This window comes from Aulostomus chinensis, chromosome 4 (assembly GCF_037954235.1).
Source record: "Aulostomus chinensis isolate RoL2024-O1b breed Wild chromosome 4, RoL_Achi_v1.0, whole genome shotgun sequence".
NCBI classification, from domain to species: Eukaryota; Metazoa; Chordata; class Actinopteri; order Syngnathiformes; family Aulostomidae; genus Aulostomus; species Aulostomus chinensis.
This window is the reverse complement of record NC_141323.1, coordinates 15,479,557-15,623,735: the sequence shown is the minus strand read 5'-3', so window position 1 is coordinate 15,623,735 and position 144,179 is coordinate 15,479,557. Positions and strand designations below refer to the sequence as shown.

Below are 144,179 nucleotides of genomic sequence, written 5' to 3'. Positions count from 1 at the left end.
ATTAGATTTGAACAATAATAGCACCTTTTACCTGGTTATATTTCATTGCGCTACCTTTACAATCTTGTGTCTTTTATCTTGTATTTCTATATATTTAACACATGAACATTTTTATTATTATTTTCAAGCATATTGAGCTTAACTTGATTTGAAATTTGAACAAGGAAGACAATAGCACCATAATATCATACTGTTGTGATTAGTCCTCCAACAGGGAGGCACAAACTTACACAATACAGCTTTAATTTTTGTTTGTCACTCTTCTCTGACTCCCCTCATCACCATTCCTCCTCTGGCACGTCACCCTCTCTTGCTCCTCAGGATTATTCAGTGCCTTCCTCAGAGTCAGAGCTAAATATTTTAGCGCTCCAGAGAACCAAACCAACCGGCCTATTTTCTTTTGTACCCTTAGGTGACTTGAAAAAAACCATGAAAGCTTCTACCATCCTCTGAGCATCACCGTGCATTATGAATAAAATTGTCTAATCAACTGCCACCCCCCCCCCCCACACACACACACACACACACACTGTGCCAGTAATCCTCCCGTCATGATGGAGGCTGTCTGTCGGGCTTCACTGCCCCCCCCCCCCCCCCCTTCATCCCTTCATAACAGATCAATGTTGAAACCCATAGTCCCCACGCTACTATCATATTGCGCTGAGTGAGCGAAAAATCCATTATCTGCTTTTAGTTTTCAAGAAGATGGTGGTCTATCTAAAAGTGTGACGGATTATTGCTCTCCCATATTGCATTCATGTGTCAGCAAAAAAGAAGAAGAAGAAAAAAAAGGACATGTACAGAAAAAAATTATTCAAAAAGAAAACATCTCTTTCCTCTCCTCACCTGCACAAAAAGCGAGTAGGTCTCGTTGTTGACAGTGCGCGAGTGGTAAAACTCGCCATCGTACCACAGGACCTTGCCTAAAGGGGAGTTTTCCTTGGTGACAGCAAACATCCTCTGTGGGTCACAGCATTCGGTCAGCAACTTCCTGTGAAGGGAGAATGTAGGGAACAATATGCATGAGTGTGTGTGTGTGTGTGTGTGTGTGTTTATGTGATGGTGAAGTCTGGACAGCTTAACACCAATTTGGACCCAACAGGACTGCCAGGAGTCTGGTAGGAGAGAGGCAGTGATAATTTGCCTATGACTCGCACATAATGACTGCAGACTAATGCTGCAGATGAGAGGAAATCAAATATCTTAAAATGATTTATGTCTTAATTAAATGATATTATGTTTATGTCCCAAGGGGCGGAATTCAATTTGAGGTTAACGTGGTATTGGTAAACTGGGATTGCCCTCAGCTACAGAATCCAGCAAGCAAAAACCATGCAAGGCTAAAGCACTACGAGGGGAATAAAAACTCCCAAAGTGAGCATCACACACACGCGCGCACACACACACACACACACACACACACACACACACACACACACACACACAATATTAGCTCTATCAGTGAGTCTGCAGGTGTGACCTTCTCTTATAATCCTAATCCGGCTTTGCCTGTGTGAATGAGCTTTCCATTTTCTCCATTTGAGATTTAATGACACAATAAATGAGAGTAAAAATTTAAAAAAAAATCCACACACTAGAGATTGTTTAAACCAGAGAAACGATGCCTTCAAGACAAGTCGGAAATTGGAACTCCAAATCGGCAGTCACACTGTGGATTACCGGAAACCATGCTAAATTAGCTGGTCACAACAGTTAAAGCATAAAACCAAATAGAAGTGTTCAAATTAAAATAATCAGAGCAGTACGCAAATGCACATCATCAATTAAAACAACACACATAAATACATTTATAGCAAGTACTTTCATCATTTCTGTCCTTTCACCTTCTAGGTTGTCTTGAATGCACCATAAAAATTGATAAGAGGCAGTAGAAGAACTGCAATTATTCATGGTTTGGGTCATTTTCATGCCAAAATATCAAAAATTAGCGACTTTGGATCCTTAAGTATGACAATTTGCTGCCTTTGGAGGTTATTTTTTGGTGTTTAATAAGAATAAAGGGAGTATTTATGGACTTTTTGATGGACAAAAGGAGCAACCTGAACAAAACGGTGATGAGTTCTCCTCAGAATTTCTTGACTAGATATCTTGAATAATCTTGAGTATCTTGAAAAATGCTACTTATGTTTAATTAATGTATTCGTACTAAAACATTTTCAAAACAATTTATCGGTTGATTGAATCGTGGTGAAAATAGCTGTTAGAGAGTATTCTTGTAATCTTACAAAAAAAGGTGTGATGGACCTTGTTTCACTTTTGCATTATTTGTTTTTTTTTAATATTCTATGTAAATTTTAAAAAAAGAAGAAGAATGAGTTCAGTCCATCACTCCACAATTCTGAGGGACTCCTAGAGACAAAGGAGCCCACAGGCCCTCAATGACAGCACTTAGTCCCCAAACCAGAACATAATTGCTGCATAAAATAATTCATTGTAATTGGAATAAGTTCCAATGTGGATATCAAAAGGATGAATTTCTCTTCGATATCTCCCCTAATCTTCAAGAACGCTGCAAACATTTGGGGAGAGATTTCTGAGCAGAGGCACCACTGATGAGACGAGAGACCGACCTGTACATCTCGACGCCCGTCTGGTTCCTCTGCCACACGTCCCCCTGCCTCAGCACCTCCTCCACGATGTCTTTATCGCGGGGGAGTCTGTAGACGGGGAAGATATAGAACCAGCAGAGCACCAGCACGCAGAGAGCGGCCCACACCGACAGCTTGCTCCGGTAGCACCGTACCAACATCTTTCCTCTCCCCCACCTAAAACCTTGTTTTCTCAAAACAACCGGTGCGTGCACACCGGTGGGGTAAACAGGAGGCTCGGTTCAAAGCTGGGCTCTGCCGCGGGGACCCGTCTCATCCCGAGGACGCGGCGGAGAATGAATGGAGGTAAGCGGTTTGCCGCTTCTTTGGCTCAAACATCGGTGGTGTTTACTGGGGTCTCACTGGAGGGTCTATCCGCGCAGCAGCAGCAGCAGCAGCAGAGTATCTGATTCTGGAGGAATCCGCGGTTCGGTTCTCGCTGCATCCCCACCATCACTCCTCCGGAGTAGCCAGGAATCACGCGGGCTCATTCCCTGCCCGGAGACCCCCTGCATCCCACTTGGAAAGACGTCTTCACTTTCTAAGAATCCAGATCCGCTCCGCTTTGATCCTTCTCACGGGCCTCTCATCGGGCCTCTGCGGGCTCTGTGTCGCAAGTGGACCGGGCCAGTCCAAGTCCCTCCACCCCCCACCCCCCCTTCTCCTGTCAACACCCCCTCCGCCGAGACAAAGTGCTTCTTGTGCTGGTAGGATGAGCGTCGAGTTGACAGTAAAGGCGGTGATGAGAGCGGAAGTGTGCTTTCAAATAAAAGCATCCACTTAAAGCCAAGGCTATGACAGCAAGGATTGTTTGGCACCAATGTGGGGACGTTTAAGAGCCGGAAGTGCCAAACATGGCCAAGATTTGGCCCACATGTGACCGTTATCTGTCACATAATGTAAAATAAGTGGGCGCAGCAGTTGATAGTGTAACTGAAATCAACGACTCAAGGTAGACTAAGTAGCAAGGGCGGGCTAGTCAGCCCATCCTGGTCTTGAACCCGAGGCCACAGGACACCAAACACGGTCGCTGACAACATCGAGGAGCTCGCCGGGAACACTTCCAACAGCCTGATGGGAAACCTTCGTCCATTATACACACAACAACAACACAGTGAAAGCCCAGCAAACCAGAGAGGCTGGTGGTTTAGAGCTACCGAGGGGTTTACAGCACCCCTATTGGTAGGAGGCTGTCACTGCTAGGCAAAATCACAACAAAATATATCTGGCGAGTGTTGTCCACACCTTGGAGGTGACATCTGAATAACAGTGCGTGAATTAGTCAGCTCCTTCTTCGCAAAATTCAAATACCATCAAGTTTCCACTCCTCTTGCTCTTTCTGCTGAACAACAACACACCCATCGTTCCTCAGAGCTCAGGTGCCGAGCCTGCGAGTTAAACACATTTACTTCAGCTGAGGAATGTGCTCTTGAGAACTTTCTTGTTCAACTTGTTCTACCATCTGCATCAAACAGGGAAATGAGCAGTCTCATATCTGGTGTGTGGTGCAATGCATCTCTTGCCTGTGTCCTTTGTCACCATTCAATTAGATTTGAAACATCTGGTTGTGGGACATTGTTTTTAACCACATTTTTTTTTTGTATTCAGCAAATCCGGCCTTGTTAGCGTCACGGTTTCTGTGTTTCTTTTCCTTTCGTTTTTAACCTCCACCTGTTCACGTTCTTTGTGTTACAGTGTGGGTCAACTCATCAACAGCTGAACATGTTCCTAACTTTTACATACATGCCGCTTTTAAAGTTTTCTACCTGTAAAACTGATGTAAAATAATACTTCTTTTTTCCAGTTCAAACCAGTCTATAAAGGTTTATTCTGAAAATCCGGGATTACTTTTCCTGGTGTTTTTCCTGCTGACTTGACTCTGGCTGCAGCAGAGTGTCTCGCCTCGGCTTCCAGCTGAGAGCCGCTGAGAGATGCTGCTGCCCCCTGCTGGAGTTATGCTGCACTCTCCGAGGAAGCTGGTGAGCGCTGATAAGAGTGAGACGCTGCTGCTCCCTGCTGGAGCTCCACACACGGACTCAAGACATCATGATACTTTCCCAGTTTCACGCATAATAACCCATATAAACGTATATAACCGAGCCTCGAGGGGGGAAAAGAAAGATTCCATCCATTATGTTAGATTGTTGTGATCAAAATAATTAAAGGGTAAATTCTAACTTGCTACCAGCAATAGACTCATGAAAATATACATTGTGAAATATGTGGATTAAATACAAGTTATGGATATTGATATAGGAATGAGTTCTTCAAGACAAAATGGTGCAATCAGATTCAAAGTTGTGCGCATGTGTACATTTACTAGTACTTTTAATATTTCAATGCAGGATTATGGTGTATTTTCAGAGTGGTATTGAGATAAGATAAAACTTTATTAATCCCCCCCCCCCTTCCCAAAAAAATGTCAATGCCGGATTGTTCAAAAATTACAATATTATATTGTACCAGATAATGAATGCTGAGAGAAAACATGATGTTGTTGTGAATGATGTTGTCAGACTGTCCTTTATCCAATGATCTCAACATTCTCCCCAGCTCTGGCATTTTGTGTGGGCTGACAGAAGCGAGGCTCATATGGGATGCCACCCCACCCCCCCACCCCACCCCCACCCTCTACCCACACACTGGGAGTCTTCGAGGGCAGCGTCAAGGTTAGAGCTCCAGGCGGAGGGATGCCAGGGCAGCCTACTTGGCTGGAGACGTGCGTCAGCTGCTCCCTGTGCCCTGCGTCCAAACAAATGTGCCACTATGGAAGTTTGTACTGGATCCAACAAGTGTAAGGAGAGAGGAAGGGGCACGGAGGAATGGAAAGAGAGGGGAAAAAAAAAACCTCGTCACTTCACCATTAACACTCGAGGAGGTCAAATCCTTTACTTAAGTAGGAACACTAAGATGCAAACCCCCCTTAACAAGGGTACATCTAGTGTGCCTCTTTTTATTATTGTTGGTGGGGAAACTGGTGCTAAGGCATTTTATAGTACCTTGGGACAACTGGCGTTACGTTATCCATCCCATCCGTTCTCCTTAATATCCTTGGAATACCTGAAGGGGATTTCTCAAAATTGGACACCAATGGGACTTTGTGGATGAACCGAAAAGATTTTGGTGACGAATGTCAACGTCGCTGCTCCCTGAGACAAACCGTCCCATTTCCTTTACTGCCATTACTCAGGAACACCCTCTTCAAAATGACACCCCAACCAAGTGGAAATGTTCTGGTATTTGTGGGATCGGTTCTGCTTTTTCCAACGACACGCCAAAAATAAAATCCTTACTTTCAGGGTCAGTCAGTCTGCAGCATGTCAAGAATGCTGTTGTAAGGTTTTTAACTGGTTCCTGTAAACAGGAGCAGATCTCCCCAAGACTGCCACTGGCTCCCTTGTTAATTCATTTAAAAGTTGTTGCCCCCCCCCCCCAAAGTGTTTTGGCTCCTCTTACTAACTTATCCGACATTTAAACTATACCCCACCGCTCAGTTCCAGTCTGACCAGTTGCCCCTGGTTACCTCCCAGGGCTTGATGGAGGTTTAAAAAACAAAATATGTGGAAGGACCTTTATAACCAAATCAAATCTGCCTCTTCTTTTTCAAAACCCCACATTTTAACTTTGGCTTTCAAAAATTCAGAATGACTTATTGATATATCTTTTCTAATGAGTGTTATTTCTACTTTTTTTTGGGGGGGGGGTTTATTCAGTATCTCTATACAAATATATGTGTATATACACAATCAATAAGAGGAAGAGGGTCATTATATTGATTACAACTCATCAAATCTTCCTGTTTGTATTACTTGTCTTTGATTTTGTGTTAAATGTTAATTTTTTTTTGGTGTTACATTGGATTTATTAGGAAAATGTGCCAAAAAAATAGTCGAAGTAAGTTTTGTAACATTTGCATATTTATGCAATTAATGGTGCAAGTTAACATAAAAGGGGAGCACTAAAATTTGTAATTTTAGTAGAAAATTTTAGTAAAAAAACAACAACATGTAGCCTCCCATCCTCCTCAGAGACACAAAAGAAGACGCATAATGTCCTCTCCTTAAATTAGGAATCTGAGACCCGCAGAACCCGGCTAACTGCTAGTTAGCTTAGCCCAATGAAGGGGATTGAAAAGTGTTAGCATTCTTCCGTCGAAAGTTATCAAATAGACCTGGTTAGAGATTTTGGCTTGTGTCTTTATCATCCTCATCTTCTCTAAAATAGTCTTCTACCTTTGATTATCCATCCATCCATTGTCATCTTCCGCTTATTCCTACACATTAAGGGTCACGGGGGGGCTGGAGCCTATCCCAGCGTCAACGGGCGAGAGGCAGGGTTCACCCTGGACAGGTCGCCAGTCCATCGCAGGGCCAACACAGAGAGACGAACAACCATTCACACTCACAGTCACACCTACAGTCAATTTAGAGTATCAATCAGCCTCGTCCCCTCTTGATGTCTTTGGACTGTGGGAGGAAGCTGGAGTACCAGAGAGAACCCACGCAGACACGGGGAGAACATGGAGACTCACACAGAAAAATCCCGTGCCCGAGCCGGGACTCGAACCCGGAACCTTCTTGCTGTGAGGCCACAGTGCTGACCACTGCACCACCGTGCAGCCCACCTTTGATTATTTTTGGTGAAAAAGAATTGTTGATAAAATCGTAATTGATGACTTTTGACAGAGGTACACTAACTTGCGCGAGGCTAACCAGCAGTTAGATTCTTGCTATCCTCACAATAAGCTAAATGCTGGTTAGCCTAGCGCAGGTTAGCTAGCAGTTAGCTTCTTGTGGGGATGACAAGTTGGTATGTTTTTTTTGTTGTTTTAAAGTAAATGATCAAGTAGTAACTTCCAACCTAACAAGGCCTTATAAAAACATCTGCCTTTCAAATATAGAGTCAGGGACTCAGTGTCTCCTACTAATTCATGGATCAAATAAAGTGGTTTCAAGTGACCAGCATCTCGTCACCTCTCGGCGTAGCTGACTGGGTCACGTCCGTGGGTTTACATGGATTATATACCAGCCAAGTGACAAGACAAATAAAGCCTCAAAGACCAGATATAGGGATGGATTCGAATCCTTAAAGATAGCACACAAAACCGCCTTACAAAATAAATGCACACTGCAGCAGATGTCCTCATCCCCTTATTCTGAAAAGTGTTCAGTTATTAAGATTTAGAGCCACATAAGGGGAATGACCCATTGAGCTGTCACTTAGCAATTTATGAATGCCGCGACAGTTGAAAGTGCATTACAAGCAGTTCTGATATCAGCGCCTCTCTATTTTTTGTGTGAAGGGAGTTGGGTTGCATCAGAAATAGCACATCCACCTGCTGAGGAGCATTAAAAAAAAATGACAGAGCATTTGTTGTCCCCAGCGTCTTCCTCCTTTTATTGCCTTTCGTCACCTACGGAGGTATTGTCTCTTTGGCTCCTGCGTTATAGCAGTCTGAAACTGACACGAGGAGATAGCGCCATGCTAATATAACAAGAGCTTTGATCGCCTGTGTCAGAGGGGTATTGATCTACCGGAGTACCTTAGGACCACGTGGGTAATTAATTTAGATGGGAAAACTCAGAGGCAAGGGAAAAATACTGTCAAATGACTGTATAATGCACCTTTCATTAGTTGGTTTCCATGGAGACGTGGCATAAAGAGTTTTTGAAGTGGAAATCGCAGCGAAATCCGTTCTCGTCACTCATATTCACCCTTAATCTGAGATGACTCACCGCACTACTCGGTTTATTTTTTTATTTTACCTCGGAGGATGTCCTCGCGGCTAAAAAGCTCAGTTTACTGAAGACATCTCAGCACACATCAGCTTTATTTTGCGTGTAAACCGGAGAGGAAATACCAGAGACCGGATGCTGAGGTTTTAAGCGATTTGTAGTTGCGAGTCCCAGATAAGCGTGGATACCCTGAAATCACGATGAAGTCAAAGCCAAAGGAAGAAAGAAACAAACTCGTGAACAAAAGTCTTTAAAACAACAAATGAGTGGAGACGTGCGCATCAGGATGATGAAGGGTAGATTCGTCATCATCACCACAACTTCCAGACTACATCCTACTGTAATAATCCCTTCATATCAATTCATATTGTGTTGTTTCTAATCTCTCAACGCATCCGCTGAGATTTTCTCAGACGCCTCGTCTTGTCCTCTGGAGTCCAGCTCAGACGAGTGACTCCTCATTTCTTGTCTTCCTCTCTCCTAATTGGACACATCTTAGATCTGGTGACCTCCGCCGAGGAGGTCGTATCATCCCGTAATTGTTTCTGCTATTGTTGATGTGCTTTTTCATCTCATTGATTGGTGACATTTTTAAATTAACAAGCCCCAGCCTGTTGCCAGCCCCCCCCCACCCCAGATTCTTGAGGACATTTGGTTGGTCATTTGCACTATGTGTTTTGACCAATGCAGTCTCACCCTTTATTCATCAAAGAACGCCGTTTGGACGTCTGTGTCCAAAGGCAACATCGAGGGTTCCCCCCACTGCGTCGCAAATCCGGCTTTGTCAAACGATGACGAAAGGGGATTTTCCATTCAAACGAGACAGTGTTGCGGCGATCGCCGGTACCTAACCCCCAATCTTAACCCTAAACCGAACCACTACCCTTACCCTAAACCTAACCCTAACAACACTAAGAATAGTCCATAAATAAGCAAATAGGACCAGACGGAAGAGGAAGTTATAAGACAGAGGCCGGTAGAAATGGACGAGGACGGAGTGGAGACAACCATGTGACATCACGGAAACCCCAGGAAAAAACACTCCACGTCAGCTGTGGACGCCAGGGGGACTTGACCAAACGTCGTTCTTTGACGAATAGGGCGTGACACTGCGTTGGTTTTGACTTCCTGTAAAGTAGACTTGCCCACCCCAGATATAAAATCTAGAAACATACGCGTTGTCTAGCGCCTCCTAATGAAAGCAGGGAGTGATATTTGTGACGCGGTGCAAGCATCATCCCCGTCTTCGCCTTGTCATCATCATCATCATCATCGTCGCACACTGCCGAACCGTAGCGGCGCGTCCTAAATCCTGTCACGCGAATCCACATGGTTTCGTTTGCAACCTCTTAATACATCTGGTGAGATTTCCACAGATGCCTCAGCTCGGATGAGGATTTTCTGATCCACATCTGTATGTGTAATCGCAGCTGCGGACTCCGTTTCTGCTCCACGTGATGCAGTCTGAATCGCACTGTACACCCTCATTTTGGCAGCCGGGGCAAGCCTTTATCCCTCCTGTTCATTTTGTGCGTGCGTGTGTGTGTGTGTGTGTTTTGGGGGGGGGCTCCTGTGCACATAATATACCAGCCAGTTTTGTCATCACAGGAAATGTTATCAGAACGGAAAGAAAGTCAAAGGAGTTTATTCCTGGTATTTGACCTTCGTTACGCCACTTTCCTCTGCGATAAATCAAATCTGTGTCACACACATTCACATGAACAGACGGCTCAGCTTTGTTTTTTTTGTTGTTGTGTGCGTGTGCTGGTTGCCATGTTTGACTCAATATCTAGAAAATTGAATGTAATAAAATTGATTTAAAAAAAAAAATTCATCTTCTCCTGCACGTCATGCAAGTTAAAAGCAGCCTGAGATGAGGGCGAGAGTATTTTTAGAGTATGTTACAATGCTGGATATGTGTGTGTGTGTGTGCACGCTCACATGCATGTGTGTGTGTGTGTGTGTGTGTGTGTGTGTGTGTTATTGTCAGTTGCATTATTACTTAAAATCGTCACTCTAATTTAGGTCTTTACTCTCGTCCTAACACTCAGCCCTCGTGTATGCAGAGGTTAAGATACAAATCCACACTCATACAACTCCAAGTACTTTGGCAGTACTATCACAGTAGTTGATTTTAACATCATGTCCTCTGACTTGACGTTATATGTGAGATAATATTCAGAAAAAAACCCAACTTAGGTGAACACTCATGATTTATCATAACGCTTCCCCGGCACTGGAGCGCCGTGGCGGTGATATGTCTTGCTTGGACCGACGCCAGCAAATTCTTGGGACCAGACGTTATATCTGCTGTTCACTGCCCCCCCCCCCTCCCTCCTCCCCACCCCCCACCCATCCCTGCTCACATAAAAAGCTGCCCATTGTTTGAGGGGTTCAGTGGTTGACTCCCCGCGGACACCCATTCACAGGTAAAACTACAATTGTGTGCATGTTTTTTCAAATTTCATTCTCAAATTATTTGTGTTTTCAAAAGATATTTGATGTATATTTGTTCTTGTGATGGACTGTTTTTCTCAAGCATTTTCTTAGTTTGATGATAATTATCTAAATAAATATTGCAGGATGATTAGATCGGTGTTACAAAAGGCATTCGAGACTAAACTTTCTTTCTGACTAATGAACCGAGCGTTTTTGCCCACTGGGTTGCAAAAGAAAATAAATAAATAAAATGCATCAAACCTGAGACGATGCTGGATATCGAGGCGTGTTCTTGACGTGTCCTTGCATTACATGCGAGAGGATGTAGCTGTTTGGCTCCTTTGACGGGTCGAATTGCATTGAGGCTCATTACATCTAAAAATGTACTTCAACACCTTTTATTACTTTCATGTGTATTTTTGTCACATGTACATCAAGTGAGGTGGGAGAATTTCATGTTATCCTGTTCTTGATTACTTTAAATACTTTTGTCATGCTTATTTTAGATGAGTACTCCAAAATAGAAGTACCAGTGTATACCTAAAAATGGTTGTACCCTTTTTTGAGAGGCAGTCGTGGACCCTTCCTTCACTTTTACCCTTTCCTGGTAGTCAGAATGTGTCGAACCGTCTCTCTTCCTGAGCGTGTGTTTGTGTAACGATGGGAAAATCTGCGTTTATTTCCTACAGCATCACCGCGCATCCTTGTTTTCTGTTTTCAGGAGCCTGACTGACCCGCAGCCATGAATCCCAAAGGGGATAAGGTAAGCCAGCTAGATCCCTCAGTATTAACGTACCATGTACGGAGACGGAACACACTGTCCTTGTTCACACGACCCCAACCCCCCTCAACAAAACAAAGGCACAAAAAAAAAAAAAAGCAGTTGGCAGCGGTTATCTGACACAGTTGTTATCAGTATCACCGAGTGCTTTCCCCTTCACTTCATCCTAATAATAAAACATTATCTTTGCACATGTGGCTGCTTGACGTGCCGATGGTTTCGCACCTGCAGTCCACCGCACTTGTTTTACTCAACATGATGGCCCTCAATGTGTATTAACTGCAGAAATAATAACAATTATGGAATATCCAACAGGGTCTTTCGTCACCTTTGTTTCAGTTTCGTTCTTCCTTTGTGTGTTTCGTTACATTTATCACAGATCATAACTGGTGTGCGTGCTTTTTGTCTTCATGAAATGGGGGGGGGGGGGGGGCAGGCGGCTGAAACCGGAATTTATGTGATTGAAAAATAGAATATGAAGTGCATTCAATTTTCAGTAGCTCAGGATGCTGAATTTCAGAAACATCTCACTATCTATTTTGTTTTTGACGATTAAACTGTAAACTTACGCTCACAAATATATTTATACTTCTCCCCAAACGCAGCCGAAGTCAAAGATTTCGGCTTCCCGCAAGCTCTCCCTCAAAGTGAGTAGACATGGTTTACTCCTTATCATGAGATTCTGATACTGACTGAACCAAATATATTGGGTTTTTTTAGCATATACTGACAAAACATGGCAACGGTAAATCTTTTCCCCACGACTGCTTCACCCAATCAGATGCTCCTGCTGACGAGAGCCTGTGAGGATCTAGAGAGGGAGAGGCAGGACAGGGAGGAGGAGAAAGAACGCTACCTGGGAGAGAAGCTGCCCCCCCTTCAGACGTCCGGATTATCCATGGATGAACTACAAGTATGGGAGTCATCCAAGTGTGGCCTTCCACTCATCCGGAATATATATATTTAAGCCATTTACGTTCATTTCTAATATCTCCTCAGAATCTGTGCAAGCAACTTCATGCAAAAATTGATGTTGTGGATGAGGAGAGATACGACTGCGAATCCAAAGTGAACAAACACAACAAGGACGTGAGTCCCGACTGACAAACCTATTATTCATTGCTTCCGTCAAATAAAGTTTGAGGTGTGTCTTTGTTTGAATTTCTCTTCCATATATTTTTTTTCTCCAGATCCACGAGCTGAAGTTGAAGGTGCAGGACCTCGGGGGAAAATTCAAAAAACCCGCCCTCCGGAAGGTGAGGGTGTCCGCAGACGAGATGATGAGAGCTCTCCTGGGCTCCAAACACAAGGGCTCCATGGACCTGAGGGCCAACCTCAAGTCCGTGAAGAAGGAGGACGTCAAACAGGACAAGGTCAGCTGACTCCAGACTCCCTGTAAATCTCCTAAAACCTTCCTTTCTTTTCTTTTCTTTTTTTTAACTTGGCGTGTTTCCCTTCCGCCACAGGTGCTTACTACCGAAGTGGGTGACTGGCGTAAGAACGTGGAGGCCATGTCTGGGATGGAGGGCCGCAAGAAGATGTTCGACACAGGCGGCGGAGCGCAGTGAGACGAATCATCAACGGAACGATTAGCTAGGGGCTCTTTGACTTGAAAAGAATAGGAATTACGCGGAAGGTCATGGGTACGCGTCACCCTACATCGGCTCTTTGCTCGTTCGCCATTTTTTTTGCGCAATGACTCAAAGCTCTTGAAATGTAGGAGACCGTGTTTTGTTTTGTTTTGTTTTTCTAAGAAAAAATTGTTTTTGTTTTGTTATGACATCTTTAGACAATAAATAAAAAAAAGGGAAAGCCAGTCTTTCTATATCTGTACTTGACTTTATCGTGTTTCATTTTATTGGCAGCCGTTCGTTCATGTGCGGTATGTAAGATGATGGAAAGCAGCTTAGCTGATGATGGATTAAAAAAGAGAGACAACAAGTCAAGGGGGTGGGATGGGGTGGGGGGGGGGCAACAGGTGTGACTTAATAAAGTTTAGACGGAGCTTTCAGACGCACGCATGCACAACAGGAGTGAGCCGACACTCTGAAAGAAAAGAAACTCCAGCAATCTTCAATTTGACTGTAATGTTGATACATTTTCCGGATTTTTTTTTTTTTTTTTTTTTTGCTGCTATTTTCATTTAACTTATTTTTAAATGAGCATTTCATTGACATTCACACATCTAAATGAATTCTACATTCAGATATATTTTGGGTCTTTTCACCCCGACGTGGTGCCGCAATAGAAATGACCAAAAAAACAAAAAAAAGATTCAGTAAATTAGGACCAAAAACAGACCTGCTAACACATAACAACTGATGCTGTAGAACCGTGTATAACCAAACATTGCTGATATTATCTGGATAAGAAAAAAAACAACAATATGAAATTGATATTTTTGTAAATATGTTTCTCATATTCACATGTAAACATTTTTCTTTTTTCTTAAATCTCCTAAACATTCAGAAATGCCTAGGAATCATATATTTATTGTATTTTTTTCCCCTCTTCAATGGTGATGAGCAAAGAGGAAAAGATTTTTTTAGGAAAAGGATGAGCTGGATAGAAAGAAAAGTGGATGCTAATACCACCTTAAATAGGAAATTTCACTCTGATTTGAACAGAAATACTCTTTAGCCATCTTGAGAAATGCTAGAAGACAGAAATAAACGCCAGGACAGGAGATATAACTTTCCAGCAGATGGTGAACACCGGGGTTGTGTAATTTTAGCCATGATATTGTCCTCCATACCTCCCAGCCTTGCAGAGCATAACTTGAGCTGCAGCGCTAAACCCCCTGGAATTGTTGTCCAACACACCGCCTGCATGCATCCACGCGCCTCTTGTCACACTGGCTTTGTTATGTGGGGTATGACAGCGCGACGGTAGCAATAGCCACATGATTGTTGGCGTGGTGCTTCAGCTGATGTCTTCATTGGCTTTGAAGATGTGTGTGTGTGTATATGTGTGAGTGTGTGTGTGTGTGTGTGTGTGTGTGTGTGTGTGTGTGTGTGTGTGTGTGTGTGTGTGTGTGTGAGAGAGAGAGAAACTTTCACAAATATAAAGTTATAAGTTATAAAGCTCCAGATGTGCTCTCCACACGAAAACACATGACTTGCAGAAGTGCAGAAGGTCATTAGCCGTGATATGTTTGGGTGTGGCGTGATGTGGCGTCCGGATAAAATGCTCCAGGGATGCAACACGCCGTGGTCACCCTGTCTGTAATTCTCAGTACCACTTGGTGGCAGCCCAGAATCGAAGAATACCATCTGTTGCTGAGAACATTAAAAAAAATAAAATGGTGACTGATAATCCAGCAGGACACCAGAAAACTATAACAATATCAAACTATTAATTTGTCTTTTTGTTTTTTTTCGTGTACAAATATGAAATAGTGTACAAAAAGCCTCAACCTTCAGCTTAAAATGCCACTTTTACCCTGTTGTTCATGATTTGGTTCTAATTGTTTTTGTCAATTAAAACACACCTTAAATGATGCGAACGGATGTGATTTTTTTTTCATATCTAAACTTTAACATGGAAAAGATACTCTTTCCCAGTGTAGAAGAGTTGATATATGATAGTTTTATTTGTTTCTGTCAAAAACAAAACAAAAACAAAAAAAAGCTGGAAGAATTAAGGAAACGCATGCCACATTGCATTTATCTCATAAGCAGCTTTAAATAAGCAATGATGAAAATGTTGTCGTCAAATAACCGGTTTGAAACTTTCTATAATTCCCTTATAAGAGCAAAGATCCCGTAGTGTCACAAGTTAGAAGATGGAGTTAGCGGAGCCTGACCATAAATAATTACTACAGTGAATCGAAGCAGTGCCAGTTCATTTCACCCATGGAACAACCCAAAGGAAAAGACGGATGAGTGGTAGCCTTCAAGGAAAACATGGTAGCAGATTACAGTGTTTGCAGTGTGTGTGTGTGTGTGTGTGTGTGTGTGTGTGTGTGTGTGTGTGTGTGTGTGTGTGGACTGCTGAGGAAGTGGCACTGATGTCATTAATCTTCAACATGCAGCAGAAGTGGTGTATTTATTGCTGCAGGGGGTGGAGGTAGACAGTATTGGAAAACACCTGACAGGAAATGGGGAGGGGGGGGGGGGGTTGCTTCAAGTATAGGCAGACCCCCTGACAGCCACAATGAGGTGGAAATGTATCATCTTGCTTCTGAAGAATGACGCTTGTGCCTCGTGGAAATTATGCGTGTGATGGTTTACATATATCCTTATGAATATTTTGTTGGACTAAAGGCTAAATGCTAACATGCGTGTGGTATTCTTGCAACCTAATGTTATCACACAGTTTATCAGCATAGTGCAAGCTCCTTATCAAAGATGTCATGTTTATACCGAGTGAAACATCCATAGCCTTTTTTTGGTTTCATGTCACATTTGATCTAATGAAAATAAAGCAGGTATCTTACATTATGTTTCCACATACATTAATTAAGAGTCCATAACACGCTGGAAGTCCATTTTTTCTCATGGAAACCTCCATGATCTCCGATATATTAGCAACGTTCCCCTCTTCTCCCTTACTTTTCACATCCCTGTTTGCCCACAGTATGAAATAATGACATTTTGCTGTAGATTTTGGCTTGCAGTCACGTAGTGTGTTAGCAAAAGCAGGCTAACGTGCTACCAGTGAGCTAACGGGCTAACTCTGTGTCTTTATTCCACACAACTAGGTGTGAAAAACACACAAAATTTGTATCATCCTTGCGGGGGGGGGCATCATATATTATATGAAATGATGGATCATATTGAAACAAGGTGTTTTGCATCACTCTGTACACATTTTAATTAATTTTAGATAGAATATGGACGTATGAAAATAGCCATGAAAAAAGAAAGACAAAAAGACAACAGATGAGGACTCACATACTGACAATCAAGCAGAGAAAGCTGAAGTAAAACCATTTTGCTGCTAACTGTGTTCAGTACAGTGAGTCTCAGTGAGACATGAGTCTCTTGATTTGAACCACATTCTGGTTAGGCTTGGGCACTTGATTCTTCTACCCTTTTATTGATGTCATGTGACTTCAAGCTACTTTGCCGTGGTCATAATTATTACAGCCACCAGATGGCATCTGTTACTTCAGCAGGACACCAGCTGCCTTTCTCTGCTTTATGACCTATATGCTTGTTCTTGGGTGGCACGGTGGTGCAGTGGTTAGCACTGTTACCTCACAGCAAGAAGGTTCTTGGTTCGAGTCCCGTGCGTGGGATCTTGCTGTGTGGAGTCTCCATGTTCTCCCTGTTCCTGTGTGGGTTCTCTCTGGTACTCCAGCTTCCTCCCACAGTCCAAAGACATCAAGAGGGGACGAGGCTGATTGATAATCTAAATTGACTGTAGGTGTGAATGTGAGTGTGAATGGTTGTCTGTCTCTATGTGTTGGCCCTGTGATGGACTGGCGACCTGTCCAGGGTGAACCCGCCTCTCACCTGAAGGCAGCTGTGATAGGCTCCACCCCCCTGCGACTCTTAACAGGATAAGCGGTAGAAAATGGACGGATGGATGCTTGTCCTTTTGAGGAGAACATCCAGCCTCTCTCTTTCTCTCTCTCTCTCTCTGGCCTGATACTGAACAATCTCGTAACCGAACAAAAGCGTTCACCTGACTGTGAAAAGCAGAGTCATGTGAACTCTCCCGCTGCTCTAACCAGCTCCTGTAAATGTTTACAGCTTTCTGAGGTGGTGTGACAAATAAGGAGCTCGAGGCAAAATCCTGTTTCTTTTTTATAGTTTATATTTGGAGGTAATGACAGTGAAAAGAAGCTTTTTTAAAAAAAAAAAAAGCCTTTCAGACTGGTGGATTCAGAGGCTTTAACAATCAGAAACACACACACACAAAAACACACGCACACACACACACACACAGAGTATTTTGTTTCCATCGTTTCAGAGGACTGAATACAGACTTCGTTTCCTGGACTATCAATGTCTTTTGACTTCAGACGCAATGTTTGTTTGTAAAAAAAAAAAAAAAAGAAGAAGAATAAAGAGGAGCAACTCAGCTTAGAGAGAAAAAAAAAATTTTGCGGCAACAATTTATACCATGTTCCCTCAATTCAATTCATATAATTTATTCCAAACCCTAATGAATGTGCGACCACATTAGGAGATACTCTGTGCCCTCAATTTAGCTTTTTGTGAAGCCACAACATAACAAGTTCCTTCAATTGTGTTAAACCATGGCCGCCAAATGTGACTCGTCCCTAAGGTTTCATTGATTTGCGGCTATAAGATGATGAGAAATCTTTTTTTCCATCTATTGAGTTATTTTGAGGCCACGAGATATAACTTTCCCCTCAATTTAATTCATCCATGGCCACAAAATGACGAAATAACTTGTCGCTATGCCTCCATCAATTCGTGGGAACCGGTTATATCCAATGGCCTCATGTTAATTCAATTGAGGGAACAAGTTTTATCTTTTGGCCTTAAATGATCTAAATTAAAGGATCAAAATCAGTATAATTATAATTACATATTAGGCCAAATCGCTCAAATTACAACTTTGAAATTCAATAATAAAGGTGAGGATTCGTTAACCGTCTTATCAGCTGTCAGGAAAAATAGATTCGTACTGGGAATGGGAAAGTAGTCGTTCCCCTATTCATGATGTGTGTTGTTGTTGTTTTTTAATTGTGCAGTAATTTTTAGTGCAAGAAAAGATGCACTCGAGTGAAAATCTCTTTCCTATTTCATTCTCTGCCTTAGCGCCTTTCTCTTATATTTCAGTGTTATTTCATCAGCTCTGGTAGAGGCTCACAGCAGCTCAGGCCTTTTACCTGACAAGGCTCAGGCTGCCCTCTCACCCTTATAAACACACATTATGTCTGTGTATTCCTATGAAATCTCAAACGCCTTTTATTTGGATGTATTGCGTGTAGATTTCTTAACTTTCCTGCCGTAAAACTTTACTGCACACTCAATTCAATTACAATTTTTTTTTTTTTTTAAATTCTGTTATTTTACGAGCAAAACCCGGCGGACATGTGAGTTAATACTCGCCGCCACATTTGTGACCCAGTAAGCATTTTAAGTTCTTATTTCACATGATGGCCAAAGCTTAACATGGAATCAATCCCACTTTACTTCAAATGCTAAATATCTGCAGCCAAAGAGCATCTTAATCCCAACAGCGAACCACCATCCCCATTTTTCCTCCTCAGCACCTATAATGGCTGAAGAAATCTATAGTAGAAGCCTGCGGTCTCTCTCCCTTCTCATTATTGAGGGAGAGGGGGCTGATGGGTATTGGTTTTGGACACCAAAGCTGGCCAGAGGTCAACAAGATGCATCCATTAAAGATCCTCTTCACTTTAATGAGGAAGAATCTTTCCAAAAAAAAAAAAGGAAAAAGAAAAGGCTGCAAAAAACCAGAGTGGACCGTATAGTCAACTTAACAATGATGACTACAGGTCAGTGGAAGTTGAATTGAGTTGAATTTCATTTCTTTCATCAAAAACTTCTCTCTTGAAATGGGATATGAGGGGATGTGTCGTTATCTCAAAAAAGCCTCGGAAATGAGTTCATTTTTCATGCTTTTTTTTCCCCCCTACTTCGGAAGAATATAAGGGGAGCTAATTTCTACACAGAAAAACAGATGATGATGATGATGATGATGATGATGATGATGATGGAAGGAGGCCACGTTTGTTATGTTTGGAATTGTATCGACTGTTCATACAGCATGCTAACACGGTCAAATAGTACTGGACATTTAGGCATTGACTTTGGCCAACGAATTCAATTTCTCTGTATGACTGCAAGTGACTTCTTACTAAATCAACACTGGCAAAAAAAACGCGCCCTCTCCGTCTTTGTCCGCGTCTCTTGTCTCAGAGCTTAAAACGCTGTCTGTCACTCGTCTCCATTACAATCTCTATCTTGAGATACTGGAGAACATCGATAAAAAAGAATGGCTTTTACTTGGACTCATCTTGGCAGCGGACTTCATGAAAAGTAGGCCTTGTAGTTTCTCCATTCGAGGTGGGCTCCCCTCTTTTGAGTCCTCTTAAGGTAACGATAATCAATATTTCTGATTCAGTCAGGAATCACGTGACTGAAGTATGATTTCGCTGATGCTATTAATAATACGGACTGTATAAATTAAATGTACATTGTAATGTGTTAAATGAAACTAACAATTGGGACAAAAAGCAGTGACCCCTGCTGGCGGTTAGTATGAATGCAGGTGATCTTCTGCGTCGGCTTCACCTCTCAGGTGCAAAAGCTTTGTCCAAATCTTTCGTAGTCTATGGTTTGGACCTAGTTTCTGCTGCCCTCTGGTGGCCCGCAAGGCAGGTTCAGTTTAACATTGTTGAGTTGCCACTTCAAATTTCAGATGTTAAAAATTAACTTAATTTAAACCATGCAAGCAACTTGGCTTTCAGCTGTTTGGTCTATCCAGATATCGGTGTCGACAAGGCACGGGGGCCATGAGGATCTGAGAAGAATTGAAACCGACAACCAAACTAAACACAAACGCTACTAACGACACAATTAGGAACAGGTGAGAGAACGTGAGGGCAGGGAAGGAGCTGACTAGAGTAAAAAGGCAGGAAACAGAGAGGAAAAAAAAAGCAAATAGAGACAGGGGGGAGGGGTGATTAATAAAACAGGAACTGATAAAAGGTCTGGTGAAACACACCACAGGTAAACAAGGAACACACAAATCATAACCTCAACACTGGAGACTTTATGATCATACAAACTTCATGCATCCCGAAAGTAAAAATTCCCACAATCCAGACGGGAGTGTGACGTGGTCCTGGGTACGTTTTCAAACTGAGGGTTGACTTGATGATTCTGCATACGGAGAGTGTGGGAACCTGGCACCTGGCCCGTCCTTGGAGCCGGGCCAGGCAGGACAGCTCCAGTGGCCATGCCTCTACTCATGGGGCCCAGGCTCAGGCTAAAAAGGAAATATAGAGCCACCAGCCTCTTGGGTCGAAGACCTGCAGGAAAAGCCTTTAGGTCAGGTTATTGTCAAATGGGCAACAGACAGAGGTGTGGCCTGGTACTGAAGGTCTAGGGATGTGGAGCGGCAATAGTTGGGCTAACCTCCATGGATATCAGCTAGTCTGGAACCATTGACAGGGACTTGGTTCTCTCAGACTTGGAGTGGCCCTGGGTGAAAGGCATCTGGTGGGTCTGGGGATAGTCATGCCTCCCCAGCCCTGGACCTCTGTGTTCATCAGCTTCATGGTTTGTAAGTCTGACTTCCTCACCTCTGGGGAACAAGGGCTAGGATTTCAGGATTCTGGTGTAACCGGCGGATATCTGCTCCAAGACTTCGTTGTTCCGTCTGCCGCTTGTTGTCTACAGTCCGAATAGAAACTCTAGACCAGTGATCCTCAATAGGTGGCCCCTGGGCCAGATGCGGCCCGCCGGCCACCAATTGGGTCAAGGCAAGGTGGCGATAGGAAGATTAGGGAGGTTTCCGAAATAGCCGGTCTGGCCGAAGTGTTTTTTTTGTTTGTTTTTTTTGAAACCCCAAACTCCACGTTTGTGTTCCACCCCGCCTTTGCGGCTGCAGCACATACTGACAGGTACACCCATAATCCACAACCGACTGCACTTCACTTGCACCCCCACACCCCTGGGATGCGAAAGCCTGTTACTGGGTCACTCAGAGTTCACTGCTGCGAGCGCAATTTTCTTTGACTCACACTTTCGTTTTAGAGCAGTTTTTAAAATTTTAATCAGTTTGTTAAACTGACAGGAACATTTGGTTTGATTCTAGCATCTCTGTTAGTTTGGAATTCCTGAGATGTTTGACTCACCATAGGACAGAGATACATTTTTCCTTCTTCCTTGTGGTTCTTTGTTTATAGCTAAAAAGAAAAGTGTTCTTAACTCCCCCCCGTGACATATTTGTTTTGGATTCATGACAGGGGTCATGTTTTGTTTTATTTAACTATTCATTTTAATTTATGTCAAAATGGAAATAAAATTTTATTTTAGTTTGTATTTTTGTTATTGGGCGGCACGGTGGTGCAGTGGTTCGCACTGTCCCCTCACAGCAAGAAGGTTCCAGGTTCAAGCCCCGGCTCCAGCACGGGATCTTTCTGTGTGGAGTCTCCATGTTCTCCCTGTTCCTGTGTGGGTTCTCTCTGGTACTCCAGCTTCCTTCCACAGTCCAAAGACATCAAGAGGGGACGAGGCTGATTGATACTCTAAATTGACTGTAGGTGTGACTGTGAGTGTGAATGGTTGTCTGTGTCTATGTGTTGGCCCTGTGATGGACTGGCGACCTGTCCAGGGTGAACCCCCCTCTGCCCTAAGGCAGCCTGGATAGGCTCCAGCCCCCCCCCCCCCCCCCCTGCACCCTTAACAGGATAAGCAAAAGAATGGATGGATGGATTTTTGTTATTGTTTTGAATGAGAAGGGCATTTTGTTTGGAATATAACAGTATTATTGCATGTGGCCTGACCAACCTCAATTAATAGACCCTTAACTCATTGAAAAAATTCTTTGTGGCCCTTGAAGATTTGTATTTGAGTACCCGCTGGTCTAGAGTTGAAGGATTACAAGTACGAATGGATAGTGTCAAAAGTAGCCTGTTTACACTCGGTTAACAATCTGATAGATCATCAGACTACAGCTGTTTTTCCAACTTTGCCTTTCGGCCAATGCGTTCCGTTTCTTTTGTTCTCCACACGGACTGTTTACATGGGCGCAAACGTGATCGGTCAAAGCTACTCAAGCGACCACAGAAGCTTCCACGTCCCGATATTTTCTCCCTTGCCTACAAATTCCGTATCCATATGCAGAATCAGTTTATAGGGATCAGAAATCCCCTTAGAGCAAAGACGAGTTATCGTCTTATAGACCTATAATTAGGCATTGCCCTTAATGCTCCAAAGAAACTATCTAATTCCCTTCAACATCAGGTTTTGACTCTCTCGTCTGATTTCATGAAGAAATACGCTGACAGCTCTTTCATTGTGTTTTTGCTTTACCGCTTTTCATGCCAAAGGGATGGTGATGAGAAATCATCCATAACCAATGAGTCATTTTAGGGCAGAAAATCTCTCATATTCTGAGTCAAGTCAGATGCATTGAGAAAGCCATTCATCAATATTAATGAGGAGTGCCGCTCCAAAAGAACTGAAGAATAGCAGTTTAATTTTATTGCAGAATCTTCAAAATTGGGGAAAAAGTTGGGAAATCATTGTAAATGTTTCGATGATGACATTAATCATGTCAGTTGGTAGGAAAGGAAATATTATAGCAGGCAGTATTCAGGCAGCTTTGTGTCCTGAAAATGAGGAAATCGGATGACGTCGGTATTTTGTGAGAAAGCTATCATTTTATTTGCTCTGGCAACAATCTGGCTAAACTGAATCATGATTTTCAAAGTAGATCATAGTGCAGGGAGCGGCAAGGCTCCGAGGTAGAGTGGCCGTCTAGCAGCTGAAGGGTCACTGGTTCGATCCTCACTTCCCCCGGTGACCAAGTCCAAGTATCCTTGAGCAAGACACTGAGGCCCTAATTGCTCCTGATGGCCCTGCGATGGACTGGCGACATGGGTGGCTGTAATTTATTACTGTCACCCGCTAACAATACAGACACCCTGAGAATTAACGCATATTGATCTAATACAGTTTAAATTAAAAGTTCAGGAAGGGGAAAAGTTCAGTCCCACCGACTGGAACCCGACCAATGCAGGATTACTGAACTACTTATCAGGGAAATTTCATTAAATGGAAATGAGAATATCAGCTGGAACAGAAGTTAAAAGTGATTATAAATGAAGAATACACAATAAGTTGATATTTTACAGCAGTGTTTCTCAACCCTGGTCCTGGGGACCCACTGCCCTGCATGTTGTAGACAGTTCCCTCTTCCAACGCACCTGATTGAAATGAACGGCTCGTTATCAGGGTTCTGCAGCGCTGGATGATGAGCCAATCATTTGAATCAGATGTGTTGGAAGAGGGAACTGTCGAAAACATGCAGGGCAGTGGGTCCCCAGGACCAGGGTTGAGAAACACTGTTTTAAAGGGCATCTGGTAACTGAAGTGTTGAAAAAAAACGACCCTCCCTGATTAAAGACCTCACCTCTACAGCAGAGTGTTCATGTTAAGTAATGCTAACCCTTGCAGATGCCCCCCCCCGACACACACACACACACACACACACACACACACACACACACACACACACACACACACACACACAGAGCACTTCCCTCCAGCACTAAAGTCATCACTGGCACCATTTCAGCTTTTTTACAATCCTGCCACAAAGCTAATTTTTGGCTCCTTCCAACCGTGTGTGGCCGGTCGGGTGGGCGAGCCATTTTTCACATGCAGCTTGTGAAGCAGCCATATGGAAGGGTGGACCTGGCGTCTCCCACGCCGACTCACCACTGCGTTCCTCATATTTCACTGTCTCAAGGTCATGCAACATTTACATTTCATCCAAGCTGTTCTGAATGTAAAAAAAAAAAGAAAGTGTCATGAAATATCTTTGGCCAGACGAAAAAAACCAAACACACACACACACGGATTCATCCCAGTTTGTCATTTAAACCAAACAAACATTTCTTAGACATCAATTGATAGTAGGCAGCGCATTACTGCAGTGGCTTCCACTGTCGCCTCACAGCAAGAAGGTTCCGGGTTCGAGCCCCGGCTCGGGCACGGGGTCCTTCTGTGAGGAGTCTGCATGTTCTCCCTGTGCCTGCCTGGGTTCTCTCTGAGAACTTCAGCTTCCTTCCACAGTCCAAAGACATGCAAATAGGGACAAGGGTGTGAGTGTAAATGGTTGTCTGTCTATGTGTTGGCCCTGCGATGCTGACCCGTCCAGGGTGAACCCCGACTCTCCCCCGAAGACTGCTGGGATAGGCTCCACCCCCCTGCGACCCTTAACAGGATAAGTTGAAGAAAATGGATGGATGGATGGATGGATGGATTGATAGTAATCGACAGATCCAATGAGCCTTTGTTTTGTTTGTTTTCTTGCAACATTATTGCGTGAAAACATATGGCTGACAATATTCTGGTGCATTCCAGTACATTTTTTTTTTCAATTAAATCCCTGAATAATCATGCAAATCTGAAAAGCAACCAAAGAGCCAATCGCTGAAATATCGCTATCAGAAAGGATGATCTCTGCAAACCGAAAACCCATTTCCCTTCCTTTGCTCTGCCTGCGTGCTATCTCTCTGGTTGACTTGTTTTTTATTTCCCTTTTGGTAAAGTGCGAGATACCCGAGTCAAAGAAAAGACCCTCTTTAATCCAATTTGCAAAAATAAAAAATAAAAAAAACACAGCCATCTCCAAATAGCGGGGGAAATAGTCTGGTTATTTCTCTTAAAATTGGTAAGAATGAATCTGCTAAAGAGAAAATAGTTCTGCCCCGTCGAAAGAGAATTTCATCAGATCATTTTCATACCACGCTGCTAAGTGACTAGCATTATGAGGAAGCTATTACATTCTCCACCATGCTATTCTTTTTCAACCCTGCGGGGCAAAAACAGTTATCCTCTCTTTCTCTCTCTCTCTCTCTCTCTCACACACACTCATAGACACACACACATACACACACGCAGACTGCTGTATGACAAAAGAGAGCACCACGAGCGATACTAATCACATCACATGTTCACATGGAGAACTGGGACTTTCTGAGCTTTAGCTGCAGTAGGAAAGCAAAGAGTTTTGTCACACGGTGAAACATGCTAGCTTCTTGTTTTTACTGTGATACAGTCTCGCTTGGTTTTCCCAAAAGTGTGTTTGAGGAGTTCTGATAAAGTCATGTTCCTACGTTTCGCCTATTTCACCTCCCCATCTGATGGTAGGAGACCAGAACCTCTGGAACAAGCCTCCTCTACGAGGCCCAAGACCCCCACCGACACCGGGCCCTTATTGGCTCCTCCAAGGTCGCTACAAGTTATATGAAGGGAGCAACATTTTGAAAAAAAAAAATTGGTTAATGATGATTTAGACCAAAATTCCAATTGTGGTATCATCCAGGCTAGCCATTAGCTTACCCTGCGGAGCCTGTCTCAGCTGTGATTGGGCGAGAGGCGGGATGGATCTCGCACCAGTCCATCACAGGGCCAACCCAGGAACACACCAGGGTTCACGCTCACAATTCAGAGTCTCCAAATAACCCAACTTGCATGTTTTTTGGTCTGCCGAAGAGACTATTCGTTGTAACTAAAACTAAATAAGACCTTAGAATTTTAAGTCAATTGAACTTCAGAGGACAATTTCATGTAGTTTTGTAGCCAAAGATTACAGAAATTAAGTTGAGGGAACTTGAGAAGACACGTAGGTAATTCTGCACATTTATTGCAACAACTGCACATATGAAATAAATCCTGCTCATTATACTTCATTTCTTTCTTTCTTTCTTTTCTGTCTTTCTTTGTAAGATCACTACTCTGTCATAGCCTATTTAAGTTCTTCTTTTCATCTAAAATTCGTATAAACCTTGCAATAAATCCGATTTTAATTCTAACAGACAAGTGGCGGTGAAATAAACAAAGTCTTGAGGGATTAATTTGACGAAGAATTAGCGGGTGAAGTCGGGAAGTGATGAGGCAAAACCGTGATTAATGATTAATAAATAAATAAATAAGCACTTGCTTTACAGGTGGAACGTGCTCCTTTTCTCCCTTGCGTGTTGACGTCAGCTATTAAGCCCCGCCTCCACACTCTGCTGATGCTGTTCCCGGCTTGCATCAGCACCATTTCTGGTTGAGAGAGAGAGAGAGAGAGAGAGAGAGAGAGAGAGAGAGAGAGAGAGAGAGAGAGAGAGACTCCCAGTCCCAGCACACCGTAGAAGCGTCAGACTGCCACCAGATCATCCCGGATTCACAGCTGTTTCGAGGGCCCATTGAGGTATCGCTGCTCTAGGAGAAGTCCCACAGCCGGGTACACGGCCACAGCTCTAGTCAGTGATGGAGAGCCTGCTGGATAATCCAATGAAAGCCGTTCTATACTTGAAGGAGCTCACTACTATCGTGCAGAACCAGCAAAGCCTGATCCAGACGCAGCGCCAACGCATTGACGAACTCGAGCGGAAGGTAGAGGACCTAATAGGAGAGAACCGACAGCTGCGGGACCCTCATCACTACGTCCAGCAGCCCGCTCAACATCATCACCACCATCACCACCACCCGACTCACCGTAGCGCCAGTCCTCAGGCGCCCGCCCATCTGCATCAGCATCCGGGGAGCAACAAAGCTCACCTCGGCCAGCAGGCGCAGCAGCAGCAGCAGCAGCAGCCGCCTCCACCACCGCAGCAGCAACCGCAGCATCAGCATCAGCAGCAGCAGCAGCATCATCCCGGGTTATCAACCCAGCAGCCTCAGCAGCACCAGAACCCTCCCGCACCGACCTCCCACCACCCGCAGCAGCTGCAGCTCGTACCCACCTCCCCGCAGTCTCCCAAAGCGAGCCAAGCTAGCCCGGACTCCATCGAGGAGGACAAGAGGAGCCCCTGCTGCAAGTCCCTGGTTCCGCAGACCCCCACCGCGCTCTGCCGCTCAGTCGGACTGGCCAGGAAAGCGGAGTAAGTAGCTTTCATGTGGTTTTATTCCTTCGAGTTGTACAGTATATCACGCAAAGATGCGTGAACGCGAATCACCGCGTTCCCTGGATATTTATCTTGACACAGTGCGCTCATTTGCAAATTTTGAAATGACCTTTAGTTGAAGTGTTAGTGAAGTGTCATCGCCTGTCAAATACACACACACACACACACACACACACACACACACACACACACACACACACACACACACACATTTCATGACATGGGCATTTGGCAGCACAAGACTCAGATTATGTCAAATAAAAATAGCAAAATACAGCTTTCAATTTGTTTCCAATATTGTTCATACGGTCGGAAAAGATCTGGAAAAGTTTCTGAAGAAACAAACAAACAAAACAAAAACAAACAAAATATGTAAAAGTTATGATAATACACCTGCATATTAGATTATATGTCCTTTGGTTAAAGTGACAGAAAATTCTCAGTATGGATTTATTTTAATACGCGTTGATTATGGAAGCCAAACCAAATATTAAAAACCATTTAATACACAAAATCAAAGGTTTTACGGCAATTTATGTGGCTCACATTAAAAAAAAAAATCACAGCAAAACACGATATGTTTATTTATGCTTTATTCATTTCCACTGAGGATGTGTGTCTCTGACATCTTGCTGTCATTTTGGGGGATTTTTTTCTTCCTTAATACACACACACACACACACACACACACACACACACACACACACACACAAACTTGAAAGTGTGACCCAAAAACAACTGCAATACAAACCTTTGCACCACTTTGGGTCATATTATGCTACGATTTAGAGTATAAAAATGCGTACCAGTACAGTGAAGTTACGAAGGAAAACCTTGCATGTTGATTAAAACAAAAACGAAAGAAGAAGAACCTGCTCCGGTAAGATACTGTAATAAAGTACATGACACGCTGTACGCTGCAACCTACATGATTGACTTTATACCCCCCACCCCCCCACCCCACACACACACACACACAAACTGAGGCTTTATTTTCTGACAGGTGCTTGAAGCTCCCCTGTATTATCACATTATTCACTCAGCTGTTCCCCAGTTCAATCAATTGGATGCCTAATGGATATTGATTTTGTGGACCCATGCTGGAATTTTAACAGCGGCTGTTTGTTAATTCTGAACCTCAGCAGACTGTATTTGGTGGGATTAAACACTGGGGATTATGTGTGTTCTTTTTTTTTTTTTTTGATGACGACCGTGTTCTTTTTTTTTTTTTTTGGTGACCGTGACATCAGAGCAGGAGTTTTGCCCTCCTCCTCCTCCTCCTCCAATGAGGTGGCGGTGCTTTCGCAGCTTCCCCGGAATGTGAAAGGTAGAAGTTTTCCATCCGTTTTTGAGTTTTGAGGAGGTGAATTCAAACACAAGGTTGGAAAATGAGCGTTTTTATATTTCACCTTTTGACCTCACAAAAATGTACATACATTAGAAGGTTGCTTCTAAATCTCCCGCATCCGCTGTTATGAATCTGTTGGCTAACTTTCAGAGTTGGTACCATCACAATGAATCGGTTAGTGAACTGGACAGGAAATTAATCAGCATTTTTATGGTAACCATTCCACAATCTCTTCTTTATTTGATGTTTCATGGAAATGATTATCTAGCAGTGTTACCGTAACGGGCTGCAAGGATGTTTTGTAGCATCTCCTTGGGTTCCCTTGTTTAAAAAGAATTGGATTTTCACACTTGATGGTGGATTATTGAGGAAAATGAAAGGAAGCTCATTGAAATTCTTTTACTTTGTAAGATAATTCCTTCAATTGAACGCGTGATTTTGTAAATACAGTGAAGCACAGAGCCGTTGTACCTTGAACAACCTACGTCGTGGACTGTTTTCCGTTTTTGGCGTGATGCTGGTGATTATGATTAATATCCGCTGTGACCTCTGCGGTGTTGTTGGGCCACTTCAGCTTCAGCTTTTAAAAAAAAACACAAACAGCTTTGAAACACAAATATTTGCTGATGTATTTCATGTTCAAACGCTTGTGTAAACCGCAGACCTTGCTTCAGGCATTTAACCGCAAACTCGTTAACTTGAACCCAGATTTCAGGACTTACTCCTGCACCGTTCCTCCTGAAAACATGGATTCGTGGTCCAAATGACAAACAGAATTGAGTAAATAACAATTAACATGAGCATAATATGTAATATTTTAAATAAAAGGGCAGTTAGAGAGCCAAAAATAACAATCTACATACCCTGCACATCTCCTGTATTAGGAATTCAGCAGTCGTGCTGACAGTCGTCTTCAGATGTTACCACATCACAAAGAAATGAAGCAGTGTAACACATCACAAAACACATATTCCTTTCAAGGGAAGATAGCACTTCAAGCTGCCAAAAAATGTCTTGATTTAAGTCTCTTGAATGCAGCTCGGTGACGAAGGAATTTAATGAGAACAAGCCGTAAGTGGATTTTGGACAGTGGCAGCATGTGTAGTTTTACCTTGAGAGGCATCTGGTTTCACGAGAAAAGAGAAACCATCTTATCGGGCTCGGACCGAGCAGCTTCCTTCGAGGAGATGTGGGAGTGGTTTGAGAGATGTGATATTTTGTTCGAGATGGCGTTTCCCGAAGACGTTAGCGTAGATGTCGCTACAGCGTCGGAAAGGCTTTTTCGCTCTTCTACCAGCTGGTTCCGGCCTCTACGTCCGTCACATCGCGTCAGCGATGGAGGATTTTGAAAGCGTCGGCCATTTTGCTGACAGACTCTTCGACATAAACTCTTTGAAGCGTGTATGTGTCTTTTAAGAAAAAAAAATGCTTTCCCTCATCTGAAGTTTTCATATTTTCATTTCAAATAACATTTAATTAAAGTAGATTAAATGTGGCTGTTTAGACACTGATTAACAACAACAAAAAAAAAGTACCCCAAAGACTAGATTAAACTCAAATGGCACTCTGAACAGAACACCCACTGAAAATTATGCAGGATTTTCACCAGGATAAATCCATGCAACACCCCTTCACCAAATATGTTGAGCCCAAGAGTTTTAATCCGGTTAAAAGACAAACAATGCCAGTATTTTATTCTGGTGATGGGTTGCAGGATTATGACCTTAAAAAAAGAGTCCCGTCCCCTGTCCCCTGTCCCCCCCCCCCCCCATGTTGCAAATGTCTTCCAGATGTTCCTCGGTTTATTTTGCTGCGTTCACCCTGTTAACCTCTGCTGCTGAAGCATCTTCACAGCTGATGTCTGTCCAAAAAACAAAAAAGCTCCATCAAATCCAGTGTTGTAAACAGTAACTGCTGTAAACATCATTGGGAACGGTACAGGTTTGTTTCGCAGCTGTCCGTGGTGCTGAATGTTCTTCGCTCGCCACTATCAAGGTCACTCGCGTCGCCTCTGCTGGAGCAGTACAACCCCGTCTGTTCCACTCAGCTTCATTTGCATTGTTCCTTAATCCAGACAGATTTATCGTGTCACGAAGACATAATTCCTAAAGAGCAAGGGTCAGTGTATATTATCAGGTTACTAGGGAGAAAAAAAAAGCAGCTTCCACATATACATACTCTCCTGACATCTGAGTCGTACAAAATAAATGTCAGAGGGGAGGTTCAATAAGTGGATTCGTTCGTGATTTACCAACCATGCTCCGTGACAGCTCTGCAGGATGATGAACAATGAGAGAGAGGAAGAGAAGAGAGAGTAGAACACATGAGACTGCAGACTAGCTAACCTCTGTGAAAAAAAACAACAACAAAAAAACCCCCCCAAAAAACCCAGTGATACGTGGAATGTGATGCGGCATTGTAATTTCCACTCAGAGCATCGATCGCGGTCAGACAAGATGGTGTATTGCTTAGTGCCTCAGGAAGAGTGATACATTATGGGAAGAAGACAGGGACATGCCACACGCTTACTAATAAGAGCCGTGTGTACTCTCGATATTCATATGCTAGTGTTAAGTGATTAGTGAGGACGGAGGGTAGTGAACGAAGAAGGAAATGAATGAACGAGCTAGGAAGCATCGGCCGATCCCAAACCGTTGGCACCTGATTCTTTGGTGCTCGAAGCTGAGTTAAAGCTGCAGGCTGGAAAAGATCACGCCCTCTCGTCCCACCACGTGTGTCACTTGGTGGGTGTTCTGTTGAGTGAGAGGGAGGTGAAACCAGAAAACATTTGTATTTTGAACTGAGGAGCAGACAAACGCGGACAACGAGGTGTGAATATCACTTTGTGCATCCACCAGGTGGCGCTGGAGAACATATTTTGCTGTACGTTATGTGAAGACAACACAGTGTATTTTTGATATAAATCACGTTTGTTACAACAGCCTTACATCCTGTAAGCACAAGATGGTGCTACAACTGATTAAAATTCCGCTTGTAGACGGCTTCAGGCCAGGACTCCCATCACACCTGGGGAGTTTGGAAAAGATCTGACCATGTGGAGTACAGTTCCTGCCGTTTCCTGTTAGCAAAATCTCAGAAATTAAAAGCCTCTCCATGCGAGCACAATTACAATCTTAAGCGTAAGCTGACTGTCAAGATCTTAAAGTGCAAAATAAAACATTTCACTTTCACCTTGCAAACAGACAGACGGTACCACAGTAATCCATCCATCCATCCATTTTCTACCGCTTATCCTGTGAGTGGGTTGTGGGGGTGGGGTGGGGGGGTGTAGCCTATCCCAGGAGCCTTTGGGCGAGAGGAGGGGTTCACCCTGGACAGGTCACCAGTCCATCACAGGCCCAACACATAGAGACAGACAACCATTCACACTCACAGCCACACCTACGGTCAATTTAGAGTATCAATCAGCCTCGTCCCCTCTTGATGTCTTTGGACTGTGGAAGGAAGCTGGAGTACCAGAGAGAACCCACACAGGGAGAACATGCAGACTCCAGACAGAAAGACCCTGTGATGGAGCCAGGACTCAAACCCAGAATCTTCTTGCTGTGAGGCGACAGTGCGAACCACTGCACCCCCGTGCCGCCACCATAGAAATCATAACCTCCAAAACCTGTAGGGAAGTCCCGAATCCCAATCCCACTTTATTCTTCCTATCCATGTCTTCAGTTTGATGCAAATGATGGTGTGAATGTCCGAACCAGCTACACAAACCAAATACTGAGCTGGTCCACTCGCAATGGACTGCAGCGTAGCAGAGAATGATTTTATCGCAGCAGAAAATCATTCAGATTATACCCTGACGACAACTGCGATATGGAGATCGGTGCCTCTTTCATTCCTCCTCCAAATTTCGGGTGTCTGTTCCTACAAGTCATTTTATCTAACGGAGCATAAAAGCCCTGCTAGTTTTATCACAAGGGACACTTCTCACTTAAAATGATGCTCCAATTGTGTGGTACTATGCCAATTCTTGAATTAGTAGATCTGAACGCACAAGTGGTCTGCATTCTGTTTCCAGACACAGAGCCAGTAGCCTGCTCCTTCTCAACAAAACTATATTAATGTTGCTTTAATATGTCCGATAAGGTGTACTTCTACCCTTTTGACTGACAGATCCTGCCTGACGCCACATTTACACAACACGGAAGATAGGATCGGACTCCGATCGGCTCTTGAGCCCTCATATCGGCTGCATACCTCCACTAAGTACTAGGATTCGCTGGATTTACCCAACACATTTATGCACTTTCACTTGCAAAGCTTTAAATGAAAAATTTACATCATACCATCCTCGTCTCCTCCGCTGGCATATGTAGAAGAATGCAAATCAAGCTTTGAACAGTGAATGTGGTTGAAAAGTTGTTTCCTTCTCGAGCAGACTTTTGCTCTCATTTAAGCTTCTCCAACTTCTCCGACTGAGAGTCTGAAGTGTTGCAATTGTGTTGTTCAGGCTGAGACTCCTTGCCTGACTGATCTGAGGGAAGCCCTCAGCAATGCTGTCTACTCGTCTCTCATCCTATTCCCCATCTCCCTGTCAACTGCGCCTCCCACTCTCTCAGCTCCCATTGTTTGTATTCTCATTTTTTTTTCTCCCGATCTGTGGCTTCTTGTACCTGGCCAATGACTGCTACCTTTGTCCACCTCCCTCATGGCTCCATCACCACTCTTGAGCGTCTTTCTTCTCTTATCCTATCTTCCTCCCCACTTCCTCTCCTGTAATCAGTAGATTATATTACAGTAGCCTTCTCTGCAGTCAGGATCAATATTCTGCTCCATCCCCCCACCAAGCTTTACCACTTAACTCATCTTCTGGCTGAACCGTAGCCTCTAGTCCACCCCGCCTTTGGCGCTCTACTGGGGCCTGACAAGTGTGCATGTTAAAGTAAGAGAGTACAACATTTGGATGGTCCGTTGAGACAGGAGTCGAGACAATAAGGAGAAGAAAGGTGGTGTATGCGTGTGCAGATGTGTGTGTGTGTCAGTTAGACAGCAATCTTGTTGCCCGTGGTGGAAATCCCAGGGTTCTCATATAGCTCCAGGTGCTTCTCTGCTGCTTCCCTGCCTCCCACACACTCTCACAGATATATTAAGCTCTTGCTCTTACACACAAAACACTCACTAATGCACACAAACCCTAACAGGCTACACGCCACCTGGCAACTGGCACGTTTTTCCGCATTGGCTGCAACTCCCTCCGCGCCTACCGTGCCCTCGTTTTCCTCCTACTGGCCTTGTACCAACCGGAGCGTAGAATGTAGGCCATCTTGTGTGCCAGTCTCCTTCCCGTGCCTATCCCCTTTAGGAGTAAAGCGGGATGTACGGATAGAGACGGGGAATTCCATTCACACACTCGCAAATATACAATGTTGCATACTGAGTAGCCCTGCTGAGAGCCTGCAATCTCTCCACACTCTGATGCTCTCAGATTTGTCAGGCTGGAACTTTGCCAGCACAGGCTCAAGCAGTTATGCTAACACTTAAGAACCATGCTCGGCTTGATCTCTCAGTTCTATATACTTACTCTAAATCTTTTATCTCAATATATCAGGGGTCTTTTCACTAAATAATACACCATTAAACCAACTTTTTTTTGGCCAAATACGATTATTTGACATCCACCCCAGAGCTGGACAAGAAAATAGCTAACCTTCCCTCCTCTGATTGTGCAGTTGAGAGCTGGAGACCAGCTGACGGCTAGGTAGCTTAGCACGATGAATTGTCATGGAAGGGGGGTTGGCATCCTCATTTTGCCTGCTCCCGTCTCTGTGACTTCCTATTCAAATAGGAAAGGTCCCGGTTTGTCCAAAAGTAAAACTTATCCTCTCTTATAAATTTGGCCATGATTGTAGTTGCTGTCCCTCTTTGAGTTGTCAGCACATTTTATTTATTTTTTGTTAGCCTACATTTTGAGGTGGGGTGACAAATCACAACACCCAGTAAGGGAAGCAGTTCCTGCATTGTGTCTGATAAAAAAGAAAAGAAAAGGAAAAAAGTGTATTTGATCATTTTTAGCGGCGTTTAGCTAGCCAGGCCTCCCACACTCACTTATTGTGCTAAGCTAACTAGCGGTAAGCCTGCCCCTGAGGTCTCTAGCTCTTTAATGCAGTATAGAGGAGAGAGTCTTCTTGTTTTATTCTGGTGAGGATGGCAAGTAAGTGTATTTCCCTTAAAGCTGGTGAGTTCTTTTAAGCAGTTAAGGTTATAGGAACTATGTGGTTGAATTAGCCACGCTAGCATGCTAACTGTTACCTTTTAAGAAGCTAATGAATTTGTGTGGTACGCTGGATGTGTCCGTCTTTAAAAGTCATCAACAGTTTCGTTCAAATACCTAAGAATATATACCTGGTGAAGAGTGACTTCCTGTTGTAGGGGAAAGAAGTGTCATTGTTGTAGCATGCTAAAACTTAGCGGATTTAACGATGATGCACTAACTGAGTACCGACCCCAATCTGGACCTCTCTTTTCTCATATTTAAAATTGCATCGGATTAAGTTTGATGTGAGGTAATATGACACTAAAAATTGAGTTGGCTGCCCTCCTTGACTGAACCAATGAAAAGTTAATGACATTCACAGAGAAGCTGTATTTAATTTAGTTCGGTCACACTATGAATGACATCCAATTTGCTTAATTAAGTCAAGATTGGTGCCGATGCTGATCTTGTGGATCGGATCAGAGCATTACACCGTAACCTCAATCTCTCAATAATCCTACGTCTTTTAAAATGGTCAAATCAATTCCTAACCTGCACCAAATAATTTGCACAGACAAGCTCAAATGTCATAAGGCCTTTCAATGGATATAAAAACAACCTGTTTTGGCATTTGGACTTACTGCTATGTTTATGGATTGAATTATTCCCTCCTTTGAACTAGCAGAGTCGGATCAGCCAAATGAAAAACTTTCAGATTCACCAGAAACCGCAGAATTAGACAGAACAACGAGGACAGTTGCATAACCAGGACGTTTTCGTGAGGACTTTGCTGGACGAATGTTATTCCAAGCACGTCCACATTTGTATTATGTTTGTTAACATCTTTACCACAACCCCCCCCCCCAAAAAAAACTAACAACTAATAGAGATAACTAGAGACAAAATTAAGAAAAAAAGTTTTGTCTCTGTTGCATAAAAATAAAATCACCTGCTCTTTGCATGTTTGTCTGAAGACACCAGTGGGAGTGGTTGAGAGAGAGTTGGTGGGTGGGTGATAGATGTGAGGGGCCAGAATGGGCAGAGTGGTTCAATCTACAATTCTCTTTTTCCCTTCTCTCCAGATACGACTCCAGAGCAAGAATCTTTGTTTTTGTAAACCTTTTTAACTCTGCTTTTCCTTTCCCCCTCTGAATGGGAATCACGTCTGCGCGGTTATGACAGGGTGACTCGGCTCTGCTGCCGCTGGAATCCAAATCATGAATATCACATTTGGTGCGTAGTGCGTTTAAATTGCTTCATTTCTCAGAGGATGTAGCTGCCGGGTGATTTCTGACTCCCTGGTAGAATATTAGCTGTTTTCATGCACAAGTTGAGCAAGGCGAGAGAGAGCCCTTGTTGTCAGTAATCCAGCCTTGTGTGTGAGTGTGTGTGTCTCGCAGTTTTAAACGGTACCTGCATCTGCTGTTCTACGGGATATATTAATAATTTAGGTTAAATTGCTTCTTCTCTGGGATGTTATTATAACCTAATTTATTGAACATTACTTAACAATTACCCCCACACATGAAAATACTCTGATAAATAGTATTATGTGTGTCTGGCATTGTTTTTGCATGTTAATTGACACATTTACATCTTTAAAACGCCACCTACTTTTTCTTCCCTCATTATAAAAAAGTCAGAATGTATAAATTTGCAAATACTAAACTGCTGATGTCTCCTACCTCTCTATGAAAGTCATTTGCGGCTTCTATTTTTATTTTCTTTTGCACTGGAGGTTTTAAATTTCCATATTATAATCGTGTGCGCTGATTTAAAAAAAAAAAAAACAGCATCCACTAACAAAGTATTTGAGATATCAAAAAATCATACTCATAAAAAAAAATTCAACGAGTGTACAGAAATAATTCAGACATTCATCAGTAATTGTGAAATTATAATTTTAGTGTTAAACTCTTAACAAATGTGTGTTTGATTTTCAAACTTTCAAGATTAACATTTTTTTTCACTGGAGGGAAACTTTGATTAAATGAAATTGTGCTAAGGACAAAATAAAATGTACCTCTTTGGTAGGAAGTATAGTTAAAAACAAATCAGGAAAAATGCTAATATTAAGCATGTTAGCATGCTAACAGATGCTAACCTGCTAGCGCCCCCAGGAATAGCCCATAGCTGGAGAACCAACAGATTATATTTTATTCAAAGGGGAACATGAATATCTTCACCAAAATTGGTAGAACCACATTTCTTAAGCTCTTGGTGAAAACTGAGGGCTAAAATATTTGTGACAAATTTAATGGTCCATCAAATAGTTTGAGAGATTTCAGTATTAACCAAAGTGGCACCTTAAGCTTAAGCTAACACGCAGCGCTGTTGTCTCACAGCAGTACAACAAAACACGGTAAAGAAAAGCTCAGTATTTGATAAGCTTTTTGTAGCGTTTGCCCAGTTGACGACAGATCAACACAGACGTCCATCTTTTTTATTGGCCAATTGAATAATTATGCATCAGTTCTGGCAGTCTTTTGTTTTTGTTTTTTCTCAATTTACGATCGGCTTCCTTGCTGCAACATTTAGCTGTCACTAGATGTTTTATTAATAGCTTGCAGAGGGACAAGGATCATGGAGAATGCGGCACAAAAGGTGCTGACAAATAATTAGACATATAAATGAATGAGCGAGAGAGAGAGAGAGAGAGAGAGAGAGAGAGAGAGCGCTGGGAGACGTCCTGTGTTGTCCCGCTTGTGTCATGTCTCATCCCAATGCAGACAGTGTCTTTCCAGTGTCCTCTAAAATGACAAACTCCTGCTTTTTAAATAACAGGAAGCCCTCCCGTCACTTGCTCCGTCATGGCTGGAGGTAAATTATTCCCCCATTTCATTTCTCCTCCACATAAATGAACAGTAGGTCTAATGAGCAATCAACAGAAAGTCAGTGTGTGTGTGTGTGTGTGTGTGTGTGAGTGTGTGTGAGTGTGTATTTGTCATTAATCAGCAGATAGTGTGTGTTTCATTAGTATGCAATATTCCAGAGTTATGGTTGCGAATAGAAATGACAGTTGTTGTCATCTGGCATCAGTCAGTCTGATTACACTAAGCAAGCAGATCATTCCATTAAATGATCAAAGGAGAATTACTCCCCCCCCCCCCCCACTATGCCTGTCCCTCATTTAAAAAACATTATTATTTAAACTCAAAAATATCTAAATATAACACTCAGAAGTGGTTTGTTTCTTCTTCTTTTTTTTCTTTTTTTTCTTTAAAAGAATTAGCTTATTTTAACCTTCTATATACAGACCAATATGACACCTAAATTAGCGTTACATGCTAATCGCATCTCCTGGAGTTTTCTTAATTTCATACTTTTTTATCATTAAAAAAAAATGCTACAATGTGCATATGTGGTAAAATCATAGTGCTTGATAATGCAACCCTCCTATTACAATCTTGTAATGGCCTGAAAAGCATTAAAACCTGTTACCCCCTCCCAGCGTAAAATGCACTATCGATGCAATTAGCAGCTGCTAATGCTGGCAGTGTTGCAATTAAAGAGATAACACTTATAGATGTCTCAAACATTTTGCATAATTTATAAGTTTGTTACTGCAGTGTGTGTGTGTGTGTGTGTGTGTGTGTGTGTGTGTCCTTACAACATTGCTAAGATGGTGGAAATCCTGAAAGGCGTATAAAATGCTATATAGCATGACTCAGATGTGGGTTTATGACCTCTAAAGCTTTAGGAAAAGGGTTCTGTGAAAGACGGAACAGTGTTTAAATATGATGGAAAAATGTCCACCCATCTGTCGCAGAGATTTCACTTCATGAAAGCTTAGAGCTGAAAATCCCTCCGACAGTTCTCATGTTTAGCACTGTGTGTTCTAAGCGCTGTGTGTGCAAAGAGGGTTAGCTTCCTGGTTAAACTGTGGACTCTGACCAGGGTTGGACTAGCCATTGCGGCACATACCAGATGGGTCATAAGGACTCAACCACCTATAATGTTAAAAAAGAATTGACCTGCTGGTCAAACTTGACATTGGAATAACTTGTCTTACACGGTCCCAAAATTGTCCATAAGCTCATAGAAACAGGTACATTATTATGTCTTCTCTTCACAAGAATCCATCTATTTTTTTTTGTCAAGCGAGAAAAACACAGATGAAAAGGAATGGAAGATGAAAGAGCTATAGTGTGAGGCAGAAAATAAAGAAAAGACTGGACATTCATACATTCATTATTCATACCAATTGTCTTGTATAGGGTTGCAACAAGGTGCAGGCTATCAAAATCCTCAAACTGCTGCACTCAAACCTAAGAAATACAGACATGAAAATGTTCATTCAGCCGCAAATAGAATAAGACGAACACAGACAATGACTTCCTGAACTCCGACTTCCTGTTTAGTCTACTTTTCCTGAATAAAGCTAATTGTAGTCATCAGAATGCGCAACAGAAAGTACTTGTAGTACGCCAATGATGCGACAGCACCAGATTCTGCAAGCCACAGTCGAAGCTTCAAACAAAACCCAAAAACTCATCAAACAACCAGAAAGTGTGATGCTACATGACGGGAACTAGCTAGAAAAATGAATAAAAACATACAAGCAGTTTTTCCGAATTAAAAAGAGAAAGAAGGGCAATATCTGTTTGGGATTGCAGTTGTAAATACCTACTTATGTCAAGATTATTTTAAGAAGAGTATCTCTTGGAACAATTTACTCTTAACTGTTTTGTATGTCTTTATTCCCCCTACACTGAAACCCTTTTTTTGAGACATGAACATTCCAGTTTGGATTTGATGTTTAATTTTTCTATTAATTTCCTCATAGATTTTATTCCCATGTGCTTTAGTTACTTCCTGTTTTATTTTGAAATCTCTCCCCTCTTGCATTCTGCTTGCTTTACTTCCTGTCTTTGTCCAGTTTCCCTCCTTTTTTTTGTCTCTCATCACCTGTGTCTCGTTAGGTTATTAAGTCTCTTAAGCCACAGCCTTGTTCCAAGTCTTTCCTTCTCTAATCGGCTCCTTCCATGTGTCTTGTTGTCTAATTCGGTAAGTCTGTATTATTTCTTGTAAATGTAGTTGGAATAATAGATTAGCAACTTCTTTAAATTCTGCTTACTTCTATATTTGTATCCTCCTGCAATCATCAAAAAAACTGGCAAGCAGGAAATGTTGAACTGAGCATTAGCTAACGACATCTCAGTGATTTATTAATGGAGGATTTTAGTGTTAACAAGTAAGTTTTTATCTTTAAACTGTATTTGGCACAGCGATGTGACGGTAAGCATTAAAATTACTTCCCCGTTCAATCATAATTGCTCAGAGTAAAGCTTTTTGTGACTTGCTGCTTGCTGCCGGGAAATAAATCTTTTATTAGTTACTAGCTAATAGACTAAAAAAATTACCATCCAGAATAAGAGTGTGCCTGTATTCTGATATTTATGGTGTCTGATGCACTAAAATGAACAAGGTGTGTTTTTGGCTTTATATCCAAGTAGCTGGTTTTGAAAATCTTGAATCTTACCAGACGGTGTGCGTCAGAGGTTTTTCATGGACATTTTTGGACATTTTCCTGTTGTTTGTGGCTACTGGGGGCCATCAGCTTCAAGCTGAATATAGATTTCTGGCTCTTCCTGCTCTCTGGAGTCAAAACAAAGTAATGCAGCGGTTTAACAAAAAAAAAGAGGTCTCTGTGACCGATTTGAAAGACAAAATACACTTCTGGGGTGAAGTATTGCTTTAATTTTTCAGGAATCACTAAATGTGTACATCTGTAGGCTACTTTTCCAAAGCCATGCAAGGTATATTTGTCATTTTAACTTGCGTTACTGTCGGCCATTGCTTTTTATTGGTAACTTAATTCATGTGTGTGTATTCTAGTATTGCGTAGAGTGAAACACACAATCATGTACAGACGTCCTCGCCTGGGGAAATGTCAGGTACCGTTAACTTTAAGACCACGAGTAATGTTCAAAGCCATCTACCTACGGCTGCAAGGCATTGCAGCGCTTATTGAAACAGGCACAGCATGTCCAATCTGTTTTGCTGGTCGTCTCAACACATCACACAGCGACTCGACCAAGTCTTGACCATGATTTATTGTACTGTGCAAAAAGGAGGGAACAAAAACAAGATACAGCCACTAATTTACTCACTGAGTTTATCTTAATTATTGGACTGTGGTTCGCAGGTTTATTAGCTTTTCACTTGATTAAATTCTGAAGAACCACAGCGAGCACTGTGAAGCTGCACTTTCATGTATCTGCATGTTAAGTTTTTTTTTTGTGCCATGTAATAAGCATTTTCACCATCTTAAGTAAGATCGCCACACAAAAGCATCTTGTCCTCCCCTGCACTGTGGTTACATCATCAATGCTCGTTCTTCAACCCTGCTGACGCTAGGATTACATCATCAGGTACACAGAGCCAAGGGGAGGAGCTGATGACTCCCACGGTGATGTCACTGGAGGTTGTTACTTGGAGCAAAAAGGAGATGAGCATGAATGAGTCATATTTGTGGGAAATGGAGTAAGAAGTCATCGTTTATGGACGATGGAGTAACATTTTAAAAAAAATATTGTTCAGTACTCCTGACTTGCTTCAGTTTTTACACAAGAGTGTGCTTTCAAATCTGCAGTACCTGTAGCGCAACCCTTAATTTATGTTTTTTTTTTTTTGTATGCATAAAGAATATTTTACTTCAACTTCTGCTGATCGGCAAGATGCGATGCTCCTCATCAGCCAAAGTCTGGGCTGATATGACAACCATGTCAGTTTGATAGTTGTTGAGCGTCAGCGTGACGCTCCGACACAGTGGCAAGCCTTCAGCAGATGGCCCCGCAGTGTCACAGTGTAGCTTGATGCTTTGTGTGAACTGCTAAAGCTGCTCAATACTGGCGGCACCAGATGGAGATCAGATGAAAACTGTGGAAAAACTGCTGTTTTCATGGGAACATTAGTGAATATGCCCCCCCCCCATGTATGTATCCATCAGTCATATTTTATATCCTGGTGGCAAACTTTCACCGCTCGTCAAGAGCCGTCGTTAAAAAAATGCATCGCTAATGGTGTTTCAGAGTGCACGGCATGAAGAGCAGCTCAGTTTTCTTGCAGATTGTTGTGCCCACACTTTTGCTGGTGAATGCATAAGTGTGGCAAATTGGCATATGACTTATCCCTGCACCGACATCCCCGCTAGTCTAAATTCCTCTTTTCTGGTTTTCATTACCATGGCTAGCAAGCTACGAAGGAGCACAAGTCAGGCTACTGTTGCTGTGCTGTAAAAGAGCAGACATTAGTACTTTGATTGGGAGCCTGGTCAGAAGATTCTTGATGAAGGTTATGTTAGTTGTGCCTTGGTTTCAGGGTAAAATTGGGGTTGCATAATAAGACCTGGATCCAGGAAGTGTTAAGCTAGTTTTACATGCTGTGCTAAGTGCCCTAACCTAAACAACAGAAGTGCGCTTCTGAAGACATTTTTATGAAAGAAACGGGCAATGCAGGAACAGAATCTTCACATCAGTACATTTTCCTTTTCGGTCTCCCAAGGTAGTCACATCATGCTAGTTTCGATTTCGGCTACATGCACCAGCTGAAGCTGGTTTTTGGCTCCTGGCTAGCACGTCTGTCTTTGGAACTGCAAAGAGAAATAAATGCAGAATACTACAGTTTCCTTTTGTGTTCAACAAAAAAATCCGAGAGCCAATGATCGGATGAACAGTGGTGTTTAAAGTCTGGTTAGGTCCAGGATGTAAGGGTTGGGTTTAAAATAGAGAAATTAACATCAAAATTCCTCCACATCTTGCTACATTAATTGGACTCTAATGCGTTAAACTGCCTGTGGCAAGCACCAATGTATCGTAGCGGCACACCAAATGACTGCAGAAATGCCGTACTATTCACGCGCCTTTTTATGAGACCAGCCTGATGCAACGAACAGAGGATTTTCACTTTCCTTCAAGCCACTAAGCAACTTTCAGAGGAGTGGTGTCCAGCTCTCATATACAGTAGTTGTTTTCTTACTAATTTATGATCTTTTACATCTGCATTTATCTGATTCGGTGCCCCCCCCCCCCCAGAATTTACCACAATGCTGTATAAATTTGGTTAAATAACATTTTAACGAGCTTGTCCAGCAGAAATAAATCCAGCTCAGTGTCAGTCTTGAAGCCTTCAGCGCAGCAGTTCTCTCTGACAAGTGAACGCCAGGAAGTAGTTCAGCCCTGTTCTTCCCCGGAGCTCAGCTCTCGCCTTCGCTGCTCGTTCAGCCTCCCCTGTCAAAGGATTCTTTTTAGTTTCTCGGAGAGGGGACCAACAGTTGAGAGTTAAGAGCGTAAAATGTTGAGAGCCCAGAGACAAGAGATCCTTTGATCTTGAGGGGATGACATCAAAACGTGACATTTACTGCTGATATTTTAGATAGTGTATAATCTGTCTGCCTTAGAACTCATGTAGTTGCTGAAAATATGCTAAACTGATGACACATGGTCTAAATGTGGAATACATGCAAATAAACCTAATGAGCCAGCTCATTTTGACGGCGGTAAACTGTCCATGTGATGTATGAGTGATCTTCTTCTTCTCCTCTAAGATGCAGCCAACTTCCAAGGGTTGTTGCTGCATAAATATTGAGCTTAATGGTTTCGTGCATATAATGTCAAGTGCCGCAGTGGAGCCATGTTGGCCAAAATTACTGTGAAAACTCAAATTTACAGCTTTCCTGGCACTGGCCAAAATCAGGCCTTTTTTTTTTTTTAATTTCAGGGATTCAATACAAGGACAAAGTGGGTTTTTTTTTTGTGTTCTCCTTTGTGAGGTTTCTCGTGGGAAAATTGGTCTTGCTCTCTAGTCCATCGCCAGCTCCCTCAGTTTTGCTTGCAGAAAAGCGAGTTAAGCCGCTTGGGAAGGCCCAAAGTCCATGCTGACGTAAACCTTTCAAGGAAGCTTTTTTTTTTTTTTTCTAAACTCTGTGTGTGTGTAGAGGAGTTGAAGGAGTAGGTTTTTACAGGACAGAAAAATGTGTTCATTTGTGTAAAACTGGTGCAGCACTCCTACAATTGAATAGGTTTCTGAAAATGAGCTGCAGTCATGTTTAATTCATGAAATATAAGTACCATGAATGTATCTCTCTCTGAGCTTTCACTTCACATTTCAATTAGCTAGCTAGTCAAATGTTCCAGAAACCACAATGCAAATATCGGTGTTCTTGTTTTGTGTTTGCATGAGACAAATTAGTTTCCTCCAAATTATGTTACTTTGGGAGTGTCCACGTCCACACAACATACAAAAAAGGAACGTCCCAGGGCTAATGTTAAATTCGCAATCACAAATCTGAAGCTAATGCTAGCGGCTAGGCCCGTCCTTGACTTTGGATGTTGAGATTTTCTTTCCAGTGTTGCACTTCTGTGTTTTCTGATGACACGGTTGGGAGGTTGTCCAAATTTTGCGCAGCACGCTAACTATCTGTTAGCGATATCTCGCGGTGCTGTGCAAGAATAGGAACCTAACATATTCAGATTTTGATGGAGGGAATGACACCAACTGCTCGACTATGCCATCAAATGAACTTAGTCCAATGTTGACTAAAGAAGGGGGGGGGAGAAGCTGTTTGCTCGTTGTGTAAAAGGATACAGCTGTCAATCAAGGTGTGTTTGGCTACCTGTCAACAGAAGTCTTAACACTGATGGGGTCATTATTCTGTCACCCATACATTCTGAAATCAGTATTGCATAAGATAACTAAGCCTCACCAATTAAGCTTCACATAATTATCTTAATAGTGACATGATCGCAAAGACTTTTAAACCCATATTAATTGTGACTTTGGGGTTTATTTTATCCCATCCAACCATTGCTATCTCTGACGTCTTGACCTTGATGTTAAAATTAATTTATTCCAAAATACTGCATGAAATCAACAACGCAAAAACAAAATCCTCTTAAGGCGGTAGCCTTGACAACTAAAGTTTCAGCCTCATAGTCTTAATGTTTGCTTCCTCCAAGGTCAGTTGGGTTTGTTTTTACTAGGGCTGTAATCTCCCAGTCGATTAGTCATACGTTCTGGCTCGACCAAAATTCTGGTTAGTAGAGTTTTTGTTTGTTTTTTTTGCCACGTTAATTTCATCAGGAGGAAAGTACCGAAAGCACCCGTTTCACAAATAACAATCTCTTTGAACACCCCCCTTGTTTTGCTGTTTTGGACTAGCCCGACCCGCTAGAGACAGACTGAAGAGTCCTAGGCCGATGTCTGGTGGTTTGATGAATGTATATTTAATTTTGACGGTTTCATTTAAAGTCAGTCCTCGTCCACCATGTTAAAGACATCTGCAGCGTGGCAGCATTTCATGAAAGTAGATAAAGGGAAAAAAGTCAAATGCAAAGTTTGCAAACAACAGTTTTCATGTCATAGCAACACGACGGCGTATCACCTAGAAACGGTAAGCTAACTTGTCCACCTTAGGTTGCCCCGTCAGTTATGAGTATATGAGCATATCAGAATTGACATTTCAATGTTTTAGTCTAATAATTGTTTTGTTTTCATTGTAAAAATTCGTACAGTGGACTTGCCTTTTGTGTTAAAGAGTAAAGTTTTAAGTTAAAAGTCTATTTGTGTCTCAGCTGCGATGCCGAGCTCCTCTGTGCGCAGGACCAATGATAGTGTCGGTCAATCATTATAACGTGACAAAAACAATTGTCTTAATATTCCTCAACAGGTTTTGTGCTGATAGTTGACACAGTATATTTTTCACATATAAAATTAGTCGATTTTCGATTTAAGAAATTTGAGGGCTTCAGTTGATCAAGAATTTTTTTGGCTGATTATAGCCCGAGTTTTTACCATGTTTGGCTTTCGGGGGCAGGACTGTATCTGAAGCTATTTCGATGGCTGAACATGTTCCGATTGGTTGGTCTGACAGCAAACTTTACAACAGCTGTGGCCACTGAGTGAGTGCTCTAGAAAGATGCTGTGCAGGTGCATTTGAACTTGGCCAGAGTCCCCTTATATGTCCCTCAGCGGCAATATAGCACATGAGAGGAGGACAGTTGCTCAGTCCAATTTTTCTGACACTTGAGTTGCACCAAAGTGCAGATTTTCTTTTCCAGGTGACTTTTACATCCAATGGCTCCTATGGTCCATTGGATGTAATATCCCTGCTCTAATTAGTCAGACTCCTGAAGATGATCGTATGTGTGCTGGGTGGTGGATGTTGCTGGAGACTTTGACGCCGGCGAATACTGAAAGCTCGGGGAGCTTATTCCAGTGTGGGGAGGAGAGAGCTGTTGTGTCCTGTAGGTAGCGAGGTGGGGAATTAGTTGGAAGTGAGCCGGCTGCCACCGCTTCCTGATTTGGACCAGGATGCTTGGCTGTCCACTGGAAAGACACTCAGTCCCTCAGCTGTTCGCTTATAGTGACACCGTAATACTGTGGTGTTGCTGATCTTATCCTAAGAATGTTTCATATTAATGTTGTGATTATTATATGAAGATGAACTGGTATTTTGGTACCCAGTGGTGTTTCTCAGTACTCTCAGTACTTTAATACAACCTTCTTGCCCTTACAACTGCATTTAAAACATGAACTTTCCTAGCTCCGTACTCTCCATATTAAAATTACTGATCCGCTGCAGGAAACGGATGAACACATCATATCCTGGGAATACATAGTATGGATCCAAAGTTAGCTGTGCAACAATTTGTCCACATTTTGGCTCTCTGACACACGTCAAGCCATATACGTGGTTTCGCCTCGTCTTGTTTTCTGATTGCCAAGGAAATGGTCTGTAAAAACGAATCCATCAAATTTTTTTTTAGCTTTAACCCCCCCCCCCCCGTCTCTCCCTCCCTCCGTGGGTCCCATGCATCAAAGAGTATCACGCCCGTGTGCACAGATCTTTTCTGCCTTGAGCGGAATTGTAGCTAACTCAGTTGGTGTTATTGACACAGCGAAGCTAAATTCAACACGAGGAGGAGCACATCGACAAACACATTAGACATGAGACTTTAAAACAAAATACAATGAAACCATGGTGGCCAGATTACACTCTCCCTCAAATAGAACCAGTGTGTGGAAGAGCTTATACAAGCTTATAGATTTTTTTTATAGGGGGTATTAGCGAGTTTAGGCCACCAGAGGAACTGAGTCAGTGGTGTGGAAGATCAGAAAGCAGGTCATGCGAGTTCAGTTTAATCTCAGCGCCTGCATTGATCAAACAGGCCCCGCTGTTGCAGGGAGGTGAGGCAGGCATGTGTGGTCTTGCAAATGTGACTGTTGGGAAGACATGCTGATGTCTCACCGGGACAATGTGTTTGCAATGATGATTTTCAAACAGTGTTAACAGTTCTGCTGAGTCTGTACGAGTTAGCACTAAAAATGTAATCTTAGATTTTACTTCACTTTCACTTGAAAGCCATCGTTTCCTTTGCAGTAAGTTCGCTTTTGCTCCCTGCAACAGCCCGATTGGCCAACAGCATCACCTGATACAGAGGAAAATGAATGAACGAAGTGGTGATCAGGACATTTTCAGCACCAATAACAGATTTCAGTTGACACCATGGATGGATGTGATGGTGGTTATGGATTTATTGTGCAAAGACTCACTAAAGTTCCAAGATGGATGACAAAACCCCTGACGGGGATAAATTCACTATGGACTGAACTGCAAATGGCCCAGCAGTCAGCTCCCTGGTGCTTCTTGCTCTAAGCAAACTGGCTATTCCATCGCAAAATAAAGCTAGAATGATTTTTTTTTAAAGGCTTTATTTCAGCTGGTTATGTTACTATAATATTACTGATATTTTATTAGAAACATGTTATATTACTCCAGTACATCCTAATAGAGGTAATCTGTTCCAAACACTTCTCATGACCAACTGATTTCCCATGAAAAGAATTAGCCTGTTATAATTGCTCCCACCATAGCTGTCGCATTGGGCGTTAGCCTACATAGCCTAGCCTTAGCGCCAGTATTTAATTCACTCACTGCAAATACTTCACCATTTTTTTTCCTTCTTTTGGTGCAGATTGTGGTGTACATAGGCAAGCTCTCATCTCCATGTTTGTTTGTTTGTTTGTTTTACTCTGCAAAACTCATTTTCTCTCAGTTTGGTGGCTTCAGTTGGAGTAACAAGTCATTTAGACTTTAATCTGGTGCAATCATTAAATGTCTGATCCCCAGTTTCTGCTGAAGCCAGTTAGCGTTTACTCCCTGTCCTTTCCTAATCTGATAGGATTCTGGGAGTTGGATCTGGTGTTTAAGAGGAACAAAGACAAAGATTAATGAGCAAATCAGTCCAACTTGTTCCGAGCATGAACAAACTCACAGTATACAGACTTTTTGTGCAGTCTTTGGTTGGGTATCAGCAATCCCTGTATCCCAGTGGAGCCTCTAAAGAGCCCCCTCGTAAACCGATATCGGTAGGAGAATTTTTGAAGCTGTTTTTGAGTGGAAAGGCATAGAAGTGATAAAACCAAGTAGAGCAATGAAGAAGAAAAAAATAGGTGAATTATAAGAAGCCAGACATCAAAGGAGAAACAGATTGGCGGTTAAGATGAATCAAAAGGAAAATGCTTTAGAGGAAAAAGGGCTCATTCCATCTCCATCTCGAAACACTTTCCCTGTGAGGTGTTTCTCTCTAATGTGGTGAAATGAAGGAATTAAATGTAACCATATTCACTTTTTGTCCTCATATTTTGGCTCTGTGTGTGTGTGTGTGCGCGCGTCATCATCATCAGAGGGCGTATCCAATTGGAGCGCAGCATGTTTTATACAGGAATTATACAAATAAATTGCCTAGTGGCAGGATTATTACCAAAGCATAACGTAGGGGATTTAGAGGAGACTACTTTTGCAGTATTTCTGGGTATTTTTTTTTTAAATGATAGTAGTTATATATGATTTAAAGAGTTGTCAAAGATCTACAAGTTCACTAGAAAAGTACTGATCATTTCATGCTTTTCAAGCCCCTGAACAAGCCAAAGCTGGTCCATCTTGTCTATGAAAACCACTTTGCTCTCCAAGAAGCGATGTAGTGAGTCACTGTAGCGTGCAGGAGCTGCAGCTCTGCCGATCACTCTCTGGAGAGCTTCACCCTGCTATAGAGAGTTGCTGTAGCACGAAAGAGCAGCGGTTGTAACAGAGATTTGCACATTTACTCATAGAGCCTGGAGTTACAGTACGTAACAATCACTCTTCAGAATACTTCATGCTGCAATAGCGAGGGAGAGGAAAGTCATTTTGGCCATTGGCGTCTGTTATCTCATTCCTTGTGTTACGACCCAAATTGTGTGAGGTGAGTGTTGGGTCCAAACTCGGCTGCTTAGTAGAGTTTTACCCTTCTGTTTATGCTAAGGAAGTTAGCGTTGCTTGTTTCTTGCGCTAATGGTGAACACCCCAGTGTTCTGATTGTGTCGATTTGGATTATACCTTTTTGTACATGTCTGTAATTATCTGCCAGATACTACTTTTACATGATATTTGTAAAGTCCAGTGCTTTGAAAGGTTCCATCCCTCGAAGCATTGACCTCTTAAGGTCACGATAGAGGGGTTTTGAGGTGTCTGCTTTGAGTTGGCAGGCATCAAATTTGAATGTCTTCATCAGGTTTTTCTGTGTTTTCCATGCCAAATCCTTTTTTCTTTTCTTTTTTTAAAATAATTACTTGGTAAATAATGGGTTCAGATAAAAATGCAGTTGAGGGAAACGGCACAAATTTTTCTTGGAAATGTGGGCTAAAATAAGTCCCCTAAAATGTAAATACTAAGTACAGATGCCTTCAAATTTAAGTACGGCATTTGAGTAAAAATACATAATACTTCTCACCACTGACCATATGTTTATACTGGTGTCAGGGGCCAGTCAGAGACTCCATACCTGTGCCAAGGCAATATCATCAGATTTCATATCTCCTCAGCAGAGATGAAGAATGTTATGATGATTTAGAATATCAATTATCACCGAGCCTTCCAGAATTCATATTCCCTTTTGGCCTCGTCCCTATGGGGCCCCCCAAGTCACTGCTTTTGTTGTCTGTTCATAAAATTCCCCAAACTGTGTTCAATTAAAGCAGGTTTATTTGTAGAACTCCAGTAATGTTGCATAATTCTGCACTCATCTGTGTGACTCACAGATTTGGTTAGGTTTCTGAATGTTTGCTTAGGGGAGGAAAAAAAAACCAAAAACCCTAATGGAACTGCTCATTTTAGCAAGAACAATTACCATATGTACCTGTAACAAGTGGCTCCATTGCTGCAATGCTAGCACTAATCTTTCTGACCCCAGAGACGGCCTGTGTTCTCCACCTATTAGAAATGGCCACAAGGGTGTCATGGCCATTAAGGTGAACACAATCAGGGGAGCCATTAACCATGGATATTAATTTGCTGTCACAGCCTATTGTACCTGTGCTGTTGTTGGTGTCAAATATTCCTCTTTGCAAACTATAGTCTCCATCCTTACTAAAGCAGTATTTAAGACATTTTTTTTAAGACGGGTTTACTTTTGGGATCAACGCACAGAGTACAAATGCTAGTTTATACGCATTGAGGAATTCTTATTCACCTGATACACCATGAGCAGGGTTGTTAGTTGGAACCTCTTTCGTACTTATATCCCTCTCAGTCCATGATAGAACCCAGTTCTGCAATGCTGCTGTTCTTTTTGCTTGCTTCATGTTCCAAAAGCAGGACAAATTGAGCCAATTCCTCTCTTGCAGCACACATGAGCCTGTAGGACAGCGAATGGGGGGGGATGGGGTCACAAGTGTGATTGAAAGTCATTGAAAAAGGGACAGTGGTGGAGGAGGTGAACATCCAGGTAAAGAGGAAAGAAAAGCAAGTGTGAATTTTAATGCGCATGTGGCTGTCAAGCATGCGCATTAAAATTTGATAACCTTGCCCTCTCCTTGCACCATTCCTGAATCACCTTCACTTGTGACAATCAGCTGTGAGGTGCTGCTTACACTTATCACTCTACTGCCGCTGCTGAGTTTTGTGTAAAATCTCTTCTCTTTCATGTGCTGTTTGACGGAAACATGCACAGGAATGGGAATTGATGCTCACTCATTCAAACCTAGTTACTGTGACACTATCGAGGATGTTTTGTGTTGTCTTGGTTATCAAATACTGTGTGGTTAGTTTTACCCCAACCTTGGTGGAGGGGTGTGGCACGGGCCAAGGAGGAATCAATAAAATTCAAAGTGAAAAAAAGTTTGTGAATACATTGCCTGAGATTTGCCTTGGCAGACGTGTGCACTCGCGTTTTCTTTATGCCTTTTTCTGAAAAACTGAAACCCACCCTTTGTCTCTATCTCCATGGTGATGAAAGTCTCTGCCTGTTTGAAACTCTGTCTCTCCTTTTTATATCAATCTTCCACTCAACTGAGCAAAAACCTATTCTATTTCTTACAAAAACTAAAATGTACACCATCATGATCATGCCATCTTATCTGTTTCTTCATCACAGCAACCAAACTGTTCTCCATCAGTTCTGCTGCCCGGCCCCCGAGGCCCCAGAGGGGGAGACCTCTACCGCCTGTGTCCCCAGGTAAGACTGACTGCATCCCTGTAACATCTGCACAATGATTCTTTTATTCTGTATTTACTTTGAGCAACTTCTTTTCTGTAAATTTTAATTGCAGCCACGTATCATGCATCCTGTTAATGGCGGTGCTGCAGTAGCTACTTTAGGCAACACAACTACCCCAGCAGTGTCATCCAAGTTGAAGTGGTTCTTCAGGCTCTCCCAATCTGACAATCCAACGTCTTCCTCTCCATGATGAGCCAATAAAAGAGACTAATTCTTAAAATAACTCCCAGATTTACTGTTTTTAAAGGTCATTTGCTACATCAGCTTGGGTTTTGGGTCTTGTTGAGGCCACGGCTTTGTTTCTAAGATGCACTGGACGTGATTTGTTGGAGTGTCAGTGGGATGCAGGAGTGATGTCCAAATCAAACGCATCAAAATCTCATTTCCTGGACAGCAGTCAAGTCTTGAGTGAAGCCGTTAGTATGAAAAATGAAAGATGGGGGAGGATTACACTGAGTTTAGCTAGCAAAGCAGGATGATGCTGTTATCTTTTCATGTCAGATGCCTGTGATAGAGCGAGAACTCCCACAGACTTCAGTTGAATGTGGTCACTTGCAACCGCTGTCCTGAAATTCCTTGTGCACTTTTTAGCTTTAGCTTATAGTGGTTTTTCAACACTAAATCAATTATCATACTCTCTCAAATTATAGATAAGCAACAACAAAAACAAATCACCAACCACTCTGGCAATTTGTTACCCCCCCCCCCCCCTTCAAGTGGAATTGGCTATACAAAATTCTATCCGCCTTTCTGCTTTTATTTACTCTCTCTAAATTCATGTGGCCAAGGAGCATCCATAGCAATTAAGCCATCCATCCTAAAATGGTTTGTTTGTTGTGGATTGCATGTTGCACAGCCTTGTTTTGCTGCATTGTCTGAACTGGGCAAAAAATAGCAGCAAAGCAAGAGTGTATTGATGGTAAATCCTAGTCCCCACAGATACTGGACACAATAACAGTGTCAGAAGGCTGCAGATCAACAAGCACACACAAAAATACACTTCAAACACCTTGCAACGCATTACATTAGTCCCACGGATAGGCTGGAGAATAAGGATTTAAGTGGAACTGTGAATTCTCATTATCTTGGCTGAAGAGGTCACGTTTTTGCTGTGTCTGTCGCCATACACAGCTCACGATTCATGTGCGCGCCTATGGACCATTCTGTCTGTTGACAATTGTCAATCAAGATTAGTTCAAAGTCCCAAAGGCCTTGAAGCATTTGCTGAATACGCTTTTGTTAAAGAGGTTGTCTAAGAAGATCTTGTTCATATCTGTGGTGATCAGAGGAGTAAGGCCTCAAACAGGCGTGCGCGCTGTGCAGGAAGACGTTAAGGGCACGGCACACAAAGGCCTGTTCAGTGCTCACAAAGTGGGTCAGTTCTGTAGAGAGGAAACTTCTGGGGCACATGAAAACCTGGAGTATCAGACATTCGACGCATAACATTTGTCCACAAAGTTCTTGCCAGACATCTGTGTTCTCTAGCCGCTTTAGACTCTTTCTCTGAAGTTCCCTCTCTACAGGCGCGCAACAGCTCAAGCTTCCTGCCTCCTATGACATGGCATGTTGTACTTTCAGACCCTGCCGCTTGGGGTAATGAGAGGAAAAATGCGCTGAAGTTGGGGAAAGGCTTGGTGACTCAGCTTCCACAGGATGAGAGCATGAGGATGGTTGAGGACATTTGTGACATGTCTGAAATTCATCTGGACATTGAGTGTGTGTGTGTGTGTGTGTGTGTGTGTGGTCAGGCGCAACGGGTTGGGCCATGATCAGACACCAGATTGAAGCTGAAATATGACTTTGAAGTGAGTGATGCGGCTCAACAATAGGGACAGAAACAGGCTTAAATTGTAAAGCAGGATTATATGAAAATCTTTTCCAAACTAGGTGTGAGGGTGGATTGCTCGCGGGGCACTCGTGTCCTCCAGTTGACTGGTTTCCTTTTCACACCTAGCAGAAGTCCATTTTTCAGAAAGGTGCAAGGCCTGTTGATGGACTGACTCAAAACCCAAGTCTGTTCGTGCAACTCTAAGATTTGACTTGTTAAATACAAGTGGAGAGACGGTCACTATATTTACATAGAAGCTGTGGGATCAAGAGGAGAGGAAGACAACAAAACAAAAGACGAGAATCAATTGGGGTTCAGCAGCTTGAACTTTGCTTGATAGAGGCCATTCGGTGCTGTTGTGTTCTGTGATTGCTTTGTGCTTAGGGACCATTAGCTTAAAGGTACAAAGTGCACAACAGAAGGGCCCTTGCTAACGTTTCACCCCCTCCAGCTCTTCAAAACAGCCCCCCCCCCCCCCCCAACCACCACCACCACCACACCCTGCACCGCCACCGATTCTCTGAAGCAAACCACTTCAAAGCAGGACTCTCTGGGGCTGAGACAGAAAGCAGCTTGTGGTTTTGTCCTTTTTCTTTTTTTTTTTTTGTTCTTGTTGCATCTTTTTTGAAAGCTGTATTCAGTTCTGTATTTCCACGTTGTTGTCAGTGATTCGTTGATCATTTACTCACGTGGCATCACCACATCACTCCACCACGTTTCGCACCCACTCCTCATTGCATCCATCACCATCCATGTCCACGTCATTCAGGCTTGGTCTCTCCACTGTGGTCCCATTCTGTTTTTTCTGACTATTACCCGTGACAAAAGTGTAACTATGCAATGTAAAACAACCATAAATGCATTGATATGTGTACTGTAGGGTCTTTCCTCATGCTGGAAACTGGTGAGCTGCCTTGTTGACACATGTAATGCATCTGTGTTCATGTGGGGAAAAAAAAAAAAAAACGAGAAAAAAAAACAGTTCTTATCATGTTGCATGCATTTGCTTGGCAGTGATCAGAACATAGCTCCTTGTCTATTTGTGTGTGTGTTGATGTACATGTACAAATGTGTAAATACGGTACACAGTTAAAGTGCATACACAGAAATTGCAAGGTGCACACCAACAGACCAGCAGGGAGGTTATCCATAATGATCGAGTCGTGTCACCTTTACGTAAAAAACCCTGCAAAACATCTTCAACTGCCTTTCACAGAAATAAAAAGTGGATTGTGTTGTCTTGTATGATTCAGGGGGATTGAAGGCTGATTAACATATAAAAAGGACTTCTCATTTCCTCTTTGTGTGCTCCTTTCACTCACTGATGTAATGAGGCCTTATTTCCAACACGGAATCTGACAAAGTGCAGTCATTGTTGTTTTATTCTCACCATTACTACTACTACTGAGGGTTATTCTATCGGCAATGTCCCCTGCTCTGGAAAGGGCACCGGTGTGATTTGAAGTCATTTCTTTCACTTTAGGAACTTTATCTGGTTGGTGAGGAAGTGGACAGAAAGCAGCTGATATGACGTGTGTGTAGGTACACAAGATAATTTAAATAAGCTGAAAGTTGCAATCTGAAAACATCTAATGAAGACCCAAAGGAGGCTGAATACCTGGCAGATTGCTGGTCATCAGAGGGTTCTGAGGCCACGGGGGGGATTTTTGAATTCGGGATCATAAAGTCAGATCTGTTATCGCTCATGGAAGAGGTTGATCGCGTGGTATAGCTTTTAATTGGCAGTGTGAGCAACCTTCTACTGCAGTCTGCTAAAAATTGCACCTAAGAGTTTAGGTGTCACTTTTATGGTTTTCCATAAGAGATTTTGTGCTTTGCAGCAAAACTGAGAACTGCTGTGGTCAACACACAAAGCCCCAGAAACCTAGTAAATGGGGAGCAGAAGAGCTATAAATAATGACATTCAGAAAGATGCCTGAGGACAGGCTGAAGGTAGAGTTCCTACTTTTCAAATCAATGCGGTGTGCACATAATTTTTTTTTCTTAAAGTATTCAAGGTGAACAAGAGTTGGCCATGAATGTTTGTGTTATTTTTATCCAAGATTCCCACTCAAGTAAGTGGTTTAATTCAAATCAAGTGCGCCAGCGTGTAGTTTCGTCAAGTGTTGTGGGCTGGCATCCAAATCGCTTCATGTGCTGTAGGGAAATTGCTGCCCTCTTGTTTTAGAAACACATTTTTATTTGCAGGTGGTGATAACTGCCGTGTGGAGGCAATTCTAAGAATAATACCCGGTAGGAAAACAACACAGGAGACACGTTGCCCGATTGAAAAGTCTGAGGTTTAAGGCGCTAACAACGAGAGTGCTTCATCAGCTGTCTCGTCTGGTAAAATAGCCAATAAATTGCTGGGTAGGGTTGGTTAAAGTTGTCACTCACAATGTAGAAGGTCACTGGTGCAGTTACCTGGTACTGATGGAGGCTTACACAGCAGAAAAGCCTCAGACAAAAGGTTCACAACCGCCATATGGAGTGAATACCAAAGATTATGATTAGGAGTTGAAGGGAATCCAGGTGAAAGGTGCGATAACTACTTACTGTATTTATGCCACGAGCACTGCAGAGGAAAGCGCAAGTCTTTGTAATCGTGGCTTTTGGGCGACATGGTGGAGCTGATAGGAGGGAGGGAATCTCATCCACACCAGCCTTGGTGTGGTCCGCGCTTGTCTCAAAATACCACTTTGTTCCTCAAGAAACTACAATTTACATTACAGATCTGCTTTACAATACTGTTGCAGCACTGAGGTCTTTGCGTATAGTCACTCTAAAAGGAGAACGGGGTGACAACCAAGCTGCGGGACATTCCATAATGGCAATGTATGGGTGGAGCAGTTCACTCACAGCTCAACCAACACTTAACATTTCCTTCTTTAGTTCAAATACGATGGACATCCAAACTTTCTGGTAATATGCTGAATGTCAGTTTGATTTAGATTGTGACTGTGAAGCATCAGCCTTTTTAGATCGGCTGCACATCGTCCATAAGTTTTGATTTATACAGGCTTAAGTAATATCATCACAGGTGTCATGACAAGGAATTTTAGAGCAAAAATACCCTCATTTGGGCTGTAAACATGTTTACTTCTGTAAAGAGTGACAATTTATCATGTATGGGTTGTCTACCTGTTTGAGCCAGCCTCTATTGGCCACATGAGGAACTGCAGTTTGCGGCACTTTGCATCGGCTTCACTTTTCAGGCCCTGATGTTGCTGCTATGGGGGGTGTTACAAATCCAAAAGATGCATCAAGAACTTGATGCCATCCTAGAAGTGTAGCTGGAGAAAAATAGTGTGAAAGAGAATGTGATATTGCCTGTTATTACTTCACTGTATCAAAGACTTGGCTCTAAAAATTTAAGATGTTTTCTGACTCGGAAGGAGGCCCTTTTTGAGCGTGGAACCAAGTTAAAACCCCTATGAAAGGGCCAGAAAGCTGTCTCTCGATGCTAGACAATGCATATTAATAACAAAAACAAAAACTACCCACTTGAGGGGTGCCCAAAGCGTGGCTAAGCCAGCAAGTTCAGACACAGTTGCATCTTGCCTCTGTTTAGACGTTCAGATCTAGAACTATTGATGTGCGCCATCTACAGGCAAGAAGGGAAGTGCTGGCAATGACTCACGGTTGCAGTTTGAAGTACTGCTTCAATTATTTTAATTTGCAGAGGGATTGATGTGCCAGTGAATTAACATCTGCCCTTTTGTGAACAGTGAGACGTTTGCGGGTGATTTATTAGCATCGGCTTGTTTAAACTTTGCATAACCACACAAAAATCTCAATAGACTATCTACTGTTTGCACACACAGCTCAAGAAAAACAAATTTCCTTCATGCCCGAGTCCCATTTAATGATGAGCTGATAGGATCGTAAACACTTTTCGTCACACTAGTCAACTGTTGGCAGGTGACGGCGTCCATTTTTTGGCGGCGAGGCTAGCATCAATTCTGCTGCCAAAGCCCACTAGCTCACATCCTCACATTCTCGCACCTCGCTCAAATTCTAAAAGCTTTATTCGTCAGTTCTTGCTCCGGACAAACACACACATGCACACAAACACCTTAATGAGGTATGCTATGCTAATTATCGCACACAATCCACCATAAGGAGTTAACTTGTCAGAGGGGAAATTAGTTATCGAGTTAATCAGCCTCCTCATGTTTTTTGTCAGAAGTTTCATTTAATGAGAACATGACAATCAAATCCCCTTTATGAGGGTTTTTTTTCTTTTTTTAGGTGCCTTTCTTATCGTAGTAAATTAGCAGTGATCTGCCTTTTGAACCCCAAGTGTAATTAAATCTTCCAACCTTATCTTTTTTATGATAGATTAAGAAGTAAGCTGCACTAGAAGCGAAGTAAGAATGGACTGCACCTTTGGAGAAACACAAATCTTTATCTGCACCTAATAACGTCCTTGATTATGAATAAGAACAGAATTCAGATATATGCTAAGAGGGGTTTAGAGGAAGCTGACACCTCCAAAGATCATATTTGGGAGTATAATGGTGTTTTCTGTGGGAAATTAACTCCGTACAGGTCACGGCATGAGTTGAGAGCAACATAGCCTTGCTAGACTTTAATTAATCAGTGAAATTATTGATGAACCGCACTAATTAGTGGAGTCTGCCAAATGGAAAGGTGACACGGGAGGAATTATCGGAAATGCTTTGTGACTTCAGATGGAAAGAAACGAATAGTGAGGTTTTGGAGGTTACAATCTCACTGTTATTCTCCAACGAGGACTTGATGATTCGCCATAATGTTGTCATCACCTGAGGTCGGCTCACAACCTGCTTGCTTATGGTGAAAACAGTGGTATCAACTCCTGTCGATGCTTCGCGTTTGTAGGTTAGCAGCAGTATTTTAAAGAAGAGGGTTTCATTTGTAATTTCAGATTTACTACGTTACCCACAATCTCAAAGAGTATCACAGATGTCTGATCGGTCGCGCGTGCTGTTACCGCGGAACTCGTCGGCCATTTTGTGTTTTGAAAGATTTCTCACGATGAGGAAAGTGATGGCAGAAAATATGGTTTCCCTTTCTCACGAGAAACACTGCCATTTTATATTCATTGACTTCAGTGAGACATTATCTTGCAACCACAAAAATGATCCGTTGCTAAGGAAATGTAGTTCTTTTAAACGACACTTGGTCCACGATAGAATTTGCAATGCCGTACGGTGCACGTTCTTTAACCCTCAAGATCAAATTGCTGTGTGCACTCAAGTTGGGATTCCAACTCGAGAACTCAGGCGAGATCCGTGTAGACTGCATCAGTCACAGCATCACGGCGGCGCCATAGAGAACAGTAACACACATAAATTTGAGCTGTGTGGTTTGTTCTGTAAATCAGCAACACACAAACTTGCACCGTTTCTCTGCACCTCTTCTGGCGCTGCGGCAGCTTACGTAGGTCCTGTTTACTCGAAAAATACCGACTTCCTACTTGCAACGGATGGCCACAGAACTGTACAGTCCTACGCCTTTGCCTTTTACTCAGTTCTGCTTTTCATTGGAGCTCTCTTGAGGCTGCAGGACTGCAGAGACCATGATGCACTGAAGCTGATGGGGGTAACGCTAGAGCGATTGATCTTTTGGGTGGAGGACATGTTGGAAAAGCGACTCCCCAGAACTTGCTTTTGTCAGCAGACACTCAACATTAGTCTCACCTGTGCAGCTGCTAATTCCATATTCCACCGGCAGTATACTCGATCACACTTTACCTAATTTCTTTCACCTTTTCACCAGATGATTTAATATTCGTTATCATGGCTCTGTCTGGCTGTGGCGCAATCGTGCTGCCTCAGCTGCAGAAAGTGACCTTGTCGTCGTGGAAACGGACAGCACAGTTGAACGTCTCACGACTGTCGAGTTTGTTAGTTTTAGGAGTTTATGAATGAGTCGGTGCAGATTTGTGTTTCAGTCGTTGTAAAGGTAGCACAGTCACCCATCTGTCTTTGAAATCGGCCGTCAGCCAATCAGAAGAGCCGCTTTCCTCGAGTCTGGTTTTTCCGTTGGTTTTTGTTTCAAGCGCATCCTTTGGGAGCCGTGCAATCTGAGGGCACGTAGAAGGCAGCACTTTGCAGCAGCGTCGATGAATGAAAGAAGCTCTTACAAATGTGAGTGCATGTAGTAATTTCTATTAAAGTCATCTAATTTATTTTAACCCCCGAGGCTGCTCTGTGCACAAACACTAACAGCAGATTCTCAGTTGCCAGATCATACATGTCATTCACGGCTTTCTTTCTTTAAATGCATGCGGGCGTTGATGGACGCTCTGCGTGCAAAAATAAATAAATAAAAGCGCTCAGTTCATTTTATGCTCTGCGGCATTCTGGTACAGTGTCACATCAGCGCCTCACCACTCCTCCGGTCTTCAGCTTACGTCGGTATTGTGAACTAAGCGGAGGGTTTTATTACAGAAGAGATTTAATAAACATTTTTGATGATGTTGCTGCAGTTTGAAATACTCAAGTGTGTATCTGAATCAGCAGTTTCAGTCTCAGCTGTGAAAAGTAGATGCGTGCAGCAGTGTCTCATATGCAGTGTGTGTGTGTGTGTGTGTGTGTGTGTGTGTGTGTGTGTGTGTGTGTGTATATATTATATTATTTGTGTCAAAGTCAGTACCTGCCCTTTAAAACCGTTGCATAATGGAGCTCTGATGGCATTTAGGATATTTTCTTGACTCAACCAAACTTGTCCAGAGTTCATCTCAGTTTGAGTTTAAAGACTAGAAATTTATTTGAAATCTGCATCTTGATGCGGGGCATGGAACTCTCAAGAAGTAGGGCTCCGAGTGTGTGAGACACCCGGTGTGTCTGGAGACAAAAGTCTGCATGTATTCATCTCAAATGTTTGAAACTTTTTTTTAACTTGATGGAAGTGGCAAATAAATAATCAGCACATGTATTATCTTGCTTTAAAGCATAATTGTGGTAAACCTACACTTTTTAATGGTCGTCAAGATTAATCAGGACATTATTGATTAGAATTGGTAATTTGACTCGATTTTATATTGCGCCCTTCAGCCTGAGTTCCACTCTCAGTGCTTAACAGTCTTACCTCACTCACACACGATGGTGCAGGCAGCCATTTTTTTGCCGTTACTCTGCCATACTTTCGTGTTACGCACCACTATAAAATCCGTCTGCCACATTCCTCTGAGCTGATACTGCTTTTTCCTTGAAGAGAAAGTGGTTTGGTGGTATGTTTCCCCTGTAATTTGACCGGCATCGGTCACTCATCCGTTCATTTGAAAAGTTAGCACGACTAACCGAACCCGGCTATGATTCAGCACATCTCTGTCCCCCAAAAATTAGAAGCATTGCGAAATGTGGCACCCCATTTCGTTGGCGCTGTTTGAAAATGCACAAACGATTCACTCATTTAGAGCTAAGCTGCGTTTCCTGTACTTCACTCTCTCACCCCGCGTTGGATGTTCTGTCTTTGTAGGGATCCTGTCAGTTATACTTCGTCAAAAAAAATGACATTCGGAGCCCGTCAGTGGTAAAACATGCACTTTGTACCTTGACAAATGCCCTGCTGCAGCTCTTTCATGGTTGCTGATTATAGCATTTCCGCTCAATACTGGACCGATTCCAATCATTTTTGTCACTATTAATCACCTCGGCTCAAAAAAGATGAGAAAACGGAGCTCAGGTTTGAAAATATTGTGAAGTATCTCTTAATAAAGCCGGTAAAGGCCAGGAGATTTATTCCTGCGGAGGTAGACAATGAACAAATGCATTAAATAGCCTAATTCATGCCATTTTTCGGTCTCTGAAATCTCCGATCATTTATTTTCCTTACTGCAAACAATGGTTTTGGTTTGAAGGAACTGACTCACCGGTCCCTGGAGGTACCGCCATTGAAATTTGTGACAGCAAAGCTTATTATGCAGTAATAACTGTTTTTGCCGCAAGAAATAAAACACTGAATGGACATTTTTCCCGCAATATTCCCCAATTGTCACAGAAAAATAGGACTTAAGTTCCTTTCAGACTATCTTTGTTCTGGGCTTGAATGCAGCTTGTCTGATTTGCTAACAGCTGAGATGGATGCTATTTTCTTGCTATCACCAGCTTGTATGCTTTCAGATAATGATTTCAAGTACAGTGGTAGAGCTGTGTGAAATATAGGCTTCCTCTCTCTCTCACTCTCACTCACTCTCTCTCACACAGTCTCACTCACAGTGCCAAGGTTGTATTAATGCTCCTTTGTTCCTCTCGCTGGCCATCTATAATGGGCTGCCATCTTATTAGTCTCCATCATCTCAGGGGTCACAGAATACCCTCAGTCCCTTTCTGCAGGCTAGTCAATACCTCAACTCCTGCCTGAATCTGCTGCGATAAAATGTCCCTGTGTGTCAGTGAGTGTTGTTTTTGTATGCAAGAGAGAACACAAACCAAGAAAAAGAAACAACCATAATGGCCAGGGAGGGGATGAGTGTCTTGTTTGGGTTTCTGTCCTTTGTGTGTGTACCCGTCCTTCTGCCTAAATGGCCTGCAGCGCCACAAATGGACCTCCCGTCTGAACAGCAGAGGGTGCTAATGAGGTGCAGCCAGTCTGAGACATCTGTGCCGTGTGTCCACACGCTGGCTGGACATTTTGTCCTAACCTTGCTTTGGATGTCTGCCCATATTTTCAGCGTCTGCCCTTCTGCCATCTTCTTACTTAACTGTAAAAAAATAAATAAATACTGGCAAGTCGACGAAAGCAGTTAAAAATGCATCCTGTGACCCTTCCTTTCATGGCTCTGCATGCTTCATTGTTAAAAAAAAAAAAGAGAAAAAAAAGGGAGAGACAAATGCCCCAAAAGTAAGCATCTGGTGCCCTAAGCTGCCCGATACATCGGCTAAAAAGTTGCACGTGAGCTGTAAATCTCTGGCGGGTTCAAATGAAGGGACGAATTAACGGTCTGCCTCATTTTGCAGTGCATGGCAGGCAGCAGATGAGATAGTAAAACCTGAAAATATGAGTCACTGTCTGACCTTTTATAATACAAATCACCCTCATCTTTATGTGTGAGTCACTGTTCACAAATTTCCCTTTTTCAAAAAAAACAAACCAACAAAAACATACGCAGAACATGATGGAATTACAGCAAGAAGTTCTTATTGGAGCTCATAAGTCAGTTCACTCAAATATTAATTTAAATGCTAAAACAAAAATACCCCGGGTAATTTTGTCTTCTGGCATGATAATTGATTACCTGATGATTAAAAACTTGCGATTTATTTGTGAGAATATCTTTTCAATAGAATCATTTTTTTTAAAAACAACTTTTTTTTTCATTGAATATTTACGAAGTACTTGAAATTACACTTTGAAGATATTTCAAAGCTTGACTTGATCTCAAAAGTCCACTGTGGTACTGTTAGCATACAGCTAATGCTACCTGGATTTAATTTATTAATTGCATTTCTCTGTAACGCGACTGTCAGAAATATTTAATATATTTCCAGTAGCTGCCTAAAGACTTGCAACATGCTGGTGATTCTTTTCAGAGGTTGTGAATGGGTTTTTTTGGACAGTTTAGTGGTTGTTAGGAATTGGTCTCCTTCTAGCTTGAAAAAAATATGTAGCTGACATTTTCTTATTTCTGCAATCAACAAGAGGTAGTGCAGACAAAAAAAAATGTAGGTCCCAGAGTTCAAGACACCTAACCACGAGTGCTTGAAAAGCAAATTGCACCTTTTGTGGATGATGTAAACGGTTTAAACGTCTCAAAGACGAACCAGGTTGCTGACCGCTGTGTTAGCGTTAGCATACAGCCAATTGTGCTAGCATTAGCTACTGTCAAGTCGACCCCTTTCAATCCACATGAGCAGAGAAAAAACAGAGATATGCATAAATTATATCAGTTATAAATGGTTTTTTTTGGGGCTTTGACCCTTAATCTTTTGCACCAGCGTCTTTGGGTTCCGTTATTGATGCAGTGTCAAACGCCAAGAAGAACTGTTTGTGACTTTTTGTCCCCACGTCACGACCACTCGACGACTAGTTGAAGTGGTCATCTCACTTAAAGTTTTCAGTGCGAAGTAGCACCCCAGCTTGCTTTGCTGAAGTTTAAACCCTGTGTTGTATTTCATAAAATATGCATTAATATATTCTGCCTTTGGTTGAGGCGCTCTTCATTTCAGGGTGTGTGCCTCCACTATGAAATACAAAGGAAGATCACCTGAAGTTGAATACAGATACTTCCATCGCCAGTTTTCCATGCTGTAATCTCCAAAAACCGCTGCACATGATGGTGTCCAGAGGAGCCAGGGGTCATATTGTATACATAAAGTCATGCTATATAAGCACTTATTATATAAAAACATGAATTAGAAACAATGAGTAGAGAATGAGAGATTATTAGAGATGGGCATGAAGAGAAAAATGTGTGAATGTGTTCCATTCATCCAGCACACCAGCCTCACCTCCTAACAGCCAACACCAGACAGTGATCTAACGCTACAGATTATTCCCCACTGTTCCATGTGAGGGGACATTAGGTGTCCCGGGCGTGGGTGTTACTGTCAGATTCCGCATACATCACCAAGTAGAGTCCTTGTCCTGACATCTCGCCGCCCGTTCAGGATGGCAGATGAACAAGGAAGTGAGGCGAAACGAGGAGGGTGGAAGGAAAAAAAGAGGAGGAGGAGGAGGAGGACGCAAAAAGTGCTGACAAGGCGTCACAAGGCGTACCTGCCTCTCTGCAATGGAGATATGAGCAACAGGGGTGACGAGGAGAGCGAGGAGGGGGAGGGGCGGTGTTTAGATCAAAGCAGTGAAGAAAGCTAGGCAGGGAATGGTGAGATTTAATGACCTTGGCAAAGAAATAATACTTTTTCTGCAATGACGTGACTGTAGGTGGCCAGTATGAGAGCGCAGCCACTACAACAAAGCCCGTGAAGCTTTTGTGTCATTATCGCGCCTGAAAGAAAGGACCGCCGTGAGGTCACCGAACAGCGATAAAAAGAAATGTTTCAAAGAACGTCCTTTTTTTTTTTTTTTTTTAAACTCAGTGGCGCTTTGTGCGTAGTGTGCACCTCCTAACTATGACTTCAACAGTGTTTGTGATGAGTCATCGTTGCAGTATGCATGTCAGGCCGCATCGCTTCCTGCACAAGTTTCGCTTTTCGATGGGTGACTGTTATGAGTGTGAAAGTAGTTCCCTAAAAAAAAAAAAAAAAACACACTCCTGCTAGAAGCTTGGAATCAGCCAACAGACAGAAATCTTAAGAACTAAATGTGAGTGACTTAATTCAGCTTCTCTTTCCAGAATGAAGTGTTGACCCTTTTATGAAGAAGTCAAACTCATTACTTAGCTACTCTTGCAGATCAGGTGTCCTTTTATTTTTGATTTGGCACATTTACCCCATTTGGTTGTCATAAAACACATCGTTAATTTGATGCTACAGTAGCCCTCTAGGCCCATTTTAATCTCAAAGTCTGTAGACACTTTCAGTAATGGGATTTTTTTTTTTTTTTTTTTGCTATTGAAAGAACAGAATGAAACATTTTTTACCCTCTGCTTGAAATCAATTTCTGAGATAAAGAGAGACTTATTGGGAATGTGTGTTTGTATGCGTGTGTGCGTCTGACAACAATGATGGATGACGGAGAACGTGCCAAAGAGTGAATTGTGTATCTGATGCCAGATCAGGCCTCTCTTGACTTGTCTCCATCATTACAATGAACAACCTCCCCTGGAGTTTTTATCTTGGCACCAATCGCCGGTGACAAATAAAACCTTGCAGGAGGAGGAGGAGAGGGAGGAAAATTTATTAACCAAGTAAATAAATACATTTGTAGGTCTGTGGATACAATCTACACCACGCTTCATATCCTCCTAGCAGTAAAAGTCTTTTTGCCCTTTAAGAGAACAGTTCATATCGACGTTCATACCAGAGTCATCAAGCAGTTAGCTTAGCATAGTCTGATAGAAAGATAGAGAAAGCCAGTATTAACACCTTATTATCTCATTTGTGTAATCCGCACTCAAAGAGAGTTTAAAAACTACAAGTTACTATTCCCCAGACTCTTTCTTGGCCAGAGGCGGTGACTTCCTGGAGTCTTGCCAAGACACTTCCTGGTGACTCCTTGCCATTTTTGCACTTAAAGTTGATTAAACAGACAAGACGCGCTGGTAGGCTGGGAGCGCACTCCACAGACTAATCTAGTCGATTTTATTTCAAAATGGACTATCCGCCCAAATGATCCTGTAGTTCCAGGGCATTTACTACCATAATGTAAATGTCACGGGCTGGGTCGGAGGCTCCTCCGTTAGGAATCGTAAATATCAGACGATTTAAACGTGATGGCGTGAAAGGAAGAGTGGAGGAATATTGACCAAATGCTTTCAAGGAACTTTCAAGTCCTTCAGATACATTTCATCATTCTGGAGGCATCTCAGTTGGAAATGAATCGGTGTAAAACTTTTTTGCTGCACCCTAAGTAACAAGGTCTCGCCTCGATTCGTCGAAGACCGACGTTTGGTCAACTCCCCCTGACGTCCGCAGCTGCCGTTGAGGGTTCCCCCTCTGCGTCGCATGGTTGTCTCTAACATTCCCATCCATTTCAACCAGCAACGCAGGACTCCGTCCTACCATGTTGTATTCTGTCTGGTCCAGTTTGCCGACTTATTAAACATTCTTTGTGTAGTTAGGGTTTAGGGTTAGGGACTAGGGGTGAGGCCATGTTGCCTGGATTGGTAATCCCCTTTTGTCAAAATCCAAAGATGAAGGATTTTCATTCAAATCTATCGGATTGCCCTCTGTTGTCCAGCGATGCAGAGGGGGTACCCTTAACGTCGGCTGTATACGACAGGGGATTTGACCAAACGTCAGTCTTTGACAAACAGGGGCGGGACCGCGCTGCAATAAGACATTATCTTTCCATATATTTAGATAAAATAGATTTTTTACTATCCTGAAGGAATTTCACCTGTCTGCTGTTCAAAAAAAGGGGGAAAAAAAACATGTCACAAACACATAAAAAAGTTTTATTAGGGCCTGAGCCAGAAGGAACTTCTGGTGAAGACCCTGTCGTTTTTGTCGCACATATTTTTGAATGCACTGATGTGTTCCAGTCGTACGCTTTATGGGCTTCTCAGATTGGTAGCTACGCCGCTTGCATGTAGCGCCAGATTCAAACCATGCATTGAAACGCTTCTGCGCACCACTTCTTTATTTCTTAAAGGCCACTGCAACATATTTAAATAAAAAAATTTCTAGAGAACATTAAAAGGAGTCTAAATAACATCTATTATTACATGTAAATTAGTTAAGTTGGTGAAGTCATTTATGAGATTAGCTCTTTGTTGTTTTGGGCGTCCATTAAGTCATTAGCTTCCGTTAAATGAACAGGATAAAGCACTGAAGGTCATTTGGACATGTTGAATACCCTTTCAAGCTGATCCTGTATAAATCTGCATGAAATAAATAGCAACTTCAGGACACTTTTAACTTGGCAAACGCATGAGATGCCTGTTTGCCTCTCACTGAGAATAATATTGATGCATCATTCGTCCCCGTCTGAAGAGACCATTATGACTAAATTAGATGTTCTGGATGTAGAGTGTGTGTGGGTGTGTGGTATAGTAGAGTGAGAGGCTTGTAATATAGATCAGATGTGTGAGCATGTTTGTGCCGTAGCCCCTCAGAATTATGGTCTGACAAGCCCCGAGCCCCTGCTGTATTGGGCTATATTCAGTGTGTGTGTGTGTGTGTGTGTGTGTGTGTGTGTCCATGAGCACATCCAGGCCCAATCAAGTGTAATACACTGAAGAGCTTATGATGTGTTTTTTCAGACGCCAAATGTGCAGTCATGTCCCTTTTATCTCTTCCTCAAACAAGAATCAAACTGATCACCCTGTGTGCGCGGAAATACGGTTGGGTGTCACTCAAAAATGGTCAATAGCGGCACCAATAGCTTGACTTCCATAAGAAAACATTGGCACCATTGTTATATCAAATCCAGCTGTTGGAGTCGGTATCAGACCGGTAAGTCAGACTGCTTCCATGTCTACAGGTGTCTACTGTTCTTGCATCCAACGAGTACCCGCTTTAAGAAAGTAGAGAAATCTCAATCAAAACCCGAAGCTGGCAGTTCTGGCACTCAGAGCAAAGTACATCATCTTTTTGTCCGTGTGTATTTCCTCGGTGTTTACACTCGAAATGCATTTTCCTCCACCCAAAGAACACAAGTCCCCCAAATCTCTACGACCTGATAGATCATGTGTTCTTACCCTTGAATGCCACGAGTTAATTCAAGATATTGGTGTATTTCCATTCCCGCCACGTTTCCTCTTTTTTTTTTTTTTTTTTTTTTTAATCAAACCTCAGAGCTTAAAAACTAAACTTAAAAAAAACCCAAAACAAAACATAGAATTGTCACGGTGACCTCACACGTGGACAACACCACGATATCTCAGGAACGCCTTTTTGAGGGACAATTTTGGTGTAAGTACGTCCAGTTTCAGACATTGTGCTTTCCAGTACTGTCTTTACCCCATACAGTACAAATATCTTGGCATCATTTTCACTGTTAGTATTTCGGCTGGGCAGTTTGATTTCACTTTCACTCTTCCTGACATCTTTCTATTCCATTTGAGAATGAAGCTTTCATCCTGTCCCAGTCTGTAATATCTGACTGGGTTTTAGGGTATTCCACAGCGACATCTTGCTCCCAGCCTGAATTTGGTCCCCCAACAACCCCCCCTTTACCTCCGAGATGTAATGAAAGTCTGGATTTAGGACCATGTCAGCAGCCGTCTCTTGATTCCCCCGGACCAACTGACAACTCCCTTTGACATTTGTAGAACAAGTCTGTGACCATTTCTGACTTTTCAGCCCGAGTGTATCTCCTCGTCCTTCTTTCCTTCCATCGTTTCTCACTTCTTAGCTCTTTTCTTGTTCCACCATCACGCCGGGCAGCTTTTACATTCTTACCCACCATCCGTCTGTGTAGGGTTGATGGTCCCTGTCTGATTTAAACAATTTAAACTTTCACAACTCCTTACACCAAACTTTAGTCTTTAATACCACAAGGAGCTAACGCGGGGGGGGGGGGGGTTAATAAACACTTTACTTAATTCAGAGAGAAATTTAATTATGAAAGTCTGCGCATACTTGCACAAAGTTGCTCCGGGGAGATTCCAGATCATGGTTGTTTTTGTAATTCTTTAATAGTTGTTTTTCTTTAATCTGTATTTAAAGTTTTCCTGTGGTGGGTTTGGGGAAGGCTTCCTCGTCCTATCTTTTAAAAACGATAGTGTGAACTACAAACGCCAGTGAAAGCACGACCTCCTCTGCAGAAGTGATAATCGCACTTAAAACAGGAGCTACGTGACAAGAAGCGTTTTGTACCTGCCGTACGGCTTTTGAAGAATGTTCCCTCAAACGTACATTTGTCACCACAGAGGTCCAATTTGGGTTTTCAAGAGGACAGAAGTGCAGCTTTTAACAAACAGAGAGGGTACAAAGTGATTTGAAGGGTACAAAATTGTCTTTCAAAAGGGTTCTGAATTCGCGCGCGCGCACACACACACACACACTGGTACCTCTATTTTAGAGTGTCTACATGGAGAAGTGTGTGAAAACTACTTTAATAGATCACTAAAACTTGGTTTACAGGGAGTATTGCCCAGTAAAATTAAATATCCATAAAAAGCCTTTCTCTTTTTAACGACTGAACTTCCTGAAACTCATCAGAACTGTGTGGGTTAGTCAGATTTGAGGGTGAGGGTCCCAACGTCCTCCCTACATGGACTTTGGCGCTACGAATCCCACCTTTTGCAAGGATAAAATTCTACTGCTGCTCGAGAGAATCAGTCATGACTACGTCGTTCTTTGTGACCTTACATTTAGGAGCTATACAGCTTTTTCTCCTGTGCCGACAGTCTCTACGAACTGCCTTTAGCCCTTTGAGCTGGTTTCTAGATAGGGAACAAATCAACACGCTTCATGAAATAGCAGGAATTGTGTTTTAAATGTGAACTTTCCCCAGCATTTCCCGAGTTTCTGGAGTATCACAGCCATTTTATCATACGATCCTTGAAGTGTGGAACTTCTAGAGCTCAGGAGCCAACATGAGACTCGAGCAGTGGGAATCTGCCTGCGGATATGCGCACTAAAAAGAGAGGGGAAATGAGACAAATAAGGAACAAACACAGTAATTTCCCTCCGATGGGCCACATAATAGGCAATTAGCTTGTGAAATCAGGATGTTGGGGATAGCTCAATTGTTTGTTTCTCTTGTAACAAGGCAGAGAAACGGCTGAATCCTTTCTCAAGGCATTGTTGTTGTAGAGCACATTCTCTCTCTCTTTTTTGCAAGACAGCCGTATGCGCGCTTGCTTTTGCCATCACATTCAAAAATAGCATTGTGATTCCTATGTGCAACAAGATGTGAAATAAGAAGCAGCCAAATGGGTCATGAGGAAAGCGAATGTAAAGCCAGGGGGAAGTGCCCAGGTGAACAGTCCCGTCAAGTAAACAACCGTGAGTGTGCGGGCTGTCGTAATTAGATTTGCTTTTGCAGCCAAACAAATATCGTCTTTCTGATTCTCGGCCATTTCTAGAACCACCGTGTAACTTTGCATTTGCAGTATGTTTTTGGGAGGTGGTCCTTCCTGATGTACCTTTTTTATATGAGACATGACATAATGAGGAAACTGCTGCATTTAGATTTCACAGGGAGCTTTTAAACGGAGTGAATAGTGAAGGAGAACGAACTAAGAGTCGAGATCCCCGTTGAAGCAAAACTTGATCTTGTTTTGTTTCTGTTTACTTTAGAGTACTTACAAATGGGTGTCTAGAGAAAACAAAAAAATAAATATTATTTCTATGTAGCTCCAGAATGCAGAAAGGGCCAGACACATCCATTTATTTCAAATCTAAAGGCTACTACCGGCTAGCAACAACCAAGGCAACAAAACAACACCGATACTGCCCTAAACATCCTTTAAAGAGGTCTTTATCTTGTTTTCTCTGAAATCTACAAACACTTTGATGTAAGGGGTGCACACAAATGTTTTTGGTCGGTTTGGCTGTTGTTTTGTTCAAGTTGCTGTTGCTAGCCATCGGTTGCCATTAGCTTTATGCTAAATTTTGAGTCTGGCTCTGTCTACAGTCACATATGGAGACTTCTGGGGTGAGAAAACATCTTCATGGGCTCAAGACACCCATTTGTGAGTACCTGAAAGGCAAAACCGCTTTGTGTGAAGTATCGCTTTAATATTAAACACTCTACAAGAAAACCCGATACCTCAGTCCCCAAATCGGTGAACTGTTCCTTTAATTGGATAAAAGCACTGCCAGGAAACATAATTAAAGCGATATTTAGGTGTCACTCAAAACGTGTGTAGAAACATCCTGGGGCAGCTATTCAACAATACTAGATGACATTCTGTCACACTGAAGCGACTCTGAAGTATGTCGTGTGCATCGTTCTTGCTCCCTCGAAGTCCCACACATGCATCCTCGGTTGTGTTAACTTGACAACCATATATTTACAGTGCTATTTCCTCTGCTCTCCCTCTCTCTCTCTCTCTCACTCACACACACACACACACACACTCCATTTTACCCACATCCCAAGGCAACGGTTTTTGAAGAGATTCAATTTGAAACACGGTCTTGCATATTTCAAGAGCCCAACCTGTTTTTTGTTGTTTTTTTTTTTTTATACCCTGAGCTCTGCTGTTGCTGGAAAGACACACACACACACCAGTATAACCACAGGTGTTCCCATGCAATGTCAATGAAACATCCTTTTATGTATTACATTTATATTATTTACCCTTTTCTGTGAATATACTCATTCAGTCGTGAAATTCAACACATTTAATCAAAGCCTAACATTTGTGCTGCAGGAGGCAAAGAAGTTTTTTTTTTTTTTTTTTTTTTTTTTTTTCCGGTAGTCCTGAAGAGACTAGAGGGTGGTTGTCGGTTTTACAAAGACTGGTAACTGTTGGTGCACAGTGTGTTTATTAGGTTAAAACCCCCTTCAGAACGATGAGGGGCTTCACTCCGGTTTCTTCTTTTTGTCTCTTCTCTCTTGCTATAAATGGTGCGCTTTCCTCGTCAAGTGAGCTCAGTAATGATTGGAATTCTCTGTCAGTCATTTTAATGATTTGTTTAACACTGCGTTACACCACGGCTACACATAAAATAAACGGATTCATTTTTGGACCAGGAAAAATGTGTTCCAATCCAAATGCACATGTGGGGGTAGGGGGGGGGACTTGATTTTCTGACACAGCAGGAAGAATGTGGTCTCATTTATGTGCTAGTAAAAACAGGCTTCACTGTCCTTGGCTTCATAGGTTCTGTGCCCAAACCTAACCAGACCATATAGAAACCTCATAGATTCTTATTTTTCAGATTTGATGTCACCAAGCTGTGTACTTGGTGACTTAATTCAAGTACTGCAAATGAATGAATGACACTCTGTGGAGGGGAATTGTGTGGGTGAAGGAAGAACCCATTAAACTTGGGAAAAATCAGGTGAATGTCGTTCATTATTACATTTGTTCGCTGGCGGAGTGATGGCCTCCTCGTTCCACTAAAGAAGACCCTGTTGGATATAAACCATAGAACGAATTCATTTTGTGCATTGCAGAGGTTCTCAGTCCAGCTTCTTGTCCTTGAGGAAAGAAGAAGGGAAAAAAAAAAGCATTGCTGCTGTTGGAACATGTGACTCATCTAATGCCTTACTCATCATTTAAACATGCTACAAACGATGATGCACTAAAACATGAGCTTCTGCCGATGTGGCTGACAATGTACTGCCTGCTCTCTGGAGGTTCCACACAATACAGAAAGCATGGGAAATGCTCCTTTTCTTGTTTCGCTCTGAGACAAAAAGCTGGCTCTTATGGGAGGTGTCGTGCTCCGGGATGCGTTCGGGGAGCGGGTGTTTGACCTTGGCCACAGGAAACGGAGTCAAAGAAGCAATGTGGCTGTTTTCACTTGATAAAGGAGCTCCAGATTCCTTATTTTGATGGAGCTATAGATGCCCTGCTGGTACACTGCAATCTAGATAGATAGATAGATAGATACTATTGATCTCCAGGAGAAATTTGCATCTGTACTCATTTGGTTTTTGGTGGGGGTGGGGGTGGGGGGGGTTGTTGTTTTTTTGTTTTTTTTAAGTTACAACATTACATTAGAGTTCTTTGGCCAAATCTTCTGTTTCACCGACACAGTCCCACACCCTATTCGTCAAAGAACAACATTTGGTCAAGGCCCCCTGGCGTCCACAGCCGATGTGGAGGGTACCCCCTCTGCATCGCAAGCCGGCACTGAGGGTTTTGTTCTGGGGTTTTCCATGATGTCACATGGTTGTCTCCATGACGTCCTCATCAATTTCTACCGGACTCTGTCTTACAACTTCCTCTTCCGTCTGGTCCTATTTGGACTGGTAAACGGACTCAATTTTATATCGCGCTTTTCTACCTTAGCGGCACTCAAAGCGCTTTACAGTGTCATCTCATTCACACACACACTCACACACTGATTTTGAAGGCAGCCATGCAAGGCGCCAACCTACTCATCAGGAGCAATTATGGGTCCAGTATCTTGCTCAAGGACACTTCGACATGGTCACCGGGGGAATTGAGGATCGAACCAGCGACCCTTCCGAAATTCCGATTCTTTCGGTTTTGTTTTTTTTGTGTGTTTGTTTTAAATCTGTACCTATGTTGGCCGATAATTTTTAAGATGTGAACATTTTTGTGAAGTGAAGCAGAAACAAATATCGATCCAAATCAAGGATACAAGCGTCGTACATCTCCATAGATGAGAGAAAACATCAAGCGACATAAAGAATCTCTGAAAATTGACGAGGTAGATATATAAGGACAGGCAAAAAATACTGCAACGCTATGTGGAAAACACAGATGTTAATAACGCAAAATACATGTTTTACATGATATATTAGAGATGAATCTGACTATTGGCTGACTCATGTGAACAAAGGTTTTTTCAGGTATGGTATTGGTAAAGCTCATGTATAAAAAAAAAAATTAAAATTATTGCCATGAACATATTATTCAGTCATTTGATTATTGCTGCGTAAATGTACTCATTGTCAAAAACATGACTCAGGCGGCATTCATGCATCACCATGGACGGACAGCTAGCTGGATGGGGAAAAAGGAAAATGAAACAATTGCAGTTTAACAATTACGAACAAATATTCTGTCAAGCAGGAACCAGATCCCCAAAGGACCCCTCCCCGTAGAGCAGCATTCCAAATATTTTTCTTAACTCCCTACAGCTTTTAATTCATGAGTTACTTATAGCCCCACTCATAACACAGTGTTTTGGAAGACACAGTACACGTCAGTGCCCAGCCTCCCCGACAATGACATGCTCCCTAGGAGGGGGTTAGGTTCTGGATGAAGAGAAGAAAGTGTTGTGCACTCTTAGGTCACGTTCACACCAGGCTTGTTTAGTCCAGTTGAACTGAAATCCCGGAGCGTTAACCTCCTTGGTGCAGTTCGTTTTGGTTGGTGTGAACACTGGCCTCGAACTCTGGTGTGGACCAGTCAACCGCCCTGGGGTCTGCCTGGTAGGGGTGGTCTTGGACCGCTGTCAAGTGAACTCTCGAGCGGTTTACTTCTGGTGTGAACCCCATCTGCACCAATTACAGGAAGCGCGCCGTTTTTGCACGTCATATTCTGTTTGTATGATGAGCCAACTTGGTGATGTTAAAATGTGACTGCGAGCATTTTATCGTCCACTTACCTCACTGGTCGCACTTGTATGGCAAAGGAAATAAAATGGAGGGAGGATCTCATTGTTGCCTGTTGTCTTCTGTGATACGACCGTCCGATTGCACAGCATCTTCTGCGACGTGCGTGTATTCGTGCATTATTTAACTGCTGTCTTCCCAGCCGCTCATATGTGTGGCCCGTTAAAGTCTGCTGCTGTGCAGTCCAGATCAGCACCAGCAATCAGCAATTACAAGCACAGGTATTTATTCTCTGTTCAAGCTGAAGTTTATGATCTGACATCTTCGTATTCATCCCTGCAAATCTCAAGTCTCGTCCGTGCACGCGACGCTCCAGTCATTTTTTTTTCCAGCTGGGAAGCAATGAATGAATTCCAAATCCCCTTGGATATGATGTATACAGCAAATTTACTCCATACATTTACCCTCTGCATGCATCAGAGGAAATACGGTCATTTTTGCTGATGCTTCCTCTCTCCGGTCTGCCCTTGTGTTCTGCCTGATGAACTGATTAATTCTCTATGAGGGAAGGGGGTGGGAATAGGGGTGAGATGTAGGAAAAAATGCTTTTGACAGGCAAGTACAAACAACAGGAATTAGAAATAAATGCTTTACAGCGGGGGGGGAAGAAAAAAAAGTCCACGTGAAATCCACGTGTGAAAGAACAACTACGGCATGGCTTTCTTGGGGGACCTCATTTGCCATGACTTCTGCTACAGTCTTCCTCACATAATGCCCTCTTCAGCAACTCTCACTCTGACATCCACCCGAGGATAGACCCTTTGAACCCTCTGGTCACGTGACCCGATAGCTCATCTCTTCGTGCTTGCACACCTCCACGGTGATGATGCAGCAAAAGTGCAGTCAAGGTTAATGAAAGTTGAAGCTGTCCACAGATAATGAGATCAGGCTGCAAAGAATAATTAGTCAACCTCCTGCATAACGATGGTGGTGGGTTTTTTTTTTGTTTTTTTCTGGTGGATGTCCTCCTCCTCTCTGCGGTCCAGTCGCACACTCAGCGGCTGTAGTCAGCACAGGAGGTGAAGATAATCAGGATTTTACCTCTCCCTGCTGAATTAGCTTGAATAGATGTCTAAAAGAAGCAACCAATAAGTGCTGGATGCTGGTTTTTAACAACATTAAGATTAAAAAAAAAAACTTGCATCTGTATCCACAGAAAATAAATGGCACTTTTCGGTTTGGTGGTGGAAGCTGGTGCCCAGGTTTTACTACGAACCCAGTTGAGACCTGGGTGGATTTCTCATTTAACCTCAGGTTTAACTTAGGATTTTTAGTGTCAGAAATAGTGGTTCCCTTTTTTTCAGCGGGATGTATTACCACAGTTTGGACCTATCGGTTCTGGGGTAGGTTAAAGCAGCAGCAGCGTGTTGGAGTTAAAGGGATTTATTTTTGGCAGAGATTGAAAATAATATCCATCCGTTATCTTGAGGTCTACAGTGTTGAAGGGGAGCTGGAGTCGATTCCGGCTCACTGTGTGGGGGGAATTACACATTCGCACCGACAAACAGTCTCCAGCTAACCTGACTAGCATGCATGCTTTTAGGTCAGTGGGAGGAGAGAACCCACATAGCCACAGGGAGAATATGAACAATACTGTCATAAGTGTATAATCGTCTAAATATCAGATTTGTTGTGTTTTCATTCACTTAGAACGAGCCCTTTGTATCTAATTAAGAAGCACCTTTCACAAAGTCAGCAGTATTGCATCTGCAGTATCCCTGAATGGACAAATTGTCCAAGCCTCTGCTCCTCTTGTCTGCAAAAGAAGCGTAAATATCCAGCAGTTGATTAAGGCTCTGGATGCACGGTAACAGCTTTCCTCATGCTGTCTGGGGAATGTCCCTCACGTTGGCTAAAAGGTGTCCGTACGATTTTTGGCAAAAAAGGAGATTTCACTGTAGAGATCAATGTTTTTCTGTACTTGTTTGTGAACCTGAAGTTGAGAATTTTTCTATCTGACGTGAACGGCCCTCTGGCTACCTTAGGGTTGACGGTATGTGTGGCCATGTTTGATTATCTTGGGTCAACACCTCCTAAAAACCAGGGTTGTCATAAGAACTTTTTTGGGGGGGAAATTCAGAATTGCAGTAATCAGGTTTTCTCAAACCAGCTGACATCAAGATACTTTGAACCTGCGTCATGATACGGCTTGTTTCCAATCACGGCGGAGAGCAGGAGACATAAGCGGATGCTGTAATTACATTCCGGATGGGAGGCACGAAGGCCACCGTACTCATTCGTATTCAGTGCTGGCATGTGGAAAAATGAGAGGAGATAGAGGCAGCAACCGAGGGCTCGTCTCCGCCTCGTCGGCAAAGTTGACACCTGGAACCGCTCAATCTTCTTACCTGGTGGAGGAGTGTGTGTGTGTGTGTGTGTCTCTGTCTGTGTCTGTGTCTGTCTGTGTCTGCGCACGCGCGTACGTGTTGGGCAAAGAGGATGATGCCAAACCTGACAAAATGGATGAAAGGAATGCGGATGAGAAGAGTTGATATGCAGACTGTATGAGTGACAGACTCTTGGGTTTTGAGGAAGTTCAAGATGTTTATACGAACTCTCGAGCTGATTCACACATGCAGGACATAAACATCTTATCCAAGTACAGTACGTGCATCTAATTTTACCTCCATCGAATTGTAATTTAATTCCAGCTGACTGTTGCTTAATGGATCTTAGATTATCCCTCACTAAACAAATGCTCCATAAAAACACTAAAAATCTCGTGTTAGATTCACGACAAGGAGTAGGAACAGTTCAAGCAGAGGTGGACAGGTATGACTCTCCTCCCTGAAAGACATTTTCTGTTTCACCAGGCAGGTTTTATTCTATTTTTTACAGGAAAAAAAAGCTCACCTGCAGCTGAAGTGAAGAAGCAGCAGACATTTATTCATATCCATTTATTATTCATTACTCAACGTCTATTTTAGAAGACCCAGCTATAGCCCATTAAAGATATTTTCTCCTCGAGCTTTATGTGCTGCCATGTGTGATGAAAATGAGAAGTGAGTCTCACTGTGCAGGAAAAAGCACACAGGACTTCACAAATTCGCTGGAAATCTTTTACGGATTTAAGCCCCTGGACAGGAAATAAGCACCTATACTGATGGATGTACACTTTTATAGAAGATTTTGCTCCAAGTCGGCACACATACGCGGAGGGCATGCACTCTCACTTCTCAGTTCGTCCACAAGTCAACTCTGCGAAAACCACAGATTCACATCGTATAGCCTTTAAACCAGTGAAAAGAATCACACCACGACTCTAATATCTGCCGTGATGTCCTGTTTTTAATTTATCATGTAAAATAAAGTGGCATATTAGTAAGTTAGCTTTGTTATACAACCCTGTCTCGAACTCAATAGAATTGAAATGCCCTGAGCCGTTCTCAATGACTTCAAATACTGTAGATCTTGTTGGTTTCGCAGGATAAAATACATCAGTTAATTCCACACTAGAGAATCTGTATCCTTAAAAACAGCCCACAGAAGTTAACGGTCGACTTGAAACTTGTAAACCTGGTTGTGGAGACGTCGTTGACAAAATGTGTCAATCAAAAAGTTGTTGTTTTTTTAAACGGCAATAATCCATACACCTGTGGGCTTTTGCTCGAGTGAACCCATAGTGACTAACTTCTTGTCTGACCAACAAAAAATACGTAAGTGCGGTAAAAGTGTACATCCGCGGCTTGAATTCAGAGATCTTTGACAGCTTCCTGATACTAACCAGCAGTGGTATGCCATGGAAATATAACCCAGACATCTGGAATAAACCCTGATCATCAAATCACTGGTAAAACGAAGGATATTTTTATACTTGGTAGCGAATATTAGCATGCTAACTCGTGTTAGTGTCGTTTAGACCAAGCCTGCTAAATTCAAGTAATTGCTGTGCAGTCTCACAGAGCTCCTTGTGTGGCTGTCGACCGGTTTCGCACTTGTGGAGATCCGGAAAGAACAACATTGTAAATGAATGACGGGATGCAGTTCATTTAGCGTAGAAAATGAAAATCAAACAAGTCAATACACCAAATGGTCCAAACAGATCCTCAAACTGCTGAGATTTGTTGTCTCTCAAGACTTTTAGGTTTAAAACAGATTTCCAAGCCTAAGGGATTCTCTGACAGTGTGACTCCTCTGAGAACACGCTTTTATAAAGTTTATGAAATTATCCATTGATTGTTTTGGGTAATCTTGACAAAACGGTGGTGGATATTCCTGTTGTGATACACCTCTACAGATGCTCTTTTTGTTTGGAAGATGCATCAACCACTCGCTCTTTATTCAGCCTGCACTGCGGGGCCGGACTCATATTTAATGCATGTTTGGTTTCATCCATGTAGCAACAGTAGGTCAGCCACCAGGAGGAATGATTAAATTCAAGAACCTGATATTCTAATCAGGGGGTCTGAGGCAGATTCAACCCAGATTCCAACCTTCTTTCACAGTAATAAGCTGCCACCTCCCACTAACACATGCAAGTATTCTCCCAAATAAGGAATACACACACTAGCTGCATGTCTGTCCCAAATGTGTAAAGGTGTGTGTGTGTGTGTGTGTGTGTGTGTCACTATTGGCTGCCAACTTTCTTCACATTTCCACTCTTGAAGATGGTGCTGAAATTGTATCTTTTTTTTATTTGATTTTGTGCACTGTGGGTTTCTCAGCTGTTCTTTGCTGTCTATTTCCCTCCTTTTCATTGTCTGTCAAGTGTCTAGACCAAGAAGAGAGGCAGACACGTCAGAGCAGATAGACTGATGAACTGGCCCTGCTTACAGTTGGTAGTAAGAAAAAAAAAAAAAGAATAAAGGGTCAACTTCTTACCAGTGACCCATGCAGCCTGGAGAAGAGGTCACCACGGATGCAGTAGCAACCTCACTCTGCGTTTTCTCCTCCTTTCTGCAGCGATGACCTTTCTCCAGAATCGTCTATGGGGGAGGAAGGGAAGGGAGGAGAGGGGGAGCAGCAGAGTGAGGCCCAGTCACAACCACAACAACCCCAGCAACAACAGCAACAAGAGACACAGCCACAGACTCAACCGCCACAGCCCCAGTCGGAGCCCCAGCCTCAACTCGAAGTCAAACCACAGCCAGAACCAGAACCGATACCCCAGCCCACACCGGAGCCTGAGCCTCAGCTGCAAGATGAAGCTCCGGTTGAGGAAGTGGCAAAGGAAGCCCAGTCACCCAGCAGAGAGGAGCAAACAGTGGGGGAGCAAGACGTGCAGAAGATGGAAGACGGAGAAGCGAAGAAAAAACAAGACGGAGAGGAGGCACAGGCCGAGCGACGTGAGGGTGAGGCAGCACAGGAAGAAGAGGAGGAGGAAGGGGGAGGAGCAAAAGGAGGTGGGGCGGGGAGGAGAGCCAGTCTGCACCATACGGCCTCACCCTTGAGGGTGCAGCGCAACGGGGCCGGCTCACACTCTGCCACTTCGGACTATGAGCTCTCGCTTGACCTCAAAAATAAGCAGGTAGGGTTGTGTTGGGGATGGTTGGGGGCGGGGGGGGGGGAGGCGGCTTGAAACCTGGCTTGTGTGTATTTTATGTGTTGTTAGTTTGAGGACAACAAATGTTTGTTTATTTCTGATCGGTTCACGTACGGTGTTCCCTATTGGCACTTTTGGACTGTCAAATTTGTATCCTCACCATCATCATCATCATCATTCTCATTCCCATACCATCATTTCATCAGCATTCTATCATGGTTTTGTCTTTCAACAGATTCTTATTGTTGAAATATTTTGTAATACAACTTAACCCCCCCCCCCCTGCCCGCAGGTACTTCATTAAATGATTTAATCTTGTGTTGCATTGTTGTAAAGCAGATCTTGTATATTATTATTTGGCGATGACCCAAACAAATGCACATATCATGGTAATATAGAAGCAGTGTTTAAACATTTTGTGAATGAAAACCATTCTAATGTGTTTCCTTTGCTGCTTTATGAGTCTCAGTGGATGATGAAAAGCCCCAATTTCCCTTTTCCATGGAGAATAAAAGCTGTTATCTGTTCTCATCTTGTTACAGCCAGTTAAACGGATTTTGTTCTCCGAGCGTCTGATACTGACATGTCTCTGAACTGTGACTGTATTTGTACATGTGATTCCATGCTCTCATCTCTTTGTGTTTTCATCGTGTTCATTCAGGGAAGTCATTACATAATCGTATCCATTTCAAGGACCATCAGTCATTTACCGTCCATTGTCATTCAACTAACCCGGCATTCATCAGCTCACGGATCCGCGACAAGGTAAGGAGTCGCAGTGAGTGTCAACTTGAACTGCAACAACTTCTACTGGCAACAGTTTGTTTGTTGCTGTTGTTGTTTTGCTACCTGCTATAATGTGCGATCAAAGGGAGATTAAAAAGGTAACCCTGATATCATCATCCTCACAAGAAAAAGTAATACATGCTTGGTTTAATAAATGCAAACACCCCAAAACGTCCATTATTAACATTGAAGTGACCATAACGTCATCCAGCGCGAACGGCAGTATGTGTGGTTCAACGAGATGAGCCCCCTTATTGAGGGAGAGCGTACGAGGAGGGGCCGGTCTTCCAGTGGGAGGCACATGATTGAGTAAACAGGAATAAAGCAGTGTAATTGTCTTAGTTTGTTTAGAGTTTCTCATTGAAATGTACCTGAATTCATCCAAAGTCTAAGTGGCGCATTTATGACACAACTGTTTGTCTGCGATCTGACAGTTCAACCAGAAGAAGAGAGGTGAAATTCGACGCAACTCTTTAATACGTCAGGTTCTAAGGGTTAAAACTGGGCTTATGTCAAGGGACAATGATGAATCAGTCAAAGCGCGTCCACAATTGGCCTGTTTACCAGTGCCATGCCAAAGCACAATTGTGCCCCCTCAACCGCTGAGCCTGGCCTCAGGCTGCTTCCTGAGCTTGACCACAAGCATGATGTTTGGTCAGGAATCCCATAGGTGAGGACAGAATGGGATGGGAATGAAAATCCACTCTAGTGTTGGGCTTTACGCACTTTAACACACCGTATCACCAAAGGTGACAAGTTTGCACCCCAAAATGAAGGTCCGTTGTAAACAGTAACTTAACAGCAGGGGGAAGACAAGAGGCACATAAAATATTGCCCTGACAATTCTTTTGTCCATTTTGTGGTTTGGTTGCATGGATAGCTTGGTTGCTGTGTTTACGGCCAAATCACAACCAGCTGCTGCCCACGTTCCAAAGCCCCACTGTTCCACTGTCCCAGGGCCAGGGAAGGGTACCATGCCTATGAGTACTCGCACCAGTCAAACATCAAGAGTCACTGGTAGACTCACATCGTACAAGTAGGCCCTAACATTAGCTGGCATGTTCATTGTTACCTCTGACTAAACCTTTCATGAACCCCTATTGTCGATTTTAGTGAACTTAGCAGCATCCCCTGCAAAGGCCTTTCTTTTCTTCCCTCTGTCCTCTGATCCACTCTTCAACTTCAACAGCATCCATATTCAAGTGCTGCCGGGATGATGTAAATACAGAGATGTTCCGTGCCTGACTGGCTGCATTCTGCCAGGTTTTTTTTTTTGGGGGGGGGTAGCTGTTGATGTGTAAAAACCAAAAATGAACCCGAGTTTATGAGGCGTAATCTTGGATTAGTGAATGACAATCGAAACTAACACTGGCGCCTTTGCTTCGTTTCATTCGTCTGCTGCATTTTCACAGATTTTTTGCGTTTCGTCTTCACTCACGGCCTCACTAATTGACATTCAAGTTTGTTTGTTTGTTTTTTAACCTCAGCTCTCTCTCACCTCCATTCACACTCTTTTTTTTTCATATCACATCTGAAACTCCTCCTTTACACTACCTACCCATTAGTGATGGCGGAGATCACTTGGATTGATCTTCTGTCCGTACAGCCTGGTGTGCAGGCAATGGATGAGTCGACAAGTCAATGTCGCGGTGACTGAATCTGTGGGGCAACTTCTTGATTGCCGTGGAGGAACATCAGGACTACAAATATGAGCGTTAACTCATTTCAACTGACAGAAACTCTTTATACTATTTTTTTTAAATGGTTTGTTTCCAATTTTTTCGTCATCAATAATTATACATTTATATTTCCACTCAGTATGGAAATATATTGAAATCCCATTCAATTGAGGCTTGAATTAAGGCTAAAGAAGCTCAGATTAGCAAATGGGGTGACACTGTTCTGTAGTTTGCAGCTGAGAGTCAGTACTATAAATGCTCTCGAAGTTGTAGCCATTCTCATGCAACTGTTTTCTTTTTTTTTGACTCTGTTAAATCAACACAGGCGTATGTCATTCATTCATCCAGCTTCTTCTGTCAGAATCATCCACTGACCTTTTGGGTGACTGTCTTTGGTCGCTAAACGTCTCACTGTCTTCTGGTGACGTCGAGTCATATCGTCTTCATTATCGTTTTCATTTGGTAATACAGTCAGCATTAGTTGTGTCCCAGTTTTGCCGTTATATAATCATCTCATTAATCATGCAGATGTTTCTGTGCTGTAAGACATTGTGCATGAGCATGAAAGCTAATAATCACGGCTTTGCATTTTGCCCCTTGCTTCTGCAGCATGGGAGACGTGATAATCTGCAGTTTTACTTTTGCTCATGAGTCATGTCATACACATTTAATGGTGTCACCCATGAATTAGTATTATAGTAGTGGGTTATTTAGGGCAGGCTTTTGCACTTAGATTAGTTGAACACATTTAGTGCAAAGGAAATAATGCGTAAATGGAGGGCAGATTACCTGTGTCTTCTAAGGAAGTAGTCATCAGGGCCATGTCTTTCCCTCATGAACCAAAATCAAATGTAAAGGATCCAAATTTAAAGGATAAAAGAAGGAAAAGACCCAAAATGGGCAAAGTGAAAACCTTGCCTAAACCAAGGGTTGGGTAAAAGTTCCAACCTTTGGAATTGCAAATTATTGATTCGTGATCAATCACTCGGGGCCAAATTTTGGTACCTGAGAGCACATTAACAGAGTAAACTATGTGTTGGCACAGGAGAGACCATATGAACCTCACTCCTGCAGGTTACACTGAGGTTAGGCTTGTCAAACCATAGCCAGCACTTGCAGGAAATGCAAATCTTGTGACACACCCCACCCAAGGAAAAACCTTAATCACAAAATACACTGCATCCAAAAGTCTTTCCGTGTTGAACGTGCCAACATTTGCGTGCCTGGAAGTTGAAAAATCTGGACAACAGAAATTAAATGTGTTCTGGATAAAGTAAAGTACCAAAAAAGTACTTGGAGGTACAGGTTACCAGCACTACCAGCTCAGGCATCAACTGTAGCCTGTTAAAGAGCAGGGCAAGAAAGGATTTGACGAGTTGACAGGCAAATAAAGGTGAGACCCATTAGGGCGGAGCCATCACACAGGTGGCAAAATAGGACAAAGATGATCAAGAGTGAAGCGCCCATAAAAATCAAACTGGAAGCTGTTAGAGTGATATAACTGTCCAGAACAGGACTGACAGCATTTCCTCTGAAGTATAAATATCTCTAGAAAAAACATTCCTTTTTTTAAAGCAGCATTAATATTTCATGTACACAAAGAGCGTTCACCATCACTACCTGATGCCCCAAATCCGCCACCGTCCATGCAGCTCAGATGTATTTGAAATGACTGTTTTCTATTTCCAGCGGGATCATTACTTAAATTTTCCATAATCGCTCTTTGAACTTTGAATTAAATTTGACTCTCAATTTTCAGTCTTTTTTTTTTTCCCCTCTGTACACCTCCCGCAGTTATTCACCTTTTTCCTTGTTGAAATGGGAACGTGAGGTCAGCTCGGGGCTGATCTGTCCATCAAAATCGATCCCGGTGGTACAGAGCATTGTCCTCGCCGTTCTCTCGAAACACTGCATCTCCGCAATAATCTCTTTCCATCAGCGTTTAGTGAAGTGATCAGAGGTAGAGCTGACAGTCAGCTAATGGGGGGATTTTTGGCATGTGCAGTCACCCGTCTTACCATCTCTTTCTTGATCCTTCTCCTTTTACGCCCTGAACCACTCGTCTCGTGTGTCTGTGTGCCTTGCTGTTCTTCATAGGCCCCTTTTCCAAAGGATTTGTCTTATTATTTTCCAGATAGATGCTAGGCTGGCCACCCCGATCCCTGCTGCATCACAGGCTTGTTTTAACCTACTTTCATACCTTTTCTATATTACCTTCCTTCCTTCCTTCATCCATCATGTTCCAGTTTGTCCTGGTGGCCCTAAGTGTATCAGATAGACACTCTGGTAAAGAAAGCAACGTGACCCAAATGCTTTATTCATCATCCCTGACCTGGCTTACGCAGAAGGCAAAACAAACAAGCTCAACTGCCACATTTAATCAAATGCAACCACACTGATGTCCCTTTCTCACTACCAAGGGCACCTCTGCAGCGGAGCTCCATACTGAATTGGATTTGATGAGGGGCACCTTTTTGAGGAATGAGGTTGTACAAAACTACGCAACGTCAATTTTGCATTGCAGAAATATCGATAATCTTGTCATTTTACAGTGCACACAGAAGAGAAAGTGATGAATATTCAGGATGAGTTCAGCAAGTCGACAAGAGCTGACAGCAATGTACTTAATCGAGAAGTCACCATCAACAGAAGAGCTCAAAACTGGAGTCCCTTTACAGAAAGGCCTTAATATTCTCAGAACGTCTCACTTCGCTTGCAGAGGCTCTGCAGTGAAAATGTAAATGGAGTAGATAAGATGGATTTTCAGTGTCATTCCACTTTTCTAAAGAGCTTTGTATGTGATTCCATTTGTCCAATGAAAAGGCGAGAGGCTGCATTTTGTTGAACTAACCACTTACCACGAATTGCAAACGTCTAGAGGCATTACAGCCTATCAGTGCTTCCTTGCACAAGTTCATATATGGTTGGCTGACTGTCAAGAAGTAAAGTGAAGCAGTAGAAAGTCACATTTTCACTATCCGTGGTCCAGTAACCATATGTACTTAGGACAGCAACCTGCAAGAAGCGAACTAATCCTTCTATCTCTCGTTCCTAAAACCCAATGCTATTCTAAATGTACAATTTACATAGAAATCAATGCTGCATATTTGTCAAGCGACAGGATATGACACTGTTACATTTCAAAGCCCCCTCCACATCCATGCCCTCGACAAAGTTATAGAGCAGAGAGAGAATTATAATCATTGATTTAGTCTGAATGAGGAGGATTTCAAAAGATGTGCGCCGCACAATGTGACTTGAGAAGATAAGAGCTCTTTCTGGGCATTTGCAAAGATACCCACACCGTGATTGTTCTGGGAAAGAGGTTTCATCTAGTGTTTGAGCTGCTGCCAGATGAGGATGGCTATATTACATCTCTATCTATTTCCCACAGCATTTGAACAATTTTTCACAGGCAAGATTAATGGCTTGTTCGGTTTCAGATGATTTAAAGTTGCGTGGAGGACCTCTCGATGGATTCTGTAGAGATTATGAGTTCTATTTGCTGAGGAAATGAACAGTTTGTCCAATTGTCATGAATCAGCTCTCTTCTCTCTTTGGCACTGTGGCTCTTTGACCAAACTCTTTCAGTACACATATCACAGGGCCACCCTGCAAGATACAATTACTGATCACGACCCATGATATATTCCTGAATGTGTAGTACTTACATACCCACAATTTGCCACTTTTTTTCCCCCAAAGAGTTGGACTTTGCAACCTCTTTCATCTTCTAGGATTCCAATTTATTTTTGCTATCGCCACAATCATCTTGTTCCTTTTTACTGTTCAGCTCATTTATTTCCACTGACACTCATTTCAACCAGCTGTTCAGCTCATATTCACCTTCAGTGCATCACAGAGACTGACGAGATGACAATTAAACACTGGTAATGACCTGGCTCTCTTTTCAGGTCAGAAACCAAACACAGAAACCTGAGTGGGTTTCTGGGTCCTGAACCTGGGTTCTCATCAATATGTAGCCATCGCTGTGATGGTTATCTTGTCAATGATTAAGTTGTATTTCTACAAAACTAACCCTGAAACGTTTGCCCCCCTGGTGCAGTTTCTTTGTTGCATTCAAACTCAAGTGTACGCCAAAACAACCGGAGTGAGAACGGTTGAAGAGTTGGTCTCAACCCCGCTCTGTTGTAGTAAAAATGAAGTCTGGTGAAGTGAATTTATGACGAAAACCGAGGGGAAAATGCTTCAATGCATTAACTGATTAGCCAACTAACACTTCGCCAATTTTCAACTTGACAATATCATATATTTTCCTGTGATTCATATGTTACTTGTGTTTATCTCCCTTTTTGAAAATCCACGAATAAACACAGGATTTTCATCATTTCATTTTTTTTCTCTCCTGTTTTCTGTATTTTCTAGATCGAAATGTTAGAACACAAATACGGGGGCCACCTCATCTCTCGCCGTGCTGCCTGCAAAATCCAGACTGCCTTCCGCCAGTACCAGCTCAGCAAGAATTTCGAGAAGATCCGCAATTCTCTCTTGGAGAGCCGTCTGCCTCGGCGCATCTCCCTTCGCAAGGTCCGTGTGCAGAACACGGAGGGTTTCTCAGCTGAGCGGGCCCTGGCAGAAAGCTGTAACTTGGCAGGCATCCCATTGGTACGCTCACCTTCTCTTCCTGCCACAGTGGGTGGTACCCTAACCGATCTGGAGGACTCCTTCAGTGAACAGGTCCAGTCACTGGCAAAGTCCATTGATGATGCACTCAGCAACTGGAGCCTGAAGACAATGTGTTCACTGCAAGAAGGTGGCACGTATCAGTTCAGCGCCGACTCATTCAACACAGCAGCTGCAGGAGTAGGAGGTGGAGGAGATGGAGGTGGCGTGGGAGAGGCAACGATTCATCAGGGTCCGATCGACCCAAGTGACCTATCGAGAAGTGCAAGCAAGCTGATGATGGCATTCCGGGATGTCACCGTGCAAATTGACAGCCAGAATTTCCGGGTTTCGTCCTCAGTCATGGAATCGTCCACGTCTGTCACACTTGGCAGCTGTGTTCAACAAGACGGAACATCGAGCACTTTCACGACGACTTCCACAACAACCAACTCCACTCCAGCCTCCGTTGCATCTGATCGCTCGCAAGAACCGCCCCCTCCTCCAGTAGAGGTTCCAACTGAACCCACTGACCCCCCACCACCCCCACAAGAACCCCCGCCACCTCCAGAATTAGAAATAGAAGGAGGTGATCAGGATGTTGAATTCCCTGCACCCCCTCCGAGTGAAGAAGAGCTTTTAGGGGAGGATCAGCCACCTTTAACCCCTCTTGACAAAATGGCCGCCCCTCAAAGCCCAGAGGAGGTTGTGGTGGTACCACCTCCAACAGAACCCCCCCAGCCCCCTCCACCACAGGAGACGGTGCCATTGGCAAGTTCTCCTGTAATAGAGCCGCTTGAAGTTAAGAGGAGTGGTTCAGAGACGGCCGACAACAGCTCGGAGCAGATGAGCAGCAGCAGTACATCCACAGAGGCGCGTTCCACCTCTGAGGCCTCATCCAAGGAGGCACTGCAGGCCATGATCCTCAGCCTGCCACGCTACCACTGTGAGAACCCCGCCAGCTGTAAGTCACCCACGCTATCCACTGACGTCATGAGAAAACGCCTCTACCGAATTGGCCTCAACCTCTTCAATGTGTGAGTACACAGTGATATTTTATTTTTATTCTTAATGTTTTATGATTGCAGTAGAATATGAGAGACTTTAGAATGGATGATATCAATGCCAAGGGCTGAATTATTTTCACTTCAGCAGCCCTGAAATTAACTTTTTCCCGTTCAAACACAACTGATCAAATACATAGATCAGATGTTCAATTCTGAAGTTTATAAATCATTTTTACATGTGAAATTCATGTACCTCAATTCCCCATTAAGAGAACTGGGAGTTTGACAGACCCCTCTGGACTCAAACAGAAAAGAAAAATCTCTTTCCCTCAAAAGTATCTATTGTGCTAAAAGAACAAACAGAATGAAGCCAAAGTCCCAAGCTAGATCTAAGGTGTCTTTCTTCTCAGAGAGACAATCGAGAAAATGGACTAAAGGGAATGAATTATTGAGACATGAGTGAAGATTGATTTAGACAGGAATGAAATGTGAGTGCCTGAGAGGTTGAGATGAGATAGCACAATGGGGTATAACCTAACAAAGCTAGCAACAGTCAAACTCAGCCGCAGCTGCCGTGGCTACATCAAGCTTTCCTCTCTCACATGACACGTAAACAGTCTGCAGTGTTAAAAGTGTCGGGCTCGACGACGGAAAATGACAACTGATGGCAGGTTTTCATTAATTGCAGCGAGCTAATGTTAGCTCCATGAGTTGGCAGTCTCTAGCATACTGTTAAGAGGTGTGTTTGGAGTGGACAAATACACGGCAATCTAAACTGTTTGCGCTTGTGTTGCTTTTGAAAGGTCAAAAAAGAGACACAACCTTCCAAATCCCAACCCTCTAAAATGCCAAGTTATCACTCTAAGTCGCATACACACCTCTGACAGTTCAAAGCTTGACTGACCTGCTGTACCAAGTTTTATTTTTCTAAGCTATAATTTGACAAATTATAGCTTTAGCAAGTAGTCAGTCCCAATGTGAAGGGCAGAGTTGCATCAAAACAATGGACAGTAGGTATGTGATTGGTTGTGCTGGGCATTTTAAAGAAAAGTGACACCTTTTCTGCTTGTACAGAGTGAATTCATGACATCGATATAACACACAGGGAGGAGTAGAGTAACTGCAATTTGTTGCAACTGGCTACAAATGAGTTTAATTTCATAGGATGTGGATGGAATGCTACGGCACAGAGTACGGGCAAGTCTGTGTCGTGGTTTGTTGCAGCTTGTAAACACAAAATTCTTTCAAATCGGGCCCTGTTCTTTGGACTCAGTGGCATCAGAAGTGTCCACCCCTGTCCCATGTGTGCCAGCTTCCAGCTAGCACATGCTAAACGCCGGTCAGCTTGTCCCAGCTAAACATTACAAGGACAAGCTAACTGCCGGTGAGAGCGAGCTCCAATGTCAGCCAGGACAAGCTAAACACTGGCTCGTGGGAAACTAGACTAAAAGAGATTTGGCATCACGTGTTATCCTAGCAAAGAACAGCAGTGAATCAGGACATAAACCATTCACTGGAACTGTTCCACGTAGCGCAATATTCATCTTGCTTGTGCTCTTATAGCAGGACTCTTGCTAATGCCGCAAACACTGGTTAGAGGAGCCAAACCTTGTACTTGTACCCGACCAAGTATGGAGTATTTACTAATTCCATAGACATATTCAAGGACTTGAAAATCTTTGTTGCTGTGTTTTCTTAAACAATGGTTAGACGGACAGTTGGGGAGGAGTTTTGTCATCTGTGTGTATCATAACATTTACATGGACACCTACGGCAAGCCAGGTGCCAGGTATGTCAAAGTGCAATCCAAGGTCTCCATTAAAAAGGAAAAAGTCTATGCATGTATTTTTCACCTTTGCATTTCCCACTGTGGCTTCACAGACAGACTGAAGAACAGACGCTCTGTCTTGAAAAGCTTGTTTACGTCTGCTGGTTGCAGCTTTTCAGTCACTCTGAATTCACTTCCCCCTTGCCGCCGAGTGAAGTGTGACAAAGTCAGAACCAGATAAGAACTTGCCAAGACGCAAACCAGACAGGTGCAAGGTGGTTACATGGCAGCGAGAGATAGGAAGGGAAGGCGTTGCCATGGTGACAAGCGTGCACGGGGGCCAGCACTGACTGAATCTGTTCTGTTGATTTGTTGAGAGAAACACTGAATCCTTGAGATACCTGTCATGCCATCTCAGTGTTGGAGCAGGAAGTAGAGCGTTTGACCTGAAGCTACTTAGCCTCTCCAAATCTCTTCCATATCTTCTTGGAGACCTACATTTTTATTTAGGTTACTGCAATATATAATACGTAAGCTGATTAAACGTTGAGTCAACGTCAACCCTGATTTGATTTTAGCATCCCAACTTAGTGGCTGCAACCGTAAAAATTAAAAATAAAAATGTCTCAGCAGCAGACTTGGAGGAATCCTAGAAATGGGAAGATTTACCATTATGCTCCATTAGAATTTCACCCACAGCATACCCTAGAGGTCTGTGGCTCTCCACATATTCAAATAAATGAACTGGACTCCCCCACATACATTACAAACTGAGCTCGACGGCTGATGGAAGAGCCGGGTAACAATTAGTCAGAATAAATGAGGAGCGAATCTAGAAAATAGTGGCAACGATCCACAAAGCCTTAACTTCTCATTAGTCATCCTGCTGCCAGTGGTGACTGTAATTAAAAGTTCCGTCGGTGCTATGTGAATCAGCACCTTGGGAACCGAGTGGAAAATTTTGAACATTTCAATCCAAGCAGGTTTTTAGTTTTTTTTTTTTCTTCTTCTTCTTTTTTCTTTTGTCCCTTTCACCTCGAACATTTCCATGAAAGCTTTTCAAAATACGTCAAGAGCGAGAGGGGGAGGGGGGAGGGAGAGAGATGCTCTTCGTTCCCATGCGAGCAAACCCACTACAAGATTTTGTTAAGATATTGCCCCAATTAAGCCGTCTCAAACAAATTTAGAAGATTGGCGCTCATAAACACACGTAATCTTTTTGCTCGCTGCCAAGCTCTGCAGCGCGAGAAAAGTGCACAATAAAGCCGATTAACTTTGACTCAATGCTGGAGCATGACACTGAAAACAAGAGGAGGAAAGGGCTGTGCGGTGGGTGAGGAGGGGGAGGCAGAAGGAATTATCGCCAGATTAGAGAATGAGAAAAATGCCACCCAAAAAAAAAGAAAAAAACAAAAAACCCTTTAGTTGCTCTGTGTTTCTGACCTTTTTACCAAACTGTCTCATGTTTATACCAATTAAAAGAATCGGTCAAACAAATAGGAGAATATTTAAAAGATACGGGGGGGGGGGGTGTTGGAGTAAGATTTATTGCTTCCTTGCTCTCTTGGTCCCTTGGTCTAGGGGTAAAACTGCTGCTGTATTATTCCCAGAACATCTTAACAAAGCCCACTTAGACACAGAGAACATGCAACCCCCCCTACTGGAAAGAACCTGGAACGGCCATGGGTTCGACCCCGTGACCGTCTGACTGTGAGTTGCTGTACCCTGATCCACCCTCAAGCGCTGGCCTGGACATGAAAAGAAAATCAGAGAGTTCCATAAGAACGCAGAACCAATCGTCCAAACATCTTAAGTTGGTGTGAACCACAAACCTCTTCATTTCAAGAATTTATCCAAAAATCGTTTTCTTAAACATACAAACAACAACAAAAAATCACCCTCTGACTTTGAGACGAGGGAACCGGACAATGCGAACTCATTTCCCGGTTTTAGGACTCGTTCCTATGCCACTTCATTGTTCCGTAACAAAAATGTCTGAATGTCACATGCAAATTTATAATGATAACTAGAAACAATATTGACTTTAAAAGATAAGTTTACTTCTATCGATCTCACCCTCAGGACAATGTGACTTGGTCGCTGAACGGCCTGGGTCATGTCCTAAGGATGAGGCTGTGGGGGTATTTTCTTCCTTTCCTTAAGATTTTAGAAGAACAGCTCAACTTCAACAAGTATGTCGAATGAAATTAAACTATACTTCCATTAGTTTTTCCAACACTTTGATCGCCATAAGTCCGTTCAGCCGCTGGAGTGACAGAAAAAAAGAAGCTATGTGCAATTTTGCTCTTTTTAATCTATTTGTTCAGATTTTATTTGAAAAGGTCAGCACTTATTTTCCGCGTCTTTAGACAGGAAGTAAGGACTTGTAATGACTGTTTAATGCCCGTTAGATTTGCGAGGGACTGCGACTTCTCTGGCCAAGTGTTCTCAAGATGACGGGGTTTTATAACCTTTTCCTGTCTATTTGCAATCCCCTCGTCTCATTCCCCTGATCAAACACCTTTAAAGATAAGCTCACTTTTAATAAATTGGCTACAAGGGTAGGGAGCGATACAATGAGGAAAGGAGAGCCAAAGAAAAAAGACGTAGAGAGAGCAATCAGGCTTGAGGCTTATTAGTTCCACCAGTTCATATCCTCCCTCTAATACCTGCGCTGGTGTATCCTTTGCATCTTAAACAGCGCCGTTTGCTTTGGGCTAAAAGTTAGGTATTGCTTGATCGTGCGAAAAACTCACAGTCGGTTAGGTAATTGGAATGTTTTTCTTGCGTCAGGTGGTCCATGCGCCACCTTAACAGGTTAAAAAAAGAGACGGGAAAGAAACTTGGATATATGTGTGTGAGATCGTGGGCGCAAGAGCCGTCACAGGAATAAAAAAAAAAAAAAAATGGAACAGCGAGTGATGGAAATAGCAGAAACATGAGAGAGAGGCACAGAAACCAGAGAGAGAGAGACCATTTGATAAAGTTTCCACCTTGAGTGTGAATAGAATGACAATGACTTCATTGTGTGAGGCGGCGAGTGTGTCAAGGACACTGCTTTCACACACACACACACACACACACACACACACACACACACACACACACACACACACACTAGGGAGCTGGTGTCAAACCTTCAACGTGGCCGAGGAGCGGTGTGAGGGGTTGTGACATTGGTGATGTCGTTCTCTTTTTGAATGAGTGGCTTCAATATGTTTTTACCAGACATTCACCTTTCCCTCTCGCATATTGAAGCGTAGAAATGGCATCGATAACCACATCAAAGCAGATCACGGTGGAGTCAGATCTGTGCTTAACCACGCGTAAAACCGGAGAACCACCGGGATGAAAGCACAGGTAGCATATCAATGTATAAGGGATGATGTAATCGTGACTCTGTGTGTGTGCGTGTTCTAAATATATGTCAAGAAAGGCTAATTAAGAGAGCTCAGCAAAGAGTACCGAGCTCCTCACGAGGGATAACTTGCTGTCAGAGAACTTTCCGTGTGTGTGTGTGTGTGTGTGTGTGTGTGTGTGTGTTTGTTTTTGTATATCTGTGTGCCCGTATTAACATTCTGCCCTTAGTGCTAAATGACCCGGTGCATAATTACAGACTGAAATCCAGATGGTGAACACAGGAAGCAAATTTCTCACGAACACAACAGCCTTACCATTATGTTCTCTATATTTAAAACGATAAGGCCGGCCATGTTTTACATTTCCTGTTGTATGTATGTCTTTCTCATCCTAGCAATATGATCATATATACCACCCCCCCCCCCCCATCATATGGCACACGTGATTTTTTTTTCATACCAATACATAAGATTAAGCATCAGAAGAACGTGTAAAATCCTAAACTATGCCACTGTCAATACCATAAACGTACAAACTACACATCATACACACATGTAGATTGAGAAACAAGGATTAAAACAAAGAACCCTCAGTTTCTATTTGTCTGAAAATTACTTTTTTGGTGAAAAATGAGAGGTCAACATTTTTAAAGGAGGAGCTGATGATGAAGGTGTGTTCAGAGTGAGAGCTCAGCGAGCAGAACAAACGCCACGCAGTATTAAATACGTGCTTCATTCGAGGCGGCGTTGACGGGTGATTTTGTGATGCGAGCGGACTTGCGTGACCCGCCTGAACTACTGATTACGCCTGATCTTTTAAAATGCTGGGCTGGAAAAATCTAAAGGGGAAAAAAAAACAACCAACTACCGCATTTTCTCTCCAGTACGTTGTCTTCTCAGCAAAAGCTTGATGGACAAGAGCAGGCGAGTCCACATTGACGTCATGACTCGAGCGTTATGAAGCGTACCGTTACACAAATGTGTTTCCTGACAAAAACACACTAATCAGCCTTCATTCTAGCTGTCACAAGTAGGTTATGAAACAAAAAATGTGCTCATCGGGAGATAAAGGCAACATGGAGTGATACTGTAAGAGTTCTAAGGTTCTGTCAGTTGGTGATAAAACAGATGGCTAATCAAGGTGCTGGGGGATGCATCGGAAAAGCTGCAATTTGGGGGAAAAAGTGTGTGAGGGGGGGAGAGCGTTCTGGCTGTCACACGGTTTAGTTGTGAGTTGACATCTAAGCTTGACGTGCGGCTACTGTCTGCCGCCACCATTCCTCACCACCTTCATCTGTGTCTCCCCCTCTTTTCCATTGGTCTTCACCTAAAGGTGAAAATAAAGTTCATTGTTATCTCTCAAAACGACTCATTTACCATCACATAAAAGTTCATTTGCATGACCTCTTCAGTCGGATTAAGCTTTAGTTAAAGGACCACGTCAGCTTTTGGAGAAATGCATTTATTTTTCATGGATGCCCTTCTCTGACTGCTAGTTAGCTTAGCTTAATGAATGGTAGTGGATGGGAAGTGTTAGCATCAATTAGAAGAGTGACTGCTTCTCTTCATCGTGGCCGACTTTGTAGAGAAGACGAGGGGGATTCATTTATGCCAAATCAAGATCTGGACCGCATCCATTTGAAAACTTTTGACTGAGGCGTGCTAACACTTCCCATCCATTACTATTCATTGTGCTAAGCTAACTAGCAGTCAGCCACTTTCCCAAAAAGTTGGCATGTTCCTTTAACATTCCAGGTTGCACACACCTTCTTTGATTATATTCTTCTTTCAACAATGATTCCCATATAAAATAAAACAAAAACTGAGTTCCCTCGTGCGACAACTCCGTTTTTCACACTTCTCGGCCTGCTGGGCAGTATATTGATTTATGGTTTTAGGCTTTGTGACTTTTCTGGTTTGGTTCACTCTTCCAGGCAGCAAAAATAAAGCTCCTCTGAACCAACTGTAGGCTAATCACCAAACAGCAGATGGAAGTTTGCAGCAACTGTGGTTGAGCGTTGCGGAGGATTTAACCGCTAAAAGCAAATATTTTCCCCAAGGGTTGACGGAGCTAAAAGCGTTTAGTGTTGGACTGACATCCAACCAGAAACGCCGCTAAGGTTACTGAATATGCAGCTGTGTGCCACACATCTTGGTTTAATGTTCATCACGGTTCACCAGAGCCGTGGCCTCCTTTATTTCGCCACAATGTCTCCTCCTCCTCTCTGTATTCCTCCCCTTTTTTTTTTTCCTTGCCCGTCTTCATCCCTTCATCCATTTGTGATTACAAATAATAATCACCATGTGTGATCCATCTGTTGTTGGGCAAACATCAAATGAGCGATGGCTGCCAAATTCATTTGGCGAGATATTACCTTCAGCTGAGAGGGTGAGCGAGAAGCTAAGAGCGTGATGAGGCTGTCACAGCAGATGCTTTCAGGCGGTCGGGCCTGCACTCATCATCCTGTCCCTCTCTGTGCTTACACTCCTGTTCCTGCACATCTGCTCTGTCTGGTCCTCTTCCAGCCCTCCTCCTTCACCCTGCCCTTTATCCTCTCCCCTTCCCTCTATCCCACCCTCACCTAACTAAACCCATTAGCTGTGATACACACATGACTCGGTTACGCAAAGGCTAAAACACTGTATAGAGTCAGCAGAGGGAGAGCTGCGGAGCAGAAGTCTCCCTAGGGCGACCATCTCCTGTCTCTGGAAGAGTTATAAATACTTTTAAAGCTTCCATATTCAGAAAGTTGTTTCTGCTATAAAGTCAGAGGTGTAAAATAAAAGCTGTGAGATTTGTGAGATGCAATTTATAAAACTGTGAAAAGGGCATTAGGCAAAACAGAATCAATAATCGTAATTACAAACATAAAAATGATGCAATGCCATAGACAAGAGTTGGAGCAGATACTGTAGGAGCAGAAGGAAGCAAGGCCTGGGAAGAAGAGCCAAATGCTGGCGGCAGATTACAATCAACATTTCTCTAATTTTAGATAAAGATCGTGTGATTCGCTTGGCTGGTTTTTAACCTTCCAGGCCGCCATTGATTTGTGTTCATTCTGGTTTGTAAGATGAACCTCAAGAGACTTGAATTCCAGCGGCAAATCAGTCGCTTAATTGAGGGAAGAGAAATATTGCGATCCGGTTGTTTACCCCGACCTGTCGCGACCCAAATCTTTTCAGTTCATCCTCGAGTCCCAGTGGAGATTCAGGACAGGTATTTCTTTTCTTTTTCTTTTTTTAAGAAAAATTCCTTGAGGCGTTCATGAGACGCTGCGATCATCTGAGGTGACAGTGACCTTGACCCCTCACTCCCAAAATCTTTTCATTTCATCCATCAGTCATCGCGGCGGAGATTTTTTTGACAAATCTGAAGAAATTCTCTCAAGGTGTTCCTGAGATGTTGTGATCAGGTGATCTATCACCACCTTAATCTTTCAGGTCAAGGTCAACAGGTGACAGTGACCTTGACCCTTCACCCTTTTTTTTTGCGGATCTGTTCCAAACCACATGGAGACGCGCTTTCATCTCAGTCGGGAACCTTTTTTCTTACCCTTTGCCACCTTGAGTGTGTGACGATGACGGGACACAACAGATCTGATCTCGTCGCCTGCAAATGGCGGCGTGGACGAAAAGAAAAAAAAAAGAGAAAAGAAACAGATATGAGAAAGAACTCTTTTTTTTTTTTTTTTTTTTTTTTTTTTTCCTGCTGTCTGAAGGAGATCTTAATGAGAGGAACTCCTCAGTCACCAAACACAGAAACAAAAACCTGTATCCAAACCAGCCGTTAGGGTTCTGGCAGTGCGACAACCTGTTTAGTACTTCTTAATTAATGTTGTAATCCACAGCTTGTTGGTTTGCACAGTAAGCACCGAAGATAATACATTCAAGGTTTTTATTTTTTTTGTTACAAAAGTACAGCTTTGAAATACAATCACGAATAGAGGACGTAGCTTTACTTTCCTTTGGTTTGTGTTGAACAGCCGCCACCAGATGATGGTAATCTGAGCAAAATTTTCAAGAGCGAGCCGTCTGTAGCACATAATGAGCAGCTTCCAGTCACTCTGTGCTCCCGCCAATATTCATGACATAATATTGCAGCTGTGCAGTTTGGGAGCAGTGCCAGGGGATTTGTGCATGACGGACTGTTTTATTTTCACTCATTATCTCCTTCTCCTCTGGTTTATCTCAGAAACCCTGACAAGGGCCTTCAGTTTCTGATCTCACGAGGCTTCATTCCAGACACGCCCATCGGCGTGGCCCACTTCCTGCTGCAGAGGAAGGGTCTGAGTCGACAGATGATTGGAGAGTTCCTCGGAAACAGCAAGAAGCCCTTCAACAGGGACGTCCTGGAGTGAGTAGCACCGGGGAATGGACACGTTATTGGTATTTTCTGATGAACAAATGGTGCGGTGAGGTTTTACGCACAAAAGCACTTGGTTAGGAATAAATCATGGTTTGGTTCTCATTAGCAAGACGTAACATTTGCACGTTGCAGGCATTTGTCTGATCCTTTGTGCAAAATCCAATTGTCAGCATTCGGGATTTTTGTTGTTGTTGTTTTCTTCCACAATTGGAAACAAAAATGAAGAATGAATGAAAATAAGTTCCAATGGAATTTTCAGGATCTAGCGAACAACCTTGAAACTTTGAATGTAGTTCAACTAGCAAGATGGAATTATAAAAGATGGAAAATCAGGTGACATAAAAATGATTTTTTTTTTTAAAAAGCCGTGCATTTTTAAAAAAAAAATTTTTTTGTTGCCATCTTTGCGCCTTTTTAATTACTGAACCACGATCACTGTTTTATTGACACACCCGTCAAAGAAGAATTCATGTCAGAAAAGAGGGATAAAATGGAGTATTCAAATAAGTCTTGGTGTGTTTACTGTGGTTTTCAGCTTCAGACAAAAGCCTAGGATTGATGCTTCTTTTGAAGGACCGTCTAAAAATAAGAATAAAGAAAGGGATGGATAGAAACAGAGGGGGGGTGTAGAGAACAAGGACAGATGCCTCTTCTTACTGTTACTCATCAAATCAATGTTAGGACACACACGTGCATTAACACACACACGCACACACACACACACACACACGGGCGTGACTCACGTGTCCCTGTAAGTTTCAAAGCAAATAATAGGAATCAGATTAATGATCAGGAACAAAACTTCCGAGATCTTTTTTGCCCGCTCTTTCTCGCAGTTATTTCCATTTTTCAGCCCTTCACTGACTTTATCTCAGTAATTGTCATTTTTTTTATTCTACTGCATTACCCCAACATTTGCATATCAACCTGAAAGAGTTTTTGTTTTTTTTTCACTCTTCTGCACAAAGAACCAAAGCAAGAACGCATTTTTAGTCTCAGCAGGGTCAGACCTAACAAGACATAGCACTCTAGTGAATTGTTCACCCCGGTGTGCCCTGATTCAATAACCATTCCCTAAAAAACGGACATCGCCGAAGCTCCACATACATTCCATCAACAGGATTATGCTTTTAAGGCTTCCAGCAGTAATTCACAACATAGATCAGCTCTGCTCATGTGACACCGGAATATATAGATGCCTATTTTCTCTGGAGGAGCCACACACAGAAGCTCGTGGAGTGGAAGTGAACAGCAGCCGCTGCCATCACGGCAGAGTAAAAAGTGTGTGTCGGAGCACTTTGGATAGTCACAGGAGAGCGAGTGAATGATGGCAGTCTAAAGTGAAAATCACTCACGGTGATTTAGCGAGAACATCGTTTGTGGGAAAGAGGCTTTATGTGCGTGTCAGTAATTTTTTGCTCACGTCGGTTCTGGCGCCTCATTCTTGTAACATTTCTCCAATCGTAAACAGTGTTTCGAATGTCTCGCGTCAATTAAGTTAAATTGTGATCATAGATTATGAAGTGCCAAGAAATGTGCCCCCCTCCCTCCCCTGAGGACTCATTTACTGATAATGTATTGTTCTTGTTAAGCAGCACAGAATTAGATCTCAGCTTCTCGTCGCCTGCTCAAAAAATATGCTTCCATCTGGCCCTCTTCTTTCTTTTTATTTGTACCTGCCAGCGCAGCTTCGCAAACATAAAATTTAGCCTCACTATGCTGACAGATGTGTCTTACCCTGCCAGGCACTGTATACTGATCAACAAACAGGATAAGTGTGTGTGTGTGTGTGGGGATAGGAAGAGGAGTGATGTGCTTAGGCTAGAGAGCAGCTCGTCTGACGTTACATAAACAAGGAGTGACAGTCCGGGAAGAAGGGAGCGAGAGAGAGGTGGTGAGTCATGAAGAGGGCGATCAGAGGCTCGGCAGTCGAGAGAGTTGATCAAGTGGAGGATCAAGTCAGGCTTTTTAATCCAGTCGTGCGATGTTGTGATATTATACACATTTCTTGTGTTACCACTGTCTTCAGGACTCACAACAAGGCTTTAAAATCTTCCGGTCGACTCCTGCAAGCCCCAGCTTCCTCCTCCTCAGCGGCAGGCATGCTAGGTTTGATGGCGTCTCTCCAGTTACCCAAAGTATGAGTGACGTCACATGTGTGACGAGCTGGTGAGAGCTGACGCAGTATTATGGGTAACAGAAGCAGCAGCCTCCAGATGTAGTCACTGTTGTAATAACTTTAAAAAAAAAAGAGAGTTTTATGTTGTCTGTGATATTGATTTCGCTTGTTTTTAAAAAAAAATGTTTTCCTTATTTCCCAGTTGTAGCCATAGCAACAGTGTTAAAAGGTCTAGCCCTTCACATTTCAGTCTCCAAATCAGCAGTGGGCAGCAGATTACCACACAGTCAGTTTAGGGCAAGACTCAGTTTACTACCTGACCCAGTGTGTCGCTCTTGAGGGACGAACTGGTATTACAAGGCAAGAGCAGACAGTGTTAGCTTCAGGCTATCAATGAACTATTTATAGTTGTTGTGACAGTGCTGTCTTTAGCCTGACAGATTAAGGAAAACTAGCGGTCAGATCTGTATCAGGATTAGCTTGGTTTCCATACATGTGTATTTAATGATATTGGTTTTAGGACATTTGACCATATGGGATCTAGCAGTTAGCCGGCGTGTTCTACGGTAGCAACACAGTAGCTGATGCAGGGGGAGATCTGGAACAGAACTGTCAGCCATCAGCGATGATCATCAATTATAAAGGCCAATACGTCCAATTGATGTTCCTCCGTGGCCCGAAGCGTCAAGTTGCTCCAATCGCACGTAGGTAGTACATTTATTCATCAAGCGGTGAGGAAATGGCTTTCATAATGGGTTCGGGTCCTAAAAAACATGGCCTATGCAACACCATCATCTGGCGTCATAGTAGAACAGTTGTACTTCTAGGACGACCGGTAAGATGTGGTAATAATACACAGCAGAAGTCAGTAATATGAGTAGCTGCTGTACTGACTGGACTTATAGTATGATAGTATGTAGCATGATGGTAGTAAAAAAGCATAATAATCATAAACATTGGAACAGTTCTGGGGATTCGATTAAACAATAATTTTAATTTTTTTTTTTTTTTTTAAAACAGCAGTTGGAGGGATTCTTGGTGGTTGAAGAGGGTTTAGCTCTGATTCCATGTCGTGGTCCAGGCAGGACTGTAGACTCAGCCGTCTGACTCTGTTCTGCTGCAGCAGCATGTGTCACAATCAAGTATTCACCTCATTAACCGGCTTTGTTCACAGTAATCCATCTTAATGTAGTGTGCCTGGACGTGCTTGTACCCTGGTGTTTTCCTGTAGTACAACAAACACAGAGGAACAGACGCCAAGGGCCGTATCTCGACACCGCTGTGTGTGTATTATGGATCACTGTTTTGAACATGCTCCCCATTAATAGTCTCATACGCTTTTCATCAAAAAAAAAAAAAAGAGGGGAAAAAATGTCCTCCTCTCAGCACTTGAAGCGCAGGTTTGCCATAAAGCGCTTGAAAGCCAATCAAAGTTTAAATAAATGCCTTTAATTTCACATCAAAGTCGCATCAAAATAAGGCAAACTCTTTTCCAAAGTCACCTTTTACTCACTTTTACAGAACCTCCTCCCCCGCCACCGCCACCCCCGTCCACCAAACTCATCGGACAGAATATTTTGCTTTTTAATTTAAGTAATTAAGCCGGTGTTGTCAGGTTATAGGGGGATTTTCTGCTCGGAGGGATTGTATCTGCGTGTGTCTGTCTTGGCAGCTGTGGCACAGAGAAGATAGCCAGTCTTATCCCTGGTGTGTGTGCATGGCGAGCTAATAATTAAAGTAGGCAGAGCGCTGCTGTGACTGGGAAGCAGATGAGTGAGATCTTCTTTTTCTTTTTTCTTTTCTTTTTTTAAATCTTGATACCACCACTAGAGGGGCAGCATCGCACGTCACACTGATAGAGCGCAATGAACTTTGCTGTACATTTCTTTTTTATGTATTTCTCTCTCTTATCCTCCCTGCGCTCGACAGTTGCGTGGTAGATGAGATGGATTTCTCAGGCATGGAGCTGGACGAAGCACTGAGGAAGTTTCAGGCCCACATCCGTGTCCAGGGGGAAGCCCAGAAGGTGGAACGTCTTATTGAGGCCTTCAGGTACTTAGAAAAACATCCATTCCTTTGCTTCGACTTTATGTTGCAGTATTTTCGCTGGTATCTTTTAACTATTTGCACATTACAGAAACTTTAATTTGTTTGCTCATGCAATTCAGTTACTAGCGATCGACCAAGAAGAAGGGAAAATTAATTTGTTTCCTGTTATATTCATGCAATTTTATTGTGCATAATCCCGCAAATGTTTACCAACATAATCAATCGGTGTACATTAGACCTTTCAGTAGAAAATCCAATATTCTACTCAATGCTGTGGTTATGTTGTGGTTCGGTTCAGGCACAAAAAACACTTTTTGTTGCAAGAAAGGCAAAAGTTGCCTCAAAAGTCCTTCAACACCACAATCGGACAGTTTTGTCACCAGGAAAGCGGTTAAAAACGTCCCGACGTCTCACCGAAAAACACCGTGTTTTATTGCCGGAAACATGGCTGCAAATGTCTGGACATTTTCTAATTGCCACCAAAATAAAACAAAACAAAAAAAAAGGCTGAAAACACCAAAAACACCCAGTTGTGTCACCAGGAAGAAGAAAACAAAAAAAATGTCGGCGAACTTCAGAAAATCAAACGAGAGTAAAAACACACGGTCTTGTCACCAGAAAAACAGATGCAAATCTCCCAATGTCTTGCAGAAAACACCAGATTTTTGTTACCAGAAAAACAGCTGAAAATGCCAGTGTCTCACTTTCGGCTCATACTTTTGTGGATTATATGCATTATGTTCTGCTTATTGTGCCTCATGTGTCCCACTGATGTTTCTTTTTAGTTGTGTTGGATTTGTAAATGTGAAACTGTAACCTTGCAGCCTTTTGATATGCAGTGCACACTTGTTGTTTTTTTGTTTGTTTTTTTTGGTGTTGTTTTTTTAGCTGATTTTGTTATTAACTATAAAAGGAACGGTTTTTTTAGTTTTTTTGTTTTTGTTTCCCCCGGGGGCCGCTGAGAGGCACAGATGTGGATTTTCCTCTTCACCTGCTTCATGAGACGTGAGCCGCGTCCAGGGGCGTTGCTGCGCCGGACAGACGCACAAAGACCGAATCTGAGAGCATGAATCTGACAAAATGTAATCGGACAACATCGACAGCAGCGCACGCAAAAAGTGACACATGCACACGTAGAGCGCAGGGGCTATCGGGCCCTGTCAAAATACCTGAATGTAAACATGTCGGAAATCTTCTCAACACACTTGTATCTTCTGTTAGCAGGTGTGTCACACTGTCTCACCAAAACACTTGTGTTGCCTCCTTTCCTTTGTCTGGCTACAATAAAACGTAGACAATGCGGCCCCTATCTGAAAAAGCCAGGCAGTGTGTAATTTTGGGCCACAATTTGCGGTGGCAAGACAATTTGCAGAGCAGCTGTGACAGTGTGTGTGTTAACGCTAACTGTTTGTCGTTGCTCCTCTGGAGTAACAACCACCTGTCACAGTTGCCGAGGTGCCCAATGGGAGGTAAACTGGCATTGGCATTGTCTGTGGGTAGGAAAGTTGGCACCGGCTATGTTTGGACATCGGGCCGGATCTGCACGTTAACGGGAGCAGGAGAGGAGGAGGGTTGGGTCCGGGAAAAGAAGGAAGAAGGGGTAGAAAAGAGAAGTTTATAAATAACCAGCGTTGCATAACCGCCACTGCCTCTCTGCGCCTGCCTCCCCTGCTTCTGGGCTTTGATATGCCTCCAAACACACACACTCACACACACACACACATACAAAGGGAGAAATCTCTAAAGTAAGTGAAGGGGATTTGAAGCAGCAGTGAAAAGGAGAGAGGGGAAAAGTGAAAAGCGGCCAGCAGCCTCGGTATCTGCTGCGTCAGTGTACTAATGAATGAGCAGCTATGAGCCAATCCTCATGCTGCAGATATATTCAGTTTATATTTCCAAATCTGCATCATAATGGAGCATCCAGAGGTCCTCATCTACTCGTTCTGCAGCCTCATAGGATTGCTATATTTATGGCCCACATATTACAGTTATTATAGATAAAGATCATGGGAGTGAAATAATCCCTTCTCAAAAAGAGCAATGATGGATTACAGCATCTTTAGCAGATTCTGATTCGGAGGAGGACAGCAGCGAATGCCGTTGTTGAAGACGAATTCATTCAACACGCAGCAACGTGCTCAATGTAACTTTCCCTTATTTTTGGAAGGGAGGTTATCAACATGATGCTACATTAGGATTAGGATAATTACTGAGTGGCATCAAGTCATGGTTCTCACACACTGAAATGTGAGGATGTGTGCAGCTTTGTAATTGGAATTAGAAAACAAATGCAACTGGAGCACAACACACATGCACACAGGCGGAGAGGCAAGGAGGCTTTCCTGAGACGGCACATTCGCTAGAATGCAAGGAGGTCATCGCGACCTTGACCTTTTGACCACCAAAATGTCTTCAGTTAAATCCTTTCAGTTCATTCTCAAATCGCAGTGGACATTTGTGCCAAATTCGAAGGAATTCGCCGGAGGCATTCCAGAGAGATTTCATTCGCTTCAGGGGACGCGCTTCAGGGGACCACCAAATTCTTTCAATTCATCCTTCAGTCCAAGAAGAAGTTTGTGCCGGATTTTAAGAAATTCCCTCAAGGCATTCCGGAGATGTTGCATTTCCACGTGGTGACACTGGCCTTTGACCACCAAAATCCTTTCAGTTCATCTTCAAATCCCAGGGGACGTTTGTGATGCCATTCACATGCCATTCGGACACGCAAACGATCCAAATAACAAAATGGCTCCAGCCCTCGACTGCCCTCACAAGGGCCTAAAAACAGGGTCAAGGGTCATTCATAATCTTGCAAGGCCTAATCAGTGTTTAACAGCACTTGAAAATTGTGTGTGTGTGTGTGTGTGTGTGTGTGAGAGAGAGAGAGAGAGAATGTACAGTACGTACACTAATCCTAAAGCAACATTAGACTCCAATCATACAGCTCAGTGAGTCTGCAATACGGTGCTACAACCTCGATGTGGAAATGATGGCTGATTAAATTAACGATTACAGTGCATACCCCGATAAAGAGCCCACGGGGTACACACACACACACACACACACACACACACGCACGCGCATACGCTCATTTTCCTTCTTTACTTGCTGTCTGATTACTCACACACTGTAGATGTTACACTGTTGTATTATTCATCCTCTTACCAGGAAGTAATCATACTTTATGCTCTTCACAGAGACAGAAACAATTACACTTGCTCCTCTGGGCTTTTCTTTGTTAAACACACACACACGCACATGTGCATGGATTCCTGGTTTCCACTCAAAAGCATTTTCACCTTTTTCTAAAGTGAATTGCAGCAACCGAGGGGTAGTGTGTAATATTAGTAAAAGATTTCAAGCCTCATATTTCTTCTCTCCGGCACATAAATCCAGCAGCCATAAATGTTGCAGAATGTTTAACAATAACTAATGACTCAGTGGACCTTTTCAGAGGGGAAAAAAATGAAATAAACAGAATAGGATGGAAGGTTTTGGCGTTATTTTGTAGAGAAATGGTGATTAAATCGTAGGGTTGCACAGAAGCTGGTGTTTTATTGAAGTAAAAGCTTCCGTGGAAGGCACGATCCATGTTGCCATCCAGCGCGGTGGGACAAATGTGTTCATTGCGACACTGATTTAGCAGAGCACCTGCTGTGGCGTTTTTTTTTTTTTTTTGCTGATGGCTTTCTTCAAATGAAGCCACGAGCAAAATTGAAGCCATAAATCTAATTTCGGTACTCAGCTTTTGGAAGCGTGTTGCCGGGTTCAAAGATGCCTTTCGTGTCTGAATGCATTCTCTGTCTTTTTCTTCCATCTGTTATCCTTCTCATCTCCCCCTCCGCGGCCCTCACATTCATTTAATTCATCTCTATTTTTACCATGCTCTGTCCTCCTGTCCCTCCATTTTTGCGCCCTCGATCTCGACCCGCATCCGTCTCCATCACCTTGATTCCCTTCTCCTCATGCACCACATTTCTCTTCCGACATAACCACCACGCCGCCTCCTTACCTCTTCCTCCTCCTTCCTACCAACAGCCAGCGCTACTGCATGTGCAACCCAGACGTGGTGCAGCAGTTTCATAACCCAGATACCATCTTCATCCTGGCCTTCGCGATCATCCTGCTCAACACCGACATGTACAGTCCGAACATTAAGCCCGACCGCAAGATGTTGTTGGAGGACTTCATACGCAATCTACGAGGTAAGAGATGCAGTATTGTGTTTGATGGTGGAAGGACATTTCAGTGGGTTGTGTTACTGTGTTCCAACCAACGTAAAATACAGAGTCCGACTGAAGTACTGTAGTACTCTCTGAAGCCGGGCTAGCGTACTTGGAGAAAGCAGTAGGGGATCTGCTGCCCCAACCAGAACAAAGTCTGTGTCATTCCAATAGAGTAGTCCAATTACATGTCCTAAATCGTGTTGTAACTATGGCAACAACAAGTCATAGCTGACAATGTTGAGTGCTGTGCTCGAAAACAATTTTCCCATCTTTTTCCACAAAATTCTTTCTGAAATCTTTTAACTGTCGAGGGTGAAGATTGTTTGCATCGCGTCTCTCACATTATAAACACCTCCATCTTATTTGGTGTATTGATGTTGAAGTTTGTGAGGGTTCAGGTTGTACTTGTTCCCACATCTGCCAGCCGTCGTAGTCACATTTGTCTGAACCCAGATGGAGAGAAGGAGAGTTTGGAGGAAAAGGAATGAGTGATGCAAAAAAACTTTAGAAACAAATACGAAATCAATCTTTTTCTTTTTTCTTTTTGTACTTCTGAGGGGCTGATTTACGTTAAATCGAACATAACTGCCACCAAAAAAAAAAGAAAGATGCAAGCTTTATATATGGTATATGGCTTTTGATTTGTATTGAAATCCATATCGTACGCCCTGATGTCTAATTTGTTTGATGGAATGTCTCAAGGTGCTGTTGAAGACAAAACTCTTTTCGGACCGGAATTTCCCAGCTGCTATGCGAGGGGGGGGTGGGGGGGTGGGTGGAATCTCAAAAGAATTATTCCTTAAATTCGTCTTCCTCCTCTCTATCTCCTGAGTGAGGAGACGGAAGGCAGCAGCAGCCGCATGATTCAGCAGGTCTTCCATCAAACCTCCCTGCATACATTTCCCTGATAAGAGTAAGGTTACATTTTTCCCTCGGCAGCTTTGCTTTAAGTCAGCGTGACAGCGGCAGAAGGCACCTGTATTTCTTGTTCCTCATACGTAGACGGATGCTTATTCACCGAAGGCTGTGGAGGGGGAGGATCGCCGTGGTGTTGCTCTCCCCGGGCGTAATCAATCAGGGAACGCTGAGGTCGATGCAGAACAACTTTAATAAATTCATCCAGACTGTTGCACACAATTAGATTAAGCTGGAAAATCAATTTCGGCATCTTATGCAAATTACAATATGCCAGTCTCTCGTGGCCTCCATTTGTCTTGCGCTCAGTTCTCTCGCCTCTTCATCCATCCTCTTATTTGTTTATCTTGTTTGTTCATCTGTATCCAGAAACAAATATTAAAAAAACAACAACTGTAAAACATTGTCTCAATTAAAAGAGACCTCCAGTGTCAAACTTTAATTTTAATCATCATCCTCCCTAAATTTATCCAGCCCTTCAGCTCTCTGGAAAAACAAACACTTTTATCACTGAATGACTTGACTCTTTATTTATTAGATTGTTTGTAGGAGAAGCTTGTCTCAGTAATGGGGTTTTCATCACTCTGCTTCTCTGCGCTTTAAAAAAAAAAAAAAAAAAATTTGCATGTGGAAAAAGAGGGATGAAAACACCCCAAATCTGATCGAAAGTCCTCTCCTTCGTAAATACGTTTTCACACTCGCTCAAAGTGGTTTTTGACTCTTGTACAAAAAGGAAAAAAGTTGGTGCGCAAATTGTGAGATGGAAACACATTTGCCGAATAAGTTCGGAGGTGGCGAACGCTGAGCGACAACTGTTTCCCCGTAACATGTGACAACACAGCCGGTAACAACACCAGATACAGGTGGACCGGTGAGGAGACCAGAATGTTCCTCTGATTAATCCGTGACTAAAATATACACAAGAATGTTGCCAGGGTGACTACTTGTACTTCTACATACAAAATACTTGGTTGACCATCCACAAATTGCAAGGTACTTTTGAAGAGGACAAACGCAGAGGGGGGGTTAAACGTGACACATAATCAAGCGTACAGTGCACCTCCTGGAATTTAGGTATTGCACTCGGTCACATTTCAATTGTTCAGCCCTCCCCGGAGCTGAAGTCCATCTCCTGGGGTCGTACCTACCACAGCTGCAAGATGGCATCAGTGACATTAACACACCGCTCGCATTTATCCAGTCGTCCTTTCTTTTTCGTCGTCAGGACAACCTTGAAAGGTTCACGATTAATAACTTTTTTTTTGTTCAGAGATGATGAAAACAAGAGGAGACAGAGTCGATGCATAGCTTGAGCAAAAAATGAAAGCTGTAATTATGAGGACAGTAGGAGTAGTGGGTGGACTGCCAGAAAAAGAGAAAGAAAGAGACACTCCATTAGAACAGCCAACTTAATCATCTGACACGTTACATATATTTCCCCCTCGGTCATCACCTCCCCGCCGCTTCGCTGTCACCGCTATCATTCGCCGTGGCTTCATTTTCTCCAAACACATTCAAGAGACACATAAAGCAGAGCAGCTGCGCTAATATAACAAGGTTGCATCTCCACGGCAACCTTTCAGCCCGATGACACACAGCAGTACCTGCGCTAGAATGCCACGGCCTTGAACCGCTCCAGTGTTGGAGATTGAAAACCCTCCAAGAGCAGAATGAGAACGTTAACCTTTTACTAGCCAATTAACCCGCGGTCACACGGCCTTCTGTCATTACTTAACGCAGGCAAGTGAAAGACAAAAAAGTCAAAAGAAGGACAGACGAGCAAAAATATTAGAATTCCTTCAACACCCCACCTCAGGTATCCTGGCCTTTCTGTGTGTGGGTGGGTGTGTAATGTGTCTTGTTGTATGATTTGGTTATTAATGCAATAGAATGAGTAAACTCACGTGATGTGAAATATTTATCAAGTGCTTTTCACATTTGTGGTTTAGAACATTAGTTTCATGTCCGTGTCAGCACCCATTTAATTTCCAGTGTGGAAAAGTCTTGTAATACCAACAAGAATTGTGCGAAATCTTGCAAATGCAACTGGATTATACACATCTGTGGGATTACGCGTGAAACCCGTGTGAATTACGGGTTTGTATGAGGGAAAACAAAAGTGAAACTCTTGTAAATTACAATGTAGTAACACCAGCGTAAAGGATATGGGATTATATGTGAAACCCACATGAAAAATCTTGCAAATCCCCAAGTGAAACGCACAGGAATTACATGTGGGAATCTGTTGGATTACATGTGAAATTTACAACTGTTAGAAACCAAACAGGACACCAACACAAAAGCACTTGATTTTATAAAAACAACAACAACAAAAACGCCTTTGTTGTGTACTGCATGCAAGATCCGATCCACAGAAATGCCAGAGTCTGTAAAACACCAACATTACAGGTACTCAGGGGTACTGGGTACTGAGTTGGAATCCTAAATGTGGGAAACAAAGATGTGCAGGAAGTGAATCTTAAACCATAGGAGGAGTAAGTAAACTACAAAATAAAACAGGAAACACTAATAACGGTACATGTGTAGTCCAGCTCTTTGATATAAATTCTAAATATACTGCATCCACATCAATCAATTTTAGGGTCAGTACTCTGAAAATCCTGTATTGAACCTTATGTGGTAAAATAAACAATAAAAGTTTTCCCACGCATTAGCACCTGTGTTCATGTGTCTCCTGTTCTAGGTGTGGACGACGGAGCGGACATCCCTCGAGACATGGTGGTGGGAATCTACGAAAGAATACAACTGAGAGAGCTGCGCTCCAATGAAGACCACGTCACCTACGTCTCCAAGGTGGAGCAGTCCATCGTCGGCATGAAAACGGTGAGCGCGCGTTGACCTTTCACGTGCTACGTTGTCCCTACGTCTCTGCGGACGCAACCCGTTGTCTCTAGCGTCCCCGCGTGGTCAAGTCTCAGCTCCTGATTGGTCACCAGACTGGGTGACCTCACTTCATGTCCATGCCCAACAGCCTCTAATTGACACTGACCAAGAACCGTATTTGGGTGCAAAAGCGCTGCACTTTTCCATTTCAATTGTTTTTTAGATGTTTAGACTGCCCAGTGGACTTATGGACAACTTCTGATGGAACATTTCTCACGGAATATTCAGGAAATGTTCACTCTTATCATTCTGTGGGCTAGAGGCTGAATCACATTTCTAATTGATCATCATTGAAAGGTCGTTGCAACCTGTGTTTTTGTGTTTTTGTTTTTCTCCTTTGTTATGGATTAGAAGCTAAACTACAACTACACACCTACTAGCTGCTAAAATGTTAGCCTGGTGCTGCGCGGGGTAGCACACAATGGATTTAATGAATATTTCACAAGAACAATGAGCCGTAAAACTAAGTTTAAAAAAAAAAAAAACAACTTCTTGAAGCCACAGAGTTGATTCTGTAATTATTTTTTATTTTTCCCACTGGAGTCAAATGTCTCTGAAACCCTCAAATAGCCCTTTTCAAGTGAAACTAATTTTCTTCTGACTCTCATTAGAGTTCATACAATGGAGGTACAGTCAGACACCCTAGAAAGCTATTATTAATGAGCCAATATTAAAGGGATTTTTCCCCACAAAAGCATGTGTTTAATCAAACGTGCCCCCGCTCACATCGCTGCGGAGCCAATCACTCATTAGTCGAGGCTTTACCACGATCGCCTGGCCTTGTGTTGGCGCCGGAGGATCGCTTTTGTTAGCCGCTAAATGATCACCTCAGGTCATCCCAGCCAGATCTGTCATGGACCACTGCAATCAGTGGGTATAATCTCAGAGATTAAGAATACCTTCGGCTCATCGTGTCAAGTCACAGTGTGAATATTTCTGCGCAACTTTTTTTTTTTTTAAGGTTTTTGAGAAAAAACTTTTTTTTTTTGAAAAATGAACTGATTCATGTGAGGGCGCGAGCCCACTCATAACACTCAGAGGCTTTTTTTTTTAAAACATTAAAAAAAAACAAGTTCTTCCTTGAATCTTGTTAATGCGCCTTGCGATCCTTCAGTCATGAAATAAAGACGGGGAAAAAAAGAAAAAAAAAGCTCAATCAATAGGCTCTTCAGATTGCGGCTACATAGAAGCTTTCAAAATCACGTTCGTGCCAATTCTTATAAAATATGTAAAAATAAATAAATAAAAGGAAGTTCTTTGATCAACTTCAAAATATGCCGCTCTCTGTTGATCTAATCTTTGGGATTAGATCACATTTAGAAATGAATTTAAGAAAAAGAAGAAAAAAAAAAGAGAGAGAGAAAGAAAGAAGAAGTTAATCTCCCGTCGACTTTCAGAAGGACACTGAAACTCTGAGAGGATTGCCTCCGTCATATCTCTGTGCCTTTAAGTGTCTGTCGGTGATGGATGAGTCGCCATAGGATGACAGAGGGAGTGTTGTCATTGCCCAAATGATGGATTGTTGAGACAGGAAGTGACTATTCCTACCCACGGGGGCCGTCGACCATAAAACCAAAGTGACTTAGATAAAGCTTCCTGCTTATAATAGCAGGTATGACGGTGCCTCTATTGTGGAGTTTAAATTTTGTGATTATGCTTACAGGCCACATGGATGATTCTCCTATGATGGCTTTTCTCTGCTGGTTGGCATAAATATGACATGACTTGATTAAAGCCAGAGAACGTGGTGACCGAGGGGTTTTCCATCCACGTTTCTCTCTTCGAGTATTATTCAAATTCCCCCTCAGTGTTCGATTTAATTTTTTTCATACATGTGATAATAATGATGATAATAATAATAATAATGAAACCCTCCCCAGTCATAAAAGTTTCATTTTGACAATGATAGTAATGGTAATGACATTCAAAATAATATTATTAATAATGATATCCTTTCAGGAAACCACTGGGTTTTGGGGTTTGTTTTTTTTTCAAAATTTAGAATAAGCAAGAGGCATTTCACGCTAATGATATCGTTACATGTTTCTGACATTAGTTGTAATGAGAAAGTGGGCCGGGTGGGAGGCTGTGTCCCCTGAAGGAGAGAGAGAGAGAGAGAGAGAGGGAGGGAGAGATGCATGTGTGCACATATTGCAAATCGTCCACAGAGAGAAGAGGGAATTAAGAAAAATCAGGAAATGCACTGGAAAAAAAATTAGCAGTGTATTATATCATGAGGATGGGTTGGGGTGTGTGTGTGTGGGGGGGGGGGGGGGATCAGCTCTACATCTGACAGTCATTCGGTTACACAGAGAGCTGGACGAGACACGGGCGTGACGGGAGCGAGAACACGATTAGATCGATCTCCAGAAGCGGGAGCCATTCTTGTTGTGTAATCTGCTTTACGGAAGGGGGGGGGGGGGGTGCTTGAGGCCAAAAGGAAAAGCCGAGCCTCCACGCACACAACTGAACTGCAGTTTGGAGAAAAGAAGGAGAAGAAAAACATTTTCATGACCCTCAAGTATGTCAGCAGAGTCAGCAACTCCCACCACATCTGAACCAATCACTTGAAAACGGGGACGTACCAATGGTTAAAACCTAGAAGTTTCTGTGAGTGTAATGTAGTTCTGCTCTGAACCTCTGATGTCTTTGCTTTGAATGACAATGAACAAAATCTTGAATCTCGTGTAAAACAAACAAACAAACAAAAAATTATCAATGAGTATCTTTTTACAAGTTGAACTTCCAGGCCCCAAACTCTGCGGATTTAACTGAAAATGTGTGTGAGCACCCAAGCTGTCATATCACCAAACAAATGGGTTTTTTTTAACATGTGTGTGTGTGTCTCTCTCTCTCTGTCTCTCTCTCTCTGCAGGTTCTTTCCGTCCCTCACAGAAGACTGGTGTGCTGTAGTCGTCTCTTTGAGGTGACAGACGTCAACAAGGCCCAAAAACAGGCGGCACACCAGAGAGAAGTGTTCCTCTTCAATGATCTTATTGTGGTAACTAAATTTAAAAGAAGAAAAAAAAAAAGACACAACTTCATTGACATTCATCGTAACACATGGCGTTTTCAGTGTTTTTGCCTTCCAGCGCAAGCAAACTGTTGCGTCTGCTACCTACGACGGGAGCTTTAAAGCTGCTCTCCTCTGTGACAGCTGCAATGCACCACTTCATCCGTGAGCCGTTTCTCAAGACTCCATTTCATCTTTTATGTCGCTTCCTGCGCTCCGTCCCTCTCCGACCATATCTTTTAATAATAGATCGTAGTCAATGCACTACTTCCCTGCGCTCGCAGACGAAGACCTGACCCCATCAGAGCGGCTGTGTGGGCCTCTCGTGTTTTACTTGAGGTGGAAAATGGGAGATTACTGTGCACGTTGGGGTGTAGCAACCCAAAATATCTAACTGCTCCCATAATTGTGTTGAATGTTGATCTCACTCACTGGCTCTCACTGCCACCTTTTTTTTTTTTTCCTGCTAAAGCTTTAAAGTAATTGGTAACTGCAGTAAGATAAGCAGTGTCGTCATATATATATATATATATATATATATATATATATATATGTGTGTATATATATATATATGTATATATATATATATATATGTGTGTATATATATATATATATATGTATGTATATGTATATATATATATATATGTATATATATATATATATATGTATATATATATGTATATGTATATGTATATGTATATATATATATATATATATATATATATATATATATATATATATATATATATATATAATTCCAGCGAGACGTTTTCTTCTCTCCTGACAGCTCTGATATTGTATTCGAGAAATTTCACAACGAAATCCAAGTATCGGTGACTCGTCTTTGAATACGCTCGAGCGGCTCGAATACGTCAAGGAGTGTTTAAAGTGCCAGTGTGATGAATTGGCTGATACGCCTGCCTGGTAAATTGAATTTGGCGTAGTTGGTGTGAACAAATCACAAGATTGTCTCAATCTTGAGGTGCCATTCACTGAAAAGCCTTCTGAAATATACTGATATACATTCTCTTGTTTTTCATGGAGACGCACACACACTGCTATTGATTCATTTTACAGATTGAAAGCACTTCAGATTAAATAATTTGCTCTTTCTCAGCTTTCTTTGAGGTAATTCTGTGGTGTGGACGGGGCGGGAGCTCCGAAGCCTATGAATAAGTTAACGAATGTCAGATTGGATCAAAAGATATTTTAACAATTTGTTCTTTGGCATAAAATACACTAATAGATACCACACTGATAAATTTCTAAGCTTTCTATGCATCTTGAAAATGCCAACAAATAGCTACACAAGACTATAGTGTCCATAGCTGACATTTAACATCATTGCGTCAAGCTTTTTTTATGGCGTGTTCATACCGTAATTTATGAAGATTACATGTGAATCTAAACCATGCCAGTCTTGTTATGTTTTGACAGTTTATTTTCAGCAATAATTGAAAATCCTATAAAAAAAAAAAAAAAAGATCCCACTGGCTTTCGGACAATTTGTCGATGCTAACATATGTTAACATGCTAACATGACGCTAGCCTGCAAAAATTCATCATCCCGACGTGGAGGAGCAAATATCAGAAGTATTCAGAATATCGAGTCAAAACATATAGTAACAGTGAAAATGAGTTGAGTTGATATATTTTTCTTTATTTTTCTTTATTTTTTGCTCCTCACAGTCTTTGTCCACAGTGTAAATCAATCCTAATTTAGGTCACTCACACGTTTGGTTAGCTGTTGCTAACATCCTGTAGCTGCCATATTGGATGGATTTAGTGGACACCTCTAGCTAACCATGTCTTGTTTAACTCTTCCAAGTTTGTGTCTGATCTGATTAAAATCTGTTCATAGATCTTGAAACTTTGTCCAAAGAAGAAGAGTTCAGCAGCGTATACCTTCTGCAAAGCCATGGGCCTTCTCGGCATGCAGTTCCACCTGTTTGAAAATGAATGTAAGCCGCATTGTCTTAATTACAGCATAAATGACAACTCGGTAAAGCACCGGTGTAGCTTTTCAAAATTGCTTTAACCTCTCATTCCCTTCCATATCAATGATGCGTTTAGTCTTCATGTCAAAATCACTCATCGGTCCCTTCTGTGGCCTTCAGACTACCCTCACGGCATCACCATCCTCTCACCGTTTGGCTCCGACAAGAAGCAGGTTTTTAACTTCTGCGCGCAAAGTGCCGAGGAGTTGCTGAAGTTTGTAGAGGATCTGAAAGAATCGATAGCTGAGGTGTCAGAGATGGAGCAGATACGTATAGAATGTAAGTACCTGACATTACTAGTTTTTATGGCATATATTTATACCTTGATGTGTACAATGTACTCTTCCTTCATACAACACGTTACCCCGATGCTTTACATGTATAGAACTTTGTAGTGGGGCAAAAACAACAATACTGCAATCTTGCGATACAGTATTTATACGCTGGTGCCGAATATTGGTGTTTTTATTACAAAAGCCGGCTGCAATCTTGACACGTTTGTTGTACAAGTGTGTGTTCAATAGAATATGTAATCTCATCAAAGTTAATTTTAATTTTTGGTAGTTACCGGTTGGAATATATATTTTCAACTCTTGTGACTGGAATCGTGGCTTTATACATGTACTAGATGTCAACTGGCTTGTGTCATCGACAGAAAAGTGTGTGTACCCCATGTGGCCAAACAACAAACAGCAGGTCAACATCCTATTACATCTCTAAACAAATCAATAATCTCACATCTTGGCTAGTGGGAGATTTCAGTACATTCTTACATAGTGTGAGTCAATCAATAGGTCCTCTGATAGTAGTGCAGATACTGAAGTCATTCTTTGTTTGGCAACTTTTTTTTTTGTTGTTGTTGTTGTTGTTATCAGCACCTCATCCAAGTCGGTGCACACTGACTTTTTGCATTTTATTTTCCTTTGGTGCACTGCAGCTCGAAGGCAATAAATTGTTGAAAGGCAATAAATCGGAGGTGAAAAGAGGCCAGTGTTCCTTCAAGAAGCAGACGGGCGTCTTCATCCGTTTGGGATTGAGTGCATATGAAATTCTCCAGACAGTCTAACATACACATATTTAAACACACATGAAAAAGCGGAGTCGTGAGTGCTCGTCTCCTGCCAGGGAGCTTCAAAGAGAGCATCCATAGAGGGATTTGATCATCTGCAGTGAGGGAGGGCCAGCAACCCAGAGAGAGTGCATCACATGCGACGCGAGACAGGCGGGAGTTCACAGAAGAACGCCTGCAGCCTTGCGAAAGATAGACATCTCTCACATGTAAACTCCTATGTGTTAGGATGTATCTTTAAAAAAAAAAAATCAGCATGCAAACACACATCACACACACTTTACCTATTTGTAGCTTCATGTGATTTTCCAGGAGATAAACTTCAAAGCAGAACATTTTTCTTTGGTCACTGTCAGATTTAGCAAATCGAATCGGAGGACATGATGCTCTGCACTCTTAAAGGTCTCACCGGGCAGTTTCGCAGTTCAGCATCGGAATTGGAATTCAGTGCTGCGCTGGAGACAAAACAACATTTAGTTGCCATGATTGGAGATGACACGCAATTACCATCAACTGTGAAGTTTAATTAGGGAGACGGAAGGTTGTGTTTTGAGTGAGTAGGAGGCAACAAGCGCATGTCTGCACACGCTGTATGACTAGAATCACGCCAGTTAACGTTGTCGCTCCCTGCCGTCGCCATCTACCTTTTCGTCTACCTCCCTTCCTCCCCTTCTCATCGAGATTATGTTGATCATTTCTTTCCTCTTCTCTCTGCAGGGGAGCTGGAAAAGCAGCAGGGAGCCAAGACACACTCAATAAAGAACAACGGTACACAGCTAGAACTGCGTGGCAAACAGGGCTCTCCATCAGGTGTGTGAGTGTGTATGCACAGTTTACTTCCCTGTGGGTGACCTTGTCGGAAATGGAGTTACTGCTGTTTTTAACGAGAGGAAGAGGACTAAAAAAAAACTTCTAAAAAGCTTCTGATCACGTTCCTCCATGATTCCCAAACCGTGGTGCGCCTAGCCCCAAGGGTATGCGCAGGTGGTACGTGCACCACCCCCCCCCCCCCAAAAAAAAACTGTTTCCTCTCAAAATTCTGTAACCTACTCCTAGTATTCTTCAAATTGGCTCTAAGCTAGGCACCATGTACTAGCCAATTAGCAGAGCTGTGTCACATCCTCTTAGGATGCCTCCCCAGTATGTCACGGAACAGGAAATAATATGACATTTTAGTTCCCGATATGTTGCCTAATTTGCTGGAATGTGGATAAATGGTGGAAACAACCTTGTCCCATGCCCACCGGAGCAGCAGAATATGTGAATGGATACAGTACAGCAGCTGAAGGCCGAATCCCAACTGTTGAAACCATCTGTTCTGGGGCTTACAGTAGCATGCCTCACAGAGCTAGCATGAACATTTGCTGTGCTAGCCAAACCGCTGGTGCCTCTAGTGCAGACAGAAAAGCCAATACATTTTTGCTCCTGCGTAATTAAAGGTGATATCTAATTGGAGCGATTAGGTGACTACTGTAATTAGAGAGCAACAGCTTACGGGCTTTTCTAGTGCCACCAGTGGCTAAGCCAGCACCGCTAATGTCAATGCTAGCTCTGTCAGGCATGCTACTGGAAGACACAGAGAAGACGGTTTTGAGGGCGGGGACCCGGCCTTCAACTGTTGTACTGCGTTCGATCACATTGTAACGTACTCATGTAAAAGGTCCCATTTATCTTTATTCCTTTTTGCAGCTTTCTTAAACATGTAACATGAGAGTTGACTGCGTGTGGAGGTAGAGGAGGTACAGAGCTTTACAAAGTTATCGCAATGCCATTTTAAAACAAATCCCCAAATTTTCCTTGAGAAAAGTAGAGTCGCATACTTGTTTAGATTTGTTTCTTTTCCTTTAATAGATAATTTTATTTTGTCACTTGTTTTTCCTCATTTTTTTTTTAAACTCCATGCAGGAAACCAGGCAATAGATGATAGAAGTGGACACAATGCAGTGGAGGTAAGTGCTCACTGATAGGGCCGTGTCCCAAATAACAGGTAAGTCTGCAAGCTAGTGTGCAGTGAGTCATTATCAAGCTAGGATGAGGCAGGATGAAACCCCAGAACAGGTCACATCTATAGGGCCAGAGGCGTCAAGCAAGAGTGGGTGAGAGAGCGCGCATGAGAGAACGAGTGCTGCTGGGGAGAGCGCTGCGGGCATGTAAGGAAACCCAAACCAAAAGGGTTCCTTTGCCTCACAAACATAAAAGACGGTGGTTTGGGGAAATTAAAATCAAAGGGGTTAGAACAAGTTCACTGAAAATACACGAAGCTTGACTATTATCTTTAAGCCTTGAAAAGTATAGGTTGTGACTCCTTTCAAGAAGAAAATAGCAAAGCAGCCTTTGCTCAAAGTAGCTTGGATCTGAGGACATGAGCATGTGTGGGTGTGTGGATGTGGGTGCGTGCATGCGCGTGCATCAAAATTCAAACACCGAGACCTTAATTAACACTGTAACATGCAGGAGGATAAATTTAACGCTCATTTGACCCGCAGTCATCACCTCCCCACCTCTTGTCAGACCTTCTGGGGGAGCGAGGGCTTCTCATGCGAACATTTCGTGCAAGCAAGAGAGCAAGCTGAACTACAGTACCCAGGGGGCTTTGCAAATTACCATCCTATATGCATCAGCTGACCTTTACTGGTCCTTTGTGTGGCATCGTGCCCCCAGAGTTGGAAGGTTGGAGTGAAAAACCAAACACACAGGGCCAGTTTGGCGTTCATTGGCTGATTAATTCCACACAGATCTCAGCTGAGATGTAAAGCTCAGCTCAGCGCAGCTTCACGCAGGTGCCGTCAGGACTCAGCTAATAAGATATACTGGACAATAAAAGGCTTCACTGCCCCTACAATTACAAGAGGGGAATTCATTGTTGTACAAGAGACATTTAAATACATAGAAAATAAAATTGCCACGATTTTGCAATGGGGACTTTTTCTCATTTCACAGGTGCACTCACGAGGTAGTGGGAATGAAAATTGATCCTCTTTATTTTGAAAGAGCCCGATTGCATCATACAATCATAGATTTTATGGATCTCATGGCGAACTACTGAATGGACTCCCACACCAGAAAGGTGAAAAATGTTAAAAATAAGAATAGATTTTCACCTGCAGCTCAATTTCTGTTGGAAAGCAGAATTTCTATGTATGTATTGCTAATGTAGAGCGTGACTTGAGGGTTATTCTTTCCCCCTCCTTGTTTTTTAACACTCGTGCTTGCACCTCAGGGCAAGTCTTCATGGTTGTCTGAGCTACCTTCACCAGCCAGTTCTGCCTCTGCCATGCAGCTAAAGTAAATGTCAGTGGCTGGTGGGGAGCTGTTAGCTGTCAAAACACATTTGTGTTAGAAACCAGGAGGGTCACTCCTGTAGTTGTGCCAAGACCCGAGGCAGGAATATGAGGATGTATGAATCCAGCCGTAATCTGTTGATCAAAGGATTAGCAAATTTGTCGTGGTTCAGAGTCTAGTTGTAAAAATCTGATGAGGAAATTAAGGTAATGACTATGATTGATCGTGAGACGACAAAGCCAAACCCTAAAAGCCAAAAATTTAACTAACCATGATAAAGCATGTAAGGGCAGTTTGACGTTCTCGGCTTCTTCAAGCTGTTTTAAAAGGCAGCCCTGGTAATCTCAGCGTAGTCGGTAACACGAGTCCTCATGTGGGCACAGATTTGCCTTTTTCTGTGGCTTCCACTAGAAAACTACATTTCAGATCAATGCGAATTGACATTTCAGGAGAGCTCCTTCCAGAGACATTCTGGATGTGCTGACCTAGCTTAGCAGTAGCAAGATGGCAGCCAAACGCTCAGCCACTCCGGTGCAGGGTTTTCCTCAGTGCTCCTCGTGTATTAACATAAGCTGCTCAACATCAGCGTCATCAAGCTTGGTTTTACCGATGTCAGGAGCTCAGCCGCGTGCGTGAGCTTCGGGTCGTTCTGCTCTCAGCTCCCCAGAACGTGATGTGGATCCCACTGGAGGACATTTACTGTTAAAGTAATAACAGCTGGCCATGGAATCAAATGACAATACCCGAGTACGTCATACTTAATTGCATCAGTAGTTGAGAGTGAAGTTGAATTTTTGCTATCATTTTGAATGAATTGGCTGATTACCTGAAAGATTGGTTCTTTTAAAAATAAGACACAGTAACACCCATACTTGCGTGAGTTGAGAGCACGGTGTACGCACCACTCCTCAGGGTCTACGCGTGTCGATATCACACTCCGAGGGTGTCTGACTGAGTGTGATGACCTGGCATGAGCTCAGGCTGGCTGGAAACACTGATATTTGACTTCTTTTTTTTTTTGAGGGCTACATTGAAAAGACGTGCTGTGAAAGTCATCTAAAAAAAAAGTCACACAAAACAAAATCAAACTTTTTAAAGGTTCTAAAAAAAGTCGAATGAACCCCTTCCTTCTTCAACGGCGATTGCTTCAGAGCTCGGCGACACTACAGACCGTCCAGGAGAAACGGCGCATGGCCGATTGAACGACAGCGAAAATTAAATGTCTTTATAACATTTGTTACATCGGCGTACGTCTCCTGTAAGTGGATGTGTGAAAGCCAATGCTCTCCCTCCTCTAACCTCACACGCTTCACATCAGACGTCTGTTATATTCTGGATGAGCTGAGCAGATGAACTACATGTGTGACCGGCATATTTGACGAAAAGCTTCTTTAAAACTGAGCTCATTAACTGTGTAAATCTATGGCGAAACTAAAGATTAGCAAGTAGTTTGATGGCTGTTGGCTAACAGGTTTGGCAGCTAGAACTGATGAGTAGAAAGTGATATTCAGCCGCTTTTGAACTTTTTTTTTTTACCAAAATGATTAACAAGAGTATTTCATTGTAAGTGACTCATACAGAAAATGACCAAAAAAAAACAAACAAACAACAACAATGAAAATATGTGCAAATATGCAAAAGCTTTATTTAAATCTTTTTCCTTGACAGTGCCTTCTTGAAATTAAACCAAAAAAGAAATGTTATTTGGAAATATTAGTTACTGATGTGTCAATAAAGTTAACATCTGGCCTGGGTATAGGCACGCGCACACACACACACACACACACACACACTCCGGCACTTTTTTTCTGTATGTCAACCATCTGAAGTTTTAACAACAGTCATTGTTGTCGACGTCTCACCGCCATGCAATGTAGCATTCAAGCAACACCACACCTGAAAAGGGTTTTTTTACGCACACTTTCTACACTTAATGGCTGACATATTGCTGTGAGACGTCCTTTCACGTATCTTCTCTGACATTCCTCCAAAAAACTTTTTTTTTTTTGTCGTGTTTTTAGCAGTCAGGAGTGTCGGCACGTTGAAAAGTTGGAATATTTCCTTGAGTATGCTTTAGAAAAAGGGAAAGTTAAGGAGAGATACAATAAAAGAACACAGCTAATAGATAAAGAGGAAGAAACTTGTCACCATAGCAACAGAAAGTCTAACTAAATGTGACATAATGATGGAGGTTTGCATTCTGATGAGTGTTGCCTGTGGACGTCTGTGGTTGTCAGTCTGCTCACCTCCTCTCCTCCTCTTCTTCCACTTCTCCCTCTTCTTCGTCGTATGACCTCCATATTTGTTCTGGTTATCCCCCCCCCCCCTACACAAACACACACCCCCACCCCCTCAAGTATCCTCGTGTTCGCTGTCACCATAGTGCCACACAGTGGTTTGGAAGGGAGACACAGGGGCCCTCAGTGTCCCCTTTGGAACCACCGGGCCCCTTTTGTAGCATTGCACCAAGAGTCGTATCCCCCATTCCCCGCCACTGTTCTCCTCCTGATCCCAGTCACACACACTGGTGTTCCCAGCATCCAGTCAACACTGTTCCCACTATCTGTGGGGGTGGAGGGAGGGGGGGTGTATAGCAGTCACAATGATTTTACACCTCCACCGACCCCAAACACCTAAGCCCCCACGCATGCCCTGTGTGTGTGTGTGCTGTGCATTCACCACCCCCCCCCAAAAAAAAGAAAAAGAGGGCTTGACGGATTGTAGAGGAGGAACCAGTTTTATAACATTTGATGCTGTTCTCTTGGCTGTTTTCTAAACTAGGTGTCAATTCACAACAGGCTTCAGACGTACCAGCTCAGCAGCAGCACGGCTCGGAGTCCCGAGAGCGTGGCCCTTCTTAACCACCGGGGGGAGCTGCTTTTCCAGCAGGGGCCCCAGGGGCTAACCCATGGGCCGGCACCTCCACCTCAACACCCACAGCTGCAGTCAGCGGCAAGCACCCCCGCCCACCTCCCCTACCTCCAGCAGCACCACCAGCCCGCTGTCAGCATGGCTGACCTGCGGCCGGAGACTCTCATCCAATGTCAGCAGATCGTCAAGGTCATCATGCTGGACAACAGCGGCCAGGGACGCATGGAAGCCTTCCTCAGCCAAACCCCCACACACCACCACTACCAGCATCACTACCATAGCCACCACCAGCTCAGCCAGTCGGCCATGTCCACCCCGGTCCGCTCGCCGGATGGCTCCCAAGGCAATGACGGCCACCAGCCGCCGCTGCCGCCCCCGCCTCCGCCTTACAACCACCCTCACCAGTACATCCCCCCTGACCCCCGGCTCAGTCTACATCGGACCCCAAGTGGCTCTCGGAGCATGGTGTAAATAAAATGTAACTATGATGCTTTCCCTCAAACACACACGAGCACCCGCAAACACACACACACACACACACACACAGGCACAGAACCCCCACCCTTCTATCTATTTAAAAGTACATAATGTACATATATACATACAGATGAAAGAGTTATAATGAAGAAAAAAAACACACTTATATGCATATATTTAGGGAAAAAAATCAACGTTTTAAAAGAGAAACGGAGAAATAAAATGCATATATAAAATTTTACTTGACTCCATATGTATTTTGAAATATTACGTAGTTTCAACAAATTTCTATGATTTTTTTTCGGGTCAGTTTTAACTCCTGCAGTTTCTGGATGGATTCCTTGTAGCTTCCCCATTCAAAACAGAAATATCCCTGGAACTTTTTTTGTTTTTTGTTTTGGATTTGTGTCTGTGATTGACGGAGACACTCCAAGGACAACTTCCGATCGCTTTTCATCGTCCCCAAACCTCATGCCTACTTCACTGTACGTGCGAGCATAGTTACTTAAAAAAAACGTGCCAAAATACACAAGCCTCCACTATGGACTTTGCACTTGACTAAACGCTAGGGCTAGAAAAAAAGAATTTAAAAAAACAAAACAAAAAAAACTTCCTTTTGCTTTGACAAAATACTCCTTCCACGCTTTTCCCCTCGTGGAGCGCAAAAATGAATAAAAAAAAAAAAATCAGATATTTCGTATAAAACTGTCTCCCTCTTTGTGCTGTTGCTGATTTATTTATGTGACGGAGAGCCTTCTCTCTTCTTCTCTGCTCCCGTGGATAAACAACATCCTCCAATAAACTCCTCCTTTGTGTTGTGGCTCTCTGTCATCAAAAGACACTCAATAGTCACTTACCATACATCGTTCTACAGAGAAGGATGACAGGAAACAAAGGCAACCAATCATACAGCGTGCTGCCAAACCCCCCCACCCCCCAAAAAAAGTCAACGCCAGCCCTGGATGGATGTGCTGATTGTCGTCTGTCTTTGTCGCTCATTGTATTTAATATCATTTGCCAGAAACTCTTGCCACAGTTACCTGAAATCTATTGAAGTCTTCGTCACGTCACGGAGGAGCTGCTGAAACTGGACGACGCACCTCGCCGTCATGTGTGTATGAAATGCTTTTTTTCATTTTCCTTTTTTTTTTTTTCTTTTTTTAGGGAATCGTGAAATTTCCATGGCAACAAAAATCACAAGCCTTTGTGGACAAACACAGGACTGATAAAACATCCAGACAGCGTGTCTCTCTTTACGTCCTAGATTTTGTTTCAGCCTCCTGGTGACAGTTTTCTCCTCCCTTCTCACCTTTTGGTCTAACATTTTCAACACACACACACACACACACACAGATTGTGTTGGAAATGCCAACATTTTTCTGCTGTTGGCTAGCCTGCTTTAAATAAGAATGGGACAAAAGAATGCGTTATCTGATCTATTTCTCTTTCACCCGAGCATAGATTGTAAATACTACATCCTGGCAGTGTGGGAAAGGACAAGCAAGCTCCCTTTAGCCTCTTCAAAATGCTACTGACCTGTCACACATCCTTCATTTTGAATAGGTCACCGACTGCTCCTCAAAGTGTCCATCTTTTATACATAAGGCCACCAGGTGGACAAGCAGTTAACTCTGCTCTGATGATATCTGACACCTACCTGTCTCGTATGTTGATATCTAATCAAGGCCGCCACGGTGAGGTCGCCATGTTAGCGTGCTGTCCTTTTCCTTCCGCTGACAACTTCATCTTGTGGGTGGGTTAGATGGTCGAGAAATAAAATGTGTTTTATTGGCTGTCTATGGCGGATAAAAAGTATTCTTTAGCCAGTTGTTCCCATGCTTTGAAAACTCAGTGGCCACAAGGTGTAACTTGTTCCCTCTGTTTCAGAAATGAGATGTCACAACTTGTTCCCGTTCATGGATTAATTATTGGCCACAATGTGTAACTTGTTCCCACACTGATTAATTAGTATCCACCAGGTGTAACGAGTTCCCACTCTGATTAATCAGTATCCACCAGGTGTAACGAGTTCCCACTCTGATTAATTAGTATCCACAAGGTGTAACGTATTCCCACACTGATTAATTAGTGGCCACAGACTTGACTAGTTCCGACTCATGTATTAATTAGTGTCCACAAGATGTAACTTGTTCCCACACTGATTAATCAGTGGCCACATGATGTTACTTGTTCCTACTCTTTGATGGATTAGATATGCAACTTGTTCCCACTGTTTCAGTAATCAGTTCCCTCACTGTTTAATTTGTGGCTACAAGATGTGACTTGTTCCCACTCTTTGATTGGAGATATGAAACTTGTTCCCACTTTTTCAGTCATTACAGATCACAATTTGTTCCCACTCTTTGATTGGAGATTATGAAACTTGTTCCCACTTTTTCAGTAATTACAGGTCACAATTTGTTCTCACTCTTAATTTGTTGCAAAAAGATGTAACTTGTTCCCACTCTTTGATTAATTAGATATGTAACTTGTTCCCACTGTTTCAGTAATCAGTTCCCATGCCGATTAATTTGAGGCAACAAGAAGAACTTGTTCCCACTCTTTGATTGGAGATATGAAACTTGTTCCCACTTTTTCTGTAATTAAGTTTCACAGCTTGTTCCCACTCTGATTAATTAGTGAATGTAACTTGTTTCCACTCTTTTGATTAGACATTTATCTTGTTCCCACTGTTTCAGTTATTAGATGTCACAATTTGTCCCCACTGATTAATTTGATGCCATTAGACTTTATCTTTTTTTGCATTATTTGTTTAATAAGAGATGTCACGTTGCTTCAAAATGAGCTTTTCTCTCTGTGGCCAACCTGTAGCTGGCAGAGATGATTTGTGTGTGAATGTATTTGTGTGTGAGTGTATTTGTGTGTGTGTATTTGTGTGTGAGTGTATACATGTGTGAGTGTACACATGTGAGTGTAATTGCAGGTCTGTGTGCATCACCTGGTCACAGTAGCATCTCAAACTTTCTCTAAACAGACCCTTCCTCTACTATATGGAAGACAATTAGGGCCATGTGAAAAATTTTATGTGGAAAAATAAAATTCAAATACGTATACCTTATTTTTATTTTTCTAATCAAATTTACCCAAGACTCTAATTGTCTTCAGCACTGTTGTGTTACTCCTGATTATTACTTTTCCTCCATCACGCATTTAGAAGATTTTCTCTGTGAATGACGAGCCGCGAGGATTACTCTAATGTTTTTGGCCTTAAATAAAAATTTGGAGGCTCTAAAATAAATTCTAGCATTTAGCTTCTATTTTCTATATCACATTGACGGGTGATGATGATGATGATGATGATGGTATGATTGCTAAAGCTGGTTTTTGCCTATCTGTTTGTTAAAATCAGCATTGAGACATCAGGGGGCTTTTATTTCTCATGCATGACTTGAGTTTGTATATTGGAGGCGAATTCTTATTCCCTAAAGTATCTTTTGTGCATGATTGAAATTTGCTATGAGCACATGAATGGAAGATCAAAAATTTAGTTTAAGCCTGTGGAGGAACAACAACAACAACAAAAACTTCCATCTTTTCAAACAGTGGTTGATTTTTATTTATTTTTTGGACAAATACAATGTGTTTTGGTGCCTCTCCAAAAAAGATGCAAAGTGGCAAATTCCAGGCCTCCAGAGTTTCACCACCTTTTGTTCATGATTGCACAGTTTAATTGAAAGTATGTAGGACAGTCTGTGTGTGCAATAAACCCGACTACGAGACGAGGCGTACTGGAAATCATGGTTTTATGTTTGACAGGAAAACCAATGTAGCATTTTGGGAGTTCAGCTTATGATATATAGAAGTCCAGCTAACTTTCACGAAGATTCTGAAAAAAAAAGGGCTCTCCCATACAAGTGCACTGCTTCATGAATGACATGTTGACTTTTGTCTTGGTCTTCAACACTGTTTTGTTCAACAGTAGAGACATGAAGAGGAGTTTAACAGATATTAACCATCACTTCCCTCAGTTGGCTTTGAATTCCTCTCTACCTGTCTTTGCAGTGTATCAACATGCTATTAAAGATGATTCAACTCTATTGCGCGCAATGGTTTGATTTATTAGCTTGATTATTGCAGGATTTTAAACCTGCCACCAGTCAGTCAAATGGTCGGTTTAAAATCTGTTTGCAAATGTCATGTTAAGTAGTGGATTTGAAGTGATAGTTCGACCAAAAAGGTCATACAGATGCTTTTTTCCTTCCAGGGTCTTAGTGACTGTATAGCTAGAAGCTAATGGCTAACAACCGCCAGAGCAACGCAACAGCTTGTTCATGGTGGCACCAAATTGGAGGGGTTGCTCTTTGTTTTTAGCCAAAATTAAAGTGTTTTTGGATAACTGAAGAAACAGTGGGAGAAAGAAAATGGGGATCACACCAGACGACGCCTTTGAGAGATAGATGAACATACGGTATTTGGATAGATTTGTTGTAGTTAGCCATCGCTAGCCAGCCGTCGCTATTAGCGTAAAGCTAAATATAGCTGTCTTACTTTTCTGCATTTTGAAAGCACAAAGAAAATGGCACTGTTAGTGGGATTTTTTGAAGGGTTTTTGGTCATATTTCTGAAATTATGTTGTTTTGATTTACTTAATTCTGCATTAAAGTTCCAAAAAATGCCATAATTATGTATTTCAAAGCTTTTATGAGTCTAATAAGCCATAGTTACTAACAAGTGGGTAAGAAGTATTGGTGACAGTTTATTTACAGTAATACTTTATTATTTTCTAATATTTTAATCAAAACTGTTGACATTAAAAACATTTCTGATTGTACAACACGACTTAAACCTTAAACATTTCATGGTAAATGTACTGTACAGCTTCATTACATTCATATTATAGTAAATGACTTTCTATACATTTATCGAAATCAAGAACAACATGTAACAAGTATGGCTCACTTTTTTTTTATATACACTCAGAGATGCAGCAAAAGATTATGGACCCCTTCAAAGATTTATTATTATTATATTCTAATATGTTTGAGGTGCCCCCAAAACCCTTTCCCCTTGAGGGCACCCCTGTACCCCAGACAGTCTTCATGGTAAATCTGCATAAAAATATCAGTTCTATCTTCAAATCAAGTTTCATCTGAGTATTTTAACAACTCCATACAACAACATTAACAGAGAGAATGTGTAAAATTCAAAGTCAAACTTTAAGGAGTGAAACATCAAAGTCATTCTTTGTGTGACAGGAAATATTCTGTTTCATTACAAAAAATTTTTTTTTAAAAATGTCCATCTTTTTTCCTCCGTGCCCCTGAATTCTCTGCACAGTGTGGAATCAATGAGAAAATCGTAGTACATTAATGTACAGAATTCAATTTCAAGCATCAAATTTCAGCGTGGACTAAATGCTGGGTGAAATTACGGTCAGATTATTTCAGTCTGACTCATCCAGACTAGACGGGAGCTTCACCCACACCCAGTGTGCTTGTGAACTCTTCATGCCCCGATGGCTTCACATCCTCCTGGGAAGTCGTCATCCTTCGCCATCGCTAGTCAGGTAAAAGAACAATGTCAGAATTATGTTCCTCTGAGTTATTTCTGAAGGTGAGTCGAGACAGACGAACCACAAAGTCCAAATAAATAGTGAACAAATGATTCTTGCATAGTGACTGAGACTTGGAATCGAGTCACTGTCTTGAAGACTTGTGACTTGATTTGATTCAAAATAAGACTTGAGACTCAATATGCCATGAGACATTTTTGTGTTTAAGGTTTAAAAAAACATAGTTTTAAAATGCAGTCGATACGTTTGAGAGATAAATTACAACTCAGGAATTAAAGTTGAGTAAATACACGTTTAAAAGAGTAAATACAGTATTAAAGGTAAACAACTGAGTACATGAAGTAAATATCTTTTAAAAAATGAGGAAATTACATATGTATGATCTTAAAATTCAACAAATACATTTTGAAAAAAGTCAATATTAAAAATGGGTTAAACATGCTTTAAAATTAAGTAAATTTTGATCTGAAACATAAATATAGGTTAACAGCTATGTAAATTAAGTAGATATCTTAAAATTGGAGTAAAAAGAAGCCAGTATGGCCTTTAAAAATGTAGGAATCATAGGTTAATAATTGAGTGAATTAAGTGACGACTTCGGGTTTTAATAGAAATTAATAACCTGTGACTTCACATAACCAAGAAAAAAAAAATGACCTTGAGATTTGAAAGTCAAGATGTACCTGATCTCATATTTTACATGTCTTTAGTTCATGGAATAATGAGCACTGTTCGTGCTTTTCATATCTCAAGAAAGCCACTGAAATGAGTCCCAACATGTCTACCTGTTTGATGCCTCCCTTCGAGGTACAGAACATGTAGATGACGTAGCCCGGGATCAGTACCATGGAAGACATGGCCATGAACCAACCGATCGTTTGACCCCACAGTGGATAAACGTACTTGCCCAAAGTCAGAGGGGTCATCTCAATGGCGCTGAAGGTAAACACCCCCTGTGATGGAAAAGGCCGTACTGAAGTCAGTTCGATTAAGCCGTTAAGAGACTTGAGGCAAAGTGGTCCAAATGTTGACATGGAGACTGAAACTAGACTAAAGTCTATTTATGCCTCTGTTTTTGGATTGCCATCCCATCCCCATTAACGCCATAATCCCAGGAACACTAATCCGGAATTTCTTCAGTTTAAGCACAAACATCCAAGAACGACCTAAACAGATTAAGGGACAAAAGTCTACCATTTCTTTTATGACAAGCACAGATTGACATGTAAGAGAGACGAGTATTCTTCAACAGAAAAGATGGAGGCTCAGACGAATGGGAAACACTATCAACTAACCTGTCGAGTAAACACATTTTGTACATTTAATTCAAATGAAGGCACATATTGCATGAGGTTACAACTATGACGCAGCATTTCTGGTTTCGAGGAAAAATGATCTTTATGAAGAGTGCCATCTTTAAATGATATTTATCTCATTGAAATGTTTTCCAAGTAAGAATTATATGTAAATGGCGCTATGCGGTACTATGTAGTTAGTTTAGTGAATTTTTCCGATCATTTACCAAATAATTGTACAATCACTTTTGTTCCATTTCCTTTGACCAAAAAAATGGTTTAGAAATGCATCCAATGGAAGCATATGAGGTTCTATTTCATCCAGCTGAACTGGGAACTAAAACTAGTGGGTGATTAGAACATGACCTTGTTCTATACAGCTAACAGTGTTTAGCTTGTGCTAGCCAGCTTTTAGCTTGTTTCTAGTCTGTGTGTAGTTTGTCTTAGACAGCAATTTGCTTGTCCTAGCTAGTGCTGAACTTGTCCTAGCCAGCGTTTAGCATCCCCCAGCAAGCATTTAGTTTGTCCTAGCTAGTGCTGAACTTGTCCTAGCCAGCGTTTAGCATCCCCCAGCAAGCATTTAGTTTGTCCTAGCTGGTGTTTAGTTATTGCTAATTGGCATTTATCTTATGTCTAATCTGCTATTAGCTTGTCATTGACAACGTTGAGCTTATTCTAGCTGGTGTTTGGTTTGTTCTAGCCAGTGGTTAGCTTACAGGTGACTGCAGTGCTGGGAGGGTGGGTGTCTTACGCAGGCGCTGATGTGTGTAGGACGAGGGTCCCACTTTTAGGGAATGTTGATTTTACAAGTTGCACCAAACCATGCTATGGACTCTGCCTTTAACAAACTGTAGTTTCAGTTTTAAAATCAATTGACAGACCTCTCAGAGGTCAAATCATGCAGCCTCTTGACCTACAATTCAACAAGGCCATGCTTGTTTGGAGTGAGCAGTAATTTAAGCAGAATATTCTTAATTTGTCAACTGCATAGCTGCACACTCCTATTATCAGTACAGTGCTGCAGAAAGAGACATTGCCATGATTTCCCTAAGGGCCTGACTCTCTGCAGGATGAAATCACCACATAGAGGAGGGTGGGGCTGGGAGCCACTTCAACTACGACATCAATCTTTTACCTATTGAGGGTGGGGCTGGGAGCCACTTCAACTACGACATCAATCTTTTACCTATTGGCACCTGCTGTAGCCTGATGAGTTCATAGATCACGGTGATGGAACTAGAAGTTTCCTGACAATATCCTTCGGTAGGTGAGGCATCGATTGCATGAAGGTACATTTCTATACCGCTTCTCTGTTAAGGGTCACGGGGGGCTGGAGCCTATCCCAGCTGACACTGGGCGAGAGGCGGGGTTCACCCTCGACGGGTCGCCAGTCAGTCGCAGGGCCATCAGGAGCAATTAGAGGTTCATTATCTTGCTCAAGGATACTTGGACATGGTCACCGGGGGAAGTGAGGATCAAACCAGCGAGCCTTCGGTTGCTAGACGGCGGCTCTACCTCCGAGCTGTGCTGGCCCTTCATAAAGGTTTAAAAAAAAAAAAAACAATGATAATCACTCTCTGACTTACCAGACAGATCGTTGGCGTGAAAAACATCCAGCAAAGCTTCCACCAGACGCACGGACGATAGCCAATCATGTCCTCGATGTTCTTGTAAAACCTTTCAGCTCCTACGAAGACGTCAAGAGAGTGTCAGGGGCAATAATAGCTGTAAGAACAAAATCTTATAGGGAAGATAAGATGATCGGGTTTATCACAGAAAGTGGAGTCACATAATTTCAAATCTAACAGCTAGAAATGCTTGCTTATGCTTATTTCTACAGTCTATATAGACAAATTTAAAAAAAGCATTTCCTACCATAAAACCAGGATATGGAAACCGTTTCGAAGAAGACGAGGTAGAGGAGACACATCCCACTGGCAGAGTAGTAATCAAACAGCTTGAACACGTACAGACCGCCCTGGGAGGTTTCAACACATATCTGCTTTTAGAGGCTGATTATTAACGTCCCAGCCTGCACTGAATTAAATATGCATGATGAATGTACACCGCTTGTTATGAGATCATTTTGTCATTATGTGTGATGCAGCGGGGAGTTCTTTCTCCTCTGTTGGACTCGCAAGTGTTTGCGTGTGTGTTCTTGTTGAATACTCAGTCACGATGCAGAGTTATTTCCTGCAACGTTAGTTGTTTTAAAACCGCTCAAATATCGGACGAATCACATGATCTTCTCAACGCGTCTTAGGGATCAAGGGCGGGAACGACACCTGCGTGATGTTGGAGAAGCCGATGATGAAGGAGATGAAGCAGACGATGAGGATGAAGAGCTTCTTCCTCTTCCTCAGCAGTAGGGGGTACTCATCCATCAGAGCTGTGATGAAACCCTCCACAGTGCAGAACTGAGTGGACACATAGAAGGTTGGTTATATGTTGAATGAATCAAGAATACTGGATGAGAGCATGGCGTTGTAGGTACCTGACTGTCCAGGCCCAACATCATGAGCATGGAGAAGAAGAGGATGGCCCAAAGGGAGGACATTGGCAGCTGGGTGACGGCCTGAGGGTACGCTAAGAACGCCAGACCTGGACCTACACGGAACACACACATGTAACTGCTCTAGTGTGAACGTGTAATCACAGAACACACGAGCAGAAACGAAACCATCCCTCATTGCTTTACAGTGAGTCCAGCATCCAAAAATAGGGATGAAAGTATCTCTAAGACCTTCCGAATACGAGTAGTTTTTCAAATCAAACTCAGGAATATTTGTATCTTTTCCTATTTGAAATGGACGGGAAAATACTGCAGAAAACAGGAGTACCTCAACAGGCAGAATAAATGTGACGCGTCTGTTAGCATCTCGGAGCAATGATTAGCTATACTGCATGAACCAAACCATAAACCGACTGGAACTTCATGAAGGTGTTTTGGCACATCAATGTTTTCTTCTTGCCAGTCATTCATTCCCTGAAGGATTTTTTGTGAGTGTTGCTGTCAAAATGCTTGATTTTGCAGCATCTTAAAAACTGCAACTACAATTGAAGAATTTTGGGGATTTCATTTTTTGCTGTGAAATTGTAGGAAGTCGCTAAATTAGCGATGCGGCGCTTAAAAAAAGCAAAGACAAAATCACAAGCATTGTTTTCACGCGGATGCGAACACGAGGTGATGACGTGCCACGTGATGTTACTCTGTTGATGTCACCTCTGGAAAATGGCAGCTACCCTAAACCGTTTGTGTCCTTGCTTCAGTACCTGATGCTGCTAATTCCTGAACCGGTTTCTTAGTGATGTAGGACATGAATCCCACGATGGAGAAGATAACGAATCCGGCAAACATGCTGGTGCAGGAGTTGATGCAGCACACGATGATGGAGTCCCTGATGGGTAAAAGTGAACCGTCAGAGAGAAACAACCACCGCAGAAGAAGCGCACAGCCTGTGACTGCATGTCCATACTTGTACACATCGTTGTGGTAGGTGTTGTAGCTTCCCAGGGCGATGAGCGAGCCCAGGCCCAGTCCGTAGGAGAAGAAGATCTGAGTCGCCGCGTCCAGCCACACCTATGAGACCACAGCAACATGTATGTGCGTGGGTCTTTGATCATGTTTGTGCAGTTTTGCGTGCGTGTGTGTTCTTGTACTTGCTACAAATTGAGGACTAGACTACGCATTTAACCAACAGAGTGAGGACATTTTCGGAAAGTCAGGACTTTTCAGCCGGTCCTCACATCTTCAAAGGGCCGTTTGAGGGTCAAGACCTGGTTTGAGGGTTGAGGTCAGAATGAGGTTCTGGTTAGGTTAGGGTCAGTCAGTTGAGATGGTTAGGTTTAGGGTGAGGGGCTAAGGAAGTCCTCGTGTGTGTGTGTGTGTGTGTGTGTGTGTGTGTGTGTGTGTGTGTGTGTGTGTGTGTGTGTGTGTGAACACTCTACCTCAGATCGCATGAGCTTATTGAAATCTGGAGTGATGTAGAAGAGGATTCCGTCAATGGCGCCGGGAAGAGTGACGCCTCGAAAGAAGAGGATGAACAGCATGAAGTAGGGGTAGGTGGCGGAGAAATACACCACCTAGACAAGCAGACAGAGAAGCGCCTCATTTAATAAAGCGAGCACGTGTGTGTGTTTGTGTGCGCGTGCAAAATCGGATTGCAATTTTGTTTTCAAGCTGATCCCGCTTGCAAACAACTCGCAGCCCTTAGCTTTTGAGAATTAAAAATCAAAAAAAGGAAAGCAAAACTCCGGTTGCCACAAAAACAAAGAGAAATTCTTCAAACTTGGAGGAGACTTTGAGATGTGACGCACGTCTGTAACATAACGACTTCACTTGATTGGTGATGTCCATCAAGGCCTCAGTCTTGAAGATGGTGGAGGGTTTTTTTTTTTTTTTCCCCTCCCATCTTTCAAATGCCAAACATTAAAGTCCCATTATCCTCAGCAGGGAATGTGTCTGTGCTTACGTGAATCGCTTCAACTTTTACTGCAATTTCCAAAACCCAGCAAGAGAAAAATGCCTCTCCACATCATCTCTGAATCATCTGGCAGTTTAAATAAGAATCTCTGTATTACTACCTCACTGAAATGCTACGAAATGACAGCAGAGTCAACACCGGGGGCAATAAATAAACAAAATAACGTGTCTCTATTAAATAATAAACTTATTTCAGATTTAGTTTAGGCTATAGTCTAAATCCACCAATGGAAATCAGCTCAGCCAGAACAAAAAACTGAGTTTAAATAAAATTAGAAAACTTGCTGGTGCCACAAACTCAGTGAGTTGGATTTTTCAGTGTTTTTCTTCATTTCCTGTTCTATTTTGAAATCCACTTCCCTCTTGACCAGGTGCATCCTATCGTTTTCCCGCCTTGTATTTTTTTCTCTTTTAAAGCGCCTCACCTGTGTCTCGTCTGCTAATCAGCCCTCGTCATCCGCAGCCTCCTTCCCGCTGTTCCTCATCCAATCAGCTCCTTCGCTGCCCGCCCGTTCTCGCCCCTGTGTCTGGTTGTGCGATTGGTTCAGTTTGTATTTTAGTTCCGCTTCTCCGCTCGGTTTCTGTTTGAGCGCTCAGAGTTATTTTTGAGTTTAGCTCCTGTGTTTTTACTTGATAAATTTAATGGTCTTTTCTTTGTTGGAAAGCACTTTCAGTTATGATCTTTGTATGAAATTGAGCGCAACTAAGAATTATTATTATCCTGTTCCTGTCTCCTCCCTTCTGCATTTGACTCCTGCCCCCCCGTTTGCGTCTTCTTACAAGTTCGCCCGGTCAATGCACTGCACGTAATTAAGCAGAAGCTCTTTTTAAAAAAGTATGCCAATATAACAGTGGGATCAGTGGACGAAGTCTTCAAAAAAAATTCCAGGACAGAATGATATTAGAAAATATCTGCACTGTGTGTTTGATAAATATATGGAGGTTCTAAAAAACTAAATAGGGAAGAAGTGAGTTCTCCTGACCCGGTTATCACCGTTTTTGGAGATCATATGTATCACCAAGTTGATATGACATCATCAGATCTGGGTCGAGCTCTAGATCACCTCTAAAATCCAGCTACCAGATTTCATCTCAGTCAAACTTTTAGTTATGCTGGCGATCACATGACCTCCTTGGCAGTTCTCCCTTCCTGCATCGTGCCAATTTGCATGTTCCTGGTTTGCCTGAGTCTCAGCTGCTGCCCCCTAAGCTGTGGTGTCTGCTTCATGTTTGCATGATTAAAACCAGAGAGAGACAGAGACTCGGATAAAGGAGACTGTGTCATGCTGCGAGACATTCCGAGGCCTCCGAGAGTTTAAAGAACAAAGACAAACTTGAGTGGAGAGTCTTACCTTCCCTGTCCACTCCACTCCTTTCCAGATGGAGAAGTAGACAAGGACCCAGGCCAGCGCTAGAGTGCCCACTAAGGGCCAGCGTAGCTCTCCTGGCTCCTCCAGACCACTGGACAGCTGGTGCATATTACGCCTACAGGAACACACACACACACGTTCCATTCAGACAAACTAGCTAGACACACAGAACATGACAGGAACAAGTGCGACTGACGTACTCCCAGAACTCAGTGACAGCACTGGTCAGGTTGGTGGTGTCTGTCAGGCTGTAGTTGGAGAAGCATTTCTCAGTGTTCCAGGGGTTATCACAGCTTTGCCATGGCAGCTCCTACACACACACACACACACACACACACACATAGAAGCAGGAAAATCAGATGAAACACTTCTCATTTTTGCTGTCTACATAAGCGATCGAACCAAGCTTGAATCTGGAAAAAAGGACCCACTTAAGAATAGCGTATCCCTCCGCCAAGAACTGAAGACCGCACCCTTGCTCTGTAGAAGAGGAGGGGGGTGAAACCTGGTAATATTTTGCTTATACAGGAAGGAAATTTGGACTGTGGTGTAAATGTAACTTCCTTAGCCCACCAGGTGGTGCAAGAGAGCCCACACTTACTGTATATCACGTGAATAAGTCCAATTAGTTCAATGTTCTTTATCAAAATAGTCTGCCTCACCACAGTGAAACCTTTTAAACGTGAAATTTCTCCGTAATGCAACACCGTGTTCTTAAAATGTTTCTCGCCAAATTTTGAGGCGGATTTGGTCGACCCACTAGGAGGAGTACATGAGAGTAGCAAACTCTGAGTTCGTCCTTGGCCAGAATTGCACTCCTCCACCAAGTCTGCTGAGAATAGACCTCACAGTCGTTGTTGTTTTTGTTTTTTTGCATAATTCATAGGGTAAAAGTTTGTCTCCTTGACATTATCGGCCTACAACCTTTTACACCACAATGACTCGTCGGAAAAAAGACGTCTGGGACGGAGGAACAAACCATCCAACAGTGAAGATGACATTTGATCAACACAACCATGGTTTGGCCTTTAGCTGAATGCACTAAACATCAGCAAACACCCCCCCCCCCCCACCCAGCACCCGAATCCACCCTCAATCGCCTCATGCAATGATGTGTGTTGAGTCTTTTCATCCTCCAAGATTCTTTTAGAAACACAGAGAGAGACAGAGAGAGAGAGAGAGAGAGAGAGAGAGGAGGTCTCGATACAACTGACATCTCACTCTACCTCCTGATTGGAGGTTTTGATTCATTTTGTGAAAAGAAAAATCTAAAATATCTCTTCCATCTGCAAAAGATGGGCAAGACAGACGAGAAGAAAAAATGAAGCGCTCAGTCTACGCTTGAGCGGTGGAGCTTTTAAAAAGACAAAAATCAAACAGGCCCAAGAAGGTTGTGTCGTAAAGACGATGCACGCTAAAACGTTAGCATCCATTTGGATGTCCGTGTCGCACCAGCTGGCAAATTTAAGGTGCGATGACGAGGTCGGTCAGAATGAGCCAAAAGAGCCGGTGAAAATGCACCGAAACGTTCTCCGGAGCTGAGGGGAACCGTCCGTTCACCCAACATGAAAAGACGGGTTTGTGAATGTTCAGTTTAACAGCCGAAAGTTTCTCTTGGAGCTCCTGCAACGTACCGATCCAAAGGAGTTGAATAAGTAGTAGAGAGCCCAGGCGATGATGATGATGTAGTAAATGTTGAGCCAGAAGGACAAGACGACTGCAGCCAGACCAACACCTGACGAAAAAAGACATTTAGTCCATAAATGTAAAGCTTAAAAACAAATAATTCCTCGATGTCATTTAGTGGAAAGGTAACGTATCTCCTGACATGGCACATTTTCTGGCCTATTCCTTTTTTAGATTAAGATTTTTTTAACATTTAGTTACCTCACCTCCATGTGTGTCTGTGTTGCCATCAACAAAAAATGAAAATACTGCTGTAAAAAGTGTCATTTATATCAAAATGAAACATAGCAATGTTTCGTACCCGAATGTACGGAAGCTAAGACTTATGACCAGTATTACTGTTATTATTATTGCGCGATCTTGAAATAATTAAGCTTGTTTTCTCGTTTTGACAGGTTCTCATCATCTCAAGAAAAGAGATAACGAGCAAACTCTTCATCACAAGGAAACGGCCTTTTGTTTCATCAGCATCATGAAATAAATGAACCTGTCACGACACGAAATTGAGATGAGATGAGCTTGAAGTAAGAACGTAAAATGTTTTTTGATGAGAGAATGTATGAGGAAGTAGAATGTTCATCGTCCTCATTGTCATTCTTTATTTTTTACGGTTTAAATTCACTTTCTTCAGTCAACAAAGCAGCAAACTCCCTGAGGTTTTCACTGCCAGGAGATAAAAACGCATTTCACCGGAGTTCTTTGAGCCGGGAGGCAGTTTGTTTGCCACCGAAAGCAGCAAAAAGATTCTTAAATGAAGAAGTTGTCCACAAGTTGTTTTTTTTTTTGTGTGTGCGCGCGCGTGAATCGTTATTTTTTTTCCTTCAGATTCCAAGAAGTTCAAAAGCGTGAAGGAAAAAGCCTGATGAGAAGTTCAAATATCGAGCGAGGCGTCAAACATTCGCCAGTCGAGCGAGAGTTTAAAGTCAGCGGAGGAAATAATCAACGTGCTTCTATTTTGGAGAAATTAAATATTTGAATGTGATGTGTGAATTTAGCTTATATAACCCCCCCCCCAAAAAAAATGGACTAATCCCTTCTTATTTGTCATGACACGTCTTACCTTTCATCATAGGGATGAGCTTCCACACTCCCAGCCCCCCCACCGACGTGAACTGCCCCAGAGACGTCTCCAAGAAGAAGAGGGGAATCCCAGCAAACACCAGGGTCATGAAGTACGGGATGAGGAAGGCCCCTGAACCATCGCCGCCAAAGACGGAGAGACGAGAACAAATTAGAGCTACAATAAGATTGAATTTAAGATTTTTTTTTTTTTTTTTTAACGTGGCTACGAATATTTTCTTCAGTTTTAAAAATATTTCTAAAAGCAAATGTGTCGCTAATCTCTCCTGCACTATTTGCTTCCCTTTTGTTAAAAGTTGTTTCATTTTAATTGGGCTTCAATAAAGTAATGAATAAATAAATACATTTTAATATTCTGGCATAGCAGTGATTCTGATGTAAATCGATAATAACACCAATTTAAAACATGCAGCAGCTTCCAAAACAAGTGTTACGACATGCTTCAGGAAGCGAAAGAGACGTGGAAAAATTAAAAAAAAATATAAACATAAACCACAAAAAGTAAGATTAAGGATTAAAAATTAAAGTAATATATAAAATCACTCAAGTCCAGCATACATATACATCAATGACCACATTACAAACCGGTCATTTTAGATTTAAAAGCTACTGAAATACTGTTGCAGTATTAAAAACAGGGATGTTTCCCTTACTTTTGTCCACTTTTTGTAATTGTTTTATTATATTTATTTGGAACAGTTGAAATAACAAAAAAAAAAAATTAAAAGGTGCAAAATACATAAGAATATACATTCTTCCTACCATACATTTTATTTAATAATTAACATTTTATGAACTGAAATGAAATTTCACTCTTTAGGAAATTAGTAAATCGTCTGCACTACACCACACTACTAATTGTATTCATTGCTAGTCTTATTATCTTATGATATTGTGACACTCTTACCTCCGCCGTTCTTCCCGCACAGATAGGGGAACCTCCAGACGTTCCCTAACCCGATGGCATATCCCACACATGAGAGCAGGAAATCAAACTTGCCCTTCCAGCTTCCTCTGTCAGGCGGCTCCTCTTCTTTCTTCTTTTGGTCTGCAGGGGGCGCCACGTGATCCTGTTCCTCAAATGGAACCGCTTGTTTGACCTCAGTTGGGGAGTTTAAATCCACTGTGCTCTGCCCAGTCTTCCCCATGGTGGGACCAGTGAGCCACTTGGTCCTGGCAGCCTCCGACAGTAACAAATTCAAGTCCCTGCTCTTGTACAGCGTCCGAGTCGCTCAGATTTTGACTTGATGGATCTGAATCGATGCGCCGAGAAGCTGCAGACAGACGGGGAATAGCAGAGGCGTTAGACTCTAAGTGTTGTTGAATTACAACTCAACTATGGACGCTGCAAGAGCACCTCTCTCCGCTCCGTTAGATCTTTCATGAACGAAGGTAATTGGCTCCCCAAACAGAAGCTAACGACTCCCACGTGAATCTGTCACAGAAAATCTAGAAATCTGTCGTGTGAATTAGAGAGATTGATGAGGGAGCAGCACAAGCACATTTTCTGGTGTTGAGGCGATAGCGTGATACTTGTGGTTCAGGCTCGCAGTGACGGGCCCCAGTGAGATCCAGTCAACACTCCTTAGTTTCATTTTAAACCAGATGGTCGTGGTGTGTTTGTGTCACTTGTTGGGGTCCGAAAACAGGAGGGAAAAAATGCCAAAATGATGGTCCTTTCAATGTGAAATGGCTATTGAGTGTCAAGACTTTGTTTTAGGGGTGAGTTTACACTTTTCGTGTGTGTGTGTGTGTGTGTGTGTGTGTGTGTAGACCTTTTCTGGAATAAACACTAACCATAGCTGGAAACCCTAGACCTGTTCTAGCATAGCAGAGTGTTATTTCTGAGTTCATAGTTATCTTTAGATTAAGACTAGGCATCATTTGGTTAGAGTTAGAATTAGGATTAGAATTAGGATTATCAATGGAAGTCTCAGACTTTGTGGGGTCTGAAAACAGAAGAAAACACATAATGTGGGGTCTGATGGGTTTTTTTTGTTGTTTTTTTTTTTTTTTTTGGTGCCAAAGTTATCGTCCTCACAAGCATTAATGTCTTTTGGGGGTCAAAACTTGGTTTTAGATTTGGGTTTAGAATTAGTCTGGGTTGTCAAGATTAGTGTCAGGATTAGATTTAGGATTACATTTAGTTGTGATGGTTAGAGTTGGAGAAAGGGGCGAGGGGGATGTTATTAATGAATGAAAGTCCATTTCGGGAGCCTGTGAGGACTGTGTGTGTGTGTGTGTGTGTGTGTGTGTGTGTGTGTGTGAAAACAGGGGCCTTTTGACCTGCAGTACTGGCTATGAAACAGTGAAAGTTTGCCAATGTAAATGATCACAGTTTTGAGTTTCCAGCTGCACAAAACTTGTCTTGGTTTGTTTGGGTGAAATTAATTTGCCATTTCCATGTTTGCCAGCGTCTCACATCTCTCACCAGGCTCGGACCGGCCATCTGGCACTTACGGTAAATGCAAGAGGGACCGGCCTGGCTAGACGGCTGCCACCACGGGAGAAACGAAAGTCAAATTCTGGTAAAAAAAAAACCAAACTGTCCATATGATGTTGCGGCAGCCCATCTGAGTGGGCGTATGGGTTTCTTTCTAAATGGTGCTGGTGGTGGTAACGACATCGTCACCTCCTCTCCAAGCAGGTCTGTCCACAAAATGTCCAGACGGTAAATGCCAGGGGGGTGGTTTTGTTTCCAGTACGTCTCTCTCTCTCTCCCTCACACACACACACACACAGAGGTTCATGCTGCTATGCTTATTAGGACACTACACCGACTTACTGACCGACCACAGAGTTTACATGTTAAAGGGTCCTGCTAAGGTTCGCGTTTACACCGGTGAAGGTCTCCAAAAGTTACAAAAACAAAGCGTGCACACACATAAGCACTCGTGGCGGTGCTTTTAATTAAGACACACTGTTTTCACACTTTAAAAATAAATTTATCAGCAGAAAAAGTTTGGGCTTTTGGACTATTTGTTGTTGTTGTTGATGACAGATGATCCAAAAACAAACTCACCATCAATCCTGGAAGCATTCATACATACACCGTGGTATTTCAACCGAATAGGACCGGGTATATTTGACATACTCGTGCCTTTTTAGATGCTCATGAAGTACAAGCTATGTTGGTTGGCACTACCTAGAAAAAGCAGTTGCAACACACCAAAGAAAAGCAATGAAAAACCCATGAAAACTGTCCATTTTGTGTTTTCTAACCATCTTCAGAGCAAGAGGACATGACATTTCGTTTCCATTTTTTCCAAATTTCCCCTGAACAATCGCATGTCCCATGTCTACGTGACATCACGTGGTCAGGAAGCACTGGGAGGAAAGTACTGTAACTATTGATTAACCTAGATATCATCCATATCACCTCCAGTCATTGGTTGATGTTAATTAATTTGATTCTTACACTTCCTGAAATGAAATAGATGTTCCATACGTTCAAGAACACCGCGTCACTCTTTTCTTCAGCATTTCAGAGATGTCACATTTATTTCAAAGGCTTCATTGTGTTTACATGGCTTCAAATGTAAAACAGTTGGTACAGATGCATTATTTATGCTTGAGGTTTTGGATGCTGTTAATTAAAACTATATGTAGGTGATCCATATTCAACATATAAAAAAAGAAAATGCAGTTTAATAGAAAAAGCGTGAGGTGGGGGGGGGGGGGAGTTCAAACAGAATGTGTTGGGTGATCAATGGTGTTCAAACAAATTCTCTCTTGATGCAAATTAGTTTTTGTTCCACTGTGTAAAAAAGCAATCAATCTCAATTGGGCATGATACCACAAAATGATCAAAAATGTACTTTTCCAATTGTTGCGGAGGTTGAGATGCGCTTCAAAAGCATAGCGACGGTACGCAAACACATCAGAGATTCCCTTTGAGAGCGAGAGATTTATATTCAGAATAAATAATGACTTTCTGAATGCCACGTTGTTGTTGTTGTTTTTGGTGGTGTTGTTACGTTTTGTTATTATGACTTCCATCAAGCTGAAAAAAACAAAGTTTTATCAAAAACAATAGAACTCATTTTAATTCATATATTCATTTTTATAGCGTGTGGCAGTTGTGTCGGTGATAATAATAAGAAGGAGTCTGGTCCTACCTGAAAGATTTCCTCGCCTTTATCAGGTCATCAGCTTCTGCAAACATCCACAAACGTGAACGTCCAAAGGAAACATGATCTTATTTTTTTTGCGGCCCAGGGGAAGCTTAACCACGTCCGCTGCCTTAAGAGAACTTTTTTGATTATGGACCCCGTTCTTTCCGGCGTACCCTACGCTAAAGGACCTGTGGCTGTTCCTGCAGCTGCTATCGAATGGGGTGCTAATAAAGATCGACCTGTGTGTCTGCTTTGATTACCGCTCAGTTCTGACTAGTGAGGAGGCCCCAAGGCCATGGGGGATATTCCAATTGCCCAGTTCTGATGGGGGAACTCAGCAAAGTGTGTCTTTGTGCATTTAGTGTATGTGTTTGTTGAGGTCAGCTCTTGCCAGGATGGTTACCATGGTTATTTGCCAACAGAGAAGACCCTCATCAGTGAAAGACCTCTTGGAGTTTTGGAAAAAATGAAATGAGCAATGACTGCTGGGAAAGACCCTGAAAATGTATGACAATGCCAATATTAGACTGAAGTGACCTCAGCATTCATCCTCTCTTCCAAACAAACTAGGGAACACATCAAAGAGACTGCAGCTAACGAAAAGTGAGGTTTTGAGTTTTGTTCATTTCTTATTCAGATGTAAAGTCAATGTTTCTGTGACAGCAAAAGGGATGTTTGTTTGTGCAACAGAAGTGTGTTTGTGTCATATGGCAGCCAGCACAGGCGATGCTCCACCATGTCCTGCATCTTTAGGCAAATAACAATGATTTCTGCTTGATTGAAACACAGCTGCACCAACACACGGACCCGGAGAGACAAGCCCAGATGTCTTTGTGCAATCAGGCGCTGCCACGGGAACATAGAACAATTTTGACAATTCATAGCATATTGAACATTCCTAAATATTGCCATAATTAGCCTGATCAGGTTAAATCGAGATGGGTAACAGGCAAGGAAAGAAGTGAAGTTTATGTTTTGTTCTGTTTTTGTGATTAAAAGAAAGAATTTAAACGGTTTTAAGCTGTTTAACAATGTGGCTGCCACAATGAAAGAAAAAAATGGAGGATAGTTCTGTACATGCTGGTACCTTTTTGAAGACTGTTCTTTAAAGGTATATTTCAAAAGTATAATATTGGTCTTCAAAAGGCCAGACATTGCAAATTTGGCTAACAGAGAGTACAAAGTGAAGTAAATGGTACACGATAGGTTTTAATAGCCCAGGTGATTGTGATGGGAAGTGTTTCCATAAATGTGTCCTCATCGTGTTGCTAGTTTGTTGTAGCTAATGTAGAATTAGCCCTCTGTTTAGCCAAATGATGCAAACTCACAGTCGACTGATGGAGGTTGTTTGCCAAAACAAGAATAGAAGACACCAAAAATAGAAGATTTTCTGGGGGCGGCCATGTTGCCTGTTTGTTGTTTTTAAGTGAATCTCTCTAAAAGGGAACTTGCGGATGTCTTCAGGCACTTTCATAGGTTGATGGTTCTGATACTATAACAGATCAAGCGAAGTTTTTGTAACAAATATTGTATTTTGATTCATACAGTTCTTGTTTGTAGCAAAGCTTATATCATTTATTATTTTTTAAATTATTTCATTTGTCTATCAGCAGCCACGCCAGACACAAAAATGCATGATGCTACATGCTAGGCTATTCTACACCCCGACATCCACTTTGCGCAAAAAAAACCAAAGAGGCGGTATTTCACCAATTTTGCGAACAAAGGCCCCAAAACTGTTACATGCCCTTGCCAGTAATGTAAAAAACAATCTGCTAGTTACAGTTAAATAATGTTTAAATTCATGTGAATTAAAGTCAGTATACCTATTCTCCAGACAGGTAACCCTCTGAATCTCATATTTGTTCCAGATATTCGATCGACTCTCAGTTTACCCTGGTTGCACTCTACAAAAAGCTCATTGGTTTGCAGGTGGGTATGAACATTTGGGAGCTGTAAGGTTCCAAAATTGAGAGATTAAATCATATTAGTGGCTTAATCACACCCAAGCGAGTGGAGAGCCGCTTCAGTGTAATCTCTAGTGAGGGTTATTCTCCATGTGGACCCAAATGATGATGGCTGGCTGGATTGGACTTGTCAAAACTGGTTTTCATCAAATTGTTTACAGAAATCCACAAATCAATGCAACTTAATTGTGATTCCAGAGCCTTCGGTGCCAAGAATAATAGGCAGGGTTTATGTTTCAGAAAGGAGCACAGTGGCCGAGAAACACTTAAGTCTCAACTTCTTGCTCCTTCTCTGGAGGACAGTGGATTTTACGTTTTGGAAGAGTACAGAGAAAAACACCAAAACTATGACACATTTGCTGCTAGCAGGAGAAATTAGCTGACTTTACTGAACTTTAATTCATAAGTTACCCTCAATAATTTAAATAAAAAAAAACCTGTATATTTTCTGGAAAATGCTACCTCCTTCTGAGCTACCAATAATTCACGGCATGATGTGAATCAATGCCTGGGTTATTATAAGGAAAAGAAGACCCTGAGGCGATTGGCATGCTGAGATAGGAAGCTAATATTACATTTTCATCCCATAATGCAGTCTAAAGATGCATGCGGCATTCATCTCTGCGGGTTCGGGACGATAGTGATGGGAGGCTGATATCAGAAAACACATGAATGTGAGAGAGGTGAAGAGATGAGAGATGACGAGGGAGGAATCGGCGCAAAAAAATGAGGACAAAAGGTATGGATTGGAATTGAAAAAAAAAGATGGTGAGATAAAAATGGGAAAAGTTGATGTGGCGCAGTTGTGCGTGGGCAGATTAGA

General features: G+C 42.5%; 4 protein-coding genes and 1 long non-coding RNA gene across 9 annotated transcripts in view; 3 read left to right on the top strand and 2 right to left on the bottom strand.

The window, feature by feature from the left end:
• Nucleotides 1-3,258, bottom strand: part of st8sia1 (ST8 alpha-N-acetyl-neuraminide alpha-2,8-sialyltransferase 1) — a 19,390-nt gene extending 16,132 nt beyond the window's left edge. Inside the window, exons 1-2 of the mRNA XM_086202056.1 lie at nucleotides 2,592-3,258; nucleotides 847-991 (exon numbers count right to left, since the gene is read on the bottom strand). Of these exons, the coding sequence (XP_086058182.1) occupies nucleotides 847-991; nucleotides 2,592-2,770 (324 nt within the window). The 5' untranslated portion in view covers nucleotides 2,771-3,258. The remainder of the gene's footprint in view (nucleotides 1-846; nucleotides 992-2,591) is intronic.
• A 7,475-nt stretch (nucleotides 3,259-10,733) lies between these two features.
• LOC147262831 (troponin I, slow skeletal muscle-like) lies at nucleotides 10,734-13,494 on the top strand. Of its 2 annotated transcripts, none has more exons than XM_086202459.1 (7): nucleotides 10,734-10,773; nucleotides 11,505-11,546; nucleotides 12,170-12,211; nucleotides 12,346-12,477; nucleotides 12,564-12,653; nucleotides 12,755-12,937; nucleotides 13,031-13,494. In XM_086202459.1, exons 2-7 carry the CDS (start codon nucleotides 11,526-11,528, stop codon nucleotides 13,130-13,132), a joined length of 570 nt encoding a protein of 189 aa, XP_086058585.1. In that variant the 5' UTR covers nucleotides 10,734-10,773; nucleotides 11,505-11,525; the 3' UTR covers nucleotides 13,133-13,494. The 2 variants fall into 2 exon arrangements, with proteins under 2 accessions (XP_086058585.1, XP_086058586.1); XM_086202460.1 differs by having other exon boundaries at nucleotides 10,750-10,773; nucleotides 11,473-11,546.
• A 12,890-nt stretch (nucleotides 13,495-26,384) lies between these two features.
• On the top strand, nucleotides 26,385-125,879 carry iqsec3a (IQ motif and Sec7 domain ArfGEF 3a). Of its 3 annotated transcripts, XM_086202041.1 has the most exons (15): nucleotides 26,385-27,120; nucleotides 51,122-51,202; nucleotides 78,738-79,302; nucleotides 86,169-87,442; nucleotides 96,732-96,893; nucleotides 100,954-101,076; nucleotides 105,112-105,278; nucleotides 108,919-109,058; nucleotides 111,994-112,119; nucleotides 113,993-114,092; nucleotides 114,249-114,407; nucleotides 115,915-116,007; nucleotides 117,103-117,146; nucleotides 121,261-121,828; nucleotides 122,849-125,879. In XM_086202041.1, exons 1-14 carry the CDS (start codon nucleotides 26,507-26,509, stop codon nucleotides 121,819-121,821), a joined length of 4,209 nt encoding a protein of 1,402 aa, XP_086058167.1. In that variant the 5' UTR covers nucleotides 26,385-26,506; the 3' UTR covers nucleotides 121,822-121,828; nucleotides 122,849-125,879. The 3 variants fall into 3 exon arrangements, with proteins under 3 accessions (XP_086058167.1, XP_086058166.1, XP_086058168.1); XM_086202040.1 differs by having other exon boundaries at nucleotides 121,261-125,879; XM_086202042.1 differs by lacking the exon at nucleotides 122,849-125,879 and having other exon boundaries at nucleotides 121,278-121,489.
• Nucleotides 125,447-142,004, bottom strand: LOC147262828 (sodium- and chloride-dependent GABA transporter 1-like). 2 transcript variants are annotated; one of them, XM_086202047.1, is made up of 15 exons: nucleotides 141,393-142,001; nucleotides 138,182-138,548; nucleotides 137,255-137,386; nucleotides 136,143-136,243; nucleotides 134,709-134,818; nucleotides 134,491-134,623; nucleotides 132,604-132,738; nucleotides 132,132-132,235; nucleotides 131,929-132,053; nucleotides 131,150-131,262; nucleotides 130,941-131,072; nucleotides 130,531-130,633; nucleotides 130,242-130,342; nucleotides 128,146-128,313; nucleotides 125,452-127,346 (listed from the first exon to the last, which is right to left on the bottom strand). In XM_086202047.1, the coding sequence occupies exons 2-15, from the start codon at nucleotides 138,420-138,422 to the stop codon at nucleotides 127,251-127,253; spliced, it is 1,794 nt and encodes a 597-aa protein (XP_086058173.1). In that variant the 5' UTR covers nucleotides 138,423-138,548; nucleotides 141,393-142,001; the 3' UTR covers nucleotides 125,452-127,250. The 2 variants fall into 2 exon arrangements, with proteins under 2 accessions (XP_086058172.1, XP_086058173.1); XM_086202046.1 differs by having other exon boundaries at nucleotides 125,447-127,346; nucleotides 131,929-132,235; nucleotides 141,393-142,004.
• Nucleotides 136,058-137,703, top strand: LOC147262829 (uncharacterized). Its single transcript, XR_015112490.1, has 3 exons — nucleotides 136,058-136,319; nucleotides 136,590-136,718; nucleotides 137,267-137,703. It is a non-coding gene; the product is annotated as an uncharacterized LOC147262829 (long non-coding RNA).
• Nucleotides 142,005-144,179: the final 2,175 nt, after the last annotated feature.

Excerpts from the sequence above, each read along its gene's own strand:
- iqsec3a (XM_086202041.1), top strand. The coding sequence starts at position 26,507 with ATGGAGAGCCTGCTGGATAATCCAATGAAAGCCGTTCTATACTTGAAG. Across the intron at positions 114,408-115,914 it reads GGAGCAGATACGTATAGAAT|GGGAGCTGGAAAAGCAGCAG; the intron begins GTAAGTACCTGA and ends TTCTCTCTGCAG. Across the intron at positions 117,147-121,260 it reads GTGGACACAATGCAGTGGAG|GTGTCAATTCACAACAGGCT; the intron begins GTAAGTGCTCAC and ends TTTCTAAACTAG.
- LOC147262831 (XM_086202459.1), top strand. The coding sequence starts at position 11,526 with ATGAATCCCAAAGGGGATAAG. Across the intron at positions 11,547-12,169 it reads TGAATCCCAAAGGGGATAAG|CCGAAGTCAAAGATTTCGGC; the intron begins GTAAGCCAGCTA and ends CCCCAAACGCAG. Across the intron at positions 12,654-12,754 it reads TGAACAAACACAACAAGGAC|ATCCACGAGCTGAAGTTGAA; the intron begins GTGAGTCCCGAC and ends TTTTTTCTCCAG.
- LOC147262828 (XM_086202046.1), bottom strand. The coding sequence starts at position 138,422 with ATGGGGAAGACTGGGCAGAGCACAGTGGATTTAAACTCCCCAACTGAG. Across the intron at positions 134,624-134,708 it reads GCTGTCACTGAGTTCTGGGA|GCGTAATATGCACCAGCTGT; the intron begins GTACGTCAGTCG and ends GTGTTCCTGTAG. Across the intron at positions 131,263-131,928 it reads TCAGGAATTAGCAGCATCAG|GTCCAGGTCTGGCGTTCTTA; the intron begins GTACTGAAGCAA and ends TGTTCCGTGTAG.